Source organism: Phaethon aethereus, assembly GCF_964289735.1.
Source record: "Phaethon aethereus genome assembly, chromosome: Z".
Taxonomy (NCBI): Eukaryota; Metazoa; Chordata; class Aves; order Phaethontiformes; family Phaethontidae; genus Phaethon; species Phaethon aethereus.
In genome coordinates this window covers 27133503-27277550 of record NC_138577.1, presented here as the reverse complement: position 1 = coordinate 27277550, position 144048 = coordinate 27133503, and the positions used below count along the sequence as shown (strand labels likewise).

The 144048-nt window shown below is 42.1% G+C and overlaps 2 protein-coding genes across 2 annotated transcripts; both read left to right on the top strand.

Annotated features, from left to right (window-relative positions):
- Positions 1–33348: 33348 nt before the first annotated feature.
- On the top strand, positions 33349–75414 carry TENT2 (terminal nucleotidyltransferase 2; the record flags this gene model as incomplete). The annotated part of the gene is made up of 13 exons (XM_082012941.1): positions 33349–33503; positions 34158–34271; positions 36934–37183; positions 38331–38445; positions 38561–38652; positions 39460–39526; positions 46902–46971; positions 50513–50589; positions 53912–54040; positions 58032–58075; positions 64670–64806; positions 70602–70693; positions 75083–75414. The coding sequence occupies 13 exons, from the start codon at positions 33349–33351 to the stop codon at positions 75250–75252; spliced, it is 1512 nt and encodes a 503-aa protein (XP_081869067.1). The 3' UTR covers positions 75253–75414.
- Positions 75415–82177: 6763 nt separating this feature from the next.
- On the top strand, positions 82178–134103 carry CMYA5 (cardiomyopathy associated 5; the record flags this gene model as incomplete). Its single annotated transcript, XM_082013770.1, has 13 exons — positions 82178–82341; positions 90945–102741; positions 105611–105706; positions 106394–106627; positions 108378–108400; positions 110367–110488; positions 115410–115559; positions 116611–116757; positions 120228–120372; positions 128207–128340; positions 129115–129214; positions 130284–130460; positions 133851–134103. 13 exons carry the CDS (start codon positions 82178–82180, stop codon positions 134101–134103), a joined length of 13542 nt encoding a protein of 4513 aa, XP_081869896.1.
- Between the last annotated feature and the right edge of the window lie 9945 nt (positions 134104–144048).

The following is a 144048-nucleotide window of genomic DNA, read 5'->3' as shown; positions in this document are numbered from 1 at the left end:
TAATTTCCACAGCAAGATCTGTCTATCCCATATGTTCAAAGAGTATAGCCTTTCATGTATTTTTAGATGTTAATGCTCCCAATGGGCTTTGTAAAAATTATTACATCCTCCAGTTTAGAATTAGCATAAATAGTCAATTTCCCTACAACTATAATATCTGCTCTCTTCAAAATGGGATCCTGCATGCTGAGTGCTTTGAAGAAATGCATTTGACTAACTCCCTGGCCTTCCAAATGGGTAAGAGCTAGGAGTGGGTCAACCCGCAACAGATGTGTTTCCCAACTGCCAAAAATTAAATTAAAATACTCATTTCTAGGCAACTACAACGCTAATAAGTATATCCTAAAATACTCATCTTCCACAATATTCTCCAGCCAACTTAAGAACTTTAGTATTCTAATTCTGCCATCTCAAACTGACACATATCATAACCATCTTTATGAAGATAACATATTAAATATAGTCCAACAAAAATGAAGAGAAGCTGAAGTCTTTATAAAGACACCTTGATTAACGTGACATGTCAGAGACAAGCACATCTTACAGAAGCTTTTACCTTGTCATTCCTTATCATTTAGCAAGAGTGAAGGGAAAAGATAGTAAGATAAATTTGGATACTCGTCCACAGCACAGAAGGCCATAAAGGAAAGTAGTCATGGAGAGATTACCCATTAATAAACCAGGAATTAATCCAAGAGATTAAGTTTAACAGGACACCAACTTCTCACCCTACCAGAATCCATGGCTGCACAGCTTCCATGCTGTGTCTAGCATGAACTGTATTCATTTCAGCCTAAGCACTAACTGCATCACAGTCCACAAATACAAACCTCCAACTCCCCTGCCCCCAGCTGATAGTAAAAGCAGTACCAATGACCAGTAAAATATGGTGATGGTTTGCAGCTTTAACATGGAATTTACCTGTCAATGTACACAATAATCTAGGCTACCAATATACATCCTGAGTATGTTTACTTAAGATCTATTTTTTGAGGATTTTTAATGTAATCAAACCTCTGCTCAAAGACGACTTCACAATAGTGACAAATTCTCTGTTTCTCAATACTGGGAATACAAGAGAGACATGTTATGAACTAGGACAGAACATACTGAGATCATCCTATTTACACAAAAAAACATGTTTTCCTATTAAAGAAAGCTATATTCTGTGTAGTCAACCCAACAGAAGGGCCTGTGCAAATAAATGGTTGTATCACTCAACAGTCACTATTGGTAAGAACTTGTCTTTATGCAACATGGATGAGGAAGTAGGAGAGGAGAGACAGACTAGCAGGTAGAGAAGCAAGAGTGGACATTGTATGTGCCTGGCCTGTACAATTCCCAGGGCTTTATTCATGTACCTTCTCCTGAGAGATGAGAAACACTCGCAGACTTACAGGATATATCACTAAGAGCAGCATCTCCTGAACTACTGGACCCTATAGACCTTTCTCTAGTTTCAACTTTCTCAAAGCAAACATTTAGTAGCAGCTCTGATCCCAAGACCCCGGGCTTGCCTGATGGTATTCAATGCACCGAGAAAGCTGAACTACACTGGCAGAACAGTGAATTCTTCACTATAATAAATAAGTCTAAGCAAGCCATTGCTGGTTTAGCAAGCCAATTCCTCTCCCCATCTCAAGTTTTCTGTGTCCTGACCATTGGAAAAAGCAAACTCACCACCAGCCAGGTACTACAAGCTCACTGTACAAGCTTAGGCAGGATGGCAGTACCCATTAAATACTGAATATAGTACATACACCCTAGTGTGGATTATCAACTATTTTGCAACTTGCTTCTAGAGCACTCAAATTTAAGATATTAGTAGGGTATCAGAAGACTATTTTTACAACTGCAGTGCTAAGCATCCAGTATGCCTTGGTCTAGAAATACTCCAAAATCTATGGGCAACTGCACTTTTAGATGTTAACACAAAACAGCTAGTTAATCAAGACCTCTGCTCTGAACACTAACAAATGCCTGATGCTTAACTGCAGATCCAGAGGGTTGGTGCTGGCCCTGGCTTAGATGTGCTCCCCCATATTTAGAGAGCGGGGAGCTTACCAGTAACACATATCCACATTTCTGGTTTTGTCCACCTTCTTAGAAGGTGGTCTGCAAAGGAACTCTGTATTGCAATACCCCAACATGCACAGTCTAAAGAGTCTTCCAAATCTTTGCCAGCAAGTCTTGTCTTGACCTCAATGTGTCATCACACTGACAGGTTCAGTATTTAGGATTATTTCTACTCCCTCTAGATATGGATTTGTACTGTTAAGAAGCTACGATGCTAAAACACCAGCAGTACTGGAGTTGATGAAATGGGGGAGCCTTTTTTTTAAGACTGGTTTTGTTTTCAGAAATGCTCAGTGTAATTCTGGAGAAAGAACGTTTACTCCTCTTCAACTCTTCTCTGTATTTGTAATATGATACACTCAACTGATGTATCTACAAACACAACAGATTTTAAGTAAATGAGAGGTTTTCCGTTATTTGAAAAGCTACATAATTCTGTGTCTGCTTAGCAGTTTTAAGAATATATCCTAAAAACATTATAATATCATTTAGCCTTTTGGCAGGTTTTTGAAATACATTATCACTTCCTTGAGTACGTCGATAGCTGCAAGATTGGGTTTATTCTGTCTGGGATTTTTTTTTTAATTTTTTTTAAATGGAAGGGAAGACAACAGGAAAATAAAAGCTAGCCTAAGAAGTCATCCTTCCTACATCTTGTGCCATAAACCCCAGTGACTAGGGCAGAGCCAAGGATGCAGCTATTATCACCCCACATGCAAAGAAGTTAATAAATTGGAGAATTCCAAGTGTCCTTAATGGCTTGAGGAAAGAAACACTTTTAACTTCCATATTAATATACCAATTTCACGTTCTAATTCCTGAATGACCAAAATACAAAGGACATGATTTGTAACTTCTATACTCTGAACTATGTCATAAAGTCTCAGAAAACCAGCATCTTGTTAATGCATTAAAAGCCTGCCTCCACCTTGCAGTTAGCCAAATCACACCAGGTTTCTGCTGCTTTTGAGCACGATGAGTTTCCATACCATTGAGAGGCTATCAGACAAACCCGGCAGTAGTGATTATTTTTTCATCTCGGTATGCAAATTAATAAGGATAGAACCGTGGAAAGTTTTCACGGGTATCTATGTCACTTTTTGTATCTACTAATTTAGATGCGATCGGATTCATTTTAAAGTCTTTATTCCTTTTAATTTCCCTAAAACCTGAAGTGGGTGTCCCAGTTTACAAAGGGACCCGCTCTAAAGCAGATTCCTCAGAGCCTTCTTCACTTTATTGGGAAATTCACACGTTGTTTTATATTCTCTTGAAGACTCCAGATGAGTTAACACGAGCCTTCGCTGCTCTGAAGTTTCACCTTGTCTCACTGGGCTTAAAGCCGTCGTTTTCAGGAGTAACCAGCCCTTAACGCCCCGAGGGAGGTCCTCAAGGCGGGGAGCTGGAAGCCAAGACGGCTCCTCCAGCGATCCGGTGTGGCCACGGCGGAGGGAAGCCGCTGCGGACCGCGGTGCGCCCCTCACGGAGTGCACGGCTTTTCTATCATCGCGCTGCTGCACGGCATCGACCGCAGCAGCATTCCTGCCCCTTGTGCCGCCCGCCACTGAAAGCCGCTCGCCTCCCTGCGCCTTCGGCAGCGCCCGCCTGAACAGCGGCCGCTGGCGCAGGCAGCCGCTTCCACCCCCCCGCCCCGCCACTAGCCCGGCGGCCCCCGCGAGATCCTTACCCCATGGCGGCCGGCGGCGCCGGGCACCGGCTGTGCCGCGTCCCCGGGGCGCTCCTCGCCGCGCCGGCAGCTCCGCAGCCCCGTGGCGGCGGGCCGCTGCGCTGGGCTCGCCGCGCCGCGCAGGCCCGGGGGCCGCGCCGCCGGGTCTCAGCCGCCGGACCGAGCGGGGCCGCCCGCGCCCTAGGGAGCGCCCCCCGCGGGCCGGGCTCCCATGGCCGCCGGCTCCGCCGGGCGCCCGCAGGCAGCGGCTCCGGCCCCGGGGCGGGCGGTGGCGGCTCCGGGGGCAGACGGGTCCCCTCCTGCGGGCGGACGGGGAGGCGCTTGCCTTCTCCGCGAGGGACTGGCAGCGGCTGCGGCGCTTCTCGCCGGAACGTGAGCAGCCGCCGAGGGCTCGGTGCGCCTCAGAGGCGGAGCGGGATGGGGCAGGCGGTGTGCGCTGGGGTCCACGCCGCCGCTCCCCCTAGCATCCCCGCCGGCAGCCCGGCGGGCACCGACGCATTTTCGCGAGGAGGCAGAGCGGGCCGCGGCACCGGCGCTGGCATCGGGCTCCCGGCGCCAGGCGGATAGCGGCGAGCTGCGGCCGCGCGTCGCCCGCGGGCACCGGGGCGCCGCGCTCCCCGAATCCGCCCGCCCGCCCACCCCCGGCTGCGAAGATGCGGGGCGCCGCTCCTCCTCCCCGCGGCGGCGGCTCCGCTCCTCGCCGTCACGCCGCCTTCTGCGGCGAGCGGACGGGCATCGTCCTGGGGCGCGGCGGGTCAGTCACGGCCAGCGGGCGGCGGGAGGGGCTGCCGCCGCCGAGCCCGCGCTCCCTCTGCGGCGGGGCCGCGGGCTCAGCCCCGCCGGTGGGACGGAGGGAGGGAGGGAGGGAGAGAGAGAAGGAGCGATCGCCGCGTCAGGCGGTTTCCGGCTGCTCCGGCGTCCCCGAACCGCTGCCTCTGCCCGCTCGCATCCCCCGCCTCCGCCTCACACCTCCGCCACCGCCCGCCCGTCCCCTCGCGGTGGGCAGGCGCAGCCGCCGCGCGCAGCCCGCGCCTCCGTCCCGCTCCTCCCGGAGGAAGGGGAGAGCCGCGCCGAGCCGCTCCCCGCCCTACAGCCCCCCGCGCAAGCCGCCGCACGCGGCAAGCCCGCTCCTGCTGGCGGCGGCACCTGCCCGCTCTGCCTCCATCCTCCGCCCGGGGAGCTTTAAATAGTACACGTCACCGCGCTCCCCTACGCACCGACGTCACGCACCGCGCCCCGTGCTGACGTCACCAGGGTGCGGGGGATGATGTCAGAGTGGTCCACGCCGCCGGAAGCTCTTCTATAATAGGGAATGGCGGCGGGGGGAGAGCAGGCGGGCAGGGCTCGGGCCCCGCCGCGGCGCGGCCGCCTCCGCGCGCCTCCTCAGCGCGCTGGCGGCGGCCGGACCGCCTCCTCCCGCCCCGCCCCCTGCGGTGCCGTTTCCACGGCAACGCGCGGCGGTAGGCGGGGCGGGCGCTCCCGGGAGCCGGGGGCGAAGGGGGCGCGGAGCCCGCTCCGGCATGCGGCCGCGGCAGCTCTCTAGCCCTCTGTCCTGGGGCTGGGAATGGCGGGGCGCCTCGCTCCTAAGGCAGCTGGTCCCCGGCCGCAGGCAGATGCCTGCACACATCCCCTTGCTTCACAAACCCACGGCCTTACCGGCTAAACGGGAAGGAAACACGGCAGCCATTCTAAAATTGACGCCAAAAATGCAGATTCCAGCACGTCCGTGCTTGTAGTATTGCAGAGAAACAGACAGCGCTGCGGGCTTGCCAGATCCTACTGTTCTGGGCTCAGTCCTTCAGCGGTGCCGTGTGAACAGATACGCATGTGTTGCTGCTTCTAATCCAACAGAGTAGCACCAGCTACCACCTTGCTGGGCTCCTTCCTCATCTTAGGTTCAGCAAATGCTGCCATTAGCTCTCCAAGGTTTCATATATCTATAAATATTCATTCAGTATAACTGCGCCTAGGCAATGCCAACAGCACTGGGATACCCAGGTGGAACATGCATCCCAGCTCCTTGCTACATCCAGAACCACTTTCAAAATTTTCATGGTATTTTCCTGCTTAAGCAATATTGTAGCCACCAGAAGCGCATTCAACTATAACAAGAGTGAGAGGGAGATACCAATAAGATACCAGATGTCAATCCCCACATAAAAATGGAAGACAACCCAAGTTTTACCAGTGGATGTTATGATGCTCTAAAACACAACAAAAACAACAATGGTATGTTGACAGCTGTTGCATTAACAAAAGGCTGGTTGTACCCTCGTAAGATCTCTACTGCCTAGGACCAATTGTATCCCAGGAAGGGGCTGGAATGAAAGACAGCAAAAGGATTTACCTAACAATCTGATCTGTGCAGAGTAAGGACAGACGTTTTCAAAAGTTATCTTAATTCACACATGCACATGTTTCACAGACCCTTGCTTCAATATTTTGACCCATGAAAGCAATCAGCTGTGGGAATAGTGAAGACAACACGTTAAATGGCAAGGGAAACCTCCTTCAAACAAACACAAGCGTAACAAACCTAGCACAAATCATTTGTAGCAGTAAGGCAGACTGCCTCACACAAGGGAGAAAACAACAGCTTCATCAGTTTCCCATTTCTCACATGCTACTTCATACCCTAAAGCAAAGGCACTGAGCTACAAAAACTTTAGACTGAGTGGCAACAGTGTAAGGTTTGTTGTGGGCAATGCTCAGAACAGGCATAGTTATGATGAGGCTGCATTACTTTTCTGGGCTGCCATTGTCATTTCTCAGTTAGGTTTCACGTGCTGACTCTGAAACATATGAAGCTCTATGTATTTTCCACTAAAAATCAAATAGTTGTACAGGCTTCTATCAGTAAAACTGTCTGAGGCAGTCCCCGATGTTGGTGGGGGAAAGATGAAGATCACAACTGTTCATTCCTCCATATGGTAACAGTGGTAAGAGTGAAAGAGACTATGCTAAAAAATAACTCAGTCTAGGCCAGTGTAAACAACAGACGGCTTATAAATATATTCCTTAATGTCAAGTAGCTAGGAGCCTAGATTCGTTAGCTTCTAAGAGTCCCACATGATATTTTGCATGCAGTAACAGCAGGTCAAGAGCAAAGAAACTAAGGCTCCAAATCCACATGAGTAACTTGGTTGCATCACTTCTGTTTTTTCAGCTCAAGCTCACACACTAATGCAAATGCTTTAGTATTTCATTATGTCCACAGTATTTTGTTCAGATATCACAGAGATGGCTCCATCTGTCTCTGCCTTTCCGCTTGTTCACATATTTGGCTTGCAAGAAGTATGTTTTCGCACCGTATGGGTGCAAAACCAGAAATCCCCAAGACTGAACATAAAAGAAAAAATATGAAAGAAACCAAACACACACTGAACCTGGGGGGACAGAATTGCATGTTCACTTGAGAATCAGAGGTGTGAACAGATTCAGGGGCAAAGAAACACTGCTATCTCCAGAACAACCCTGTGTGGGATACCAAGAGTATCTTTACTGACTTGTGAAATGCCCTATACATTTCATGCTCCTCTGTAAGTAACAAAATATGAGTACTAGGCAGATAAGATCCCGGGTGGGGGGAACAGAGCTGTAGGTTCATCTCACTGTTCATCTTTTTTTTTCTTCTTAATTCTTCATATAAACAGTGCTAATTAATTACTACTGTTAAGTGTAGAAGCTCCACATAATTGACTACTTCCATGTTTATTGTTACTGCTTCTCCAGGTCTGGCTGAGCTTTCTCCAAGTCTTCAGCTTTTTCTCAATTATACTCTTTTACAATTTTGATCAGTTTCCAGGTTGATTTGGTTAACATCCTTTGTCTTGTGGAAAAAGCCTTTGTTTATGCTTGCCAAGCTTACTGAAATCACTTCCCTGTCTTGCCATTCCCCAAATTAATGGGGACATCCATCATCTAAGGCTGAACTGTACATGCAGGTACAAAGAAAGCAATCTAAGCGATTAAATCACAGACATCAACAGGAGAAAAAATACACAATCATCTCACCTTGAAGACTGAAGTAATCTAACATGGGGAAATTTAATAGCGATGACAAGAGGCTTAGCTCTAATTTGGTTGTATTTTAGAACATTTGTTTGTCTAGAGCACTCTGATGGAGGCAGTCTTGAGCTGCAGAGCATGATGCCCAATGGAAACTATCAGCAGGTCAGTGGCTATCACTCAGCAAAGATACCAAGCAATGCCACAATCAAACAAGAGACGGATGGCTTCAGGTAGGGCAAAGCACAGCGAGGTGCAGGAGAAAGACTGTGGTTTGCTGCTCTGAAGTAGCAGGTTCCTGGCATGTATATTCATAGCCAACGATCGAGCTGCCAAACCCTTTGCCCTGAATGGCCAGCCAGCTGGGGCAACACCTGTAAACTCAGCAGCAGTATCGATACCTCTGAAAGGACTGTTGAGTTGAACCTCCCAGTGGGATACCCATAGATGGGAAAAGAAAAGATGGCTGTGCTGCTTGAGTCTCAAACCTGCTAATTATCGACATGGCAACTGGTCTGGCCAAAGCCCTGGAAGAGCAGCAGAACAGAGCTGGAAAAGCAAGAAGCACCGCAAGGGTTTGTGCTTTGCCTAACCTTCCATGGTAACCCTGTTTTCTCCATGCAAAACCAGATCTGTACTGGTTGATTGCACATTGGTTAGGAGGTACCATGCCCATGGAAAAGACAAATGTGCCTGTAAGAGACAGGGAAATCCCATTTCACTGGATAAAGCACTGAAAAGGTTTGAACTGCAATTCCTTGTGCAGCTCTAGTCAGCACATTTAAAGAAAAAAGGAATTCTAGCTGCACCAAAACCAGAGAGAAGCTCCAAGGACGTTTAGGGAACCTCGGAGCCATTATTTGAGAGCAGGAAAACAAAAATTGGTTTGTTTTGTTTATCAAACTAAAATCCAGTACAACATATTATTATGCTCTCCAGATACTTTGGGTGAGGTTAACACAAGCAAGGGAGCAAAAAGAGCTATTACAAGGCAAAAGAATAAATCAGTATAAAATCTCTACTATTTTCTCCTGACACTCCAAAGGTTGTTGATCTTCAAGGAGCTGGTAGCTTCAAAAGTAGCCTTCCAAAATAAGGACCAAGTCCAAAAGTAACAATGACTGAAAAATAATCCCAGATGGCAGCCTTCATGTGGGAGAAGGGGAAGGCAGCTGGAAGGATAGTGACATCCGTCCTCCAGTGGCTCACAGCCTGCAGACACCACTTCCTCCAGGGCTCTGAGCTGAGGTACTTCTGCTGCTCCCTTACATCAGCTGCCATTTGGTTTAATACCAGATGAGTGTATATTCCAAGATCCCTAAGGAAACCAAGGAGGTTTATTCCCTTTGAAGATGAGGGAGCCAACACCTCACACTTCCCTCACTTCTCATGCGTTGATGCTATTTTGTGTGTCTCTTCCTCCTACTCCTTTCTTGCCCTCCTTTCTCCTGTCTAATCACAAATCTCCCTCCCCACACACCTGCTTCTTTCAATGAGTGGGATCACTTCTCCATCATTTTCCCTTGCAGGATCTGCATTTAATTTATAAATGAAGTATAGAAAAAGAGTGTAAGAGAGTAAATCATATCCCCTGAGCCCAAGGTTTCTGTCTGCATTTTCATCAATCTAGAATAATCTTCTCCGTCCTATCAGGTGGGCCTGGAGAGATTCTAGAGGAATTTACATTCACTATTTTTTCACAGAATCACTAAGGTTGGAAAGGACCTTCAAGATGATCAAGTCCAACCATTAATCCAGCACCACCATGTCCCCTAAACCATGTCCCGAAGTGCCACATCCACACGTTTTTTGGAACACTTCCAGTGATGGTGACTCCACCACCTCCCTGGGCAGCCTGTTCCAATGCTTGACCACCCTCTTGCTAAAGAAATTTTTCCCAATATTCAATCTAAACCTCCCCTGGCACAACCTGAGGCCATTTCCTCCCGTCCTATCGCTAGTTACTTGGGAGAAGAGACCAACACCCATGTTGCCACAACCCCCTTTCAGGTAGTTGTAGAGAGCGACAAGGTCTCCCCTCAGCCTCCTTTTCTCCAGACTAAACCACCCCAGTTCCCTCAGCTGCTCCTCATAAGACTTGTGCTCCAGAACTCTCCAGACCTCTTTTTCTCCTGGAATTGATGAAGAAATGTAAGTGTTGCCACATAGTCAAGTAAATGCAGTACTCTCAAACTAAGACTAGATTTGTTTTTGAAAGCAACTGTATGACATAATTCCCTGAGATGCCTTATGGTCCAGTATTTCTAACTCTGTCCTGTTGCCAGTGAATGCTAGTTTTCTGGCATCTGCTTCCAACATTTCATAGTCTTACCACCAGAAATAGATCGTACATCTCCTACACAGCTCTGTGGCACTACACCCCTACAGGAATTTTTAAAGATACTGAGCCCTGAGTAATGCTTTCATTTCTTAGTCAGGTTTATCAGTGGCTGTTATTTCCTGCAGTGTTTTTTCTGACCATACTGAAAGCACAGTTTATGCCAGTAGACTGATTATGTCAGCTTGTCATTTCTGTCTGAGTTTATCTAGATATATCACCCAGCTTTGCTTCCCAAAATCCTTGCAGATATTTTTGTACTTTCAGCTGAAGATGCTGAAAATATTGTAAGAAAAACAGTGCATTTTTTACTTATGAGTTCTGAAATGTAGCAATAATGGCATTGTGGATCTGAAATCTATCAGCATTCCTTTCTTGGCAAAACTGTACTTGCACAAGAGTCTTCTTTCCTAGTGTCTCCTCTGTGAATCACATCTGAGAAACCACATAATGATAAAAGTTTTTTCAGTCATATTTATATTATAGACAATATGGTCTGTTTTCAGAAAGAGTAAGTCATAGCAATCATGTGTCGTTTTTCTTTTGATCACTCCTTTTGATCACCAGACTAAGTAGATTTTTAGTAGAACTAAAAAATTCCAAACATCACCCATGATTTTTGTATCCATTCTTCCTATCTTTGAAACAATAGGTTAATATTTTTATTTCTCAGGGTTAGAAAGCTTGTAGCGTATGAAATACTCATTCACTAGTGAATATGAAATCGCCTTAGAATAATTAGCTTCTGTTTTTAGAAGTTCTTCTTTCCCACTTATTTTTTAAAAGTTCTTGCAGATATTCTAACAATAGAATCTGTGAATATTTGAATAAACGGCTTAGTTTTCTGCCTGAGTTTTCCTTCTTAGAGGTAAGTTTTTCTGAGATACTGAAAGAGTCATATCTACAGAAAATTATTCTGTATTTCTGTAAATCTTTCCACGAAGACCATCTGGAATGTCCAACTATTTCCACAGAGTCTCCATGCACTTGGACTTCAGCTGCTGCTGAGAATGAAGTCCTAGCATATACAGTGTTTTTTCTCCACGTGAGAAAATTTTGACCAAGCTTCAAGAAGCACTAACATCTTCATGCTGTGAAGCAGAGAATTGAAATTTGGCCATAAACATTCCAATTTTTTTTTTTTTTTTCACTTTTAGTCTTTTTCCATTTCTATGGCAGATTGGTCCAATTTACAACAGGCTAAATTTTGAAAACAAAATTACTTTTCATACACACTTTGGAATTTACCTACACATTGCTTTCAAACAGCCCAAAGAAAAATCCATTTCCCTTGTCCTCCTGATGGGGCCAAATAACTCATGGGCTGGTATCCTGGTTTCAGCTGGAATAGAGTTAAGTTTCTTCCTAGCAGCTGGGTATAGTGCTGTGTTTTGGATTTAGTATGAGAATAATATTGATAACACACTGATCTTTTAGTTGTTGCTAAGTAGTGTTTATACTGAGTAAAGGATTTTTCAGCTGCCCATGCTCTGCCAGTGGGGAGGTGCACAAGAAGCTGAGAGGGAGCACAGCCAGGACAGCTGACCCAGACTGGCCAAAGGGATATTCCCTACCTTGTAACATGATGCTCAGTAGGTAAACTGGGGGGACCTGGGGGAGGGATGTGGGAACTGGCTGGGCATTGGTCAGCAGGTGGTGAGCAATTGTATTGTGCATCACTTATTTTGTCTATTCTTTTATAATTATTATTATTTTCCCTTGCTGTCTTAAACTGTCTTTATCTCAACCCATGAGTTTTCTCACTTTTACACTTCCAGTTCTCTTCTCCACATCCTGCTGGGGCAGGGAGTGAGTAAGTAGCTGCATGGTGCTTAGTTACCAGCTAGGGTTAAACCACAACAGCTGGGTAGGGCAGCCACTGCAGCCTTCAGTGCTGTCCTGTCCAGCCTCCCCCTCCTTTGGAAGTGGCCTCCTGGCAGCACAGGACAGGGCATTGCTGCTCAGACATGGCACAGAGTCCCACAGTTAGAATAGAATATTTTCAGCTGGAAGGGACCTACAATGATCATCTAGTCCAACTTATGGACAATTTACGCCTGCATAAATCGTGGAGCCCAGAACTGCACATAGTGCTCAAGGTGAGGCTGCAGCAATGCTGAACATAGCAGGATAGTCACCTTTTTTGACCAGCTGGTTATACTGTGTTTGATGCACCCCAGGATGTGGTTTGGCCTCTTGGCTGCCAGGGCACACTGCTGGCTCATGTTGAGCCTGCTGTCAGCCAGCACCCCCAGATCCCTTTCTGCAGGGCAGCTCTCCAGCCACTGCTCTCCCAGTTTATACTTGTGCCTGGTGCTACTCTGTCCTAGGTGCAGAATCTGGCATTTGGATGTGTTAAATTTCACAGAATCACAGAATTATTAAGGTTGGAAAAGACCTTCAAGATCAAGTCCAACTGTTAACCCAACATCACCATGCCCACTAAACCATGTCCCGAAGCACCACATCCACACATTTTTTGAATATTTCCAGTGATAGTGACTCTACCACTTCCCTGGTCAGCCTGCTCCAATGCTTGACCGCTCTCTCCATAAAGAAATTTTTCCTAATATCCAGTCTAAACCTCCCCTGGTGCAACTTGAGGCCATTTCCTCTCGTCCTATCAGTAGTTATTTGGGAGAAGAGACCAACACCTACCTCACTGCCACCCCCTTTCAGGTAGTTGTAGAGAGCGATAAGGTCTCCCCTCAGCCTCCTTTTCTCCAGACTGAACAACCCCAGTTCCCTCAGCTGCTCTTCATAAGACTTGTGCTCCAGACCCCTCACCAGCTTCATTGCCCTTCTTTGGACATGCTGGAGCACCTCAACATCCTTCTTGTAGTGAGGGGCCATTTCCCATTAATCATTGCCCACTGATTTATCTAGATCCCTCTGCAAGGCTGTCGTCCCTCAAGAGAGTCAACAGCACCCCCCAGTTTGGTATCATCAACAAACTGCTAATGATGCATTCCACTCCTACATCCAGATCATTGACAAATATATTGAACAGATGTGGCCCTAGAATTGAACTCTGAGAAACACTGCTGGCGACTGGTCACCAGCCAGATGTGGCCCCAAAGGCAGTTGCATGCCTTTTCCTGGGCCTACGTACAGCCAGACGACATGTAGGCCTTTGTCCACTGTAGTATCAGACAGAAATGCTCAAAATCAGCAATCCACCAGGACAAAGCAGGTTGAAGCACCTTTACTAACTATTTACCTTTCAGCCTCAAATTTCATTGCGTGCTGCTTGGTATTAATTTTAGCCATATAACACAGACACTCCATTACACATCAGCTGACCTGTACATGCAGTCTGAAAGTTAAAAGAGGCCACAGTGCCCTGAGAGATGCCCTAGGGAAGAAGCCCTCCTGTTCCCACCCAGCTTTCTACTGCAGTCAGCCCTTTGAATTCTGACAGCAGATTCACTTGCTTCATAGGAACTATATAAACCTTCAGAAGTCTTCTTGTGCCTACCAGGAGGGCCATGAAGACCACAACTCACACTTTGAGAGATTAAAAGAAAAAAAAATCTGAGGTGGAAGGCCAAATGTGATTTTCAGAACCAGCATATTAGTTAACCACATAACACATATCCTTGCGCATGTCACAGAACAACATCTAAAACTTTTGATACATACCCTACAATGAGACTGTGCAGTGACCTCACAGCTAAAGCAGTCCAGTTCTTGCAGTTCTACAGCTGACTAAACCATTCCCCTAAACACAATACCCACCTCCACAAGCCTTGTGCCCTTCCCTAAATACCTCCTCAGGCAGGCGCCACCGGCTGCTCTGATTGGCTCAGCTGTTCCCCTGGGTGGGTCTCTTGGAACCGGCTGGAACTGGCTGGAACCAGCACAGGGCAGACCCAGCCTTTCCTCACAGAGGCCAGCCCTGCAGCCTGCCTCCGCTGCTCTCTGTGTTAAAAATGGTTATAATGGAGCAAGCCAGAAAATGTAGTGTTTTAAAAGAGGGGAGGGAGCGAGGCGAAGCACTGAGTCAATGCTGTCAGCAGGTGACTAGTGCAACAATGCCATGGCCAAACTCGTGGCCTGCCTCAACATGGCTGTCTGGTCCTCCTGCTGAGCCCCCTGGCAGAGGGCTCGGCAGGGCAGCCACCCCAGCCATCAGTGTTGTCGCAAGTGTGAGTTCATTCCCAGTGTGCAATGACCAATCTCGCACACTGAGACAAGATACCAATTTATTACAGAGTTGCGCAAGTCTGGATGCTAGGTGAAAATGAAACTAGCGCACCTCAACACACAGGAAATACTTATACACTTGGAGAAACAGTTATCAGTGCACCTTTGTTCCCATTGTTTCTCACAAGCCTCATCTCCACTTAACGTCACTGCATCCTTCTTTTTTATTGCGCATGCTCAGTGAGCAAGGGGCTTCTGTGAGTAGGGAGCTTTCTCTACCCAGGGGCAGGTTCAGTTAGATGATAATTAGGTGTTAATAGTTCAGTTCAGATGTTAAATTGTTCAGTTTTAATCACGCTTTTGGATTACTATTCTAAAAATACTAATGAACTACACAGTTAGTTCACTCATGCTTTGGGACCTTCCTGCCTTGAAGGACAAATTTGAGGCAAAATCGAGATTAGAAATGCCTTCATAAAATCGAGATCAGAAATGCCTTCATTATCCAGCCCTGACTATTGCAAGGACGCCCAGCTTGTTTTCAGGCAAAGAACACAGCTATATCCACACTTACATATATACAGATTAACGCTTGGTTGCCTTGGTACATACAATTTACATAATCATCTAAATCTCCAGGATGTTTCATTTTCACAGGTGAGGTTCATAATTATAAATCCATCAACTAATCATCCTTTACAGTTTCCAAAAACATTCTCAAGGTTCTCAAGGCTGTATGACTAGCTTAAACTCTAATTACATGATAAGATACTCGTTTACAGATTCCTTATTTTCCCATTCAAAGTTCATTTGACATTAATTGCAGTGTGAAGACAACATCAGGAGGCAAGAAGATGCCCTCTGTTCACATTTAAAGCCTGTTTATTGGTGTTCTAGGAAATAGTTGCCAATGAAAACTGTAGATACAAAGATTTTACTTTACCTCAACATCATGCTCACCTGTTCTAATATTTATACATTCTATAAACACATTTACTATTACCCAAGCAGTGTGGCCAAAAGTGCAACGAGCAGTTTGAGAAACATAAATTAATGATGCTCTTTTTAACATATTTCTCACAGCACATCCTTTTATTTATACTATTTTGATTACAATCTTCCAAGCTGTAATGAATGCACTGCAAATTTTATTCGAAAGTGTGCCCTCTCCTGAAACAGATTCTCCCAAACATCATATGAATTGTTGTCATGGACAGAGGACTTTTTCTGAACAACCCACCATAAGATTTGCTACACCTTTCAAGATACCATACTAAAGATGTTAGCTTGCTGCCAGGTCTCTCGACTTGAGGTTCCCAATGTTCAGTAACTGGGCATTCCTTGCATATCAATCAAGCCAATAGCTAATTAAAAGAAGATAAAACTTCATATAAATCTGCCCCTTTAGCAGGCAGATACAGGAATTCTGAACTGGGATGGAGAATTTTCAAATTTGTAGCCTAACGCAAGCTTTGCAGAGACTTCATACTGCTCACCAAGCTGCTGGGAAGGAAACTGGAGGAGGAGCAAAAGCAATGTCCCGTGAAGTACAAGATGAAGTACTGGAGAGAATAATGCACATTTGTAAATCACTAATGGTGTATTTTCATGCTTTGCTGGAAGCATGACATCATCCTGGTTAAACTTCCGTGAAGTACCATTTTCAGTTTACCTCCTGTAAATTGCCTGTGTTTTCTAAGATTTTGCTCTTCTTGTGATGATACTCTGTCATGTGATGGCTGCATTGTGCAATTCTAACTCAGGAGAAGTACATTTTAATACCTTGGCCAATAAGTTAGGCATAATAATTCTTTTCTAGATACACCTCATACAGTCACCTTAATATTACAGTGCAAGATACAGTCAGCCACAGCTAATGCCTGATACCTGATGTTTGCTGAGTAGCCAGTGCAATTAATATGTATTATAAATAGCATTCAATATAATTAGAATTCACATAATAAAAGGAGGATGCCTATGTAGTGCTGTACAAAGAGGAAGTAATTAAAACCATAGCATACTATCTACCTAAAGGTGTAGAGTTAAGGTTTCCATGGCAACCTTAACTCTGCATTTCCTGCCTTTTGTGATTTCAAAAGCTCAGCTTCAGTGTTGCTTTAATATAGTATTTCACACTAAATACTTTTACCAATAGAAGGATTTCTGGGGCTCCTAATACTAACCCAGTTTGCATAGCAACATTATAAATTATTCAGAAGAAACTGTACTAATACGTAGCTCACAACAAAGACTGAACTTGCCTCAAGCTGGTGTAATGTATTATGGATATGGTAGCCTCTTCACAGATAAGGTGCTGGCAGCTTCCCTTTGGAGCCCTGTTTCATTTCCTTTATGACACCGGCTGAAAAACTATCTGGCCTGAAAAATGCCAGATTAATACTGAAGGCAAGAAGAAACAAGTCTGCAAAGGTAAAATGGGAAAAATTACTTTATTTGAATTACAGCCCATTAAAGAACATATACCAAGTGCACCTGGAAAAATGCTGGTTGTGAATAAAAGCAACGCTGTAGATTACTGCTGCAGTAGACAGAATTGTTCCAATTTTGAACCTATAACTTTTGATTAGACTTCTCTAACTGACTTCAGCAAGAGTGTGTATGAGCACACAGGTATGTGTACATCTCCTGCCTGCTTGCATTTTAAAATGAAAGTCACTTTTATAGCTTACTAATAACATGAATGCTAGCAACTCTAGAGAGAGGGACATGGATTTTCAGAGCCAAAGTACATAGGTCCAACTCTTTATAGGCTGCTTAACTTAAAGGCCAAGTAAAAACTATGGTTTTAGTTATTCCTATTGTAGGGTTTCACAGAAAGGCCCTGAAGAAAACACATTTACACGTATTGTAAAGTTTAAGGTAATCTTCAGATTTGTTAACAAAAATGTTCTGATTTCTTGAGTAAAAATTCTTAAACACCAGTACGTTTTATTTCAAAGTTTTTATGGTACATGAAAATGTTCCTCATTCTGCCAAATGTATTTGAAATTTGGCAAACTTTACAACACCTTTTGTGTAAGGAGACTTCTAATACCCAGAATAGTAATATCTTAATTAATCTGCTCCAGGGGGAAAAATTTAAGGAATTTCTTAGTCAATAGGCACACATCTTTGCCAGCAAAGCCACTACATAAGGTTCTTTCCATAAAATACAGTCATCATTTACATCAACTGATTAAATTTAGCTCTTAAACATGGGAAAACTGAATCAAACTGGGTGTTCAGATGCATTTTGCACAAACAAGTAAGCAATCAAAACTAGACATAAAAACCTGAAGAAAACAGTGAAGAAATGTAATAAAACAGAACTTAAGTTGACCACCAACAGCTAGGTCTCACACCCTACTTAACCTTTGGCAGTGCACATAGGAAATGTTAGGAAAAAATACAGCAGTTAACAAGTCATATTTTATTTATTAACTCATAGTAGGACCTTCCTGACTTTTTCAAGTCTCAATACACTCATTGAGACCTCATAACTTCTAAGTGCATGCTTAATTTAGTACAGTGGAGTATGAAATAGAGGTAATAATGTCTCTATGAAATGCTTAGTTCAAGAGAGAAAAAATTTGCATCTGCCTTTTCCCTCAGTTTAGGGATGTAAATATATGCACAAAATCAAGTTAATGAGTAGGGCCACAGTGAAATATCTGCTAGACCTTTGTGAAAATAATCAAATTTCTTCTTAAATACCTAGCCCTCCAGAACTGACATATCAGGCAAACCTTTCAGAAACTTTACTGACTAATTTAGGACTTGGGCAACATTAATATCCCCCCAAGAGTGCAATGTATTAAAACAAAACTAAGTGAAAAAAACCCACTCTTGTAGAGTTGTGCAGAACTAACTGGCATCACCCGCTGTTTTAAATCAAAATTCATGACCTTGTTTATTTATTTTAAAACTTACCTTTATTCACACAAAAGAGAAAATATTAAAATTTAGGAAAATCCAGAACTTAAACCTTCCTTTAAAAAAGTTGTATTTAAAGGAGTTTAACTACAAAATTTAGAAAACCAAAGCACTGAAGTAATGAAATTACTAGCAAATATACTCATTAATCTAACCAGTGGACAGCATTAACCATTTATCACAACAGCCTTAATTCTCATCAGAAACAAATAGTCTATTATCAACAGTAATCTAAAATGGTGCAGTACAAACAACTCATCTGAAAAAGATACAGGGATCGTTCATATGTAGACATGTTTTTAGATCATCCCAAATAAATAACTGTAAATATGTATTTTGCTATAAATCACAATAGATTTATAAAATCAGTGTTTTATAATTTTAGGGTGGAATTCATAGATATAACACAGATGTTTGCATAGTTACTTAACGTTTTCATACCAATGCCTATGATACGCTAATTACATTTCATAAATAATGTACTGTATATTACGTGAGATGTATATACATATATAAAATTAGCATATTGTACTTAATAAATGTATCAACTGATCACTCACTGAAAAAGCACTAAAAAAAGCATATAAAGCCATACATTAATATCATTGAACCTGGCTGAACACCGAACATCAGAACTAGGATGCTGCACAGTGGGAAAAAAACACTGCATTTATTTAATTAAGAAAATTTTTATTTTTTCCTTCAGTATTTACTTGCTAAACTTTTGAATCTTTTTTTTTAATGTGGTGGATGTTTTCATGGACACCTGCCAATGTTCAGCAATTGATTTATGCCTTTTTAATATTGTTTCTTAATGTATATCTACTTTAACTTCTTTGTATTATTATTAAAATCTTGTATTGTTTTCCTGAGGAAAGCTACTTTTTGCCTGGTACATAAAATTTATTTTAGACCTAAGTCTCTGGTTTGGCTTCAATCCCAGAATATCCTGATCGCGAAACAAACTGCAAAAGCATATCATACGGGTATCATGATGAAAAAAGCTCCAGTCTTCGCTGTGGATCCTACACCGTATCAATCCCTGTTACAGTTCCATTTATTTCATTGAGTTACATTTCTTATTTCAGTATACTTGCCATGTTTAGTCTCAATACAAAATACAAAAATGGCATACTTAAAATGAAGCACTGTACTCATACAAGTTTCATTGTTTCAGACCTGGTCCTGAAGACTAACAACATCATAAATGGTCATATATTTCAGCTGGTTTTGAAACTGAAAAATGTTTCAAGCAAATTGAGTAAGTTCCCAGTAAGGAAAGGATGAGTACATGGATACATGTTTTTAATCACCCTTCATCATGTAACACTTTTAAATGCAATAGTATCAAATGCTCTTTGATAAGGCTGTTTGCTATGGTAAAGCACATTCTAAAGATATACCTGCCTCAGTTCCCATAGGCCTTCTTTGGGGGAGAAAAGAGCCTATAGACTTTTTAAGATTAGACAAAGGTTTCCATAGAGGAATAGGGCTTTTTCCTTCATTTTTTTTCTCCTTGAACTATTGAATATTGAGCTGCTTTGACCAAACTTTCCAGCACGATTTACCTTCAGACAACAACTACACATGAAGCACTTCAGCTCTAAAAGTTTCAGAAAATTGCAAATAGCACCAAATAGGAACTTTAGTATTGCGTAATTGTTTCCATTCTATAAGGGAGATTGCTGCTGGTTTGTCAGAGACCCCTTTGCTCATGACTTCTGTAAACATGTCTCTTTTCTATCTATCAGAACTAAATATTGCTTATAGTTTTTAAAGGCTGAATTCAGCCTCTGCTTCTATTACAGATCATAAATTTCTTCCACTGGTCATTCTGTTTCTTCGTTGTTTTTTCAATAAATTAGTTTTACAGACTGTTCAGTTGCAATAAATACACCATTTTTATTCTAAAGAAATATTTCTCTTTGGAGGCAGAAACACAAGACCAGTCCTAATCCTATTCTTTTTGGGGGGGATCTGGCAGAATCTCTATTGCTAGTTCTCACATTCCTTCTTGTACAGTTGTTCAGTTGAGTATCTCTTGAACAGCGGTCTGATCCTTTGCTCGAACGACTAAAACCCACAGTAAGGCTTTGTAGGTCTTTTCTGATAGAAGAGAATCTAACCTGGTAACTTTCTGAGATCACAGTCAGGGACAGGAGGGAAGAAGGCACATATTGAAGAAAAGAGAACAGCTCTCAGCATGTAAAAGCACAGAGATTTGTCTCAGAAGGCTGTTGGCGATTTGTAAAATGTCAGGTTATTTCAGGTACCTCAATGAAATGTGTAGCTATTTTGACAAATGGATGCGGTAAGACATGGGGGAAAATCCTTAAGAGTGAACAGTCTGTGCCAAAAAAAATGGTTAGATTTGGTATCTGGATTAAGGCAAACACAAAATATCAGGGTGCCTTGTGCCAAGGAGCGGAGGAAAGGGAGATGAGGAAAAACATAGCAACACAAGTTATTTTAATTGGGTAAATATATTCCTAATTTTTTTTTTCCTGTACATAAAATGTTGATGCTTAATACACTGCTATAAACACTGCCTGCTACCAGGTATATTGATTGTATTAGGTTATGTTTATTGTAGGCCCCACAGCAAAGAATCCCCAAAGAATTACCTGTTATTGGTTAATAGATAGACTACGGTGGGAGGAGTGGTCAAATTGTCTGGAGAACACTCTTTGGTCTTCTGACCAAATGGGAAAATGGGGAACACCAGCTATCAGGAGTTGTATCACTGACTTTAACAGTTAAGATGCGAAGTTTCTGCCTTGACCAGAAAATGGAAAGTTAAGTTTTGATTCCAAATAAATAGCATAGAAAGAGGGCTGAGTTCCAGACAAAAATCAAAGGCCTGCATAACTGGGAACTGGTAGGATTCTCATGAAACTAAGATCTATTATGCTACTCATTCTCTGTTTATGTTCTCTTGAGACTGAATTCCTTCACAGGGAAAAACTCTTGCTTCATCCCAACACTTCCCATTTCAAATCCTTATCAACAACTGTCACGGAAGTGCAAGACCAAAAAAATACCTTCCAAAAAAGAGTTTAATGGGTCAGAAAAAAAAGGTCAAGGACTGAAGAGAGGCCGTATATTCAAAAGGCTTCGGCAGAGACAGCAGGTTCAGGATGTCAGTTCGGAACTGATACTGCCCAGTGTGAAACAACCAGAACTTCGAACGAGGGCACAAAGTGCACATAAGGCTCACCTGTAAGGTGAGGACACTCAGTGCCAGCAAATTACTTTGGATGGTGTCCTTATCCAAAGGGAGGGCTTACGGCCACAGGCCTGCTGCTTTGAGGAGAACCACTCCCAGGGTGTCTCTGGCGGGGACCCCATTACAGCCCAGTGTGGTCACCAATTGGTTGTGGTCACCTGCGACTCCCATGGGCAGAAGGGTCTCCGAGGTAGACTGATGGGCTGAGGGGGTCTCTGGTGGCTCAGGTATCTGGGGTACGTTGCTGAGGGTTCTCTGTACAAGTGCCCGGCAGCACACGTGCCTCCCGCCAAATGAGCCACCATGTCCCCGGTGCCCTGCTGTTAGGCCCGCAGCGGGACTCGGGGAGTGCTTCTGCCATGGTCCACTCCCTGACCACTGTCATGACCTGACCCACTTCCTTTGGAGTGCTGGTGCAGGCACCTCTTGCCTGGTGGTAGGTAAAAGGTAAAAGGCAGTGCATTGTTGGTAAATTACAGTGCCACTTTGGATCATCACTCTCTAAGGGTTCTTCTGCTATTAAAAGATGCCATTAACAGTCAACAGTCAATTAACAACAGAAACCAGCAGACACATAACAACATGACAGTAGCAATCTGCAGTAACAACGGATGAACCATTTTGGGTTATGTGGGGACATCCAACAGACGGACAGAGTGCGGAGGGTGGATGTCAATTGCAAGGTTACAGGCAGAGTTTAGGGGAACATCAGTTTCAGGGGCAGGGTGTAAGGGAGTATATTTTACAGTGGGTATGGGCCTTGTCACTGTACGTTTGACCACCTTCTCCTTAACCACAACTTTAACCACCATCCTAACTGCATTTTCACTTGTTGCCACGTTCCCTTTTTTAGCGGTTGTATCTCCCAGGGGCTGTGATCCCACCACTCTTGAGGTATAGGTCCCTCTTGGTAAATGGGGCAAAGGGAGGGCATGACTAAGGTGCAGGCCGTTCTGGGAGTGGTTGCGTGTAGGCGAGAACAGAGGCGACCATTGGAGCATGCCCATACTTGACTGGGAGGTGCTGGCACATAGGAGGTTTGGCGTAAGCCATGGGCAATGACAAAAGTAGCAGTTTTCGTAGGTGTAACATTTTAGGGCAGTGGGCTGGGTATAGCTGGTGTTCCTACACTGGTAGCCCTGTATCAAAGCTTCCCAGGCAGGAGAGTATAACCATAATCATGGCATTTTGACAATATTTCTGTGGAGAATTTCTGTCTGGCAGTCCCAAAGCGGGGATTTCTTTCCTGAAGGGTGCCCAGTTCTTTTGCCCGAGCCCCGATCAGGTCCCCCTGTGCAACCGAGGGGACAGTTCTCCCAGGCTCCCTCTAACCCTGGTTCTTGGCAAATGCTGGAGCATTCCCTACTGCTGTTGTCAGGGTGTTTAATACACCAGGTAGCCTTTAGTGGTTCTGTGTATTGTAGGGATTGATCGTCTATGTTCCACTGGGTGTTATGTTCAGCAGTTCCCCAGGAGACGTTAGAAGAGGGCATTATGCCATTAAACCCCCACCCCGTGGCCTTGTCAGGGCGTTGGAAGAGGTAGTTGCACTTGGCTTCCCATACCGAACTGGTGTTTATTGCGCCTGGTGGCCAGCTAAAGGTGGTATAGGTGTAGCCTCCACCTTAGAATCATAGAGTCTTTAGGTTGGAAGGGTCCTTAAAGCATCATGTAGTCCAATCCCCCTGCAATGAGCAGGGATGTCTTCAACTAGATTAGGTTCCTCAGAGCCCCATCCAACCTGACCTGGAATGTTTCCAGGGATGGGGCATCTACCACCTCTCTGGGCAACCTGTGCCCGTGTTTTGCCACCCTTAGTGTGAAAAATGTCTTCCTTAGATCTAGTCTAAATCTACCCTCTTTTGGCATAAAACCATTACCCCTTGTCCTTTTGCAACAGGCCCTGCTAAAAAGTCTCTCCCCATCTTTCTTAGAAGCCCCCTTTAAAGGGGGCGGCTTATAAGACATGCTTTAAAGGCTGCAGTAAGGTCTCCCCAGAGCCTTTTCTTCTCCAGGCTGAACAACCCCAACTTTCTTAGCCTGTCCTCGCAGGAGAGGTGTTGCATCCCTCTGATCATTTCTGTGGCCCTTCTCTGGAGCCGCTCCAACAGGTCCATATCTTTTCTATGCTGAGGGCTCCAGAACTGGACGCGGGACTCCAGGTAGGGTCTCACCAGAGGGGAATAGAGGGGCAGAATCACCTCCCTCAACCTGCTGGCCACACTTCTTTGGATGCAGCCCAGGATACGGTTGGCTTTCTGGGCTGTGAGCATACATTCATAGCTCCTGTCCAGCTTTTCATCCACCAGGACACCCAAGTACTTCTCAGCAGGGCTGCTCTCGATCCCTTCATCCCCCAGCCTATACTGATACTGGGGTTTCCCCGACCCAGGTGCAGGACCCTGCACTTGGCCTTGTTGAACCTCATAAGGTTCACACAGGCCCATTCCTTGAGCTTGTCCAGGTCCCTCGGGATGGCATCCCATCCCTCAGGCATGTCAACCGCACCACTCAGCTTGGTGTTGTCTGCAAACTTGCTTGAGAGTGCACTTGATCCCACTGTCTAGGTCATTGACGAAGATACTAAACAGTACTGGACCCAATACAGAGCCCTGAGGGACCCCACTCGTCACCGATCTCCATCTGGACATTGAGCCACTTCCCACTACCCTCTGGATGTGACCATTCAACCAATTCCTCATCCACTGATAGTCAATAGTTCCCAGGGTCCTCCTTGCTACCTTTTTTTAAAATGAGTGCAATGTTTCCCTTTCTCCAGTCTGCAGGGAGTTCACCTGACTGCCCTGACTTTTCAAATGTCATGGAGAGTGGCCTGGCAACTACGTCAGCCAATTCCCTCAGGACTCTGGAATGCATCTTGACAGGTCCCATAGACTTGGATATGTTCAGGTTCCTCAGGTGGTCTTGAACCTGGCCCTCTCTTATAGTGGGAGGGACTGGGCTCCTCCCATCCCTGTCTTGCAATCCATCCCCTCAAGGGGTGTGGGAAGAGAGGCTGCCAGTGTAGACTGAGGCAAAGAAGTCACTGAGTACCTCAGCCTTCTCCTCATCCCTTGTTACCCCTCTGCCAGTCTTGCTCAGCAGGGTGGTTATGCTTTCTTTGACCTTCCTTTTCTGGCTGACATACCTGTAGAAGCCACTGTTACTACTCTTCACATCCCTTGCAAGTTCTGCTCCAGTCACACCTTGGCCTTCCTGACCCCAGCCCTACACAACCAGGCAGCATCCCTCTACTCTTCCCAGGATGTCTGTCCCTGCTTCCACTACCTGTGCATTTCCTTCTTGCCCTTGAGTTTGACCAGCAGGTCTCCACTCAGCCATGCTGGTCTCTCGCCTTCCTTTCCTGATTTCTTACACCTGGGGATCGAGAGCCCTTGCGCTCTCTGGAAAGTGTCCTTAGAGATCTGCCAGCTCTGTTCTGCTCCATTGTCCCTGAGGGCAGTTTCCCATGGGGTCCTACTGACCAATTCCCTGAAGAGCTGGAAGTTTGCTTTCCTCAAATCCAGGGTCCTGACTTTACTCTTTGCCTGCCCCATATCCCTCAGGACTGTGAACTCCACCAGTGCATGATCACTGCTGCCTCCAGTCCTGACGTTGCAAATTAGCTCACTTGTGTTGGTGACCAACAGGTCCATTATGGCTTCCCCTCGGGCAGGGCTGTCTATTGCCTGGCACAGGAAGTTATCCTCCATGCACTCCAGGACTCGCCTGAATTGCCTGCAGCTCACCCTGCTACTTTTCCATCAGGTATCAGGGTGGTTGAAGTCCCTCAGCAGGACGAGAGCCTGCGAGTGTGATGCCTCTTGTAGCTGGAGTGAGAAGGGATTGTCAAGAGACGCCCCTTGATCAGGTGGCCTGTAGTAGGCATCAACCACAAGGTTCCCTTTGTTGCCTTGGTCCCTGATTCTTACCCATAAGCTTTCGGCCTGCTTGTGGCTATTCTTCAGAGACGGCACGTTGCACTCTATCCATTCCTTGACGTAGAGGGCAATGCCTTCACCCCTCCTTCCTCACCCCATATCTTCTGAACAGCCTGTAGCCATTGACAGCCACACTCTTGTCATGGGATTCATCCCATCAAGTTTCAGTAATGGCAACCAGGTCATCGTTTTCTAGCAGCATGGTGGCTTCCAACCCCTGCTGTTTGTTGCCCATGCTGCGTGCATTGGTATACAGGCACTTCAGCCTGGCTGTTTTCCATGTCACCCTCTTAGAGGAACACCCCTTCATTCCTTTGAGATCTGTCTCTGGTGTAACAGGCTGAGGACTCTCGCTAGCCCCCCGTCCCTCTAACCTTGGTGTGTCATCCTACAGCTTGCCATGAATAAGCCTGATAGCATCCCCCTCCCACTTCAAGTCTAGTTTAAAGCCCTGTCAATAAGCCCACTAGCTTGCGAGCAAAGACCTTCTTCCCTCTTTGAGAAAGTTGAATCCCATCTGATGCCAGCAAGACTGGTGCTATGTAGGCCATCCCATTTCCAAAAACCCAAAATTGTGGTGGTGACACCAGTCACGGAGCCATGTATTAATAGACTGGGCCTGTCTGTTTCTTCCTGTGTTGCTGCCTGCAACTGGAACGTGGGAGGAAAAAAACAACCTGTGTTCCTGATTCCCTTAGCAACCATCCCAAGGCCCTGAAGTCTCTTTTGATCACCCTTGGGTTATGAGTGACAGCTTCACTGCCACCCAGACTGAAGAGCAGTAGTGGGTAACAGTCCGAGGGCTGCACCAGGCTAGAGAGCTTCCTAGCGATGTCCTTAACCCGGGCCCCAGGAAGGCAGCAGACTGCCCTAAGAGAAGGGTCTGTCCAGCATGTTGGACACTCTGTTCCCCTCAGAAGGGAGTCGCCTACAACTATAACCCATCTTTTCTTTCTCATGGGGGTAGTCATGATGCAGGGGGTAGCCCTTTCTGACCTTGGCAACACCTCTGGTGTATCTGGACCATCGTCCACATCATCGATGGACTGTCCTTCCACATCCAGAGCCTCATACTTGTTGTACAGATGCACCTGGGGAGGTGAAGTGGGGAAGGAGGGGGCTCGCCTGCCACCCTGAGCATGGACTTGCCTCCATTTGCTCCCTTCCTTTAAGCTACTGCCTTCAGCCTGTTCACCTTTGCCTCTCTGTTCCCCATGCCCAGCTAGAATTATCGCATGTATTGTCTCCAGGTAAGCTCAAGGACTAGTGATATGTTAAAGCTTTGCACAAAGGTTGGTAGGGTGTCCTCTGCTGACTTAGCGGTGGGCAAGCAGGCTGTTACTGAAGTTAAGTTTACCATACACGTGTATGCAACTATCAGTCTGGCTACCATGTTGTTGTCTATCCCTTGGTTGTCCACGTGCGCCATCATTACTGCTATCAGCACAAATGTTGGTTGGAAGGATCTGCTTTCTCACAGTCCTGCAAAAGAACAAAAAATGCACCTCGAGCCTTGGGACCAGGTCTTAAAAATCAGGGATTATCTACTGAGTGCTCATGCCATGAGCCTTCCCATTCCCATCTAGGGCCCCCCAGGCATGCAAGCCTCTGGGCTTTGTCAGAGTCCAAGGCACAATGCCAGCACAAGGTGGCTTGACCATGACAGGCTGTCCTACATATGTTTTTGATGTGAGCTGACCCCTCTGGTTGGTGGGTAAGGGTCAGGTGTTGCTTGGTGATGGTCCGGTAGGGCAAAATGCCCAAATCTTTGGGCTCCCATGGTCTCTCCAGCAATTGTTTGTGATGAATGTTGCTTGGGGCAATCCTAAGTCCCAGCTGTGACAGGAGACATTGGCATGCCTTTTCATCAGGCCGTTAGCCTGTTCTACCATGCCACTGGCCTGTGGGTAGTATAGCGCATGAAACAGCCACTTGATGCCTTCTCCCCATGCCCAGTCCTGTACAATTGTGGCTGTAAAACGTGAGCCATCATCACTTTGGATGCACTCGGGCATGGGCAGAATGCCAAAGCATTCCCGTAGAGCTGCTATCATTTGACCCTCTGTGGCAGTGCTGACAGCGGTGGCCGTAGACAACCCTGGCACCATCTCTGCTCCTATCAGGGTGTATCTTTTCCTGTGGGATGGTCTTAAGGGCCCAATGTAGTCAGTCTGCCAGGTGCTCCGAAGGGCTTTCCCCTGCCTGATATGCTGAAGAGGGGCTCGGTTTGGGTGCTCGGCTTTAAGTCTTGTCTGACACTGTGGGCAAGGGGTAAGAACCCCTTATGCCTTCATGGGTATTGGCCAGCCTTGGGACTGGCATTCAGGCTAAAGGCCTGCTTTGCCCCAGTGGCCTCACTTAACATGTGGCTGTTTGGCCCAACGATCCCAGTCCTCCTTCTTGTACGTAGCTACTCTGATTTGGGCCGAACAGTCCACTTACTGCCAGGCAACCACCACTGCCTGCCTGCTAGCACGTTCAGCCCCAGTGTGTTTCCCTTACAGGGGCTCAGAATTACTTCTGTGGTGGTCACTCTTTTTTCTCCGGGTAGCCAGAGAGGGGTCTGGGATCAGAGGCATTTTCCCGCTACTGCTGTCACTCCCACTATATTTACAACTTTTCATAATCCCCAGCTCATCAGCTTGCCACTTCTCCAGAACAGGAGTTTGGGCCCATGTGTCAATTCAAAATTCTCCACCTCTCCACTGCATGGCCATGGGGCCATGGATAGACGGTTCTTTGCCGGGAGGCCACTGGCAGGAGTTCCCTGCGTGGACTGGGCGACCTCATCCCCAAGCTATTTTTTGGCCCTTTTGGTCCCTCCCGCAGGGCCACAAAAGGGCTGTGGGTACCGTAGGAGGCAGGGCAGCCAATTCTGCACGCCCCAAGCCCCTGCCCTTCCCTTCAGCCACCTCAGCAGCTGTCAGGGGCAGTCAGCGGGCTGCCCGTGCAGCCTCGCTCGAGGGAGCCCTGGGGCTAATCCCTCTGGCCAGCGGCAGCTCCTCTCTGGGCTTGTCTGGACGTACCTCCAGAGGGCTTGATTTGCTGGGGCAGTGGTGGCTGCTCGGACAGAAGGTCCAGCTGGTTTGCTGGACCCGCTGGCTTTCGTTGGCACTGCCGCCCAGATCGGCACAGCCCACCTCACGCCTGCACGTAACAGCACTGCAGAGCACCTCCGCCCGAGGCAGCAGACGTGCTGTGCTCTGGAGGTCCCACCACCTGTGTCCTGCAGCCCCCTTAGCTTGTTTCCTGACAGACTGTGCAGGTATTTTTCAGGCATCAGGCAACCCCTGGGTGAGCTGGTGGGTGGCTGGGGTCCACTGGCGCAGCCATCAGGGTGTCCCACTGTCCTCCCTCAGGCACTGCCTGAGTACCGGCAGCCTTTCGTGCTCCCGCTGCCCCTCCGGCAGTCCTCTTCTGCTAATAGCAACCGGCTCCCCCTGTTCTTTGCCCAGTGTGCCAATCGGGTGGGTAAAGACCAATTGCCTGCCCGCCCATTGCTCAGGAACACGCTGCACCATCCCTGAGCAAGATGCAGTCTCCCTCCATGGAAGCTACCCGCCACAAATACTCCATCTCCATCTTGCCTGCTTGGCATGAAAGTTTGGCCTGTAGCTCAGTGAGCTGGGGACCAGTCCTGGGAGCTGTGCAAATGGGGTCATGGGAGTCACCCCCACTGGGACTCGTATGGCTCTCGGTTTCCATACGCGGCCGCAGCTGTTTTGTCTTCTATCAAATTCCTCCACCTTGTCTTTCTCCACTGACTTCTCCTTCTCTTGGGTTTCTGTTTCTCCCCAGGTGTCCCTGTCCCAACCCTTGGGGTGGGGACCCTCAATTCGCTTTCAGATCCGGGCAGCACTGGCGGGTTTCCATAGGGGCTGGCATGAATGCAGTGCTCTGCTCCAGCAGGTGCGGACACTTACACTCTCACTGTGACCCTCTTTCCTGGCTGTCTCTCCCCAGCTGTTGCTCTAAGTTGGCTTCTTCTGGTGCCCTGAGCACTCGACACGTCCCTGCGACAGAGATTGGCCTGCACCCAGCATGGTGCACCTGTCCCCTCCCCTCGCTGTCCCCTATTTCACCGCAGCATTCGCTGCCCTGTCCACCACTGTTGCTGGGCCGCAACGCTGCTTCTTCAACTGGGCAAGTCCCGGGGCAGAAGGCGCAGGGCCTTGCCTCTCTAACAGCTCCGTGACCGACGTCGTGCTGACGACACCAATTTGATGTCAGAGAGGTGTGAGACCCATGAAACATGTTCCAAAGAGAAAGGGTAACGGGGTGTGGAAGAAAAGGTGAAGGACTAAAGAGAGGCCGTATATTCCAAACGCTTCAGCAGAGACAGCAGGTTCAGGATGTCAGCTGGGTGCCCAGTGTGAAACAGAACCAGAACTTGGAACGAGGGCACAAAGTGCACATAAGGCTCACCTGTAAGGTGAGGACACTCAGTGCCAGCAAATTACTTTGGATGGTGTCCTTATCCAAAGGGAGGGCTTACGGCCACAGGCCTGCTGCTTTGAGGAGAACCACTCCCAGGGTGTCTCTGGCGGGGACCCCATTACAGCCCAGTGTGGTCACCAATTGGTTGTGGTCACCTGTGACTCCCATGGGCAGAAGGGTCTCCGAGGTAGACTGATGGGCTGAGGGGGTCTCTGGTGGCTCAGGTATCTGGGGTACATTGCTGGGGGTTCTCTGTACGAGTGCCCGGCAGCACACATGCCTCCTGCCAAATAAGCCACCATGTCCCCGCTGCCCTGCTGTTAGGTCCGCAGCGAGGCTCAGGGAGTTCTCCTGCTGCAATCCCCACTCCCCAAATAAGTCACACCAGGACTTTGTAACATTTATAAACTATATCCCTTACCCTAGCCCTAATCTTAACCGTAGCCTGACCTTAGCCAAAGACCCCAAAGCAGATGGAAAAGCTCTCAGGGGAGAATTCTTTGTGATGCACAAACCTTCTCTTGGTAGCCCTTCTGCAGTGCCACTACAAGACCCTTCCTTTTCGTCTCTTGTCTAATCCTAACCCTAAAAGTGGTCAGGTAGCCCTTAAGCCCATAAAATGCAAGCTGTGGTGCAGATGAAAATGCTCCCAGGAGAGACCTGGTTTGGCAGCCCACATCTTGCCTTGGCATCCCTGCTTCATCCCGATCCTTAGGTTTTGTCTTTCTTTGAACCTTAATGCTAGAAGTGCACAGAGCTTTAATGCCACACAGTCCCAAACATGGCCCACATAAATGGGTCCCCAGAGAATTCCTTCTGCAGTCCAGACCTCTGCTCATCAGCCCCACTCCAGCTATATCCCCAGGAACTGTCCTCATCCTAAATGTGCCCAGGGCCTTAAGCCCAGGTAAACCCAAATATGGCCCTGGTTGAAGTCTTTAAGGGCAATTCTTCTGCAGACCAAACTGTCCCTAGGCAGTCCCTTTGCAGACCCACTGCAACTAGACCAAGAGGAACTGTCTCTTTTTTAACTCTAAAATTGCCCAGAAACCACTTTCTGCAGCCTAAACCTTCCCTTGTCAGCTTCTCTACAATCCCACTCCACATAGACCCCTAAGCTTTGTCTCTCTCTGAACTAAAAACCTAGCCTTAATCCAAGACATGTGCTCAGCCTTACCCTAAGACCTCAAATAAATTGGAATAAATAATAATAAAAATGGCCAAGGTAAAAAATTGTTAAAGGAAATTTCTTTGTGGATAAACTTTCCTTTGGCACTACCTTTGCAGCCTCACTCCAAATACACCACTAGGTTTGTCTCTCATAAATGGAATGCTAACCACAGCCATGGGCTGATCCCTATAGAAGGGCCCCAAATCATGGCCAAGATGAAAAAGTCCTGAGGGACGGATTCTTTTTGCAACCCAAACTTTCCCTTGCCAGTCCGTTTGCAGCCCCACTTCACCTGGGGCCCTGTGCTTTGCCTCTTATCCATTAAGTCTATCTAAGAGTGGCCAGAGCCTTAACCCATGATACCTCCCGCTATGGCCTACTCCCAGCTGAGCAAGCCCTGAACTTACCCCTTCCCTCTCAAAGATGGAAGCTTCAACAACATGTCTGTGTGTGCACAAATTCATTGTTTCAGTACCTATTCAATGCCAAGAGTTCACTTATGGTAATTATCCCTCTCCAGAGGGAGGAATCAAATCTTGATCTGACTCTTATCTTCTGAACTCTTGATACTTCAGGGTGCCAGTATTTTAGCCCATTCTTGACTTCAGATTCATCCTAGCACACCTACAATCTCTGGTGGCCAAATCCTAACTTATTTATTCAAATACCGTCTTTTTGACACACTTCTGAACAGTAGTTCAATTACAGTCTGTCAATAACTTTAGAAAGCAGGATACCTGCACTGCCGCGTCTGCCTTTCGGCCTTAGCCAGAACAGGTTGTCAGTGGAGCACTGCGTAACCTCTGCCTTTTATTCCTTGGGAGCACAGAAAGGCCGTCAGGTCTTTGTCAGAGAAGCCGCTTGCGAATCATAACAGCGGGGGGCAGAGGAAAGGCAGGCCGTGGGGCCGGGCTGTCGGTGTTCGCCGTTAGAGGGACGTGATGCTGTGCAACCCCACCGTAAGGGCCGAGCCCGTACTTCCGCAGTCCGACAGCGCTGCACAGGAGCGGGCGGCCGCAGGCCACCACCCTCCCCGCCGCAGTGCCCGGCGTCGCCCGTCCCTCCCCGCACCCCCAGCCCCTCGGCGGGCAGCTGCCCCTGCCCCAAGCCTGGCCGCCGCCAGGAGCCCGCACACGCCGCTAGACTGCCGGAGAGATGACGACCCTGGCCGGCGGAAGCAGCCACCAACTCCATAACGGCAGCGCCGCCGCCATAGGCCCGGCGCTGCGCATGCGCCTGACCGTGCTGCTAAAGGGCGGGAGGCGCAGTGAGGAAGCGGGCTGGGAGCCGGGTGGAGCGGTTGCTTCCTGCTGGCGTCGTTGCATCCGGGTTAGAGGGCAGCGTCCAGCTGGAGGAGCTGTTGTCCGCGTCTGGTCGGCCCAGCTGTGGGCATACCGCGGGCGAGGGGCTTCGCGGTGCCGTCTGCAGACCTGGCCCGTCTGAGGACCCATTCGGCCTGCCTCAGCCCAAGGCCTACTGTGAGTCTCCCGGCGTGGTAGGGGGGTCCTCTCTTGTTGTGGGGAGAGGCGCTGGGGGGGACCCGGGCCCGAGGGGTGGAGGTTGGCGCCGGCTGCCTCCCGCGGGGCCGCCAGGCGCTGAGGTGGGGGCTTGCCGGGGCTCCCGCCGCCGTGGCAGCGGCGTGTGCGCTTGGGCTTGCCAAGCCGGGAACTGTACCGGTATTTGCTTGTCTGCTTCTCCCGAAAGTATATGCTTATTCGGAAAAAGTGCTCACTGGGACGAGTGTACCTGAATTGTAACGATTGTGAAACTTTTTTTTTTTTTTTTTGGAGAGCCGGGTAATGTCCGCCGAGGTACTCTACTGAAAGTCACGGTAAATGCCGTTGCAGCTCCTGTGAGACAGCGGTGTTACTGCATTGTTTTCTTCTGATTTTGGGAAGGTAACTCCTTCATGGCTTCTTCGGAATTTATTTAGCTATGTTCCATGTTAATGGTGTCTGCAGTGGCAGTGGGGGTTGTCTGAGGAGGTTAAAAACATGACAGCAGGCCATAGGGATAGGTGAAAGAAGACTTAAAGGCACCCTAACTACAGTAAAGTTATGGATAACTGGTTTTATCTCAGTGTCTAAGAGAATGCCTATTAAACTTAAAATGGAAGGGAGCAAATGAAAATTCACTTTTGAAGATAAATAAGTAGCAATTGTGAAACTTAAAAGATATATAGTATTTTTATTTAGTGTCTTGTCCTGAAAGATAAAAGTAACCTGCAATAACAGTTCTTTTAAGCAATTTCTGAAAATATATTCTAGATTATTTGCATTTTTAAACCAAGAGTTTAAAAGGTAACTACTATTTCTTGTTGCCTAATTTTGAATTTTTTTTTTTAATGTTCTTAAAGGTACATGTTCATTTCAAGTAGAAAGGAACATGTTCCCAAATTCCTCCAACTTGGGTCGGCCACCTTTCCCTCCAAAACACCACCAACGGAATAATTTCTTCAATAAGCTTCCTGCAAATATGCCACCTACAGTCATCACTCACCAGCCAGTTACTGATGTTCAGTTTAACTTTCATGATGCGACGTAAGTACAGTAAGATTTGATAGTGGGGATTGGGTTGAAAAAGAGAGTTAACAGTCTTTTGAAAAAAGTATTTCTGTTTATGGAGGATGTTTTTCACTGTTTTTAACATGAAAGTCATTAAACTTTAAAAAAATAAAGGTATCGTGTAAAACAGAGCTGTATCATTTCTGTTGGTGACCTGCAAGTTGTAATGCTTTCCTGCATTGTGTGTAATGCATGAGATGCCATTGCATTGAGTTAATAACCCACAGTTCAGTTTTAAAGATCTCCAATTGTATTTGTTCACTGAGGAAAACAGGGAGGAGATGAGGAGGGGAAGAAACATTCATTCTTGAGGCTAGATTTGAAGACACCATAGTGTTCTTCAGGCTCTTAATTTAATAGTACCTTAAGCTAATTTGTTTGCAAACCTCTTAGTACACATGTACTATGAAGAATGACCATCTCCTATTTTTTTAATGAGAAATATATTATATACTGAAATATGTCTTCATTTTGGATGGGAAAGAAAGATGTATTGCTTCGAAGAAAAAAAATTACAGGACTTGCGGAATTTAGTATTCACTTAAGGAAAAACTGCCAACCCAGAAAAAAACGTCTTGGTTATCATAGGAATAACAGTAACTGACTGTAGTCTTTCTTTCCCTTGACCAGGACTCTTTTGAGTGGGAACCTTGCAACTATTCCAGCTGTTACACCGCAGCCAACGTCTTACGGAAGTGGTGGTCCAGTACATACATCTGGCCGCACGTCATTCCGAGGAAGAAAGTAAGTACTTTGTGTGTCTGTGATTAATTCTGGTTGTAATGTGCCCATTGTGAAGCATATCTAACAAAATTCTAGTTGCACAAGAAATTGATGTTAGAAATTGCAATACTGAATGAAATGTTTTTTGATGAAACAGGCCATGTCATGGATCTTTAAGGCATTCATGTACCCGCTTTTGAGAATTTTGGTACTCATAATAAATAAGTTAGTATGTATAATGTTTTCTCTTCCAACAGCTGTAATCTTACATAACTGACTTACATGTTGTATTTTAATACTATAGTAGATTGTAGTCTGTGTGTACTTGACTATAAAAGGGTTTCTGTCAATAAAGTGACTATTCTCTTCCTCTTAATATGTCAAGTTAAGAGTAAGACTGCACCCTCCATGTTTTATGGGAATTGTGATGATTTTTTTTTTGACACAGTAGATGCTTCTCCTGATTTTTCTTAATTATGTGATGCTTTATATTTCAAATATGAAGTGCTAAATTCAAGCACATATAAGTCCTTTTTTTTTTTAAGAGGAATTTTATGGAAATACATTTTTTCTACTTTTAAAAAATTAAACTGATTTCAGTATACGTAACTTCCTTCATTACTTTATTGCAACAGAAGGAGGAATTTCAGATGAAAGTATGGTTTTATTTCTTTTAACACTGTAGAAGAAAATTGCTTCTTATAAGTTCAGAAATAGTAGCTGATACGTGTTTGTAATAACTCTGTGACTCAGCTAATAAGGAGGAAGCTTTATGTAATCTGTCTTCAAAATTATTTCCAGATTTAACAGATGAGAAAATAAGTACAATTAAATTTATGGTATTAAGCTATAGTTGAGTATATAACTATCGCGTGGACTAAAGTTCCTGATTTCATGTTGTATGCATGTTTTCCTCTTGACCAGTCTGGTTTATGGAAAGCTATGCTGTGTTAGGAGATTTGCAGTCAACTAATTAATCCTTAGATCTTGAGTTGACTCTTAAGATATTTTTGCAGAACATGAGTTCATGCAAGTTCTTCTTAGTCAAAACGGGCTAAAACAGCATTATGATTTGATTTGACATTATGAGTTTCCTTAATCTTGTGAGTAGGTAAAGTTATCAGAACTTTCTCAGACTTGAAAACTGAAATGTTGACTTGAGGTCTTGTGGTGGGTTGACCCTGGCTGGACACCAGGTCCCCACCAAAGCTGCTCTATTACTCCCTCCTTCTGAGCTGGACAGGGGAGAGAAAATATGACGAATGTAAGGGGAATCCCTGCTCCAGCACCTGGAGCATCTCCTCCCCTTTCTTCTTTGCTGACCTTGGTGTCTGCAGAGTTGTTCCTCTCACGTATGCTCAATCCTTTCTCCAGCTGCAGTTGCTGTGCTCTTCTGGGTTTTTGGGGTTTTTTTCCCTTTTCTTAAATCTGTTATCCCGGAGGTGCTACCACTGTCTCTGGACTCGGCCTTGGCCAGTGGCAGGTCCGTCTTGGAGCTGGCTGGCACTGGCTTTATTGGACATGGGGGAAGCTTCTACCAGCTTCTCACAGAAGGCCCCCTTGCAGCCCTCCCCCTCACCCCCCGCAAAACCTTGCCACGCAAACCCAATACAGGTCTCTTCAGTTAAATTTTTGTTAATGATACTATCTGTTCAGGTCCCCAAACAGCTTTAATGCCAGCTTTTCTGACTACAAGAAATCACTGTAGTTTTATTAATAGTTAATTTATTGATACATATGGACATTTGAATTACATTTTATTTTTTTAATTAAAAAAAGTGTGAGTACCCCCATACTGGTTAACTTTATGCAATACTTGATGTATAAACAAAACATGAATGTCCTCCCTTATTCTTTACTGTGCATGCACCAGAGTATTCAACCGCTGATCAGCTTTCAGTACAAGCTTTTCTTAATGAAGAGTTTGGATGCCAAGGGACTGTCTGTAAGAACACTATTGCTCTTCAAATATATTTGAATTCCTGTGACAAATGACTTACTGAGGAGATGCAGGCCAGTGTTTGAAAATGAGATGTTAGGTTTATGACCTGTGTAGCTTAATACAATCTACATTGTATTAAGGGATATTTGTCAAATGAATGGTGTTTCTTTTTTGCCCAGATTACAGAGTTCACTCTCTGTACAATCTAAGACACAGACAAATGCTACATTTTGAATGGCTATTGTGATAAGTTTCTTTTTCTCTCCTCCCCACTACTGAATTTATTTTATTCATCACTGGGTGTTCAGAACTCACAAAACTTCTCACTGCACTTACATTGATTTAAAAGGAAAGTACCCTGACATTGTATGTATCTTTTTTTTTCTTAAAGTATGTTGTGACCAAAATAGTATCACTAGCTTTCTGAGCTGTCCTGTTTAACTGAACTTGCCATTAGGTTTCAAATACAGGCACCCTTGTAAAGCAGTTGCATCAATTCACTTCAAGGGTAGCTGCACTTTTGCAGTTGTGTGTTCTCTTTTCCCATTCCAGGTTTATTTCACCTAATATCTAGGATGGGCATGCCTTTTGTTCTGTAGAATACTTGCTTTTAGTGAAATAATCATGTAATTAAGCATTGATGTTTGTACTTTGTAGCAACTGTCTCCTATTCATAGGCTGGAGCTTGCAAACTAGAGGAATTACCGTCTCTTTCCTTTCTCCCCCAACCTCCAATTTTAGGAGACAAAGTGAACAGTATGTTGCAGATGATGTCAAACGGCAGCGGTTTCACTCACATCATTCTAAAACAACTGTAGTTAGCCAAGCAGTGCCTTTACCAAAAAAACATAGATACTCCTTCCCAGGATCGGTTCGGTCTCCATCGTTAAGTGCAAGTTACAAGCCAGAATTAACAGGATGTGTCCCTCCGTTGCAAGATAGTTTGTTGCAAGACACTGCAGAAACCTCCTTCCCTGTGGCCAAAGATAAGGTAATACCTTTCTATGCCTGTGCTTTACTTCTGCATTCTGAGTAGGCAGGATCCAATGGTGCTGTGGGAGACCCCAAAATTTCTGCAAGGTTCTTTGGCAGTGTCATGGGGTCTCTCTCACTGAGTTGTCTTGGAAGGAATACGAATAAACGTAGCTTCCACTATGGTCCTGTATGGTCTCCTTATGTGTGTTTGGGTTTGGAACATTTTTGGGGACTAGGGGCGGTGTTTACTTGTGTTACTTACTTTCCTTACTAATGTCAGGAAACCTACATGTCAGCTCTAGGAAGTAGAAATTGGAGGTCCATTTTGGTCCATTTTTCACATGATTGGGGGGCAAGGACAATCCTGACTAGAGGGGTGTGAGGGGAAAATGAGCCAACACCCTAGTAATGTGAGAGAAACCCATTCTGAATAAATACAGTACTATGCCTGTAAAGATGTTGTCTGCCTCTCTTCAGAAGGAGATAAGTTACAGACGTAGCTGTTCTGGGATATAGAAGAGGATGTCGTCTTTAGGTGGGCAGGGGAGTTGGAACTGTGTTTTTGTTCTTCCTTAATTAAAAAGAAAGCATGTGGCTAATGAGTCTTCATACTTTATCTGCACCAACATGACAGAAGATTTTTTTTTTTAATATAAGTATGCCTGATTATAGCATATAACAGTGTTGTGAAAGGGAAACGGTTAATACCTCCTTCCACCAAAGATATGACTATTTCTTTAATAGTTTGTGTGGGATAACAAAAGAAAGCTAACTGAATTAAGTTTTAATATTTATTGTTCTCCCTATTACTGGTAGGCAAACTATTGACGTTAAAGTCAGCAGAAGATATCTCTGGTCTTTCACTGCTTATTCCCTGAAAAGCTGCATATACTGATGAGGCAAAAACTACTTTCTGAGGACAGACATTTTATAACAGATTGAACAAATGTAAATTTTAAAAACTTACAGAAATTTCTTCCAGGGAGTTGTTCAGTATGAATTCAAGTGTGGTACAACTCTAGACAATGGAATAGGTAATGTGAAATTATGTTTGGTTGTTTTGGTCTTTTTAATGCAGTCTTCTGTGTTTCATGTAATTGCATCTCTGGCCAGAAAGAATGTTCACTTCTCTGTATCTTTACTTTTTGAATGTGTGTGTCCAGTTAAGTCAGCAGGTTCTGGAGTGGTTTCAAGCATGTCAGCAGCAGTCTTGTGATTTGAACAGAAAAGAGCTTTGCAGGACGGAACTCCAGAGAGAAATTCAGCAAATTTTTCCACGTATGTTTTGATTACTTAATATCAGTTTGAATGTTCTTCAGGTTCATCATTCTTCCTTCTTCTTAAACTATGACATGTCAACATCAGTTTTTATTCTGGGATTCTTCTGTTACAGAGAGCAGACTCTTTCTGGTTGGGTCCTCACTGAATGGGTTTGGCACTCGTAGCAGCGATGGTGACTTGTGCCTGGTGATTAAGGAAGAACCAGTAAGTAACTTAAACCATATATAGTTAAAACAGTCTGTTTTTAAAATGTATGTGCTGTTATAAGGTTGGATTCTAAAATGAAAAACAAATGGTCAAATCCTTTTGATTTAATAACATATTTTTGTACTTATAATAGCCATGAACTTTGGGTCCAATAATGTTGTAAATATGAATTTAACCCTGTAAACCCTTAAACCCAACAAAATATTCCAAAAATAAGCATTACCTTCACTCCATAAGTGAAAAAAGCACAGCAAAACAGAGAAGTAAATTGACTAGAATCATGAAGAAAATTGCTTAAAGAACTCTAACTTGCTTTAGATGCAGGAACAACTTTTAATAAATACAATTTTTTCATTTCAGTATTCAGATTCATAGCTGCTAATCTTACTGAGCAGGCATAAGAAGGAATTTGGTATGCAAAATATCTTAAGTATTTCTGGGGAGAGAAAAAGTTTGAGTAGAATTTCGGTTGAGAGAAAAGATGTAACATATCTAAATAGAGCATAATTTTGAAAACAAGCATCATTGAAAAGGCAGGAAAGAACTTTTTTTTTTATAAATGGGGCTAGGTTTTCCTCAAGTTCTATGATTTGTGAATGTCTGATAGTTACTTTGCATATTGAATATTAACTATTCTGAATGGTTTTTGCTGCACTAAATGTTTATGTAGGCTGTGGAATGTGTTGGTATATATGTTCATATCTTATTCTGAGAATTAATAATTTTTATTTGAAAAGTAAAGCATGCTTACTTGGAACATTTAAATGAGAGATACCAACTTTTTTCTTTAATATCATATTTCAGGTAAATCAGAAAACTGAAGCAAGGCATATACTTGGCTTAGTCCAGAAACTCTTCAGTACTAAACTTTGTAAGTTCTCAGATACAGTGAGGTGGTAAGATTATTGGCAATTCTGGAAGAAGTATTGATGCACAATTATAACTAATTTATGTAATTGCATCTTGTGTAGCTTCTAATCACAGTATTGTTTAGAGAAGAGCTATAAATATTTAGTAGTGTTACTTATCTTGGTGCTGAGTGACAGTAATTAGAAAAACATAACGGTTCCTTTGCAAACTATTGGACTTCAAGAACAGGTAGCATCTAAAATGACTTTTGAATTGTGGACTGCAATTGGCAGTGTGGGGGCGAAGTAGATTTCTGTTTAGGAAACCTCTCTTAGTGGTTTCCCACAATACTCTTAAGAATTTTTAAAATAAGGTGTCACTCAGACTGTGTAGAATTCATTTGGTGCAGAGTCAGGGAGGGGCTTTGGTACCTGTGGAATGTTCCGGTTCCTCAGGTGGCCTTGAACCTGACGCTCTCTTATAGTGGGAGGGAATTCAGTCCCCATCTTCCAGTTCATCTACTTGAGAGATGTGGAAAGAGAGGCTGCCAGTGTAGACTGAGGCAAAGAAGTCATTGAGTACCTCAGCCTTCTCCTCATCCCTTGTTACCCCTCTGCCAGTCTTGCTCAACAGGGTGGTTATGCTTTCTTTGACCTTCCTTTTCTGGCTGACATACCTGTAGAAGCCGTTGTTATTATTCTTTTCATCCCTTGCCAAGTTCAGCTCCTTGGCCTTCCTGACCCCAGCCCTACACAACCAGGCAGCATCCCTCTACTCTTCCCAGGCTGCCTGTCCCTGCTTCCACTGCCTGTGCATTTCCTTCTTGCCCTTGAGTTTGACCAGCAGGTCTCGACTCAGCCATGCTGGCTTCTTGCCTTCTTCCTTTCCTGATTTCTTACACCTGGGCTCTCTCCTGAAAGTGTCCTTAGAGATCTGCCAGCTCTGTTCTGCTCCATTGTCCCTGAGGGCAGTTTCCCAGGGGGTCCTATTGACTAAGTCCCTGAAGAGCTGGAAGTTTGTTTTTCTCAAATTCAGGGTCCTGACTTTACTCTTTGCCTGCCCCATATTCCTCAGGACTGCAAACTCCACCAGTGCATGACCACTGCAGCCTAGGCTGCCTCCAATCTTGGTGTCACCAATTAGCTCACATGCCTTTGTGAACAACAGGTCCAGTATGGCATCCTCTCTGGTAGGGCTGTCTATTGCCTGGCACAGGAAGTTATCCTCCATGCACTCCAGGAGTCTGCTGGATTGCCTGCAGCTCGCTGTGCTGCTTTCCAGCAGATGTCAGGGTGGTTGAAGTTCCCTGGTAGGACAAGAGCCTGCAAGCACGATGCCTCCAGTGGCTGGAGTGAGAAGGCTTCATCATAGACTCCGCTTGGCTGAGTGGCCTGTAGTAGGCACCAACCACAAGGTTCCCTTTGTTGCCTTGGTCCCTGATTCTTACCCGTAAGCTTTCGACCTGCTTGTGGCTATTCTTCAGAGACAGCTCTTCACACTTTATCCATTTCTTCATGTAGAGGGCAATGCCTCTGCCCCTCCTTCCGCAGCTGTCCCTTTTGAACAGCCTGTAGCCATCGATAGCTACACTCCAGTTGTGCGACTCATCCCACCAAGCTTCAGTAATGGCAACAGGGTCGTAGCTTTCTAGCAGCACGGTGGCTTCCAGCTCTTCCTGTTTGTTGGTGTAGAGGCACTTCAGCTTGCTCTCAGCTGTGTCACCCTCTTAGAGGAACAGCCCTTAGTTCCTTTGAGGTCTTTCACTGGTGTTTCCCTGTTGGCTCCTATTATGTCCAAAGCCATAAGACTTTATGGCATAATCTCCATAAGACTTCAAGTGTGCTGCAGTATAGCCAGCATGTCTCACAGCAGCAGGCTGAGGGTCCTTTCTAGACCCCCATCCCTCTATCCTTGGCGTGTCATCTCACATCTTGTTGTGGGTAAGCCTGATATTATGCCCATCCCGCTTCGAGTCTAGTTTAAAGCCCTGTCAATAAGCCCCGTGATCTTGCGAGCAAAGACGCACTTCCTCCTTTGAGAAAGGTGAATCCCATCTGATGCCAGCAAGACTGGTGCCGTATAGGCCATCCCATTATCAAAGAAACCAGAGTTGTGGTGGTGACACCAGTCATGGAGCAATGTATTAATAGACTGGGCCGGTCTGTTTCTTCCTCTGTCACTGCCGTCAACTGGAAGGAGGGAGGGAGGGAAAACCAACCTGTGATCCAGATTCCCTTAGCAACCATCCCAAGGCCCTGAAGTCTCTTTTGATCACCCTTGGGTTATGAGTGGCAGCTTCACTGCCACCCAGACTGAAGAGCAGTAGTGGGTAATAGTCCAAGGGCTGCACCAGGCTAGGGAGGTTCCTAGCGATGTCTTTAACCCGGGCCCCAGGGAGGCAGCAGACTGCCCTAAGAGAAGGGTCTGTCCAGCATGTTGGACACTCTGTTCCCCTCAGAAGGGAGTCGCCTACAACTATAACCCATCTTTTCTTCCTCATGGGGGTAGTCATGATGCAGGGGGTAGCCCTTTCTGACCTTGGCAACACCTCTGGTGTATCTGGACCATCGTCCACATCATCAATGGACTGTCCTTCCACATCCAGAGCCTCATACTTGTTGTACAGAGGCACCTGGGAAGGCAAGGTAGGGAGGGAAGGGGTTCATCTGCCACCCAAATCATGGACTTGCCCCCATTCACTCCTTTACTTAATTTTTTTTCATATTAATTTATTTTCAAATTATTTTACAATTCATGTACTCAAAGTGTGAAGAGCTTTTTTTAGAGTTTGCATTCTCTGATATGAATACACAGCAAAACCAAAGCAAAACAACCAGTTCATCCACTTGAGAGATGTGGGAAGAGAGGCTGCCAGTGTAGATTGAGGCGAAGTCATTGAGTACCTCAGCCTTCTCCTCATCCCTTGTTACCCCTCTGCCAGTCTTGCTCAGTAGGGTGGTTATGCTTTCTTTGACTTTCCTTTTCTGGCTGACATACCTGTAGAAGCCACTGTTACTATTCTTCACATCCCTTGCAAGTTCCGCTCCAGTCACACCTTGGCCTTCCTGACCCCAGCCCTACACAACCAGCAGCATCCCTGTACTCTTCCCAGGATGCCTGTCCCTGCCTCCACTTCCTGTGCATTTCCTTCTTGCCGTTTAGTTTGACCAGCAGGTCTCCACTCAGCCATGCTGGTCTCTCGCCTTCCTTTCCTGATTTCTTACACCTGGAGATCGAGAGCCCTTGCGCTCTCTGGAAAGTGTCCTTAGAGATCTGCCAGCTCTGTTCTGCTCCATTGTCCCTGAGGGCAGTTTCCCAGAGGGTCCTATTGCCTAACTCCCTGAAGAGCTGGAAGTTTGCTTTCCTCAAATCCAGGGTCCTGACTTTACTCTTTGCCTGCCCCATATCCCTCAGGACTGTGAACTCCACCAGTGCATGACCAATGCAGCCCAGGCTGCCTCCAATCCTGATGTTGCCAGTTAGCTCACTTGTGTTGGTGACCAACAGGTCCATTATGGCTTCCCCTCGGGCAGGGCTGTCTATTGCCTGGCACAGGAAGTTATCCTCCATGCACTCCAGGAGTCTCCTGAATTGCCTGCAGCTCACCCTGCTACTTTTCCATCAGGTATCAGGGTGGTTGAAGTCCCTCAGCAGGATGAGAGCCTCCGAGCGTGATGCCTCCTGTAGCTGGAGTGAGAAGGGATTGTCAACAGATGCCCCTTGATCAGGTGGCCTGTAGTAGGCACCAACCACAAGGTTCCCTTTGTTGCCTTGGTCCCTGATTCTTACCCATAAGTTTTCGGCCTGCGTGTGGCTATTCTTCAGAGACGGCACGTTGCACTCTATCCATTCCTTGACGTAGAGGGCAATGCCTTCACCCCTCCTTCCTCACCCCATGTCTTTTGAACAGCCTGTAGCCATTGACAGCTACGTTCCTGTCATGGGATTCATCCCCCCAAGTTTTACTAATGGTGACCAGGTTATAGCTTCATCTTCAGAACTTTAAGTGCTTTCTGTTTTATCATTTATATACAGTTTACTGTGATTGTTAGGTTAGTGTTTCATTCTAGGAGGTTTGGCAAGTGGTTTCAATATATACCTAAGCTCTAGCATATTTGAGTTTCAGGCTTGCAGAAGGTAACATGCATGAGCAAGGAATTTGAGCCCCTCAGATTTAAAGTGTTGGAGCAGAGGTTTTTCAGTGTTACCATTCTGTATCTAGAACACTGACTGAAAGTAAGATGTGTTCTTTTTTTGAATAGCCTAGTCACAGAGTAAAGTGGGGAAAAAGCTTCTGATATTTATTCAGTGTTTTTTTGTGGGTTGGTATTAATGGTATGTATTGTGGTTTCTGCTAGACTAGAGATTTAAGGATAGCAGTAATCTAGCAGAGTACTCGGAACTTTTCAACGTATTTGTTCTGATACCTGCACATACCTATTTTTTTTACAATACTGGCTAACATTCCCTGAACTATATGCTCAAGTCAATGTCTTTTAGAAATGTTAAATGTGAAACATGAATTTGGGGTGATAACTGTTACAATATATTGAAGAGAGTATAATCCAAACCACAGAGAGTAAATGTCAAACTGATTAGTCTCTCCAGATTTGTCTAGGCATGATTCATTTGAAAAACAGCTTAGCAGTACTGGGTTGACTGCTGTATAGTATCTGAATAAATAACAAAGAGCTTGTTTTCTCTTAGTTATACAAAGAGGTGCAATAGTGTTGAGACTAGAATATCAGAATGGAATCTGCCTAATGCTTGTCTATTTGGGAACATGCAACACCTAGGATAAGCAAGGGAACTTGAACTGAAATGAGTGACCTTGAAGGGCTATGCAGGTGGATGAATTCCAAACACCAACAACTAATTTGTCTTGTGCTGACTTCTACCCTCCTAGATTCTTCATGATTCTGGATTCAGGCTTCTGTGTTGCTCAGTTTCTATAATATAACCTTATCGATGAGAGCAGGCTACATGTGCAGGATGCCAAAGACCTTTTTGGCATATACCGTGTTTAGGATTAATATTTTGTACAATTGCTTAATCTTTTATTCTGTAAAAGAGGGACTTATGCTGTTTAATCTGAAATTCAGCATAAGTTATTTATGAAACAGTGTTTAGTTGTCTTTGAAGTAGTTATTCTTTTTCACTACAGCTGAAGTGGCATTTGACTTTTTCATAGACATGCCCAAAACTGTAGAGCAACTATGTGGAATTTATGTGCTTCTTGGTGCAGCCTCTCTGGTCGTAGCTTCAAGGTCAGATACTCAGTTTGCTAAGGCACTTACTGAACCTGTATGTATTTCAGAATTCCTCATTCTGTGTTGGACTGTCATACATACAAAGGAAGAAACAATCTCATGTACAGTAGAGGTTCTACTAACAATGTCATCAGTGTGAGCCAAGAAAGAGTGTACCAGCAGCAAGTCACTGCCTTCTAATGTCTTTGTTTCCCAGGGTGAAACAAAACTGATGGGGATTACATTTTGGGGGTTTTTTTCTTAGCTAATTTGGCACAAGTACCCATCAAGTGTTGGAAGACATTTGCAGGCAAGGATGTGCTTGGAAGTGTACTGCTGCTAGAATGAGTTCAGTTAACTTTTGAAAGGCACTTCAGAAAGGTCATAGTGAGGAAAGTTGAATTGCTATGGCATGCAGATAGATACCCACTGTTGTCTACTATGTGCTGATGTGTTGGGCATCTTTGTCTTAAATTTGGTAGTGAAAGAAAAGGAGGCAGAGAGCAATACATGCTTTATAGCTTTGCTTTAGAAATGTTCTGTGGTGATGGAGGAGGGATGCTTGGATGTGTCTGCAGATGCAGCTAGAAAGAGGAGACACTTGTGCAAGTAGTACTAGCTTGTATGTTCAGTGAACATGGATTGGAGTTTTGTGAGTTTCTTTCTTTAAAAGTAATAAGTTAATAAGAGTATCTCTTTAAGTGCCTGTCTGTGTGTTGCTTAGGATCATACAATGCATTCAAATCCAGATAAAGGATTACCTCAGGTCAAATCTCTCTAAACATGCGTGTCCATAAAGCACTTTTTCTGAAAGTTAAAAAAGAAATTGGTTTAATTGAATATTGCAGAGTAAGGTTTTACCAAACCTGAAGTTGTCATCCAAGTGCAATGGAGGTGACACTGTGTAATCAAAGTTGCTATCCAAACTGATAGAAGTACCTCTTTTTTTCTCCTAAAAAAAGTGAAGATCAGCTTTTATTTAAGGTTATTCTTAGTCTGCATTAATGCTAGCTTTGTCATACTTATTTATGCTAATTTAAGGTTAATTTATATAAGCAAGGGGAAAATATGATGTTAGATATGGGCCAATTCAAGTGGTCCTAGATTTTGCAACAGAAGAAATTACTAAGTCGTGCCTTTTGCTGAAATTCGTATAATGTAACCTAAGGGTTCTGGTTTTGTTTCTTTTCCATTACTTTCTTGGGTGCATTTCTCATTCAGGATTATGGGCAACTACTAAATATAGAGTGAGATATCATCAAGAATAGGGAAATCACAAATAATGACTACAGCAACAGTTTTGGGGAGCTGAGTGCAAAGGTATGTTTGGTGGCACTGTATGAGTTTGGCAGGGCTTAGTATGTTTGGGCTTGGATGGTCTGGCATTGAGCCTGTGTGTCTATATGGTGTGGGCAATCATATGAGTTGCAGTCCTACAACTGTATATTTATTGCATGTCCTATCACCATTAAAGCACATGGCAAGTAAAGGTTATTCCATCTTTGGAAAGTAGTGTCCTGTTTTCAACAATAATTTGATAGGAAATGTATTTTTTTTCGTATGTGCTTCATCAGTCAAACAGTTTTTAAAGGAAGTTTTAAGCATAATCAGTGCACAGTGAAGATAGTTACATTAATATTTTTTGATCAGTAAAATGCATAATTTCAACTGTAAGCAAACTAGACATGATTAAAAAGTATGCAGCTGACCATGCATCTGTTGCTATAACGTAGCACCAGGCTTAAGTGTCTGGCTATCCTGGATGTATATGTTCTTGCTCCCATCTTTTTGAACCTTAATTGTAACTATTCAGGATTTCTACTAGAAGTACTGCTCAGTAAAAGCATTGTAGTACTGCATTCCTTATGCTCAAATTTCTTGAGTATACTTTCCACAGAAAAATCTTCCACTAATGTTTTTCTCAATGTTTAGTGTTTTTTTTTTCCACATGCTTTCCTAGATTGTATTTTTGCTGCAGTTGCTAAAGGTTACTTAGTTTAGCACAACCGTTCTGAGAATATTTGTGCTAAATTTAGTAACCTACCATTTGCTATAAATCAGTCAATGACTGTATGACTCCACTCTAGGATCTTTTTTTAAGATCAGCATCTTACATGAAAGTTAATTGCATATTTTTGTCCCTTTCAGCAGCCTACATTGAGCGACCTCGGCTGATTCGCGCAAAAGTGCCAATAGTGAAGTTCAGGGACAAAGTCAGGCAAGTATTCTGTTCGACATCATTTTTTAGACTCTGACATGGGAAAGTACTCTATGTATGTACTATCCATATGAGTAGTCCCACTGAAGTCATGCTTTCTTTATTTGTGTTGTGCTATAGTTGTGTGGCAGATTTGTACAGCTAGCGTGCAGTGGCAGTCAGCTTGCTTCCTTGATGGCCTGAAATGCCTCTAGTGGTTGAGATGCTGTTTAGTTTCTGTGATGTGAATAAGTAGCATTACATCATGTATTTCTGTAGGTTATTTGTACCTAGTGGACTCCATTTGACAATGGTTCATGATAGAAAAACAACAGTGGGAAGAAAACTGTTGTGAAAGATAATTTTGCTTGCTGTGCAGACATAACCATTGAGCTACTTAAGGACTAATTCACAGTATTTACGCTATACAAACAACACTAAAACTTTAGTTTCTTGTAACTATGATGTTTTATTGATCAAAAAGTTTTTGTTCATTTTAGAATATAGTCTGCTGTCTTCTAGAGATGTATTCCATGTTTAACAACGTAGTATTATATGTTATATTCAAAGTGTTAAGTACTAATTTTATGACCTTTTAAAAGGGGAAGTAATTGGAGAGATGTGGATGTGTTGTATTCATTGTACCTTCATAATGGAGACATGAAAATGAATAATCAGGGGATGTACTAGGATGGAGAACAGTGTATTTCTTTACTGTGTGTGAAAAAAGTATCTGACAGGAAAAAACTCTTGTTTTTAAAAGACAGAGACAAGCCCACTTTTCTGTCCTCTCTTCATAAAAACATATCATGATGTGCTTTTATCACAATATACCTTTATCAAGGCAGAAGCCCTGCTGTGATAAAACGGAATCTGTCATATTCACAATTTGAACTAATAAATATCATCACTTTAAGCTTTTCTTGCATCTGAGATTATATAACAATTGTTAGGGTTTTTGCTTTATGCTTTTTTCATTTACAATTAATCCCATATTTACTTCTATATACTTGGCTACATTTTAAAAAAATGAATAATTTTTATCTAGTAACTTTCTCCATTAACAGTACGGAAGGTTTTCTCACATGCTTTCTGAAAGTATTAAACTTGTCAAGCTAAAACTTGTGTTAAATGGCTTAACTACATATAACAATGCTAGAGTTTTCATAGATACACTAAGTGGTAAATTCCTGGTACAAATACTGAATAAATAATGGAGTTATAGCAAGAATATTTTTTTCCAATTTAAAATCAGAAAATAAACTTTAAAAAGAAACCTTAAGTATGAAAGTGATTATGTCAGAAGATTGAAGTCTTCTTGTAGGCGTTTATGGTCCATTCTATTGTCACTTGCAAAAAAAAAAGTAACAGTCATGATATTCATATACCGCACAGACAGGATTTAAAGAATTTTTTATTTCCTACTAAATCAAAGTATAATCTTCTTAGACTAGAAGCTGCCCACTATCTTTTTCAGAGAAAAAACCAGTACTGTTCACCATCTGGTTTCCTGTGATTTTTTTGGAAGAGGGGGGGTAGAGGGGGAATGACATGACTCTGGGTGGGTGGTTTTATTTTTCTTCTCTGTGTCCTGTTATCTTTCTCTTACGTAAGCTGTCACCTCCACCTATCTTTTGTCTCTTTAAAAGTGTCTGTCTTTCCAATCTCTTACCAGCCTCTGTCTTTCATAGGCTCATACATATACATACATGCACAGTCATACATTTTTTTCCACAGAGGTCTTGGAAAAATGGATTGCATATTCTGTACATAGGGCACTAAACTTGTTTTAGCAAAAACCGGAAACTAAACACTGCTTAACTAAACATCAAGAAAACTGCCTTTCCTGTGAAAGCCAGTTTTGATACCTGGCTGCTGGGAGAAGATGATAGAATTCAATGGGTGGTATCTCAGCATTTGGATTCTAATGTGTTGTCAATGGTGCATATATACCTGAAAATGGCTATTTCCCACTTACTTGGATTTGGTGAATGAGAAAGCGTTCAGTTTGTGTTTGTTCTCCTTTTTTACCTTAAAGGGTTTTTTTAGCACTATAACAGTAAGGGAAGATCCAGTGCACTGAAAGACTTGTTATCTATTTTTTGGTAGTTTTTCCCAGGAAATAATTCCAGTGCTGGCTCTGCTACCAGGCAAGCCTTTGATTAATTAACAAGATTTCTGTACTATAGAGGATGCAAACACTTCCTCTTCTGCTACACTTGATGTGCAGTTGACTCTTTTTTTCCCTCCCCCCCCCCCACCTGTAGTGCTTTTGGTAGAACTTGAGCCCCAACAGTACAAGCTTTTCACTTGCCATAATTGCAACACCTATTGAAAGTGCATATTATAGTACACAATAACTGCAATAGAACTTGCGTAATCAGCATCTGGTAGGTAGTAATCTTGTCAGCTGGGGTTAATTAGAGCTATATATGCAGCTTGACATATTTCCTTATTATATTTGCACATACAGCTAATACTCTTACTGGTGTTTATGCCTATTTTTACAACTGTCAAGCAGTAGCTTAAGCTTGTTTATTTCCTGTACTGTTATGTACTATGCTTTTAAAAGATATAAAAAGTCATGCTTGATATTAATTCATGTTTAAACTTATGTAGTATTTTTTATGCAAAGAATGCTTTAAGGTAGTTAATGATGTCAAAAACCTTTTGTAGGCATCAAAGTAATGTGTTTTTTATCTGGTTTAATAAATTCCAGGTCCATGTTCCTCTTACAATAAGGCAAGAAAATCCAAAGGAATATTCAGGCAAACAGATGCTATGTGAATAAGGCATGGATATATAAACTGGAAATAGCTGTACATTGCAGATAGCAGCTACTTTGTCCATAATAGGCTCTCGTTGAAAGTTAGTGTTGCTATAGCTTATTAACTATGAATTTAATATTGTTTCTTGAGTACTGTGAGTAGTTAGGGTCTATATGCAGCACGAAATTCAACCTTTGGCAGGGTGTGATATAAATAAAGCAGGTGGTGCTTGTTTGCCTTGTCCTTACTTGATGATAGCAGCATGAAACAGTTATTAATACTGTTTTATCAAAAAACATGCACTATTTACTAATAAACAGTGCTTGCTGATTATCTCTGACCATCATTGCAGAAAAGAGTCTTACCTTTTGAACTTTTCCAATTCTCCTTCTCATTTCATTGGCATGATTTCCTAAATTGATACCTCAGAATCCTTGCTGGCATCAAAAGTTATCCATAGTAAATCATGTAGTACAAGTCTAGTTAGGGGAAAGATTTGTTCAAAATCCAAAACATATTTGATGTATTAAGTTGTGCTAAGGTCTAAATTTGGATCTACATGTATTCTCTATGTAAAACAAACAACTACATTTTTATAATATTGGAATTCAAGTCCACAAGCACTTCAAGTACTATAAACAAAACCAGAGTAGAAATCAAAACTCTGTTTGAAGAAAGTTTCTAGGTTATTATCTTAAAGTTACATTTCTCTACCTCTGTCATTAAGTAGGTAATAAATTCTGAAATTGAATATTACGATGCTTGATTCTTTTTCTTTTTCTCCTCCCCAATAGCTGTGTGGAGTTTGACTTGAATGTAAACAATGTTGTAGGAATAAGAAATACGTTCCTTCTGAGAACCTATGCATACAGTAAGTTTTTTATGTATTATTTCTATAAACTTTGGTTTTTAAATTTGTATTGATAAACTATTAAAATTCAGTTGAATATATTAGGTTACTATATATATAATTACCTAATAAGCTGCATTAGATAGTTTTAAGATAACTTCTTGTTGCTTACTCTAAATAGATGGAGAAAATGGATATATTAGCTATGTATGTTTTTAACTGAATATTATAATATTCAGAAGACAGCAAAGATTCTTCATATTAAGATCCATATGTCTGCTACAAGGGCTGCTTCAGTATTCTGCAGATAATGAGATTATTATACTGATGATTATCTAGTGGTATAATCTCCAGTTTCTTTTACTTCCTTGCAGACACTTACAGGTGTGTGTGACTTATAGCTAGCTGCGTCTGTATGCTGTTACAGAGTCTTTCCTTGGAAAATCCAAAATACTGCTTCAGTTTTTATACTAACCCCAAAACAAAACTGGTTTGTGTCTCCTCAGGAGTTTGCATTTTAGGGAGAGACTGTGAAACAGACTTCTGAAGGGGAAGTAATAAGAGCACTCTTAGTGCTAAACTAAGGTTTTCTTACTTGGCATTGTAGTGTTGTTTGGCAGATAAATACATAAGGAGTGGACCTCAGACTAATTCTTCTTGGCCATTTGCGGTTCTTCCTTTACTACCTTCTTCAGTTCTTGCATACAGAAATTCCCTTCTGTTTAGCATAGGAAGTTACCAGTAGAAGTTACCTTTACTAGTTCTACTAATATTGCAGAGTTATTTCAGTGTTCCATATACATGTTACTAGAAGAGTCTACAATTTGTCCTGGATCAATTGGTTAACAAATTTCTTTGTACATCCAGAATGCTTGAGGAAGATTTCCTTCCAAGCTTAAAGGTTAGGGAAATAATCTTTGTCATTCCTGGCTACAGATGAGCGGTGACTTCACATCTAATGTTGATACAATTGTCCCTAGCTTCTACCACAGATTTCCCTTATTCCTCTTAGCAAATCACTGTAGGGCAGACAAGAGTCCACATGTGAAAATAGCAGTGGAAGGGGGTTTTAGTGTCCCACCTTTCCTTCCATTCTGCCTTGGTCCCCACTTCTATAAAGCCAGCAAAATTAATTTTTTGTCTCCTGATGAAGATAAATATGTATCCTGATGAAGGATAAATATTGTTATTTTCTTGAGGTCAAGGAATGAGTTAGTACCTAAGAGAGACTTGTGACTGAAAAGATTGTCTTCTCAATGTGCTAGACCTTTTTAAATAGGCAAACTGTATCAAGCATAGTCTGTCTTGTCTTCTTTGGACCAGAAAACTCTCAGATGACATAAGGCAAACAAAAGTAAATGGGAACTTTTATCAGACAGTCTCTTTACACACTTTTAGAAGTCATATCAACCAGGATTGATACCATTAAAAGTATTAGCCTGCTTATTTAAATTTGTGGCTGAAGGGCTTTATCCTGTATGGAAGAAAAAGATCAAATTACATCTCATGGAAGATGTATGGCTCTGTTCCATTAGAACAAATTAGATGCTCAGGCAAACAAGGGACTGGTTATCTTAGTGAGCATGATAAAAGAAAAAAATAATAAATATTTCTGTGGATGCTCTTCTTTTTTTTTTTAAATCAACGCTTCTGTGTTATTGCATAAGTGCGGTAGAAAACATCAAAGGTGCTATGGCAAAGTGAAGCAGAATGGACACAGAAAAAGTAGGTAGATGAAGCAGAGCTAGAAACTGAAGTCTGTGCTGTTGTGTTATCAGTTGTTTGCTAATTGCAATTAAATCAGCAATTGATGGTAGGTATTTTTCAATTAGTGGAAGCTGGACCTTTGAGCAAATGACATTACTGAGCATTTTCTTGAGGGGGTAGCTTGTTGACTGATGAAAAAATATCAGGAAAAGTTTACTGGCCGTGTTGCACACTAACTTTGTTATGTACTAATTACAAGCTCTAGAAAACTGAAAACCTTATATCAAAATAAGGTTAACTAAAAAGAGATCTTTTCTACTATGACACACGTGCGTGCTCACACACACGCAAAAGAGTCCCATTTGGAATTTGAGCCTATTTGCATTTTTCTGTCATGGAAAAATCCTATTTCAGTTAATGCATGTTCATGTGATGTCTGTACAGTAATTCTTCTGCATCTCACAGTTAATGTACTAATAGTCATATTTTTTTAGTTCAACCACTGGTGAATAATGTCAGGAATGAGGTCACTGGTGGTAAGGAGTTTTGTTGTTTCTAAGAGGTCTTCCAGATCTAGAACATCAATGGTGAGAAAGAGTACCACTTACAGGGGCATGTGTACTGAACTATTGTGAACAGGTTGGGAGAAAAATCACGTGCTTGATAGGATTTTCATAATAATAGAGAGTACCCCAACTGGTGCTGTTGTAGGATATCTGTTGTCCTGAGTGAAGTGATTACCTGTTGATGTATTCCTGTCCTGATGTGCAGAATACAAAATTTTGCATGATGTTGTCAAGTTAGCAAACATACTCTATAACATAGAAAGCATTGTAAGGCCATCATAAGGCACCTGACTGATGTGATGATCTGCTTCTACATATCTGCAAGTAATTTATTACGCTGCAAGGTCCCTAGGAGGTGGTGGTGAGTGACATTTCCCTACAACATATTACTACCTTAATTAGAAGGCTACCTATATACCCCAGAAATTCAGGAAATCATACCTGGAATATGACTGTATTTATGTCTTTCCTCATGAAAAGCATATATCTTGATTTAATGAGTTACTGTATATAACATCTGATCTACATAAAAAGCTGTTAAGGACAAGGCAAATTTAAAATGAATGTTTATATGCAGGGGTTACTGCTTTCATGGATCCTGAGGAAAACTTAAGAATGAGCTCTGTGTCCTTCAACCAGGAGAATTCTTTTCCCTGCCCTTAAAGTTTATATAACTTAAATTAAAAAAAAATCAGGTGTGGTCTGCCCTGGCAGCAAGTTAATTCAGGGAAAATTAGTACAATGAACTGGAGAGAACTTAAAAGTAGAATGTGACACTACTGTATTGAGTGATGCATCCAGCTTTGTCTTATCTGCAAGTTACCTGGCATACCCCTTGTAATGTGTCTGTGGATCTTACTACTCAAGACTGTTTTCAAGTGCAAGTTTTTTTTTTTTTTCTGACTTTTATAAGATGGATAGTAGCTGTAAAATAACTAAGTTCTATAAAATGGTTGCAAAACTTAACCTTAGAATACAAGAGTCTCATGTTTGTCAAGTAGGAACAAATGTTGATTGACTGCTGTCTAGTTAAGTGTGCTTTTTTTGAGATGTATTTATTTTACTTGCAGTTGAGAATCGAGTTCGTCCATTAGTAGTTGTTGTTAAGAAGTGGGCAAGTTTTCATGACATAAATGATGCCAGTCGTGGTACTTTAAGCAGCTATAGTCTTGTCTTGATGGTTTTGCACTATTTACAGAGTAAGTATTTTTTATGTGTTTCAACTGTCCCTTTTAAGTTTGTATTTGTGTAGCTTTTCCTTTTTAATAAAACTGAACACCAGCAGGAGTCATCGTGCACACAGAAAAATCTGAAAAGAAAGTGAGTTTACTCCATTTCCTAGTGATGAATCTTTCTTTAACAAGTGGACCTCTTCTCTGGAGGCAGTTACCAGCTTTAAAAAGGTGTGAAACAAAAAAAAAAAAGTACCAGCAGGACACTGTGTAACTATAAAATACACCCAAGTGCTGGTTAACAAAAATCCGCCTTTTAAGAAGGGGAAAAACCTAAATATAACTTCAGTGGGTTTTGGTTTGTGGTTGTGTTTTTTTTATTTGGGAACTTCTAAGAAAATTCAAAGGGACAATAAATGCTGTGGGGTCATTTTTCTGTCTTCTGGTAAGCAAAAGACTGAATGTGAGGGACATGTATATATGAATCCATGTAGTTAGATTTTTTCCCACTGATTACTTCTGTAAGGTGACAGATACTGAAGACCATTAGAAGTTGGTACACTTCACTGTCAGTGACAGTATCTTTTCTTGTGACTCCAATATATTGAAACATTGAATGTCTGTATGGAGCTGGAGAGCTTTATCTGAGAAACTAAGGATCCCTGCTGCAAATGCAGGAAACCCATGCAGTCCAGAAATGTTTTTGAGGAATAGATTGAAATGAGCCTATCCCCTCTAATGAAATAAAGAAATGGGGAAGTCCACATCTGTGATTTTTGTAGTTTGTGATTCTTGCTTAAGACTTAAGGATTGTAATTTAAGAAATTACTTAGTTCAGTATGAGTTTCTTGGCTCTTTATTGGGAGATAAGTGGCTTCAGAAAGGAAGGCAAGGAACCCCTGTACATTTGTGGAGTAACATGCTTGTGGAAGTATTTTTTAAATTCCTGTCAGTTCAAGTATAGACTGTATTTTGCTGCTAGTATTAATTCTACACCTTTGGTTTAATTTTTTGTAATGTGCTGATTATTCTTGTTCATGTCATTTTAATGATAGCTGGTTCTTAACATCATAAAAAGTTTTTTATGATCATATCAGTGGACAAATTGCATAGGCTCTCATTTTAGACTTTTCCCCTTTGTCAGTTTGTGTAGGTTTCAATTTATTCTTTTAAATCGGGTAGAAACAATGTTTAGCTCCTCTGACAGATTGTTTAGCCTGGAATGTAGATACCTGCTGTAGAGTGGCTAGCCAACTATTTATTAGTTTCAAGATCATGCTACACTGACTCTGTATGAGGGTGGAAAGCTTTTTATGATAGTTGACTCAAGCTGATGGCTTGCTTTCAGCTGAACAGTATTTGTAGTAGAGGACCTAGGAAGGAGTCTTGTGTATCTGGGATCCAATTTGCTGGGTTACTTTTGAATTCTTTGATGCCTATGCTGTGTGCTTGTTACTGTACCAATCATAAGGACAGCTGTACATAAGCTAGTCTATCCAGTGACTGTTTTCTTTCGCTACATCTACTATGGTGAAATTCCATAGATTTTATTTTCTTTCCATAGAATGAAAAAAATGTGGCTAGGTCTGTTTCACAGCTCTGAAACCATACTGTATGTGACTGAGTACTTCAACGTAGATCCTTAATACACACCAGGAGAAAAAAACAACCAAACAAAAAATGTTGATTTGGAGGAGATTAAATGACAATTAACTTAAAAATGCCAATGTGACTATTAGACAAAAGATTGAGTAGTTCGCAACATTTTCAATGTGAAGATTGCAATGCAAAGGTGAAGCACAAGCAGGAGAGGAGAAAAAGTATCTTTACATGGTCTAGCAATTAGTGACCTTCTTAACAGTGACTTGATAAACATTTTATAGTTAATGTTACGCTTGTAATGGGAACTAGCCTTTTCATTTGGCATTTATTCTCCAAATCTATTTTCTTTGTATCACAGTTATGCTAGAAACTTGTATTGGGTGCTGTGTGCAGTCATGGATAGCTAATTACTGACCTGTGCATAAAAGTAACATGCAAAAGGGAAGAGACTAGGAGTTACAAGGAAATGTAAACATGTAGCCTTGCCAGAATGTTAACAAAGCTGAGCATGAGGGCACTTACTGTAGTCATTTGTAGCAGCTGCCCCATCTATCTAGGGAAAAGGAAAAAAAGTTCAAATAATCCTTTTCATGAAAAAATGTGATCAGTGAGCTGCCTGGGAAGGATCAGCAGTTTGCAGACCAAAGAGGAGCCTTTTACCTGTGCTTCATCAGCCTTTTCTGCTAAAAAAGGTTGAAGTGTGGCTCTGGACATGTATCTAGCACAAGCTGTTTAGATTCTGATGTTTTATTCATGCAGATTTTAACTTGCCCCCCACCATTTCTGCTACATGCATGTAGCTACTGAAAGTAGCTTGTGTCCTAGTCATAGAATTTCTAATAGAGCTTTTGTTGATGTTACGGGGGGGGGGGGGGGGGCACTGTGTGATAAAAATAAAAGCTTTCTTTTGCAGTAAATAGTGTCCCTGCATTCACTAGGCAAATTTCTTTCCTTTACTACTTAATCCATTTCCATATTCTTATACTCGTATGGATGACTTATGGTTAGTGTGGCTTGAGTTTATTTTGTAGATACATCAGTGTCTTGTACATGAACTTTCCTCCAGGTAACAGGTCCAACTGTCTTGTACAGTAAGAACAGGAAAACTCATGTGGCAAATGCTAGTGGTAAGTGGTAACTTTTCCCCTTAACTCCATGCTCTTAGTGTAGCATGCAGACCCAGACAAAATATCTTGATGGCTTGTATTGCTCTGATTATATTGTCTTTTACTTTAGTGTGGCCGAGAACTAGAAATTATCCAAGGTGTTGCAGAAATAAGATGCTCTTGTGTATTTCTAAACACCCACAAACAAAATAAAAACATTATTAAAGCAACTGTGGTCATATTCTTACCAGTCCTGCTAGTTAATATAATATACTCTTCAAAGATATCCCAAGCATGTTCTGAGAATTCTGCTGTTCTGATTCTTAGTCCCTATGGAAAAAGGATTCTGTAACATCTCATCCCCCATGAGACTTTGTCTGAAGGGTGAATTAAGGCCCAAGTTAGTCCTGCATGCTGAACTTAATTATCATTCTCCCTAGTGGATGATGTAGACAAATTCTTTAAAAAAAAAAACAACCAACATGCTAAAGACATGATATTAAAGCTTTAGTATGAGGACTGCTCTAACAGTTCTGTAGCTGTTCTAAGGCTTGAGTCGGATGTGAATACTTTGGGATTTTTTTTTGTGCCTATCTGTAGGACCACTTAACCTGGGAGATAATTTTTTTCCCTGTTACTTGTATTGTGCAGTAGGTGCTCTCCCTATTCATGACTTTTCATAAGTTACAACTGCTTAGTTCATTTTGTGTTTGTTAGTATTGTTAATATCTGCATAACCTTTATAACCTGTTTGCTGTTCAGTAGACCAGCTAATAGCATTAGTGTTTTATGGAGATTTTGCTAGCAATGCTTACTAAGTGTGTTGGGCATTTTATCTTAGGTTACTTTTGGAGACTCAGTATATAATACTTGGCAGCTGAAGAATGTGTACTTTTGCAGTATGTGGAGACTTCCTATGCTGTGATAGAATCATATTGTACTAGATGTAGGGGAAAAATGAGTGAAGCTCTGATTTTACCTTTAGGGAATCCAGATGAGTTTCTTATTAACATGAATTTTAAAAGTGAAGTCATACCCAGCTGCCGTAGAATTTTTCATGTCTTGTACAAATAGTAGTATCTTAGTAACAGCTTCTCTTAGCTGAATTAACTCTTTATACTACGAATATAGAAAATGTAGTAGTAGGAAGATTTGCTGAATAACTTCTATTTCACAAAATGCATTGAAGTGAAGTTCTTGATAGATGTTTTTAAGATGGAATTTCAGTCCAACCCCATGGTGTAGTTGATATGATATTGTTTCCTGTGAATTACATGAATCACAGCAACTTCAAACTTCTCTTTTTATAGCTCTGCCTGAACCCATCCTTCCATCCCTCCAAAAAAATTATCCAGTAAGTGTTTCTTATGAATTTACTATACCATATATATGTATGAATCTGCTTATCTAAAATATATTAATTCTTAAATATCTCTAATGGATCAAGTTAAACACAGTCTGTAAACCTGGTCATTGATACACTAAACATAAATGTGAAAAAAGTTTAGTGAAAACAGTCTGTAATATATGAGAAGATCTAACACACAGTTGGAAAAGAGTGCTAATGAGAGCTGCTGACCTAATTCACTTTATGCTGGCCTGAAAATATTCCTGTGTCATTTATAACTTTCTGACTCTTAACATGTTAAGTAGTGTTTTTTCCATACCACTGTTGTGTTTCAGAATTGCATACCTTCCCATAGCTGTTGAGTTGCCTAATATTTCTGTGTGCAGAAAGTGAATGTTATATATTTACTAAAGATACTTTTGAGATCTTACAAAATTGGGCTTCAGTCCAATCTGAAAATGCCTTTTTGGGACTTTGCTGTTATGTCCAGATGATATTCTGCTCGTTTCCAGAGAAGTCTGTGGATTGGTATGCTTTGATCCTCTGCAGAATGTCACTTTAAATTTTACTTTATTTATAGTTACCATAGTTTGGTGTCCCTGTGTATTTGTGGCATTTTTTTACTGTTGCTGATAATTGTGCTGAGGTAGTCTCAGAAAGCCATTCATTCTTTTACATATATTTCCTATAATGCTGAAATGGGAATATTTGATAATACTGTACATCAGGGAGAAAATACTGTGGTGTCAGCCATTTTGGGTAATTAGGATAATCAAGATGCAGAAGAAAGCTTTGAGCTATTGTATGCTGCAGTTTCATTTCTGTTTTGTAAACCTGCTTTGGCATACCTGTGCTAAATCTTTATGGTCTTTATTTTTTCCCCTGATTTTTTTACTGTACTATATACCTTCTGATTTCTTCATTGTGAGTGCTCAAAAGCATTTGAAGCTGTTTTTAATTTCTTGTACAGTTAGCTTTATCTGATAGATTTTTTTGAATTGCTAGATTTGCCAATTATGTTTGCTTAAAGCTCATAAGCTGTAGTACCAAGTTTTGTGTAGCATGTAATTGAAAGAAAAAAAACCTAGAAATTGGTAACTTTTGACTCCTTGTAATATAATGCAAACATTTTATTTGTAGGGTTTGAACTGTGTGAAGGCTTTCAGAGCATTATACAAGTATTAATGGCTTAAATGACTGAAGCAAAAGTATATAATACCATAAGCTGAAAAATCCAATGAATTTGTACTAAATACAAGGTTTTCTTTTGTCATATGAAAGTCTACTGTCTCCATTAGGAATAAAATTGTTTAAAAATTGTGAAAATTACCATTTCTGAATACTGATATTGCAAAGAAATTTAAAATGAAAATGAGAAATACACAAAAATGATTCTGGTCTTGTAGCTTACAGTAATAATTACAGAGCACAGGCAAATGTCAGTATCTGAAGAAACCGTATGTTTTTCTTGTGGCTGTAGCTGGTCAAAGCTGTGTCTCCATTCTAATACTACAGCTAAATACTGCTTTTCCCCTTCTGAAACAAATCACCCTACCTACAATCTGTTTTTTTCAAAATCAAATTGCAGCTCTTTCTGCAGCCTGGAGATACCTTCTGCACTTTGAAGGAAACTGTTGGTTTTAAATTGTAAGTGCCATATAAGAGACATGCAAGAAACAAAAGGCAGATTTTGTGACTCAGTATTTCCCTACTGCAGATGTGAAAGACGAGAAGTCCTGGAAAGCCACCAGATCTCCCCACCTGTGCATTTTGTTGCAATGGGGTAGCCTTCAGCTGCCACCAAGCTGATGTGTTTTGCAACTGCTAGTTTAGAGGGAGTATTGGACCATATCAGATGTGGGGTTGGATTCTGGGGCTTTCTGCCCCAGCCCCTCCCAGCTAGATGGTGTAGATGAGAATAGCCCACAAAATGTAGAACTTGCCTCCAAGTCAGGAGTTTTACAGATGAACTCTGGAGAACCTGTAGTGGCTTAAGCCATTATGGCTTCTGTTTGTTTTGCCTGTGTGTTTGCCAGAGGTGAATATTGCTGCAGTTGGGAGTCAGAAGGGAACATGTGCCTGTCTCCAATGTTCCAGAGCAGCCTGGCATGTTTGCTTAAATCCAGGTGGAGGTTACTCTCCGCTAGAGCTCTGGATTGTGAACTTTGTGGACTCTAGCATGAGCACATTTTTGTTTCTGCCGTCTCAGTTACATGAGCAGTCACAACTTGCTTTAGTCTTCTAGTTGCACTTTTTAAAAGTATAATCATGAGTTAAATGTTCATTTGTAAGACTGGGGAAGGCTGTTTTATGTGTGCGAATAGATACCTATTAAAAATGGCCAGATACTATCCTGATGTTACAGGAAGGAAGGATCTTGTACAGTCAAAGTTAAACTCATTATACATCAAGATATTAAAACGTAAAGATTTTTTCATGTACACTTGTGTTCCTTTCCAGTGTGTAAGGTGGAATGAGAATATGTGTAAGCGTTATGTAGCTTGAACATGAAGTATGCTGCTGAATGCTGGTGTTTCCTTGAGAAACCAGCCAAGCAATATAAATACTAGAGATGTAGCAAAAAAAGGAAAAAAGACTTTGGGATCCCCCTTCCCTGGGGTATTTTGAAATAATGGATAGCTCATTTATATTTGTTGCTCAATCAGATCCTGAATTTCTTTTCCATGTCTTAAGATGGCATGAGGCAAAGACACAGTAAGCAAATTAAGGATTAGTTTTAAAAGAAGCTGAATTTTTTGCCTTCTAGAGCAAGTTAGTAAGGGAAAGCTTACAGGGTAGGCCTATTTGAAATTAAGCTAGTCTGAAGGATGCTTCATAATTCTCAACCTCACTTATGTGCAGAATCTATAAGCTGTACCTTGTTCTGTTTATCTAGTTATTCCCTGAGTCTTTCTGGCAGGAATGAAAGTACTGTTATCTCTGTTTTACAGTAGGTGAAATGGAGGCAGGTTGAGCCTAATGGATTCTTATGGGTTGTCTGTGGCAAAGCAGAAAAGTCAATGAATAGGATCACTAAGGTTGGAAAAGACCTCTAAGATCATCAAGTCCAACCATCACCAACGTGCCCACTAAACTATGTCCCAAAGTGCCATGTCTACAACATTTTTTGAACACCTCCAGTGATGGTGACTCCACCACCTCCCTGGGCAGCCTGTTCCAATGCTTGACCACCCTCTCGGTGAAGAAATTTTTCCTAATATCCAATCTACACCTCCCCTAGGACAACTTGAGGCCATTTCCTCTCGTCCTATCACTAGTTACTTGGGAGTAGAGACCAACACCCACCTCACCACAACCTCCTTTCAGGTAGTTGTAAAGAGTGATAAGGTCTCCCCTCAGCCTCCTCTTCTCTAGACTAAACAATCCCAGTTCCCTCAGCTGCTCCTCATAAGACTTGTTCTCCTATGAGAACAACGAAATGAGCCTAGGTATCCTGTGGCTGGTCTGACCTCTTGTCCACTGGACACAGAGTGATAGCTTTGCTAAGAAATGGCCTTAAACGAAGGTTATTGATATGTTGAATATTGGTATATTTTGGCAGACATTTTCATTAATTCTTCCCCATACCCAAGCTTAAGTAATAATTACATTTTTTTACATGTAAAACTTTGTAATCTGGTAATAGCAATTTCTTCCATAAATTTTCTGTTTTTCAAAAAGATGAAACACTTCTTTCTACATGTGGTGATCAGCAACTCAGTGTTTAAAAACTAAGTTGACTAACAGTATCAGAAATGTGATTAACAGTTTGCTTTAGCTAGTGTAAAAAAAAAAAATTTCTCTTCCAGAAAAGTCGTTTCAGTCATGCTTCCCATTTTGTAACACCTCATTGTCTTTTTAAGAGTCATTTTCATAGTGGTTATACCACTAGAGCAAGTGGAGATGGGAATTATTTATATGTGTGTCTCTTAAACTAGGTGGTTGGGTTTTTAAATGATTAGCTGTTAGTTTATTTTTTGAAGGCAAATGCCTTTCTGAGTAGGGAAAACTTTGATTTGCCTGACTTTTGTAAGGCAGGTGTATTTAATATACATGGTAAAGCTTGGAACTGCAGATTTCATGAAATAGAATTTGCTTTTTAAAAAAAAATGCAGAATTGAAGAGTTTTAATCCTAATTACTAAATGAAGATTTAGAAAATTACCTTCTAATGTAGGTTGGGAATTTTATCTCTTCTGTCATGGCTGGGAATCTTTGGAATGTGGTACATTTCCTGCTCCTCAAATGAGGAGTCTTTCAGTTTTATCACTGCTGCTTACGTGACTTTTGATCAGGTGCAAACTCTGTGAAGAAACAGACCAACTAAATATCCTGAAAAACACATTGATCTGGACTATGCCTCTATCATAATCACCGTTTTCAAAATACGTACTTGTAATTTTATAACTGCAAGGTTTTGTAACTTCCTATTTCATTAACTGCTAACAAATCTTACTGAAGAAATATTTTTGGGTAAAGTTGTATTTGATATCCTTTTGATATTTCTTTTTTTCTGGATGTAAGCATATGCAGAGAGGCATTCAGTCTCCTTTTTTCCTCGTAAGTTTTATTACAACTATGTTTGATATATTGTCTTTTGCTATTAGTATAATTGATTTATGTTTTTCTTAATCAAATGATGTACAAACACTAATATAAATTGTGATCAATATATGAAAAGTAAATAAAATGTACTTAAGGTCAAGATTAGTAAGAAAAAGCAACATCCTCTCTAAGCTTGTAATAGTTAAAGAAAAAAGCTTTTTTATTATTCTGAAAAAGAATATCCCAAAGTCTATTTTTTTAGCTACTCAGCATGCCAGCCTCACTGTGGTGGCAGATTTTTCTTGCAGTTGAGAAGTCCTCAAGCATTGGAACATTCAAAGCATTAAAAAAAAATCGTGTTCTTTTCAAAACGTCTGCTGCCTCCAAACATTTACTTAGTAGTAGACATCTGTAGTAATGATTTCATTGCATTTCTGTTTTGCATTGTTTGGAGGTCAGCAGCCCGTTTTCTCATTCCTTCCCCCCTCCCCCCCCATCCCCATTTCCTCATGAGCTGTTATACTGCTAATACTAAATTCATTTGTTGTAACTCTTCTACAGCTTTCTGTAGGAATGGGCAAGGAGCAAATTTCACTCTAGTAACTGTCGATTACCTTTGGGGTTAAAACTGTATCTACTGTATAGCATAGGAACAACTGTCCCCCTTTTAGATTTTTCTGTGCTGCATATCTGCTTTTAATGTCTGTCTGTCTCCATATTTTTTTTGTGTTCTGTTGGATTGCAAGCTGTTAAATTCTAAGCTCTGATAACTTTGCATATAAAATATTATTATAGTTAGATCATGTGAGAACAAGACTTGAAATTTTTCATAGCTGGAAGAATGGCTTTTTTCCCCAGAAAGTGTTGCACAAGGTTCCAGGAAGTTTTGCTAGAACTGGTGAAAGAGGACGGGAGTCCCAAAGTTTCAAGTCCTATTGGTTTGATTGCTAACCATGCTTTTCTCAGAGGAAGCACTGCCAGCTTCGGACATGGAAATAGTATCACAGAGTATAGTGTTTCCAGTGGTATTCTAGTACTATAAAGTTCAAGTTATGCTTAATACTACTCTTTAAAATAACAAATGTGTGGGAGGAAAGATACAGTAATGACTGAATGGGTCCCTAAATTTACGTATATTTATTTCTTTATGTGTATCTTGGGTTTATTTTGTTTAAAATATACAACATTACTGTAAAATGTGGTATCCTGGTATAACCAGGCTTTAAAAATTGTTTCTCTAGCAAGAGAAGCTATGTTGTCCTCCATATACCCCAGTCTCTCAGAAGAACCTAAAGGATGCAATGGACAGCCAAAGAGTATAGCAGATCTAAACCCATGTTAATTCAGTCTTGTGTAGATTCCTTTTTAAGCTGGCAATAGTGACTTTTGTTTATAGCAAACCTGACTTTTTCTTTCTTCCCTGCCCCTCAAAAAAAAAAGCATACTTCAGCTTAAATGCTGTGTTCTGCGTATTCAGGTTTTTTATAACTTCTTATTCTTTCAGATAGGCTGGCTAGAGGAGGTGCTGCGTCTTTGAGCTTGTTATGTGGGAGGATGCAGGTTCATATTAGAGCCAGTGGGTTTCATATGCTATTTTAACTCTATGCTGTGGGAAAAATAATTCAGGCCTTCCTTTTGGCTTGTTTCTGTACCACAGTTACGGGAACTTGGCAATAAGTGCATTAGCATCACCTACCCCAACTCAGTTCAGCTGCAGTCAGCTCGGTGCAGGCTACCTTACTCAGCTTTTGCTCATGCAGTTTCACTAGCATGTAAACACAAGCCCAGTTCAGATACCCTCCCATGTCAAAACTCTTTAGCAAACAGAACGCAAGGGAAGGTCTGGGACACTCCTGTGTAGGATGATTATACCTGACTTCAAGGGGAGTATCCAGCAGAGGAGGGCGAAATAGTCCTTTGAAATGGTCTTTTGCTTGTAAGTTGTCATTGAACTTCTAATAAGCAAATGATAGGGAACTTTTTTACTGTGAAAAATATATGCACCTAGATTAAGGCTGTGTGTGTATATACCTACTCTCCGATTTTATTTTTACAGGAAGCTTTTGATTCTACTATGCAGTTGCATCTTGTTCATCAAGCTCCATGTGCTATTCCTCCTTACATCTCAAAAAATGGATCAAGCCTTGGAGATTTGTTAATAGGCTTCTTCAAATATTATGCCACAGAATTTGAGTAAGTAATAAGCTCATCTTAGTGTTTTAGAATCTGCGAAACTTTGATTCCTTCTATTCAGTATATCAACACTTTATAACCCTTGAACAGAGAGAATAGCAGTAATGCAGGAGTGGTAACTGACAGAAAATGGGTGAAAAGACCACAGGACAGCAGGAAATGCTGATAAAGAGTGTCTGACATCTTTTGCTTAGCCAAGTATCCTATCCTGTAAAATAGCTGCCAGAAGTTAGAAAGCTTTGTCCTTCAAAAATAGGCAGGTTTTGTTATATTACAGTATTCTAAAACCGCCTATCCATGTATGAGAAAGATCTGTTTTTCTTAGTTGTACTTTGAGGTATTGATTGTGATATTAATTATTTGGACCTTAAGAACTGCGCTTGTCTTGCCCTTACAAGCTCTGTGGCTCCTTACTTTGATTGTAATATGTATCAATACAGGCCACACCTAGTGAAGTCTCCCATGTATAGTTGGTTCCCTAACCTTGTTGGCTTGCTAGAATCTGATTTTAATTTTGGTGTCTGGACTTCGTTATAGAAGAGAAGGAGAAGCTGAAGTTATGAGGGCATCTGAGAAAGCTGTAGATCATGAGTATTTTGCCAACTTGTCACTCGAGAATTTCTTAGGAAAAGTGCTTGTCCATATAAAATATCAAATGGTTGTATTTCAGTAAGCTTAAAGATCTTCTAAAGAACTTGTTTCTGAGGCAGTTCGTTCATACATGTTGCTGTCCAGTGTTTGTGCATCGTATCCATTTCTGGTATGATCAGCCCGATTCTGAAAGATTTGCATATAAAGGATTTTCCTTCAACAGCCTCTGCAGATAAAGGAATGGTCTTTTGTTCTAAAAGTTTCTCCTGAGTACCTGTCTTATCAAACAGCATCTTGCCAGCTGAAAAACAGGGAAATCAGAAGACACTGCTGGGTTATATCCTCAAGTTTCTAATTTGTGGGACACTATATGCATCCTTTACTACTTGCCTGTATAACTAGTTGTTAATCTTCTCATATATGAAAGTAAATTTATCTTCCACTAAGGAAGAAGTTTCTGGTTTGCCTGTGCAGATGATCTTTTGTCCAAATGAAGGAAAGAATACATAATTTGACTTTTCTGGTTTGGGTGCTTATGAACATAGTCAAGAGCAGCTTCTTCCATAAGTCAGTAGCTGGTCCAGGAGGACTATTTTTTTTTTTTTGCCTGTGGTTAGTATAACCTATATGTCTAAGAAGTATGAAGACTTAACAATGCTGCAATATCAGTACTTAAACTGATTGTAGTCCCTGAATATTATTTTTTGTGATAATCACAAATGAGGAAAAAATGTTACCTAAATTTAATCAGAGGCAGAAGGGAGCTTCTTGTTAAAACAAAGCTCAAAAAAGTGGTTAGTGAAGATAGGATAGTTGCTGACATCAAGGGAAGATTTTTAAAAAACAACTAACCAAACAAAAAAATATCTGGCTTGTTTTTCCAGTGTTAAGTACCTGTTAAGTACTTAAACATTTGACTGGTAATGTTCTGTTTCAAAAAAAAAAACCCAACAAACAAACAAAAAACAAACCACACAAAAAAACTGTAAAAATAGCCATTAGAATTCCTGTATTGAAAACGTTAATGCTGAGAAGTCCTATCAGGAAATGATGCACCTAATGCAGCAACCTGTATTTTCTGCTACAGAAATAAAACTTAGTCAGGTGTACTGTTTGCTTGACCATCTGTGTCTACCTGACAACTATAAATCCTGTTTGAAAGAAGCAGGGTGTGTGTCTTGAAGATCCTAAAATTACATATAGTTTCATAAAAACTAGTAATTGGCTAGAGAAGAGAAACCCAAATTAATGCCCATGCTGGGGAAAAGGTGAGCAGAAAATGGTGTTTAAACATTTTTTGTGTGTGTGATAGACAGCTAAGGAGAACAAGTACAGTGTCACGCTATCCACAGTATCTGCTGTCTTTGCTTTTACAGAAATTTTGAGATTGTATTTCAGATACTGTGCCTGTTAAGTTAGGTCACATTTAAATGACCTGTACTGTGCCAGTGAACTTTCACTATTGAACAGTAATGTGTTTGGTGAAAAGATTACTGAAGAGAATACTCCTTCAGTTTTCATAAAAGTGGCTTTAGTAGATTCTGATCTATGGAGTAGGACACAACACTACCAGATTTCATACATGGGATCTGTTTTGCTGAAAGAGCAGCATGCAGTCAAGAATGATCAGATCATGTGTGAAGATCATCATTTTGGACAGAATGAGTCACTGACACCACCTGCCTGAAATTCTTAACTGATCAACTATTTTACATGTACTGGTCAGGCAGACTAAGGCAAGGTGCAGATTCATTGTTCTAAATTTCCCCTCAGTCTAGCAAAGGCCAGTTGGTATTTCAGTTAAAGCCTATGTTTTATTTTACTTGATGTAGTGAACAACATTTAAGGGTGGGATGGGCCCAAATAGTAGGGCACAAAAGAAGAAACAAGACACTTGCATGCTGTGCAGCCATAAATAAGTTTATCTCCTTGTCCTGTGGGTTTTTTCCCTTTTTTCCTTTTTATCTGCTTTTTTCTGAAACAGCTTGCAGTCTAAATAAACATTGCTGATTACCATGCATTTATACAGTACACATCCCACAGTTCTACTGTGGGATTTTCGGTGTGTCCATAAGAAGTAATTTTTATCCCTCTTCATATGTTACCAGAAATGTGATTTGGAAATTGCTGCATATATTGGACTTACACACTACATACATGTCTGTCTAATTAGCTTGCCATAAGAGTTCAAATCTGCATGTTTCACATGATACAGCTGGCTAGAAGTATGCTTATAACTCCATTTTAAGTATTTCAAACTATCAAAGGTCCACTGATCATGCAGTGAGTGTGACCAAGTGAAAAAACTTATGGAGGTGTTCTCAAAAGAAAGTGTTTGGAAACTGATCCATGTTTACAAGGCCCTCTGGAGAGAGTGTCTTATTTCATTTCTGCAGCTGTGAGTGAAGGCAGCAGGTTTTCACTTGGCTGTCTCTTTACAAAATGAGACCTTGAAGCAAGGCCTTGTTCCCCTGAAGTTATTTTTAGGGAAGCTAGAGATTGTCCTTTGGGACCGTACTTCTCTTAAATTTATTGTTTCAAGTTATGTAGCAGTTGTTTAAGATCATTCACTGATTAAGTTGTATTTAGTGGACATGATGTAACCAATCTTCTACTATCATGACAATATAAAATACAGTTGCTCATGGCTCTCTTCAGGGTAGAACTGGTCAGGGAATAAAGGGATCATATTTTTTAACAGTATTTAACAGAATTAAATATGCTTGAAATTCGTACCTTAGTGTGTTTATACAAATTGCTTTGGTTTATAAAAATGCTCTGGAAAAGATAAGCTTTTTAATATATTTGTAGTGTATTTATACACACACCTGGGCATGCCTGGTCTTTTTCTTTCAAATTCTTGCCTTCTCCTTGAGGAGTACCTACCTGAAGTGGGCAGTGACAACAGAAATAACTGGTTGTTGAAATAGCTTTTTAAATGCTTATTGTTAACTTATGGATTGAAAGTGTGTATGTGGAAAATATTTTCTTTGTGTTCTCAATAATGAAGTTATTGTATGCAAGCCAAAATGGTTAAAATTGATACACAAATCGTTTGCTATTAGTAACTCATTGCTAATTCAGGCTGATTTTGGTACCAAGGTTAGTGAAGGTTTGAGACTATTAGATAATGTAGTTGTTTTCAAGTTTAAATAAAAAGCTGTTTAAATAGCTAGAAATGTCCCTTTTTTGTTGCTTTTTGCTAAACCAGTGTATTATAAATGCATTTATTTTTTGCTAAGGAATGAAGCCAAGTATAATCTAGAGAAAAAGAACTCAAGAGAATTACATGTTTGAAGTGAAACAGTACTGCCTGGTTTAACCAAAAACAGATCAAATACTTTGTTGTGTGACTTTTTGTTTTATCCCACTGACCTGGATCTCTCTGATTTTTAAATAAGCTTTTAGAAAAAGCAGAGGAGTTGAACTGCCAGCTTCTGCTCATGAGCAATGTTCTAGAGCTGCAGTTGAAGCTTCTTTGATGGTCTAGTCGCATGCTTTTTTCCTTCTGTCTTTTTTTTATGTTTGGGGTTTTTTTTGAGCAGTTAATCTGAATTTCTTGTAAGCTTCTGTTGATGGCAGTTTATTAAAAAGACAGTAGTTTATTAAAAAGACGTGATAGGAAAGCATTTGGTGCTTTACAATATCTAATTCTTGCAAAAGTTGTCTACTATGGGAATTAAGGAGAGGGAGAGTGATGGGTTAGAATGAAAGCTTTAGTTTTCATGGAATGCCAGAAATTATCATCACCTCTACTAATTGTCTGGAAGAATATATCAAGAGAAATTAAATATACGCATCAGTGAGTGAGTATGTAATCTGAGGTATCCTAAACTGTGCTTCATGTGCCGTGTCCTGCACTTTTTTGAAATAGGCTGTATTCATATTCTTAAACAGAAGAATAATGTACATGTTTGAATAACTGGAAGTACAGTTATTTAAACAGCTGGCTTTCATAAGTGGTTTTAATCATGAGTTGTATCCAAGATAACATGTAGAATTACAGGGATGGATTTTTAGCTGGTGTAAACTGTCTTATCACCACTGACTTAATGGAGTTATGATAGCCGATCTGTGGTCTAGGGAGCAGAGAGTTCTTCCAAGTTTAACTGATGAATTAGACTGTATTTTGATTTACAGTTGATATTTACACATTTACTGCAGGTAGTTGACGTACCCAGCCAAGCTCCTCTCTCTTTGCGTTATGTCAAGATTGACTCAGTCAGGAGATCATGTCAGGTGTATGTAACACCAGTACAGCTAGCAGCATGCTACCCAGCTATTTTTAAGCCCCATTTAGTCATGGCATATGGTGACACATTGTTGGTGATCCAGGTATTTCGCTGATATGGTATTTCCTTGGTTTAGTTAAGAGCAGATGAAAACTGGCCAGGTAGATAAGAACATGAAACTGCAAGTAGTTGCTTTGGCTTCCATTATGTTTGGCATATTGTTGTGCCAAGCATCTTTATGATGCTTGGCACATTGTAAAGATTGCCCTGTAAACAGCCTGCTGTTCCTGTTTTAGTGTGATCATTTCCTATGGTTTTGCTGTTGTAAAATTGTGTGCAGAAAGCGGTAGAATACATTCAAATGTGTATTTGAGTTGTTTTTCTGTTGTTGCACTTGTAGGAGGTGTAAAATTCAGCATATACAAAGTGTTAGTGATTTCTGATAATAGGTTCCTTGCACCAGGAATGGTGGCCTGTAAGCAAGCTATCTTTATATATCTTTATACTGTTGATTTTTTTTTAATGGAGTGCAGTATGTGGCATAATCTGCACTTGAACTCCTTATTTTCCTTTTCTGCCCACAGAAAATCCTGAAAGATAGATTTGAGGATATAATTTCTTTTCAACTTAGAAATAATGTACGTGTCCATATTCAAGTTGACATTGTTTTTAAAAAAAAAAAAAATCTGTTGTGAATATATGTTATTCATGGAAATCTGTGACGTTCTGTTTTGCAGATGTCTTCATAAATAAACTTCTGTTTGTGGAAAATTTTTCTTGTTTTGTACCCATCATTCCTTACTCTTATATAACGAATTGTGAAGATTAGACTATTATGCTAAATTGCTCATTATAAAGTACTGTGTTATCCAGGCTTGTGACATAGCCATTTGTCAATTTTTAATGTAAACTGGTATTATTAATTTAGAATCAAGAGTTAAAAGCTCTGCAAATTGTTTTTCTTTTCTCTAGTTGGAGCCATCAAATGATTTCAGTTCGTGAGGCCAAAGCTATTCCAAGACCTGATGGCATTGAATGGAGAAACAAATTTATTTGTGTAGAAGGTAAAATGTATAGTTGCATTATTATTTTTAACTGTTAAGACACTAAATATAGAAATCTGTCAATTAGACTTTACCTTGGTTGTCTTTTAATAGTGCATATGTGTAATACAGTTATATACAAAATTAAGTTTAACCAATGTAAATAGTTTTTGGAAACAGTCCCACCAAAAACATTTGAGAAGGAAGCTTTAAGTTCTATAGGGTTTAAAAATAGTTCTCATGACCTTTTCTTCAAGACCACTCATTGCCCTGTTACTTTTGGAACAGGGATTAGGACTTTGACAAGGAATGGCCTTTATGACAGTAGTGTGTGTTTTCCTGCTCTGCAGAAGTAGTCATCAGTTTTGCCAAGATTGAGCTTCTGAAAAAACACAGCAGGCACATACTCAGATTACTCTCTAAGAATGTTCTTTGGTCTAGAAATGCTCTGGCATCCCAAGTCCGAGCAGTGTCTAGATTGTAAGTATGTTGATCCCCTTGTCTACTGATTCTGAGTGGCTTGTGAATGTGCAGTTTCTGCAGAGATTGTATGATGCATTCCAGAACTGGAGGGTAAACCCAGGCTACCTTTTGTATTTGCAGGTCTCAGCCTTCTTAGTGCAGGCTGGACTGTGCAGTAGCACTATACAGGGAACTTGCTTCATGTGCTCTTGATGTCTTTCAACTGCCGTTCAGAATCTACATGGAGAAGATGAACAGTTTGCATGTGTAGGAGATGAAGCTTGGACCACGGAAAGAGAAGATAATAGACCAAAGGAAGGATTGAGATGTTAGAATGAAAAGAAAAGCAGGGAAGGGACTGAGAGGTGCTGTGTAATTGGATACAGTTAACATAGAGAAGAAAGTGGAGTGAGAATCAGAATGCAGCAGGTAAAGAGGAATTGGTTGGATATGGATACAGATCCATATGGACTATGGATAAGGAACCAAGATGGAATGGGAGCAGAATTAGAAGTAGGTAGTTTAGGACACTGCGGTGAAGAGGGAAGGTTTGAAATAGGAGAGGAGCCCTGGGCCCTGGCTATAAATAAGAGGACTAGAACTTGGACAGGAGCCAAATGGTATGGAAACATTTAGACACTGAAAATTTTGCTGGGTGAAAAGGAGGATAAGGTGGAAGTCCTGTGGCTGAGCTGACATTCGTCAAGACTGCTGGGGGTGGGACTGCACCAGTGTGCGTGCATGTAATTTCCTGCATTTGTGCTGCTCTGTGCGGAGAATAATTACCTACTGGTGAAGTTGATGAGCTCTTGGCCACAGAATAGCTAACTTAGCTGTAGTCACATGGACTGCAGTGTGAAGCCACATGATGGGATTCCAGTTCTCTATTTGACTTTGGGGCGCTGGGGTCAGGGAATCAACTACCAGTCACAGGGGAAAAAATACACTGAAGGATGACTGCATGCTTGACTCTGCAGTCTCAGAGTTAAGAAATGCAAGAATTAGAGTATCTGCACAGCAGAAATGATATGGAATAGCATAGTGCAGGTATTGCCAAGGCTCCACACTGAAAGTGGGAGGTGGGAATGCTGGGCAGCTATGTCTGCTGCTGTCACATGATGCTGATCCTCTGTGTTGGGGGAGGGGCTGTGTGTTTCAAGCTCTTTTTTTTTTAATGACATTACAAAGTGGTTGACTAGTTAGGTTTTCCTTTTTTCAGGTTGGAAAATAGAATATCATCATACAAAACAAGTATTTTAGAATTTGTATTAAATGGGTTTGATTACATACAACTTTTCCTTAAGAGTGCATTTTGCATTTGAACTATCAAAAGCAAAATTATCTACAGGTGGCACATCTGATTCTTTCCTGTTACAGTGTGCTTCAAGACTTTATTAGTGGGTTTTATCCTCACATACCAAGTTTTTACTTCCAAAGTAGAAGTGAAAAAATAGATTTCCTATTTCAAATCTAAGTAGGCTTCAAGTTTGTAATAGCTGTTAAGCTGAACTGGTTTAACAAAGTACATAGATAAACCTCTGTGTACTTTGAGAAGAAGCTTCTAAAAGCTGGCTAAACATGCCAGCATAGTCTGGTTTCCAAGTCTCTCTCAGATTTTCCAGTTAGTGGACTAAAATATCAGTAAGTGGTATTATTGTGTATATTTTTTAATACTTTAAATATATTTTTTGGTAGTTTACACAAGTCTATGTCTGCAAGTTGCCACATGTATTTAGGCTTGCTCAAGGAAAAAAATTGTGTTCTGTTTTAAATTTTTTGGCATTAAGACTGATTCTCACTTGTCTTTCTGCTGTTAGAGAAATATAGTAGAGATGCTCTTTTCAAACAGTTTAAAATCTAGCAGGCTGTTACCATGAAGGGGATACAGAAACCACTGCTTTTAGCTAATGTTTGTGAACGTTCCTTATAACAAGCTCTAAATTGCTACCAACTACTCTGGTTTCAGTTTAAGTCTTGCCTATATCAAATAATATCAACTATTCTCCTGTTGAAAAAGGCACAGTTTGGAAAAGCTAGAAACATGGCAATTTTGTGAGACAACTAAATTGATAGTCATTTAGGGAAACTGAATGAGAAGTAGTCTAAGCTGCACCTGATTCATGCATGTACTTTTTCAGATCTACATGTTAACAATAATAGTTCTAAAAATAATTCCTTAAGCCTTGGTTTGCAGCAATTCTGAAGCTTTATGATTTCTTGTATTTTATTGTGGAAAGATGATCCCTTTTAGCCTTTCCCTCTAGCATCAGTGTTGAAGGTGTAGTACTTGTTTTCTTTTAGTATTCTGGTCTCTGTGTGAACAAAGTAACTTATGATGGACTCTCACTGTCTTGATGGTTAGAAAATGTACTGGTGTAAGTAACTGATTGCAAAATTATTCTTGCTGTGCTCCAGGGAATGAGTTGGTCTTTCGACAGTCAGTAAATATGCAGGAGAATAAAGGGAAGATATGAGTCAGCTTTAGTGCCTGAGTACCTTTTTTTCCCCTGCTGACTGTTTCAGATTGTACAGCTTTGCTCTTGCTGTTTTAAAAATATCTATATCTTGATTCAACATGAAGTACATGAAGGTCCTAGCATTAAAGAAACAGTCAACATCGTGTTTAAGACACACAAAAGAAATGCTGCACCGCTTCATATGGTAAGGGACGTGGAATTCTTAGCAGCAGTAGGTCACTGTGTCAAATTATGTGACTTACTTTAGAGGACTGTGTACATTTTTTTGTTGATTGCCATTTTTTTGATCTGATCTAAATGTATGATGCATTCTGCAGTAAAATAAATCTGCCGGTAAATGTCCACTTAAAACTTTACAGATAGTTTGAAGAGAAACCTTTTAGACACCTGCCAAATACAGCATTTATCGCATGAAACAATTACTTTGTAAATTTAAATAGCTTGCAGAAGTAAAAACCCAGTGCCACGGATCATGTTCCAAATTTGAAGTCCCAGTCTCCATAATGGCATAAGACATTCTGGTGTCTGTTTAATACTTTATTTTACTGTATGTCCCTAACTGAATAAAAGCAATTCATAACCAACTGAAAAAAGGTACCTGATCCAGCAAATACTTCTGTGGTTCTGTGGCCTTTAAGGACGTTCATTCATTTTGCCAGTATGAAATATACCATGTTACTTAAGCAGTTCTCTAGTAAGGGAAAAAAGACTATAAAATCTGTTTTGTAGCACACTGTAATGCATATTATCTGCATCATAATTTTTTAGTACCTATTGCTTTAATGTTGGCATTAAAGGAGTGGCTATCAGTAGCAAGGAGTACTTTTTTTAATCCTTCATTAAAAAAAAAGTCCCAAAGTATTAATTGTGTTAGGAAAAAAAAAGAAAAATCTGTAGTCTGTTAGAAGCTGGAAGCCCCAAATTGTTAACTCCTGAATTGATACTGTAGAATAGGTATGAACTGATAAAATATATTTTTACAGCAGTTGATACATCTTATATAGTAAACATTTTACTATAACTTTTTATATGTTTCTTGTATTTCACTGAGAAGCTGTTGAATGAGATTAATCTAAAGTGAGCAGTTTCAAGAGGCACATGTGTAGTAAGTTTCAAAACATTTTAATATGCAAGATCATATTCTGATATGTCATCACAGATTATTAAGCAGAAACAAATAATTACTGATACATAAACTGAGCACAATCATAATGTGCTTCAATAGATACAATAGCCTGACTATATTATGCATTACATACCATTAAAGTATTCAGGGTTTTTGGGGGGGGGTTTTGGTTGGGTTTTTTTTTTTATTAATTTTATGTAGAAATGAAGATTGAGAAGCAAAGTAGAATCAGCCACTCAAAACACTCTTGGGAAGCAATGATTGTTGACTCTTCTGGGTTTTGTATGAAGATAGTCTAGCCCTAGGTTTCTTAACACTTTTTAATGTATGTGTTTGATCTTGCAGAGCCCTTTGATGGGACAAACACTGCTAGAGCTGTACATGAAAAACAGAAGTTTGATATTATCAAAGGTGAATTTCTGAAGGTAAACAGTATATCTCATTTAATTTTTCTGGTCAGTTTGGTTTTCAAGATAGTTATACAAATGCTAGTCATTGAACCTGCCTGTTTCTGATGTTTGTTATGAATATTTTTGGTTTGTATGATACAAATAATAGCAATGTATTTTGAAAATTATGTGGGAATTTTTTTAGTAAGAGTATTTATTAATGTTTGCCACTAAGCATCAGGTTTCAGTTGAAATGGATAGTTGGAATAGTAAACCCTTTGTCTTAGATTTTCTTATGTGTGTAAAAATTTTAGTGATAGTCAATAGCTTTAGAATTACAACTTTATCTTTATTCATTACTTCTTGCAACATGAATTTGGCTGATAATAAACAATGTTTTATACTACTTACCCGCCCTTTTTAATAAATATTGACACCAATGGTTTTCTGCTGGTTTTTGCAACTGAGTTAAATTGGTACTTTTCTTTAGGGAGACCACACTCATAATTTTAGAACATTAGTGGTTCAAACTGGAGTTTTCACTGTTCCAGTCAGTAGAGGAGGCAAGGACACTTTGGAGCAAGCAAAGATTTAGGCCTTGGTTAAACATCATCCTTCTAAAAATCGTTGTTGCCAACCTTCTTTTATGTTTGTTTCCTATCACAGGCATTATATTTGGAATCACAGCTCAAATTCTAGTTTTCTGAGACCTCTGACTATTGATAATGTAGTTATGACTAGGGATTAGTGTGCAGAACTGACTTCAAAGCGTCCTGTTATGCTGTCATTGGAGGCTTCTGTTTACTCCAGTTGATAAAGTCCTTAAATATCTTGAGGGTGTCTCCAGCAAAAAGAAAATCAGTGCCAGATACTTGTAATAAAACAAATGCTATAAGGTGTTGCCTTAGTCAGAAAAGGATAGCTTTTTTTTCTTTGTAATTTTGTTCAGAAATGTCAGTTTCCTTCTATTTAACCATGTTAGCATACAAAATACTGAACTGGTTGCATACTTCTACATGAACTACTTGATTTGGTGAATCTGCTAAAGCAGTGGTTTACAAAGTAGCTTGAGCTCTCTCACTGTTCTGTGACATCAGAGTGAACTTCTCTTTTCAGAGTTTTCAATGTAAAAATTGATTTCAAACCTGTGTGGTTTTCTGAAAAATGCAAAAGCAGTTGTTTGATCCTAGCTGTCTGGAAGCCTATATATTAGAGTGTTATGGCCCTGAAAAAATTTCCTCTTTACTGGGAACCATAAGGAATAACAGTTGCTTAAAATTGCAAGTACTTATTAATATTGTGCACTTTTTTAAGAAGCCTAAGGCATCTGTTTGTCTCATTGCTCTTGAGAGATTATTCTTCCTGTGGTTTTCATTACATATTGTGGTTTAAATGAATTCTGTGTAAAGGCAAGAGGGTTGCTGCAGTTATTTGCAGCTTCATGGTCTTGTAGATGTGACAGGTGTGTCCTGGAATTCACACTAGAATACAGAAGAAAAATTAAATAACCTATTTTAAAGACACAGTTAAGTTCTGGAAATATCAGAATATATAAGACCCTGTATCAGGAATTTTGACGTGTAAATTTGAGACAATTATTTTGCAGTCAGAATATCAGTATAATGCTTAAATAACGTTAACATCTCAGTCTCCACAAATCCACTGTCTTCTTGAAAGGTTGTAACTTCCTCAATAGTTCATTGCATTTTGTGTAGCTTTTAATTCCCTTAAAAACAAACAAAACCAAAACCCATCTATTTTCAAGAAGGAGAAAATATCAACCTTGTTTTTGTGGACCTGAGGCTTACCATTGTAAGCAGTATTTAAGTATTAGTGGCAAAGATTATTTAGCCTGTTAAAACTTTGTACTTTTTTCCCCAGACTTGGCATGTGTTAGAAGACAAGAAAGACCTGAACTGTGTATTACCTTTAAGAGCAACTGTATGAATGGAAACAACCAACTTCTGTCACTTTCTTCCTATTGGATCCTGCTGAAATAAAGTATCAAAAGCAAGAGGCAGTTTCTCCATGGTTTTTTATGACATGTTTTTCTCTGTAAACTTTTGTTAAGGAAATGTTTATAAGAAAGATTGCATATTTTATTATCCACATTTGTTAATACAGCTCTGCATTCAAAAATATGTTTTCTCAAAATGGTTGCATTCTTGACTTCTAGAAGAAATTCAAACTGCAAACCACAAGAATAAATCCATTATAAGGAAAGTATGGGGATATGCTTACTTGTTTCCGTTATTTGTGTAATCATTAATTCAGATGCATTTAACCATGAAATAGACATTCAGAGATAAAAAATGTGCAAGTTATTGCACACAGTACCCACTTCTTGATGAAGAGACAGCCCATGCTTTACATCTGCGTAACTGCAGTAAGCACTTTTGCTCAACTTGGCACTTTTCAGGTTTTTTTCCCTTCTATGTGGAACAACAATCTACAATTTATGAAAATTAAGCTAAATTATGGTTGGTGGCGTTCTGGATATCCAGAACACTAATCTAGACTGGAATTGTCAAGTGACAGTTCCACTACAAAGAAGGTGAAATAACAAAGGACAAATCAATATACATAAATTCTTCATATTCGCACAGAGCAGGCAAGATACTTTTTAGTGCTTCCTTTACATATTTGAAGTCATAGTGATGTCTACTTTGGGGAAAAAAAAAGCCAAAACACCTCACATTACTACCACTTCTACAATAAGCTGGGCTTCTGTCTTGATTTTGTGTGAATATTTAAATTGGTCAGCTACTGTAAATTGAATTTAAATAATCTTGAAAACTTTAGCTGTTCCAAAAGAAGTTGTGAACCTTCTTTTGGACCTGCTGTAGCACAATTTGTGCCTCATATTTGTTATTGAAGACCAATTAATTGTTAAAACTGTACTTGCCATTGATGTCAAAATCATTTTCCTCTTTTAAAGTTTAATATTTTGTATGGTGTCCAGTGTAATAAAGTTTATATATGGAAGATACAGCTTATTTTTCCAGTTTATGTTATTTTGTACTACATAATTAAAATATTTCCTATAATTAAGTAGAAAAGGTGATGCCCTGTAAAGGTAAGGCCCCTGTTGCAAATCATAAACTTCTATATGGCTGTTCTGTGCTGCATATGTGTACAGGTAAAAGTTTCATCTGTTGCTGTCTCTAACAAGATTGTGAAAACCCTTATAAACTGTAAAATAACAAGCATTATGTCGTCTTGTGCAAATGTTGAAATAAATTAGAACTTAAAAGTTTTACTTGTTTTAATTCAGAAGTTCTAGAAACTGTAAACTACTTGTGGGCTATGAGGTTACTTACTACATATTTCATCATGATCTTGTCTGTGATATTTCTGGCTTGCTTCTTAAAGCAGCTTCCTTCTGCAATTTAAACAGTCTTTCAGTTTTAATCCAACTGTCAATCCACTAAAATGTTCTCTGTGTATCTTCCCTCTTACTGCCCTTCCTCTTCATAGGGTGGTAGACTTGGTCTCAGTGAAACATTCACTTTGATCTGCTTTATGTAAAATGGAAGCACAAGTTTTTAGTACAGGATGATGGCTGGTTTCAAAGATGCTATACAAGCCTTAGATGGATTTTGGGGAGCGGGGAGGACTGCTTTTGGTTTTTTAAAGGTGCTGGCTGTCTCTGTCTAGAAAATGTAAAACTTTCCCAATGTAGGATAACTAAGAAGGACATACAGTTTTGCCAAATTTGAACATGTATTTCAGGTGAGTTGGATGTGAGGCACAAATCTTCGTGCATGTCTCTTACATGTTTGCATCACCTAAGGTGTCAATGTGTCTCACACCTTGAATTACTGCTTTATGTTTGAAACTGCTTCTTCCTGCCTGCTTTAAAATAGACAGTTAAAATTGTGGTACCTCCCTGCAACTCCACAAAAATTAACCCATCAACTCGGTGATATTTTTAATACAAGCCAAGATCTGTAATCACAATGGCCTGTGTCTTTCAAAAAAATCCTTTTGGCTTTTTTCTCAAGTTTATGTACTTCTGATAAGCTACATTTATAATCAGAAATACAAAGTCTAGATGGTAGTTTTCCCCAACTGTGTCAGGACAAGCCTGTTTGCCACATCTTCTCAAACAGAAAACTCTCCCGTAATTTACTGTGTTCGCTAAGCAAGGTGTAAGATGGTATAACTTGGTTTAGCTTATAGCAAAAGAAGCTAGTGGGTGGTCTGGCAAGAGCATGGAAAGTGGTTCACATATTAAAAAATAACCCAAGAGGTCTGGAAAACAAATTTCACCGCATGTCACATTACATTATTCTCCTGTCAAGGCAACCAAAAGTGGTACCACTTTCCCTTGAAGTCCTAAGACAGCTGGAAGGATGGTGAATGAACATAATGGTATTTGTTAAATGGTGAGCTGCAACTTTCGTCAGAAAACTTCAGATAAAATACCACAAAAATAAATGCTTTGGGAAGAGTGAGTAGGAGCTTAACTTTAACTTTAGATTCAGTTCTGCCTAGTCTGAAGTTGTTCAGGGTTTTATGGCCTGGATTTTCATCTACTCTGGGCAGGCATCCAGAGGGAGAAATCCACTAATGACTATCATAAATCTTAGCGTTACCATGAAGTTTTCCCTTCTTGATTTCAAAATAAACACATTCACACACCCATCCCTTGGCATACACCCTAGCAGGAAATTTCTGAGACACCTTTGGTAAAAGGTGTTTTTCATGGCTGACCAAGGTTTCAGCATGTGTGCAAGATGCTGACTTGTCTGAGGTTTCTTACTTGAAATAAAAATGCTGTTTGTTATTTTAGGGCTAGTTTTGACTACTAGTCAAAATGTTTTTGCATGTTTTGTAGTTCAAAAGTTTTGGCATTGGGGTTCCCTACCATTTCTCACTTTATATAGTGTCAGAAACTGTTAGTGTCTTGTCTAGGATTTTAGGAACTCTATTTAGTCTTCTAGCAGTTCTTTTAATTAACAGGTTCAGAGGTGTACGGGAGGACCAAACGTTAGCAAGAGCTTCCCATTCAGAATTGGCATAGACTGTATCCTGTGAAACTTGACGTTTACTTTTTAGCTTCCTTGCTCTCACTTCTCTTAAAACATGATTGTGTAAGTGTACTCTCTATAACTTCAGGTGTTCTGACAGTTGAGAGGTTATTTTTAAGATATCCCTTGTGATGAATTCGATGTAAAACAAATTTAAGACTCAAACTGAAGAGTGACATAGTTATTTGGGAGAAATGGGCAGCTATAATAAAAGGATGTAGATAACCCGAAGTTAGAGTTTATGAATACCACCCTAAATGCTTATTTGGAACCAATGCTTTACTTGTACTTGAGTCACTGGACTTAATTCACAGTATATTTGGTGTTAAATTTAAGTCCATCAGAATGTTACTCTTGATTTAATGGATTCTACTTGCTTTGGGTTCTCTCACGTGTATTTTGTAATGTTTGTTTTTATTTGTCTTGTTTTCTCTAATCTTTGTGTGTTTTGGTATAAGTCTTTTCCTCATTGATTTTACAGAGTATGATGCTTGTATGAAGACCATGAAAGAATATGATATTTTGGTCAACTTCAGGTCAAATTAAGTTGAGAGAAGTACAGAAGGGAGAGCACTAGTTCTGAAAATAATTTGAAAGGCTTCTGGTAAAAGGGTACTCACCTTCCTCTTTCTGTGCTGAAGACTGAATCAAAACTTGTGCAATATACATATGCTTCGTACATAAGCATTTCTAGAATATTGTAATGCTCTTGTCTTCAGTGTGTAAAGAATGTGAAGACTTCTACCTTGAATTTCATTGTGCTGCATACACTGTCTCAGTGCTCATGATAATATCTGGAGCTTAAGTTGGTACCTGTTTCAAGTACACTTCTTCGACAAATTATGGTCTGACCTTGTAAATTGTGTACCTCAGTGGGTAGGTCAAGAGAGCAGACAGGTTTTATCTGTATGTAGTGTTTAGGAAATATTTTACTTTGAGTGACACTCTCAGTAGAATTTTAATTTAGCATTGCAGAGAGAGTTTGTACTCAGAAATACCTGCTTGAGTTTTTTTGTACTTGTAACACAAGGAGGAATTCGCCAATTGAGTTATAGCCAGCTATTTATTTGAAGAACAAAAAAAAAAAAAAACATCAGATTAGAGTTATACTGTGCATACAATGTTTTATACCTGAAATAAATTGGGAGTTCTTTATTTACTATCAGAATTTCAGTGCTTCCTCCCCCTCTTCTAAAAAATAATTTTAAAAAATGTCATTACTTAGGCTAGTACAAGTTGAAAATATTTCCATTTTGTCTGTGAAAAGCAGAATAATAAGGAGTAAACGTGGCTTAACCTAAACCCTACATGGTAAGGTAGTTTGTCTTTGCTTTAAATTAAAATTGGTTCAAGTCCACTCAAAGAGGACATTTGAATTGTCCTGTGGTTTAACACACCGACAAATCTGGCGGTTCAAATCTATTCCGTGTGTGTTGTTAAAAGCTACGGCACATCTGATAGGTCTTACAGCACAATATTAATTATTAATAGCATGCATCCTAGGCTCATCCACTGGTAATTGTATTTGACCTCTCTAGCTCATATTTGAGGCACTCGCTGTGCTCTGGCATGGGACTTGCTTTTGAACGCGCCAAATGCACCTTTCTTGGGGGAGACACGAAAACGCCCCTTTTCATCTGTGCCGTGCACCTCAAATTCGCTAGAGGTGGCTTGGGAAGGTCTGCTGGGGCCCCAGCTCCTGCCTCCCTGCTGCTGCCCGGCTGCCCCATCCCTGCTGTAAAAACACCTCGTGTCGCCGTCATTGGCGGGCAGGCCAAGGGGGCAAGCAGCCAGGGGCGGCTGTCGGCTGCTGCCACGTGTCCCAGCACCCGGTTGGTGCTAGGACCCAGGGTAGGACCGGCAGCGACTCGGCGCTGTAACTTGGCTGACTTCTATTTAAAGACTGCCCTGAGTCAGGAGAAGCGAGAGCTGCTGGGGATGACAGTTGCTTCAGGCAACCCTGGGGAGGACAGGGTCGGGGGTAAAAATCACCGGCGAGGGCCTGAGCTGGGAAGGGCATGGAGGGGTACTGCGGTGCCGAGTGCGACAGGGCCTCTGAGACCTCGTCCTTCGTAGAGGATGAAGAGGAAGAGGAGGAGGAGGAGGAAGAGGAGGAGGAGGAGGAAGAGGAGGAGGAGGAGGCGGCTGTGGACCCAGAGGAAGCAGAGGAGCTGACTAACAGGTACTGCCGCCCTGACAGACGTGCAGATGCGGGGGGAGCTGGCAGCTCCAGCCCAAAGCACAAGCCGGGGCGGGGGGGGTTGCAGGCAGGATTGGGGCCTGGTGCTGGTTTTAGTGCCTTCCCCCCTTCCCTTCCCCAATTGCCACAGATAAAAAGTGGGGAAGGCTGTTAATGGGGGGTGTTTTGGATGGGTATGGTTGTAATTAAATTTTGTGTGGTAAATGCCTGCCCTGAGTTCCCTGAAAGCTTTTCTATTTAAAGATCCGCCAGCATGCCAGCTCAAGTGGCATCTCCCTCTGCTCCTCCTTCACTGGATGACTCTTTGTCACATATCAATCTTAAATGCTGAATTGTGTTTTTGTGGCAAGGTTTTGGTAGTGGGGCAACTGCAGGGGTGGCTTCTGTGAGAAGCTGCTAGAAGCTTCCCCTGTGTCTGATAGAGCCCATGCCAGTTGGCTCCAAGATGGACCCGCTGCTGGGTCAGTGACAGTGTTATCTGTGATAACAGATTTAAGGGGCGGGGGTGGAACCTGAGCAACTGCAGCCGGAGAGAGGAGTGAGACTATGTGAGAGAGACAGCTCTGCAGACACCCAGGCTAGTGCAGAAGGAGGGGCAGGAGGGGCTCCAGGCACCGGAGCAGAGATTCCCCAGCAGCCTGGGGTGAAGACCATGGTAAGGCAGTCTATACCCCTGCAGCCCATGGAGCTCCACGGGGGAGCAGATCTCCACCTGCAGCCCGGGGAGGACCCCATGCTGGAGCAGGGGGATGCCTGAAGGAGGCTGTGACCCTGTGGGAAGTCTGCCCTGGAGCAGGCTCCTGGCAGGACCTGTGGACCCATAGAAAGAGGAGCCCAGGCTGGAGCAGGTTTGCTGGCAGAACTTGTGACCCCATGGGGGACCCACGCTGAAGCAGTCTGTTCGTGAAGGACGGCACCCCATGGAAGGGACCCAGGCTGGAGCAGTTCATGAAGAAGGAGGGATTCACATTGGAGAAGTTTGTGGAGGACTGTCTCCTGTGGGTGGGACCCCACGCTGGAGCAGGGGAAGAGTGTGAGGAGTCCTCCCCCTGAGGAGGAAGGAGAGGCAGAGACAACATGTTATGAACTGACCACAACCCCCATTCCCTGTCTGCCTGTGTCACTGTGGGGGAGGAGGTAGAGGATTCCGGAGCAAAGTTAAGCCTGGGAAGAAGGGAGGGATTGGGGGTAAGGTGTTTTTAAGAGTTGGTTTTATTTCTCGTTATCCTACTCTGATTTGATTGGTAATAAATTAAATTAATTTCCCCAAGTTGAGTCTATTTTGCCCATGATGGTACTTGCTGAGTGATCTCCCTGTCCTTATCTTGACCCACTAGCCTTTTTTTATATTTTCTCTCCCCTGTCCAGCTGTGGGGGGGAGCAGTGATGGAGTGGCTTTGGTGAGCATCTGGTGTCCAGGCGAGGTCAACGCACCACAAATGCTCTGCAGATTTGCTTGTCAGAGAGGAAGTGGTCAAAGATTACAGTGGCACAGTGAAATTTGTTCCTTTTTACAGCCTTTTCTTCCTTTGTGCTTCCTTTGTCCTTCCCTCTTCAGTCTCTTCTTCCCCAAAAAAGGAAAAACTTGTTGTATGTGCTTGGCACTGCCGGTTACAACTTGTGTGGCTGATTTTTGGGGTAGAATGAGGAATATTTTACCACTTTGATTTTTTAAAATATTTGTTTTTCCTTAATTCTTGCAGTTTTTTGTCCTAATATTGCACTCCTACCATCAGAAAAATAACAAGCGAGACAGTGGCACCTGCAACCCAATCCATACAGACAGCTTCCTCCGGCATGCCAACGCTGTTGGTTTCAAAAAGAGACTGTGGGGCCTGAGAGTCCCCTGGCACATATCAGGGTGCAAGATTTCTTCCTTTTCTTGAGTAAAGGCTATCAGTTTTGGCTGGATACCAGGGAAGGAACAAACACATTAATGTTGACAGTTTAAGGTATTTCCAGAAACCAGTTTTTTAAGGAATTTGGGTCGTACAGTTCCTAAAATCTCAATGCTGTGGAGCCATCCTGCGTTTACAAACTGTTCTGGGTGTATCACAGTTCAAAGCACTTTCTAACATTGCTGATGGTCACTGGGCGAGCAAAAGATGGCCAAAGAAAGGTGGGGAGGCTCTGCACAGCCCAGCCTACCTCAAGTACTGTGGGAACAAAAGTCAAACGGAAACATAGCCCAGGACTGTAGGAAAACCTCCTTGCAGAGGGAATAGAGAGCTAGTTTTCCAAAGAAGTGGTGGCGGGGGACAACCCTGGTGTCTAATGCTTCTTATCTCCCGAGGGAGACGTTGACTCTTCAGTCCTGTACTGGCTGAGAAAGAGGGGTTATGTGCCAGTAAATGCTGCTTGCACATGGGTGCAACCCTATGAGAAAGCCAGCTGAAATCCATGGAGTGGAGCTACTCACTGCAGACAGCTGAAGCACAACTGACTGGATATTTTTTAATGCAATCTGCAATTAAATGGCTAATAAAAGAACTCAAATGGTAAAATATAAGTGGGAATGGCTAACCTTTCCCTTAAAGGGAAGGAAATTTGTGTAGCCTCACAGTTATTTACTGCTTGTGCAGGGAGGGCAGCTTCTCCACGGGTTGTGGAGCTCCCCATTAGCTGGGTCTTCATTCTGGCTGGCAGCCTCTGCAACACAAACGCGGGCATTGCATCTCACTGCTTAATTAAATCACAGCAACCATTCGCTTTAGTTCTCAGTTACATTAAGCATTGCAGAGTTTCTCTCTATCCACTGTCTTACTAATAAGAGAGGTCAGTCTTCCAGAGAGGATTTTAACAGCTGTGCTCAGTGGCAACTGAGTATATTTAAATCTATTTGATTAGCTTAATTAGGTTAAAGGAGATGTAAAATTTTGGGTTTGGCACAGGTATGGTAACTGCACTGAGCACTCAGCAATAGCTTAGTAAAGTTAAATAAAAATGATTCTTTAACTGCTTAAATTTTGTTGTTGCAAATGTCAGCACAGTTGATGAGCTTAAGGCCGCCTCCTGCACTGAGTGCCTGGGCAGAACTCCTGCGAGGTGCTGGCTAAACAAGAACAGCCAGGCCCAGCCCCTGGGACATACTCAGGCTGTAAGCTAATTATTTGTTGACAAACAGGTTTTCAAGTCCCTGTTGCAGAAGATATTTTTTTGCGTGTGTGTGCTTTGAAAATGTAGGTTAGAGGAGGTGTAACCAATATGCAAACTTGGCTGAAGACAGACTGTCTTGGACCCTGTCGTCATTGATTTATTTTTAACAACCCCAAGCTCTCTGCTGCTTTTGTCTTGCTCCTCTGCATGCAGCTGAACAGCACCTGGCTGTGCAACTTTGCAGTCAGCGGGAAATTCCCCACTGGCTCCTATTTCCACCTTTCAAACACACTAAATATCCTCATATGGATTTGATAAGAGAGTTATGCAGCAAGATGGCTGGCCCAAGGTCATCAAGTGCCTGTCTTGCCTGTCTGCAAGAAGCAGAAGAGCCTTGGTGTTCTGCTAGGGCACCAGCCCCTGAGCCCTGACTGACCCATTCTGCTTCCATACCAGTCCTTCTGCAGCAGCCATGGGGAATAAAATCCCAAAAGCTGCAGGAGAGCTTATGACTTGCCCCAAAATTATGATGCATGCACGTAAGAAGCATAGAAGTTTGGGTTTCACATCTTTATTACCCTTTTTTATGTAATCTTTAAATAATTTGGTTTCCTAACACAGGTTTGTATGCAAGTAATGAGACTAACATGCAGCATCAGAACCTATTATAAAGATAGGATAAGGCATTATTACCTTGTCAGCATGAATAACCCACTGATCTTCAGAGGGTTCATGCAATATTTTCTAGCCTTTGGGCATTTTACTACCTGAGATAGACAGATAGTGGCAGATGTCTTTTGTTTCTAGCTCCATGTAGAACTAATCATCTAAACAGGGAAAATATTTTGAAAGTGTGTATTGTGTGTTTTAAGGCAAACATGAGTATCAAGTTAATAGGTTTTAATTTTTGTGTTGGTAACGGTGAGAATTAAGTCTAGGTATAGGAAAATAGCTTACTGGTTAACTGGTTTACATACCAGAATATCCATTTCTCTAAACAGCTGCTCTGACGCAGTTCTGTCTCTCGGACCATTCCTGGATGATTTCCTTTTGCAGTGGAAAGGTCGCTTTATGCAGGACCTACATAAAAATGGCTCTGCAGCCAATTTATAAATGTTTTCAGGTAGCTCGTTTGCCTGGAATGGGTATGGGGCTGACTTTGTGTGTGATTTTAGTTTCCTTGATGAGGCAGTGCCTGCCTTGGGGTGGAAGGGGCTGGCAGGGCCGTTCATGCACCACTGGCTGCGGGTGCACACGTGGGGAAGGCGAGAGCAGTGGAAAGCAGGAGCTTTCTGTTGCCCCACGCAAACGATTTTGAGCACAGCGGAGCAGAGGCTCGAGCGACAGGGCACCGGGAGCAGCTGAATGGGGCGAAGCATCGAGGCAGGGCTGTTGCGGCAGGGAGTGGCACCACTGGTGACCCCACCGCACATCCCGGCCTCTGCCGACAACAGCCCACCGCAACTGGGAAGTGCACTTCACTCAGTGTTTGCCTCTCTTCAGCTTTTTAGATAGTATTGACTGAGTCTTCAATAAAGCTCTAGATTGCAGTTTGGATTTGAAATAACACTTAAACTTCAACAAGTTCCCTGTAAGTTCTCAACAAAGTGGTTAAATCACGTGTAAAGGAAGTCTCCCATCCAGACTGAAATGTTTGCTTGATACCTGTGCTCCCTCCATGACCTGTACGGTGGAGAATCCAGAACGCAGGCAGATCGCTGGAACATGGAGGTGCTGTGGTTTCTCAAGCAGCATCTGAAGCTGTGACCAGCAATGCTGCTGGGTCATGCCACAACCTGATATCTGGAAAAGAGATCAGCACTGCACTGGGTTGTGTCCCTTCCCAGGCATTTGCAAGTGTCAGGGATCGAACAAAGCATGTGGGACTGGCCCAGCTCTTGCCTGCCAGCTACTCTTCATAAAAATCAGCTTTGTAGCAGAGAGAGCAGCCGTCTTACTGCTTTTTGATAATTATTCATTTTAATTTGGACAGATGCGTGAGCCACTGTGTTGCCAGAAGGGACATCATTAACACTGAAGGAAGTTAGCAGTAGGTTAACAAGTGAAAGGCTGGTTTTAAAATAGTGACTTTCTGTAGCTCCTAATTCTTTTACCCTGAAGGAGAGGATGGATGAGCTATAGCCCTAGGAAATGCAGAGCAATAGACAGAGACCTTGCTGAGCATACTGATTGCTGTAGGGGCAAAGGCAGCATGACAGAGGTAGAAACTACAGAAAGGTACAGAACAAAAACACAAACACAGAAAATAAAATACTTCCTTCAACTGCGAATGTAAGCTGGCCAATACCAATTTCCACCTCCCCTGCACTGTGCCTGCAGGGCTCAAGTAGGAGCCTTCATGGGATGAGAGATCTTGTCACTGCAGGCCACTGCGACAGCTTGACATCTCAGTCATTTTATCTGGGTTGTTTTCAGCTTGCAAGGTGTTATGCAGCAAACAGCAACAAATTTTGGTGGTGCCAGGAGTGACAAGGTCTGATGTGAAGAGAATGAAGAGAGGCTCTGAAGGACTTTAGAAAGCTGATGGGCTGGCTGTGCTTCTCTGCAATAGTGGTGGTGTAGCACAGATGGACAGACCTCAATCAGCGTGTCTGAACACAACTGCTCTGGCAGCTGCGGAGGTGAAAACTCTTCCCTGGTATGATACATAAGGGAATATGTGCCAAGCCTGCCAGGCTGGACTAGAAACCTGAAATCCCAGCGGGCACGGTACAGAAGTCATAGTGAGAAGCAGAGGGCTGTGAGAAGCAGAAGGAGGTGATAAGAAAAATCTGGTTTTGAGCTATTACAACAGGAAGCACAAAACTGGTTGTCAGTGTCTTCAAGAATTATAAAAGGTTTGAGCCGAAGTCCTAGCATGCAAATAACAGACTTGACAGCACTGTGATGACAGGATTGGATGTGAAATATCTACATGGAAAAAAGGCAGATCTGGCTTTCGTCCCTGGATGTCAGTGGCTTCACATCTGCATTTACGGAGCTGAAACATTGCAAACATCTTTTTGCAGTCGCAGACACTTCCTCTGACTAGAGAAGGGTCTTTCAGCTACTACTGTGCAGCATGGAAATTGTATACAAAACTAGGGCAGCATGTGGAAGAATATTGGGAGAACATGCTTGACTTACATGTCTTCCATTCTGATCTTAAAACTATAAAGCACCACCTCATGACACTGTAGAGGAATATGAACTGTGACCACAACCTTGGAAATGAGATGATGTGAATAATTCAAGCTTTTTGCAGGGACAGGGCAGCCCATTCTTATTCATTAAGATCAGCTGAAGTGGGAGTGCTGCTCTGTTCTGCATGGAGTTTTATTTAATAACACCAGGTCGTGCAGAAAAATGGGTTAAAAAATATGTAAGGGATACTTAGAAGTTAAAAAATCTAAAAAAAGATCGGACATCTGTTATTGTGGACTCACATAAGACCTGAAAGCTTCCTCAGTACTACTGTTATTGATTTATTTTATTTTATTTTATTTTATTTTATTTTATTTTATTTTATTTTATTTTATTTTACCCAGGTCAACCTAATGCCAAGCCACTAAATTAGCAAAGGAAAAGCTAGCAGCAAAGATGGTATAGGTTTGTTTGCTTTGCCTCTTCCTCCAACCTGTAAGTCTTACCTTCTGGATCCAGCCTTGCTAGAGAGTACTACACTAAGGTAGATAATCAGCTGTACATCCTGGGGTTTGTATTTGTTTGAGGGCTGGTTTTGGGCTTTTTTTTTTTTTTTTGCTAAGATGTGATTAGTTAGCACTGCAGTGTTGGACTCGCTTTTGAATTGTGGGCTGTCCTGCTAGTCACAGTCTCCAGGCTAGCCCAGTCACCAGAACTGGCTTTAAGCCCCATCACTGGACTTTGATACCCTGTTGTCCCAACGCTGCCTGGTCAGGCTGTTGTCCCACAGGATGGCTTCAGTCTTCAGTTAGCACCGGGGTATCAGAGATGAGATGGTCTGTGCATCAGTCTGCATAGACATCAGCATGGGCCAGCCCAGGGCAGTCCTTCTTGTGCTGTGATCTGGAGAGCAAATCCACAGAAAGGTAAGGCCAGCACTGCTAGCACCAGGATTACCTTTTTGTTTCCAGTAGCTACTGAGAAGTTTTGCCAAGTGTCCTTTACAAAAACCTTACAGTTCAGAGAGTTTGCTTGATGGAGTGACTATGACTCTCCTCAGGTTTTCCTCTTCTCCTTTAAAGACCTCTGCCTTCTGACAGGTGGTCAGTGCCCTCCAAAGCAATGCCGATCACTCCTCAGGGGAGTCCCCCCACCTCTGCAGCCTGCAGGTGCCTCTGGCACCCATGTGGTGCTGGGTCACAGCCTGTGGCAGTCAGCCAGTTTCTGCTTCTCCGATCCCATGGTCAGGAGCCAGATTTCGTCACTCTTGCAGAAGAAGTGCTTTTTCCTAGTCACCTGGAAAGTGACCCTTCCCTCTGTTCAGTGGAAGTATGACACTGTGTGTCCGTAGGTCCACATCCTGCCATGGGAGTCAGAGAGACTTCACAGCTTTGTCTGCTCTACTGAAGCCTCTGCCTTTGCCAGCAGATACTCCGCCTTTCTTTCCATCAGCTACTAACATGATTTGCCCAAACAAACTACTGTCTGCTCAAGAAATACTGGGCTTGAGTGTTATAATTCGCTTTTCTATGCTTTTTTGAAATAACTATCCTAATGCTAAAAATACTTTAAAAAAAGTCTTTTAATTGCTTATTGCTTTTGCTATTCTTTACACTTATTTCTGACACTGGGTTTTTTTCTGAAGCTTCCCAGAACACATTTCTACAGCCTTTTTCTTAAGTGAGAGAGAATTAATTGCAGCATATGATAGTGTACTGATTGCATATCATAAGGTTTACAGTTAGCTTTATAACACGTTATTTCATTTGGGGAGGGCTCAGTATATTTTTATTGCTGAATGCATTCTAAATTACTTTGTTAAATATGTGGGGTTCTTAGAGGATGAAACATATGAGAAGACAGTAACAAACTGGCAGATAGATTCTCTACTCCTTTGAGCATTGTATAATCATTTACACTTAGGCAAAGCACATGTGGATGCTATTAAAACACTGACAGTGTCTTGTAAGTGTTTAATGCAAGGTTTAAATTATACTGTGAGATAACCAGGCACTGGAGAATAGCCCGAGAATCAGCTCAATCTCACACTGTCAAAACAAGGTCAGATCAAAGACTGTTTTTCCTGCATTGTCAAGAGCATGTAAACACCTCCCCATCATTGAACTAGCCTTGCAACATGCAGCTTACAAAAATTTATCTAAAATACATTTGTCAGATGAAATATGACTTTGCTTATGCTTGTGTTTCAAAATATATGCATATGCAGTATTTTTACCACCTTAAAAGATATTTTTGCTTTAATTCAAAAATTTAGATTTTACTGCAATAATTAAATTTATTGGGTGATTTTATGTCTTTTTTTTTGTTGTTCTTTTTGGTTTTAGTCTGAAAGATCTTATCCAAAGCGAAGATGTGAAACCCAAGCTGCAGTACATCATGACTAACCCTTCCTTTTCTATGGTAACAGTTCAAAGTGAAGACAGTGGGATAACCTGGGAAACCAGCTCAAGCAGATGTTCTACTCCCTGGGCCTCAGAAACTAGTACAACTTCTGATCTTTACAGTATGGAAAGTTCACCGGTAGGTTCTCCTCCAGGAAAAGTTATCTTTATTATGGATGAAGGTAAGATTGTTCGGAAAAGGAAGTGCAGATCTTCAAATAGGATGCAAATGGCTACAAGCCTGAAGGGAGGCCAAGGCAGTAAAAAACGTGATTCTTCTGGAATGCAGAGGCAAGAACGAAGAACTGTTCTAGGAGATGTGCAGGCCTCCATGTTGAACATTGAACAGGTGGAAACACAAGACACAGATGAGGAAATGTTGGATGATAAAGAAGATCTAGAGAACATCTCAGAAGAGCCAGTAAAACGTGTTCCTATAAGATCCATATTTAGAGAGAGCAGACTGAGAAAAGTAGGGCCGATCCTTGGAGGACCAGTACAGGCTAGAATCCAGATGTTCAACTCAATTTTTGGAGGGACTGAGCTAGCCCCTGAAACATTGGAGAAAAACAGAATCCAGAGAAGTAGCTCAGTTTCAGGAGATTCTGAACAGTTCCTTGAAACATCAGTAAAAGAAAGATTGCAGAAGTTCAGTTCACTTTCAGAAGCAACACATCCAAAACCTTTCCAAAGAGTAAGTGGTAGAAATCTTGAAACACCATCTGAGAGAAGGGAGAAAAGACAGCAACCCACAGCACATTCAAATCAAAGCTATTCTCCACCAACAACACCTCTTGAAAAACGGCTTACTAATAAAGATGATGTTTCATCTGAAAATATTAAGCCAGTTAAAATGAAAGGTAAACCAAGCAGATTTTCAAGCTTTGGTGCAAAAACAACTCTTCAACATGAAGAAAGAAAAGACAGACAATCTCTTTTGGAGACTCCAAATCAGGTATCGGGACAGTCACTGAAGTCCTGCCCCCCTGAAAAAGCCAGGAAGCAGGACAGTTATTCACCTGCAGCCAAAACGTCAATAACAGAGCAATCAACCTCCATTTTATTAGAGTCTGATGATAAATTAGAGAAACAAATGCCACTTCCCTCAGCTGAAACTGCAAACAAGAAATCAGACGAATCCCTGCTGACAGCTTCAAATGTTTTGCATGAACCAAAGGAGCAGGAAATTCACCCCAATTCTGCAGTGCAGCCTGTTTCAGCAAATATTGTTAATGACTTAGCTAGACAAAGTACCCAACCTATTTTGCCTACAGAACCCGTGTCAGAACATCCTGAGAGGCAAGGACAGAAGTCAGCAGTTCAGTCTTGCTTACCTAGTGCTCCATCAGCTAGCTCAACATATTCCACTCCATATGAAACAAGACAGGAGGATATTATTCTGCAGTCATCAGAAACGGCACAATCTGAGTCTGAACATGAGCTTTTACCACATTCTGTAGATGAAACAGAGAAGCAAGAAACTGAGTGTCACTCATCAACAACTGCACTGTCAGAAATTGAGCCTTCAGGTCTATCGTATTCTGCTAAAAAAAAAGAGGGTCAAAAGACCTCACTACCAGAAACCCAAAATGTTCACTTAGAGAAGCAAACAGAGCCTGAACGAGACTTTTCCTCCTCCCTTCAGGAAACAGAGGAGCAAGGAATTAAACTAAATTCACCTATTTCTGAAAAGATAGATTCTAAATATTTCAGCATTTCATATCCTGTTCACACAAAACCACAAGAAACTCAGAAAACTTCAGCTGTAAAAAAAGCAATAGACTTGCGTCACCCTGATTTTTCCATTGAAAAAAACAAACAAGCAGAGAGTGTGCCAATGGAGATGGAGCATTCAGATTTCTCATATTCCAGCAAAGAAATTGGGGAATCAGAGAGAAGACAGATAGCAACAGATCATCCAGACTTCTTTTTTCCCAAGGAAGAAACAGAGGAATTGGAGGGTGCACAGCTGGAGATGGAGCATCCAGAATTTTCTTTTTCCAGGGAAGAAGTGGAGGAACCAGAAAGTGCACAACTAGAGACAGAACATCCAGATTTCTCATACAACAGGAAAGAAATGGAGGAATTGGAGGGTGCACAACTGGAGATGAAGCATCCAGATTTCTCATATTCCAGGGAAGAAAGAGAGGAATCAGAGAGTGCAAAACTGGAGACAGAATATCCAGAATTGTTTTTTTCCACGAAAGAAGCAGAAGAATTGGAGAGTCCCCAGCTGGAGACAGAACATTCAGATTTCTCATATGCCAGGGAAGAAGCAGAGGAATCAGAGGGCGCAAAACTGGAGACAGAATATCCAGAATTGCTTTTTTCAACTAAAGAAACAGAGGAATCCGAAAGTGCCCAACTGGAGACAGAGCAGCAGGATTTCTTGTATTCAGCAGAAGAAACAGAGCAATCAGAGAGTTCACAACTGGAGAAAGAGCATCCAGATTTTTTTTCCAAGGAAGAAACAGAAGAATCAGAGAGTGCACCACTGGAGATGGAGCATCCAGACTTTTCATTTTCCAGGGAAGAAGTGGAGGGATCGGAAGGTGCACAGTCAGGGAGAGAGCACCCAGATTACTTATATTTCAGCAAAGAAATTGGAGAATCAGAAAGAGTACAGCTGAAGACAGAGCACCCAGGTTACTCATATTCCAGAGAAGAAGTGGTAGAATCAGAGAGTGCACAGCTGGAGATAGTGCATCCAGACTTTTCTTTTTCCAGGGAAGAAATGGAGGAAACAGAATGTGCACAGCTGGAGACAGAACACCCAGATTACTCATATTCCAGAGAAGAAGTAGTAGAATCAGAGCGTGCAGAGCTGGAGATGGTGCGTCCAGACTTTTCTTTTTCTAGGGAAGAAGTGGAGGAATCAGAAAATGCTCAGCTGGAAATGGAACATCAGGAAGTTTTATTTTCCAGTGAAGAAACAGAAAAACCAAAATCTGTTCCTTTTGAAGAGGAGCAGCCAGAGTCTTATTACCCTGAAGAAACAGAGCAAGAAAAAACAGCACAGCTTGCACTGGTACCTTCAGATTTGTCATATTTGATGGAAGAAGCAGAGAAAGAAAACACCACAGAATTCGACTTGGTGCATCCAGATATACCTGATTCTGCCAGAAGAGCTGAGACACAGAAAGCTGGGTACCTGGAAACAGCAGGTTCAGATTTACCATATCCCACAAATAAAACAAAGCAGCAAGAACTGGCAGAAGCAGATCTGGACAATTCTCTTATGTCATATTTTGGTGACAAAGGAGAACAGCCGCAGGCTCTACAGCAGCATTCACAACCTGAAGGTAAACTATACTTCCATGCCAAGGGAGTGCAAGGAGAAACTACTCAACTGCAGTCAGAGCATCCAGTTTTGTCATATTCTACTGGAAATGAACAGCAACATAAAACCTCACAGCTGAGGGAAGAACAGCTAGAGACATCATATTCCACTGCTAAAAAAGAAAAACAGGAAAAATTGCAACCAAAGTTGGAACAAGCAGATTCACCATATTCACAGGGAGAAACAGCACAAGAAGCTGAACAAAGAGCCTTCGGAAATCCAGAACCATCATGTTTCATTAGTGAAGCAGAGCAACAGGAAAATGTACAACTAGCTTCAGAAGATAGGGATTTCTCATTTACCACTGGAGAAGTAATGCAAGGAGTGGAGTCAGGATCCTTGGGCTCATCACACTCAGCTGACAGAGCAAAGCCCTGGCAAATGGCACAGATGGAGCAGGAGCAGTTGGTTCCCTCTTGTTCCACTGCTGGTAGTCAGCAACAGGAAACTCCACCACTGGATGTGGCCCAGCCAGATATATCATATTCCTTTGGCAGAATGGAGCGACAAGATATAGTACAAAGAGAGTTGGAACAGCAGGAAACAGCCCAGCAAAAAGCTATGCAAATGGAAATGGAGTGTTCAGATTTGTCAGAAACCTGGGGGAAAGAAGAGCCACAGGTCATAGACCAAATTAATTTGGCACAGCAAGAAGTAGCTCACCCAGAGTTAGTGCATCCATCTTTGCCATATTCTTCCAGTGAACAAATGCAAGAAGAAACACAAACAGAGCCAGCATATCCAGAACAGGTATTCTATGTAAGTACAGAAATGCAGGAGGAAATGACACAACACAAATCAGTGCAACCATTTATTTCATGTTTTACTGGCAAAACAGAGCAACAAGAAATAGTACATTCAGAGCTGGAGCAAACATTTTTGCCATCTTCTAGTGGAAAAGAAGCTCCACTGGTAATGGAAACGAGTTCAGAATATCCAGATTTGTCATACTCCTTTCACAAAGCTGAACAACAAAAACAGTTGAAACATCCAACCTTACCATTTCGTTTGAAGCAACAAGAAACTGCACCACTGGTGATGGAACTTTCAGATTTTTCATGTGACAACAGTGAAGCAAAAGCAGGTGACATCGTAGAGCAGGAGTCAGCATATCCAGAGCTTTCATACCCCATGGGAGAAACACAACACCACAAAGAACATTTAGATTCACCAGGAACCCTGGGTGAAGCAGCACAAGATGAAAGTATGGAATTGGAATCTAAATGCCTAAATTTGTCAGGTTCTCATGGCCAAAGAAACCAGCAAGAAACTTCACAATTGGATTCAAAATGTCCAGAGGTATCATTTTCCTTTGGTAAAGTCAAAGAACAAGCAGCTCAAAAGTTTGAGTCTAAACATCAAGAATTGCCTAAAGTGGCCAGAAAAAGAGCTTCTCCAGCAACTGCACAAATAGAGTCAAAACATCCAGATTTGACATATTCTCCTGGCAAAGGAGATGACCCAGAAATTGCACCATTGGAGATGAAACATCCTGATTTGTCACATTCCACTGATGAGACAAACCAACATGAAGTAGTACTGTTGAATCAGAAACAGAGAAAAAATTCTGTTGTCAGAGAAAAGAAGCAGCAAACCACAAAACAGCAGTTAGAGCAAGAAAAGCTATCACATTCTCCTGGTGAAACAGAGCAATTAAAACATGCCGAAGAGGACCTGGAACAACCAGATTTATCATTTTCCATTGACAGGTTGGATGATGAAATGGCCCCACCAGAGGCAGAGCACACTGATGTGGTATATCCTCTGGACAATGCAGAGATGCACCAAAAAGTACGACAAGAAAAAGAGCTAACTTACTCCTTTGGAAAAGCAAAACAGAAAATGGTTCAGCCAGCAGTGGAAATTCCACATTTAGCCCATTCTGTGGGTACAGCAGAAGAAAAAGAAGAAATGTCAGAAACAGGGCAGGGACATCCTGACTTGCCTTCTTCTGTTTTCAAAGCAGGACGACTGCAAACTGCACAGCTGAAACCTGAATGTCCTAGTCTAGCATGTTCCGTCAACAAAGTGCAGGAAAAGACCCAGCTAGGGTTGGAACAGTCAGACACGTTGCATGTTCATGGAAAAAGAGAGCAACTCCCACCTGCCAAGCTGGAGCTGTGCTGCGCAGACTTGGCATCCCTTGCCGACAAAGTGGGGCAGCAAGGCGTGGAGCACATAGCCTTGGGACAACCTGACGAGGGACAGTCTGTCAGCAGAGCAGAGGATCCACAGGCTGCAAAAGAGAAACTAGGAGCTTCAGATGCATCATCTCATAATGGAAAAGTGGAGCAAAGAGAAATGACAAAACCAGAGCCAAAGCATCCTGATTTATCATATTCCATTGATAAAACACAAACGCAAGAGACTACGCAACTGGTGTTAGGAAAACCAGATCTATCATCTTGGCCTGGCAAAACACAGCGAGCACAAACTGCTGAAGCAGAGCAGCCAGGCTTCTTGCATTCTTTCAAAAAAGCTGCACAAGGAGAGAAAGCACAGTCAGAATTGGGACATTCACAGTTAGCTTACTCAGTTAGTGAAGCAGAACAAGAAACTGTACATGTGAAATTACACCATTCAGATTTATCTACTGGCAGATTAGAACACCATGAAATCATACAACCAGAAGCAGAAATAATGAATTTATCATGCTCAGTTGGTGAAACACAGCAACCTCAAATTGCTGAAGTGAATTTGGAGTATCCGGATTTATTGCATTCCACTGGCACAGTACAGGCACAAGTAAAGATTCAGCCAGAACAGGAACAGCCAGGTGATTTTTCATCGTCTTTTAGCAAAGAAGAGCAATGGGAAGGTGCAGGAATGCAGGCAGAACACCCTGAGCTGCAGTGGTCTACGGAGAAAAAAGGAGAACTGCAAAATTCCAAAGCAAAATCAGAATATGCGGATTTGTCATTCTCTGTTGACACGTCAGAACCTCATAAAACAACACAGCCAGAGCTGAAAGAACACAGTTTGTTGCATTCTTTTGTCAAAACAAAGCCTTCTGCTGCCCCACTGGAGTCTGAACTTCCAGATACCTCAGATGCCATGGGCAAAGTACTGCACCCTGATTTGTCCTCTTCTGTTAGTGAAGAAAAACAAAGTGCACACCTGGAGGTCAAACAGGAGAGGGGATGCTATACATTACACCCAGAGGAAACGGTACAACTGAAATTGGAACAGCCCGTGCTTTCACGTTCTTGTGGCATAGCAGAGCAACCAAAAAGGCCCCCACTGGAAGGGGAATTCGTGGAATTCTTGTATTCCTCTGGCAAAAAAGAGCGACAAGAAACAGCAAAACAAGAGTTGGAGCATTCAGATTTATCATATTCCACTGATAAAACACAGCAACAAGAAACCACACAACTTGGGTCAGGACAACCAGGTTTATCATCTTGCCCTGGGAAGACAGAGCAACCACAAACTCTGCAAGTAGAAGCAGAGCACCAGGACTTGCTGCATTTCACTGGCAAAACAGAACAGCGAGGAACAGCACAACCAGAGGTTGAGCATCCAGATTTGTCATATTCCAGTGGCAAAGTAGAGCAGCCACCAGCTACACAACAGAAATCAGAGCAGCCTGTAACACCCCATCCCTTTGAAAAAACAGAGCAACAAGGAATGCAACATCCAGAGCAGGAACTTTTATCATTTTCCATTTGCAAAACAGCATCACAAGAAGCAATGCAAATGGACTTAGGGCAACAAGGTTTAATATGTGCCCTTGATAAAACAGATGAAATGCAAACAGTGCAAGGTGAACTGCAACATACAGGTTTGTTGTATTCTTCTGGCAAAAGGGAGCAAGAAATCGTATTGCCAGAGTTGCAACATCCGCAGTTATCACATCCTGTTAGAGAAATAGAAGATGAAACTACACATCAGAAATCAAACTATCCAGGTTTGTCATATTCTACTTGTCGACAAGAGCACCATGAAATTGAACAACCAGAGGTGGAAGAAATGGATTTATCCTATCGAGCTGGCAAATCAGAGCACTCACAGCCTGCTCAAGAAGTACTGCAACAGCCAGAGCTCGGCAAACTAGAGGAAAAGGGAATGTCCCAGCCTGGCTTTTTGCACTCCCTTGGTGAAGAAAAGCAGAAACCAGCTTCACAGATTGACTTAATGCAACCAGGTTTATCCCATTTGCTTGGCAAGACAAAAGACCAGGAAAGTGCACAAGCAAGGTTCATGCCTTCTGATTTTTCATATTCCACAGAAAAAGCGGAGCAGTTGCAAACAGAACTAAAATCAAACCAGCCAGATTTGTCATCTTCTCTTGGCAAAGCAGAGACTCATGGAATGAAACCACCAGATTTATTGTACTCTTATGGCAAAGCAGAGCAACCACAGACTGCCCAGCTGGAGCATCCAGAGACATCATATTTCATGGGTGAAACAGAGCGGCGGGATGGATCCCAACCTGAACTGCAGTGCATTAATCTGCAGTTCTCTGTTGTTGAAACAGAGCAACCAGAAACAACTTCTATATCATATAGTTTTGGCAGGACCAAGGAGCAGGGAACTGCACGACTGGACTTTGAACAATCAGATTTATTAAGTCCTACTGAAAAAGCAGAAAAGCATGAAATGGCCCCACTGAGAGCAGGACATGTGGAGAAGCGAGGCACTGGGGCTACTTCATTTCTAACTGCTCAGTTGGACACTGAACAGCAAGATTTATCCTTTTCCACTGAGGAAACAGAGAGCCAAAAAATTCAACCATATTCATCTCATACTGAACAAACAGTGTCTATACCTTTGAGTGGTTCACATCCTGTCTCTGAAACAAAGCCAGAAGGAAGTCCAAAGTCTTCACTTGTAACTGGAAGCCTGTCCCCCAAGCACTTAGATTTATCTTACACCCACTGTAAAACAAAGCAGTCAGAAACAACGCAGCCTGAGTCAGGTTTCTTCTTTGGAAGAAAAGATGCAGAGAATACAAAAATTCATCTACATTTGCCTGTGGCTGCACAGTCAGAGGGTGAACATGTACCTTTACCTGAAACAGAGAGAGAACAGACTCCACATTACTTCCATGCAACTACACAATTAGAATCTGATCAATTAAATTTATCTTATTCTACAGATAAAGCAGAAACTTTAGAAAGTCAAGATTATTTAACTGTACCTTCAAAACTGGAGTCTGAACCTTCAGTTCTACTTTATTCAGCTGATGAAACATGTCAGCAAGAAATCCCACCTTATTCAGAACCAGCCTCTGAGTATTTGGTTCCCACATGGTCCCTTGCTGAACAAGCAAAGCAAAGCATGCAGCCACTTATTCCCCGGTCTGCATTATCAGAGTGTAAACACGTAATTCCACCACATGATAAAAAAGAATTGCAAAAAATTCAGCTCTCTTCACCTAAAATAGCAAGCTTGAGGACAGTGCAGTTGGAGAGTATGTCTCTAATGCACACACAAGACAAAGACGAGCAAGAATCTCAAGATCATTTGTTGGATGCGAAATATTTGTCATCAGAGCAGCTAAGAAGTCCTCCCAAATTCGCTACTGAGCAGGATAAGCAAGAAATGCAACCTGATGTGCAGACAGTGCCAAGGTCGGCGACCACAGATTCAAAGGTGACTGTTCTAGCAAACCTGCAACTAGTGGCATCAGATTCATTTGTACCTTTTCATACATTACCTGAAAAGTCAATATCAATGGCTTTTACTGATGATGAAGAGAAACAAAATATTCCATCATCTTTATCAGATGTAGTAGGCATGCTTGGAAAGCATTCTAACATAGATTCAGGTATTTATACTGAAGGAGAGGATAGACATGATGTGCAACCGCATTTTGCAGACCGAAAGCATACCTCCTTAGAGCATCTAGGAGCTGTTTCACCAGATCTTGTTTATGGAACTGTGACACAAAAACCTCAGCATTATTCTGGTGAACAAGGCAGCCTTTTTTCAGCAGAGATGAAGTCTGTTAGCTCTACTTTTGATGAAAAGCAGAATCCAGATATTCCATCTTTTGCACTAGCTGGCTGGCTGGCAGAAGAGGTGAAAGCTCGCTCAATTAGTCCAATAAGAGCTACAGAAGTAGACAGGCAAGGAATTCGACTTTCTCCAAATGAAGCTTCTGATTTTGGATCAAAACAATTCCCAGCTGGAAGTTGCACAGAACTTACAGTCCATAGTGCTACAAAGAATAAAGGAGATATGTTTAGAGTTTCTGATTCAATGTCAAGTGAAATTTCCCCCACAGTGTCCTCAGACACTAGTCACAGTGCACAAAGGTACGATTTACCGTCTCTGGGAGGAGATATTCCAGGTCCAGACAAAGTTCCAGAGCATGAAACTAGCACTGGAAACCCTACAAAAATGGAAGCAATGCAACATCCAGAGCTAGACAAAGTGTCTGAAGAACATTACCTGAGAGAAGAGGAGGAAATGGAACATACGAGTGCTGTAAGAGACAGTCAGCATGCTCCAGAGCCTACTGAACAAAAAGATCTATTCAATATAATTTCAGAAGGTTATGAAATATTAAATATTCATGCTCCAACACATATTTCTTCTGTTGATCAAGAAGAAAGTAAACACATGCCAGATAGATTAGAATACTTGGAAACAAATCCTTCATTTAAAAGAAGATTAGCTGATGATGGCCATAGAGCCCTATCTTCTGGAACAACTACAGAAATTTCAGAAAGCTCAATATTGGGAAAGCCTGCAAGCCATGAACTAAAAGAATTGGTAAAAAATGATGATGTTGAGGAAACTAGAGAAACACAACAAGAAAATCCCATGTTGCCAGAAAACAATAATAATGCAATGTTGGATCCTAATAATGGTATGGCTGATGTGGATTATTTTGAAAAATATACATTGATTGATGACAAATCCCCAATTAAACCACATTTTGAAAGACCAAGTTCATTGTTTCCTGTGACAGAAGATCCCAATGAACCTGTGGAAGAAGCCACATCTTTTAAAGAAAGCACTGAGGCAGATACCTTGGAAGAGGAGTTTTCCTTACTTGAGGATCTGGATGAAGTCTTTTATGGTACTGTGAAGGGAGAAAACAAAATGCAGTCCTATGCAGATGCTCCAAAACCTTTACCTCTGCAGAAATCTATTGATATTAGCAGTAAAAAGGTTACAAATGTAGAAGATGAACGGAAGTCACCAGGGACCCCACTCTTTGATTCAGAAGAAGGAGTGCTAGAACGATCTCTGTTATTCCCTACCACTGTTGCCGCAGTTAATCCAGAGCTTCTAGAGGAGCCACCTGCTCTGTCATTTTTATACAAGGACCTCTATGCAGAAGCAGTAGGAGAAAAGACAAAAGATGAGACTCCATCTGATGAGGAAAGTGGTAATTCTAATGCATCTTTCCCTAGTAGAAATTCAGACACAGATGATGGAACAGGAATATATTTTGAAAAATACATTCTTAAAGATGAAATTCCAAGTAAGGCCATAGGGCCTCAAAAGGATCAAATACCAGAGGATGAGTCCTTTAGTGGAGGAATTTCAGTTCAGAGTTCAGAGGACAAACACAAGCAGGTGTCTGGTGATGTTCAACATGTCAGAACTGAGGTTCTGACAGAAAAGGGTGTTGTGGAGAGAGAGAAAGTCCAGGTTGACAGTGACATTCAAGCAACAATTTGTAAACCAATGCATGCTATTCCTTTTGGAAGCAAAGTAGTTCTTTCAGGTGCAAGAAGTGATACCACTGAACAAAGAGAAGAAGAAAATGTACCTGTAGAAACGACTGAGGAGTTGCCAGAGCAATCAAGTCATCAAACGTATAGTCAACTAGTGGATTATCAGGGAGCTGCATATCCAGAAGGTGGTAATAAGCAGGAAGAACAGCATGACATAACAGCAGTTCCTCAAATGGAAAAATGTGTTCCATATGTCAGGAGTCCTGTTGAAGACAGTGAAGATGATCAATATACTCAGGAAGATCTTTCCTGTGTCCCTACCATTCAGCAAACAGAGAAGCCAGACTTGCAAAGACAAGAGCAGCATCCTGATGTTTATGAAGATCTTGCTGAGTCAATGGATTATGATGTGATTACACAAGAAGAACTTTTGCAAGATGAAATATCATCTCAATTCACACACGAGGAGCTATTATTTGAAGATAAGGACTCTTTTGAGCATGCTGGTGATAGTTATGAATTTGTTAATGAGCCAGAACAAAGCACACCTGTTGAGCTTGAAGATTCAGGTTTTGTGGTGATGTATCCTGAAAAATCAGCAACAAACATTCCTCAAGTTGAGAGCCCACAAAGAGAACTGAAGAAAGTGCAAGCAGACACATATTGTTACCACTGCAAATGCCCGATATCTGCTATTGACAAGCTTTTTGGAGAACATAAAGACCATGAAGTCACCACACTAGATGATGCTGCAACCAAGATGAAGGTAAGAATTAATTTGGGTGAGGGAAGGAGCTACTGAGGCTAATTTCTCCAGACCTGCTGTGCTGTCAGGGAAGAGGCTTCAGAGAGCAGTCCAGAGGCTAAGTCACAGTATCTACAAAACAAAAACTATTCCTAAACACCTGTGGAAGGTCTTGAAGGGAGACTAGCTTACTAAGGTAATCTCTAGAGTCCTAGATTTGCTAAGCTGATATTTTTATTTTTTCAGAAGGTAGAATGACCTTGTTTATATGTAGCTATTATCAGACTTCCCATCTTTTAGTCTTCTCACCTGTGTAAGTTTGTTCTGGTTTGTATGTGTAGGAGGAGAAATGGGACGAGTGTTGTTCCTATGAAAAGAACATTTAAGTAACAACAACTCATTTTACTTGGCAAGGTACAGAATCCTCCATATGTGGGGACCAGTATCATCACAAAATGTTCCCCATCCCAGTTACATGTGTTGGTTACTTGGAGATGTTAGACGAGGTTTACAGTTTACACTACACAGTTTTGTTGAAACTCCATCCTCGTTTTCTGTTCAGTTCATGTTCATCTGTGTCCATAGTGTGTGCTGTAGTGCCAGTAAGAGTTTAGCAAGTCGTACTTCTTCCCACTATCTCTAAGCTGTACCACTCTAAAAGATAGGTAAAGATGCCCTCCATTTCAGTAGCCCAGTCCTTTGCTATCAATACTAGTGAAAATTCTTTTTTTTCTGTGGAAGCTATTCTTCATTAAATTGCAGTTCTGCTTGTAAAAGCAGCATGCATGTGATGTCTCACTTTTCCCATGTCAGATTTGTTTCATGTACAAGTATACAGATATTCCTTTCTTGGTTACCAGCTGTTTAATCTCACCCCAGTATCAGAAAGGTGAGGTGCCTTTCCTGGCACATGTTCAGTTGACAAATTTTGTGTAATTTCATTAAAATTCCAGAAGGACTTGTATTGATGGTATTTACATTATCTTTATGTGTCCTGATTTCAGCTGGGATAGAGTTAATTTTCTTCATAGAAACTAGTATGAGGCTATGTTTTGGATTTGGGATGAAAATAATGTTGATAATGCGCTGATGTTTTCAGTTGTTGCTAAGCAGTCAAGGACAGCCCAGCTTCTCACGCAGTGAGAAGGCTGGGGGTGCCTGGGAAGCTGGGAGGGCGCACAGCCAGGACAGCTGACCCAGGCTGGCCAAAGGGATATTCATACCGTAGGACGACATGCTCAGTATGCAAAGCTGGGAGAAGAAGGAAGAAGTGGGGGGGATGTTCTGGGTGATGGCATTTGTCTTCCCAAGTAACCATTACGTGTGATGCAGCCCTGCTTCCCTGGAGATGGCTGAACACCTGCCTGCCCGTGGGGAGTGGAAAATAAATCCCTTGTTTTGCTTTGCTTGTGTGTGCAGCTTTTGCTTTACCTGTTAAACTGTCTTTATCTCAACCCATGAGCTTTCTGATTTTTCCAGTTCTTTCCCCATCCCACCGGGGGACAGTGAGCGAGTGGCTGCATGGGGCTTAGTTGCTGGTTGGAGTTAAACCACAACATTATGTTAACTCATATGCAAAAAAGAGAAATTAAAAGTAGGAGGACTCAGTGTGGCAGTTTCAAATATCAGTATTTACAAACTATCTCCATGGTGCGCTGATGTTTGACAGTGGAGTTGCTTTTTATATATGAGCATTCATGTTTGACTTAGAAGTGATAATTAGCCACCACTAAGTCAGTAATAAAGTCACAGACCCCAGCCATACTTCAAATGTACCTGCATTGCAGTGAGTCAAGTTAAGCTGCAAATAAACATCCCATGATATCACTCCCTGGCTGTGGAGCACAGACATGAAGCCGATATTAAATGTGGCCACAACATAGGTTTGGCTTCACATGATTTCTAGTGCTTAGGGCTCAGGTTACTCTGAGATGGCATTTCTATGTTTCTTGTTACTTCTATATAATTACTGAGAAAACATTAAGATACCAAAATGCTTGTTGCCTGAATTTTAATTGTAGGAAAAACTTCACAGTAAATGAAGTGAGCTACAGATGGCATCTCTCAGGTTTTATAGGTTATCTTGACAAACAGAAGTTTGCCTCCAAATCTTGGCGATTGGCCCTAAATATTTATTAAGTGAGCTTTCAATTGTACAATACAATGTGACATTTATAATTAATATAAAGTTATATGCTAGTTTTCAATAGATCTAGCTAGAAAAGTTTGCCATAATAGAAAGCTGTTACCAAAGGAAATTAACCTTCCTTTTAGATTTGCCAGCTAATTAAAACCAAGTATTTTTATAAATTATAAATTGCACCTGGGCAAATGGCCAGCTTGCTTTCACAAAAGGTCAAGAAGGACTAAGAAAAATTTCTGGTTCATCTCTGATGCCTGTTGTCCCTTGGACTGCTTTTGTTTCCACATCTAATTCAATCAGTGATGTTGATTAATTCTAGCTTATAGGAAATATCTTTAACATTCTAATTAAAAAAAAATGACACTGCATAATCTATTAGCCTCATAATTGCCTGTGTTATCTTCCTTTTTATGGGCTTATTCCTGTGACCTCTTAAAGAACCTCATGAGGTTCTAAGTACCCTCAGTCTCTAGAAAAGCTGCACTGGAATTCATAACATTCAACAATTTGTTTAGACACTCAGCCCCTTGTCAAACTGAGCTCACCATTTTTGGTTTGTAAACGGTATTGTGTCTGTTCCAGTTGCTATTTCTGTCCTTGTCTTTGTAGCCAGGGTGATACTTGAACTTAATTTAGCATTTGTTCCAATTGTGGCTCATGGCAAAATGAAAATATTCCTAAAAGAAATTGTGTGTAAAAGATGTATAAAATAACATGCCTACATTACTGAAACATTTTAAATTTCAGGATCAGTTAAGTGAATTGCTAATAGCAGTGGAAGAAAAGTCAATGAAGATTGAAGAGTTTGTGAGTGATATTGAATTGCTATTTAACTCTGTTGAGGTAAGTCCAGTGTTTTATCACACTAGCTTCCTTTCCCTCTACAAAATGACTTCTAAGATATGCTTGCCTTGTTTTGCAATGTCATTACGTCCACTAAAATGGGCTGTTTCACCAGTCCTCAAACTGACTTCTCCCACTGGAAAGTATTAACTTTAAGGGAAGGAAAAGATTGCTTTTTTTTGCATATTATTGCAAAGTTAAATATATGACTGTCAACCACTGGAGGAGAAAATTCCCTTAATTTTGTTATGCTTATAAAAACTCACACTGTTTGTGTCTTTAGTTAGAATCCTGTATGAACCATCTATATGAGTTGCCCAATGTCTTCAGTTCGTAATGCCCAAGTTCTTAAGCCTTAGTTAAGGTTAATAGCCTTCTATTAGTTTCAGTTGAAAGTATGGATTTTTAGCTACTTTGTAGTCAGACTTCCTGTCTCAATGCTTGAATATAGAAGTTTAATTTTAAACACTAACAGTAAAAAAAACCCTTGCCATTGTTTTTAACATATTTCTCTAGTGTTATTTCTCCCAGACGAGCTTGCTTACAGAAATAAAATTCTCTTATTGTCAGGATGCCAGAAGGAGTCTGGTGGATGGTTCCTGTATGGGTAATTGAGAATTTCTGTGTATTCGTTAAATGTTGTAATTTTATTCTACAGATCAGTTTGCATCTGTTCTTATTTTGCAGGAAAACTGTAAGAAAAATGCAGAGTTATTGGAAAAGCAGAATGAAGAGATGCTTAAGAAAGTGGTGGCACAATATGATGAGAAATCGGAGAACTTTGAGGAAGTGAAGAAGATGAAAATGGAGTACCTGTATGAGCAAATGGTTAACTTTCAGCAAACTGTTGATTCAGCAAAGGAAACTTTGGAAACAACAGTAAAAGAAATAGAAGAACTTGATGGATTTGTTTTCCTAAATGTAAGTAAAAATAGCTTTCATGCTGAAGCTTTTATGATATCAGTTAGGGAAGCACTTATACTGTACTTAGGCTGAGAATGAGTTATTTACCTTCCTTTTTTAAGATAACTAAATCCTGCAAGTTCAGATTTTCCACTCTGAAACTGCTAGATCATTTGCTTTTGTCATGCTCAGAGAAAATTGCAAAGATGATGCATAGGATGAAAACATGCCTTATACCATTAAAATGGTTCTGTTTTGTTTTGTGAAGAGAAGTCTAAAAGACAGTTTGATAATTTATGTAGAATTAATTATCCACTGAGCAGTAAGAAATGTTAGAGTAAAAGGTACATTACTGTATGAAAAATAAAGGTGAAACAAGAAAGTATAATTGAAAATTATCCAAACTAGAAGCAGAGTTGTTGTTTGGTTGGGGGTGGGTGTTTTGTTTGTTTGTTTGTTTGTTTTTCAACAGCAGACACAGACAGTAGTTATGCACTCAAATTACTGAGGCTGTGATAAATGTTTACTGCTGAAAAACAGTGAGCAGCTGTGTGGTGCTTAGTTGCTGGCAGGGGTTAAAACCATGACAATGGTCTAGGTTTAGGAATGTGCATGCGAGGTGCATGTCTGTAATGGTCCTTTCTGGATGTAAAAAACATCCCTTGTGAATCTACATGACTGGAGTTACCTAGCTCATACAGTCATCAGTCGTAAGCTAGTTTCAGAGGGTCTTGCAGGTTAATCATTAGTGGCCTGGGTCTTCCAATATTGTTTTTGTGCTACAAGACTTGTCTGTGAGTTGTGGCACTTTCTTCTTTATAGAAGTGTATCAGCAGTCTTGAAGGGGATGAGATTTCTGGGACAATAATCTTCTCCTGTTATGGAATTAGCATTTAGTCGGGAAGTTGCAGAGAAACTATCCTGGGATGCAAGAAATAAAAAGGTCAAATTACTGTCTGAAGACTGATCATTCATGCAAAATAGAACAGCTTTCCCAACAAGCCCCCAGGCACTATACCAGTAGTTACAGAAGTGGTGGAGCATTATTTGGCTTTCTCCCCTGCTCCAGGCTGCACAATGTCTTGGTATCCTGTACCCATGTGAACGCTGTGGTAGATTGGCTATTTTGAGATGGATGAAAAATCTTTCTTGTTTTCCTGAACTTTGTGAGGTACTGAATCAGTGTTTTGGCAAAAAGCTAACTTTGTAATCTGAAATTCTTTTGTGGGTGAGAAAATTATTAGATTCCCTGCCCCTTTCTGTTAGTGATAGACATCGGGAACTTTTCTGTCCATGAGCCAGGAAATGTTATCTGAACATTCATGGAGCATGGGAGAAACTCACTCCATGAGTACAAATCTCATCCAGCTTCTAGTAATAAAAAGTTCTGAGGGAGATTTCAGCCAGAAGTTGGATTTAGCTGTTCTTAATGTGCAGGTGATTTGTTTCTGTAAAAGCCTTGGTTTAAGAAAGTATTTGACTGTGCTCCAGTCTTTAAATGTGGATATTGAATACTGTCCCCTCAGGAGCTTAAAACCAGATTTAGAGTCCAACAGCCTGCTGAGCCAGAGCTTTGAAGTGGAATATTCTTAAGGAACCAAATTCTCTGCTGGTGTGAATGAGCAGAGATGTTGTCCCAGACAACATCAAGTCAATAAAGCCATGTGTATTTTGTGTCTGTGGAGAGTGGCAAGGCGGTTAGAGCAGTGGTTCTTCAACATTTTCAGGGTTTTGAAAACTGTTAATACTTTTTTTTTTCCTCCTCTAGTCATCTAAAGAATTGAATAAAAGGTATATGAAATATGGGTTAAGTGCACTGTAGTGAGTATGAGGCCTAGCATGCTGGATCATTCTTTTAGTATTTGCAAGCTTTGAAAACATACTGCTAATATTCATAGCTACTTTTATAAACCTTGCAAATAATGAAATTAAGAGAAGAGGTTTTATACTTGTTGCTGTAACTGACTGGTTTTGAAATGTTTTGCATGTGTTCTCTAATATATCAGTTAAGTAGCATTTTAAAATGTCAGCTTAAATTTAAATACCTATAAAGATATTTTTAAACAGATGTTCCTTGTAGTTATTATTATACACACATACACTAAAAAACATTTTGACCATGCTTCCATTTCTTAGACATCGCTGGTATGTTCTTTTTTCTCTAGTCTGATTCTGTATTACCTGGTCTCTGAAAGATTATAATGCAAAGTGTCACTCAAGTGGCTGGGGTTGTTGGACTATATTTCTGAACACAATTCCAGAAAAAAAAAAGAGATTAAGTAGCTTTCAAAAGCTTACCAGGAGACTGTGGGCTGGTGTTTTCCCATGCCTCTTCATCAGCACTGCCTGATTCAGGATGGGTCAGAGAGCTGGTGCCTCATCACAGCTGCATCCTGGCCCACTTTCACTTACCAGTAAATACATACAATCACAAATGGTTCTCTGCCATGTGTGATTTTCTCAAGGGAGTAATTTTGGTGAGACCCATCCTTTATGAGAGAAGTGTTTGATTATAAGCCCGTATTCTCCCAATAAATTTTCCAAGGTGAACTACAAACATTCAGACAGGTTGGCTGCAGCCTTCTCCTGTGCAAGCCTTCTCCTACGCAAGCCCCAAAACCTGCTTTGCCCATGCCACCACCACCACTGACTTTGCCCAAAGGACCTGGGCATTGCACAGTGCACTTCAAACATTCCCTTATCAGTGCTGCCTCAGCCATCAAAGTGATGCATATGGTCACATGGACTGGGGTGTAACAATGACATGTGGGTTCCAGTTTGCAGTCAAGTTACAACCCCAGGAGAGTGATCTGAAGAGAATGTGTCAAACATCCCTTCCTGGTTGCTATTATCTGCAGAATTAGGACTATAAATTTGGACTCACCTGTTGTAAGCCAAAATGTGAGAGTCTGACCACATATCTGCATGTAGTTTATTGTGTAAGAATATGGGACAAAACAATTCTCCAAGGCTTTCTGTATGCTTGGTCTTTATTTGTTTACTTACATACTAAACTTAAAGTTTATTCTGTTTTGTGCATGGGTTAGGTTATTGCTTTAATGTGATAATACCTGACTTGCTAAAAAAGATTAAGAACAAGTCTGTATAACAATGCATGTTTATCTATATAAAGTATATTTTATCTTTGTTGTGCTTTGTGAAGATTATACATATTTAACTACTTCAGTGACTGAAAGAAGAGAAGGGGAGAAAGGTAAAATTCAGTTGCCTTGAAAAAAAACCACTTTAATTTCCTTGAAGCTGCTTCTGCCCCAGAATTGAAAATATATTGGGGTTTTTCCTATAATGAACTCAGCAAATATGGGCTAATTAAGTGGAATCTATCTTCCTTCTCTCTTTTTTTTTTTTTGCTTGCCACAAGCAGCTGCTTCCCATTATGCCTCTGGAGTCAGCTGCTGTATCTTAGCTCTAAGGTTTATAACCTTTAAAGGCACTGTGTTAGTTAAGTCTGAACCTCTGTGCTCTTGGGAATCTTGCTGTGAATTTCAAATCCTCAGGTTCTCATGGGTCAAGTGCATACAGACCATGTGCACTCTCACTGTGCTCCTGATCTGAAATTGCAATATGCTCTAAATGTTCAAAACCAGGGAGACAGCTTCTCCTTCCATGCTGTTCTCAAGTTCATGGGAAATATTTAGAGAAATGTACATCACATGGTCTTTGCTTCTGGCCTTTGGAAAACTATGTGACGCCACAAGGGATTTATACAGACAGCTATGTGTTTTCTTCCAAATAGGTTACTTTCTGCAATGGATACTACCCTCTCTTTAGAAAAGATGCCCAGTGCTTTTTCACTGTTTGAGCACTATGCGGACAGTCCAGGACAAAGCAACCAGCACTCCTTAAGACATGTGGCTGGTAAGAATCTCTGAATGTCATCTTTACAAAAACTAACTTTTTGTCAATGCTTTGGAAATTTTAGGAAGCTAAAAACAGAATCTATTTGAGAAGTATAAATTTGCAAACCATGTAATTAGCAATCAGAATTGAATGTAAAATGAAGTCTAATTGTACACAAGTGTTTGGCTTATAGTAGGACACTAAGATGAGAAACAGAGTAAAAAGTGCTAAAGTGGGGGATTCTTGCATTATTTCAGGCATCTGTACCTCAAACTAGCAGAAGGTCTCTATCTGCAAATCCCCCAGGGCTAAAGAAGTTGCTGTTCCCTTGCAGGCAGGGATAGAAGAGACAATCAAAGGGTCTCTTGAGCTTTCCTTCTCCGAGGGGGCAGCCCCAGCATCACTGGTGTGGGGAGGAGAGTAGGGAGCTGGATGATGGCCAAGGTTCCTGGGCTTGTGCCAAGTGAACAGAGGCACCTGAAACCCCCACAGGACATGAAGGGAAGGTAGTTAACTGTAGCTGGAAACAGCCTCTTCTTTGGAGAGCAGCAGTGAAAATTGCACGGGGGAGGTTTATTCATCTCTATCTCATATTTCATGTCCTGTAAAAAGCTTGCCCGTGTGGGCTTTCTGCTCTGCCTGAACATAGACCTATAGAAATGATCTGGATCTGGACAGAGTGAAGAGTTTGTCAGCACCAATTTGTGGATTAATTTCCCTTGTAACAGGGTCTAATTCCAGTGTTTCTTTCTCAGGAGGAGGTTTGTTTAGGGACCTTGCCTCTCACTGTCATACTTTGTGACCTCCCATTCACCATTGCACATACCACCATCATCATAGTCACTCTCCGCCTTTTCAAGCGATGCCTCTTTCTCACAGGTTTGGTCCCTGAGCACTGGAACTAGAACACTGATTTCCCTAAGGTACTTTGTTTCTGGATGGATTTTCAGGTGTCTAATGGGACATTGGAGGTATGCTGTCTTGCGCAGACTCCCTGCTGTCTAATAAAAGCTGAACACACTCAGCAGTGTCATTATGGGAAGATCATCTCTCTCCTCCACACCACTACTTTTATTAGACCTAGAAGAACAGAATGACTCTGAATCCTTAACTTCCTTTTCAGATTTGTATGAATTTGCCCGCCAGCATTCAAAGCTTCTCAGGTGAAGCTGTATAGGCACTTGTGCATGCAGTGTTATCACAGTGTAATTTTTTTAAGAAGTTGGGTAAAAAAATCTTTTTTATAACTCACTCTCAGAGTTAACTCAGTGGTGCAAATGTGCTGTGTCTTGGTTTAGTCCGTAAACTTCCTCTTGCAGTCCCATGGCTGCAACCATTCTTTCTTCCTGGTCTGCTACCTAATGGAAAGGTCATCCAGGAGGACAGACTCAGAATCACAGAATCATTAAGATTGGAAAAGACCTTCAAGATCATCAAGTCCAACCATTAACCCAACACCACCATACCCCCTAAACCTTGTCCTGAAGCACCACATCCACACGTTTTTTGAACACTTCCAGTGATGGTGACTCCACCACCTCCCTGCGCAGCCTGTTCCAATGCTTGAACACTCTCTTGGTGAAGAAATTTTCCCTAATGTCTAGCCTAAACCTCCCCTGGCACAGCTTGAGGCCATTTCCTGTCGTTCTATCAGTAGTTAGTTGGGAAAAGAGACCAATACCCACCTCACCACAACCCCCTTTTGGGTAGTTGTAGAGAACGATAAGGTCTCCCCTCAGCCTCCTCTTCTCCAGACTGAGCAACCCCAGTTCCCTCAGCCGCTTCTCATAAGACTTGTGCTCCAGACCCCTCAGCAGCTTCGTTGCCCTTCTTTGGACACGCTCCAGTACCTCAGTGTCCTTCTTGTAGTGAGAGGCCCAAAACTGAACACAGTATTCGAGGTGCAGCCTCACCAGACCATTTTTTCATGCTGTATTTCCTCTTCCCACAAGTCACTCCAACATGTTTTTCCCTAAACTGCTGAGATCCACTTTTTGGTTTGATTTGCATTAGCTACTGTGTTTGCTGAACACCAGATGGCTCCAGACCAGTTTGCTTTGACAAACTGGAAATGAATGACTGTCCACTAGCAAGCCATATTCAAAGCTCCTCATCCTTTATACTTTTTTCTCTTTCTCTTTATAAAATACCTGGGTTTTGTTCTTTACTTCCACTACCAAGTATTTCAATTGCTATTATGATTTTTATTTTGCTGAACAGTAGACAATTTTTTTTTTCAAGATTACACCCTTCCTGAAGGAAAACAGAGGTAAATGCCTACATGAAACTTTATTTGGAATTGAACGCCTTGAGTACATCATTTATCACATACTGAAGGCAAGTGTCAGACACTGTCAGAATTTTTTTGACTGAAGCCATTTGATGAAATGCATGTGAATTTGCCATGTTTCTCCAGTCCACATATTTTTGCTTCAGAAAGTATAGTATTTTACTGAACAATTTCACAGAACTTTATTTTCGCCACTTCAGAAACACCCTCAATTTCTCAATTTTCAATATCCACTAATGAAAAGCCCTTTTCCCTCAAATTCTTCCTCCTGTCATGTAAGCCACCCCCATTAACAAATGCATAAGCATGCCAATGAGCATATTGGAACCCAGGCTCTGCCACAAGAAGAGTAGGAATAATTTAAAAAATGAAAAATTATTATTTTCAAAGCCTGCCATGAGTCCTGGCCTTTTATCCAGGCAAGGACCTTTGCTGATTGTAACAATCTTCCATTAGAGTCACAGAGGAATGTAACTGTTCTCATTCCTCAAGCCCACAAAGCCAAGGAAATGTTATTTCTCATTACGTTGGAAAGGGGTAGATATACATAAAACATTTGAGATTATTATTTTTTCTCGTGGGGACTGTGGAGATCAGGTAGCATAAAGGAAAAACTTCCTTACACCACAGCACTTCAATGAAAACTGAGCTGATGAGAAAATTTTCAACTTTTCTGTTGAAAAAATTCATTTAAAAAGGGACCAGCACTTTGATGACACATAAATGTTCTGTTTCTAATGAAACTAGTTCAACTTCTTGCTTTGAAATGGCTTCCTTTCAAAAGTTTATTTCATATTATGCAGAAGAAAATTAGAAATCAAATGTTTCTCAATGTTATTGAAATGAATTTTGATCTATAACTTTTTTTTCGGAAGTTTCATTCATTAAGCTAGCTTCTGTTCACAGTTGGCATAGTAATAAATCTTGCAGTTGTAGAGTTTCTGTGATCATAAATAGTGGTTTCTAGGCAACTTCACAGCGTAAAAAAAGCTGGTTTCCCCACCAGGTCCACTGAAAGGAAGTCTTTTTCTAAAGACAATCAATTTTTAAATTGACCAACTCTAGATGCAGCCAAAAGGCAAAATGCGGATTGTTTTTAGCAATGAGAAAGATTTTTTTTTTTTCAATGTGAAGCAGACGTAATCCTACTGTACTGGTCGCTCTCTGTGTAAATCATAGAGAAACAGCCAGCATCTGCATTTGCCTTGTTCATGCCACAGGGGATCATCATCATTACTGTGAAGATGACTAAAAAAAAAGAAAAAGCTTTCTGCTGAGATTCTAAGAGAATTCATGCAATATGGAAATTTACTGGGTGAAGAAATAGAACCATGTATTTTCATTTCCTGCAATCACTTTAACAATGAACATCTTTTGGGGCTTTTTGCTTCTTTCTTTTCCCTCCCTCTCTTTCCATAATCATAGAGGGGAACAATATCTCATCAGGGGTGGATCTGTGTCGATCAGGAGACAAAGTTTATATGAATTTTGGGGAGCCTTGGCCATCTTTGAAGCACTCTTTGTGAAGGATGCTCATGGTTGTCCCATGGGGTTCAGATGCTTTGGCAGAGCTTGGGTTCACTTGGACACCAAGGATTCTCTGTCCGCTGGGGAAAATGGCCAAGCCAGGCAGAAGCACGTAGTTGCATCCACCTCTGGGCAGGGGTAGACCCAAGGCTACAGGGAGCTTCCTGCTCCCCAGTGCTGTTAAAACCGTCCTTTGCCTGAAGTACATCCCTGCTGCTGTCAGTGTCAGTGGATTTGACACGCTGCATGAATCCCTTCCTGGTGTGGCAGGTCCTTTCCCCTGCCCACCTTTCTCAGATCAGCTACATATGTCTGTCTCTGGAGGAGGCTTTCTTCTTCTGCAAGCTCCCTCTCCCCATCAGTGAGCTATCCCATGCTGTTTGCTACACATAAGTGCTTTCAGCTTCTGCTCTCATGGGCATCCTCTTCACAGGGCGTCCTCTCCTCTGGTGCCTGTGCTGTAAGGCAACGTCATGTAATGGAGAAGGCAGTCACCCAAAAGAGCCTGCGTTAGGCTCCAGGGTCTTCTGGCCTTTCTGAGGAGGTGTCCTGAAGTTATCAGGAGTCTCCTGGGGTTTCATCAACACATGTGCCTCAAAGTGGAGCGCAAAGCTGGAGGGCTCTCCCGGTGACTGAAGGGAGCAGGTCTCTTCGGAAAAGGAGATGGATCGTTGGAGCAGTATGGCAACGTTTCATGTCCAGGACTGGCACAGCCCTAGGAGCCTCCCTGCTGGAGGTTGAAAATGAACAGCCGTGCAATGACTTATCTGCGCGATGGTCCTGCCCCATGGGAAAGGACTCCAAGAGCAGGGCAGGGCGTGGGCACACACTTTGAGCTGGGTTCAGGTGCTATCAGTACTAGGACTGGATCTTATTTTGTCCAGACTGGGAGTGAAATGGACAGATTCCAATGCCAAGCAATTACTTTCTTCTGTTCCTAGTTTAGGAGGACCTATTGCTCTAAAACTGCACCAGTATTCCATATTTCATGTACTTGCTGTACTTGTTCTGTGGAAATAAGCAACCTGAGTGAAAATAAGCAACCAACTTACCTCATGAACCTGTAGGTAATTTGGCTGAAAATGCAAGAGTGTGAATAACAACAGGAGGCTTTCTTTTCAGTCCCACAGAGACCGACTGTTGTACCGCAGGAACCAAACTCGGCCACCAGCACCTCTGTTGCTGTCTACTGGACTGTGAATGACGGGGATGCCATCGACTGCTTCCAGGTCTACTGTATGGAGGAGCTGCAAGCCAGCAAAGATGCGGAGGGTGCGTAATGTCTTGCCTGTATGACAGCAGGAGTCTTTTCTGCTCTTGTCTGGGGTCAGCAGAGGGGAGGCCAAGCTGCAGGGGAGGGCCCAGGATGGAGAGAGAAGCAGGGCTGTGAAGGCATTATGTGTAGGATTAAGGATGGGTAACAGTGATGGAGAGCATGAGGTAGATGCCATTCCTTTTGCGCTCCTTCGTTGCCCAAAACGTAGGATAAATATCAAGGTCTTTAAAGTGCAGGGCAGTTGTTTTCAGAGAAGTAGCAACATCTCTGTTGAGGTGCCCTTTTATGAAGTGGCCTGATCTTCAGAGAGGATGTGTCAATGCTGTCCCATGGGTACTCATGGGAAATGCAGATAGAGACCCCAAAGGGATGGACTTCATTAGGTTTTTAGGGCCTTGCATATACTTTGTAAATGTGTCCTAATAAAAAAGTGACAGGAAAAGACAATCAGTATTTTCACAGTATTTCCACCAGTCGACAAAGATTTTTTTCAAAATTTCATTAAAATATTTCAAATGTTAAATGTGAAATTGAGAAAAGAGAATTTAATTGCTCAGTCCTTAAAAAGCTCAAACTGATCATAAAGTCACTTTAAGCAACTGGGCTCTGCACAAATCCATGTGTGCATGTGTGTATGTTGGGGTGTGTGTATATGTCTGCGTTCTAAAGGATGATAAAGGCTTTTTATAATAGCTAATTTATAGCTGAGAGCCATAAAGTCCATTATAAGAAATTGTTATGTTATAGATGGGTGAAACCAGGGTTGATAACTGCTGATTGTATGTCCCAAACTTGCAATCTAGTCCTCAATAGGACTAAGGGCCATAATCTCCCCTTGCCATCAATGGATTTTGAGTGCACTCAACTCAAAGGCACATCAGAAACTTTCTGTCAAAACTGAGTCAGAGTAAAATATGCAGGTTCTTGGCTAGTAATGCTTTCTGTATTTTTTTAATTGACTGTTTTTTACATGTTAGTTGAGAAACACGATTGTAAGCCGTACCAGTGCAACACATGTGACATACTCTGTGTGTGTGTTCCTCCTAGCTTTGGTAGAGGAGTACAGAGTGACGGTGAAGGAGAGCCACTGCATTTTGGAGGACCTGGAGCCAGATCGCTGCTACAGTGTGTGGGTCATGGCTGTGAATGGCACAGGCTGTAGCTTACCCAGTGAAAAAGCCATTTTTAAAACAGGTATGTACATATTTTGGCATTTGATTATTATAAGCTTCCAGTCCTTAGACCAATTCTAGTCCATAGTGTTACTGAAACAGAAGAAACTGCTTCGTTTAGCCCATCTGACAGATAGCAAGCAACTTATGGTCGTTTCTCTTTTTGCTAAGAGTTAGAGGCATAATTGCTCCTGGGAGGAAACTTGAAGGCATTCAGATTTGAAGACATTTCCAGTCTCAAGCCATGTGACTGGGTCATTGGAGCAGCACAGTACGAATTTATCTTCTGAGTGCACTGCAATGCTCTGGGGGAGCTCTGGGAGAGCCACCCTGCTGCTGCTGCCTCTCCTGTGGAAAATGGAGGTGATGGCTGCATTTTTTGCCTCTCTGACCTCCTCCCAAATATATCTACGTTGCATTGATTTAAATTATTAACTTTCCAAGGGAAGGCCTGCTTTACTGAGGTTACATGCTGCGTCTAGCTCAGTGGGATACAGTCTCAGGTGAGGCTGAGAGGCTCTGCTACTGTTTAAGTGGTATAAATTAAGATAAGTAATTAGACAAGTATTGTTTATGAGCTTCATTTGACTGATTAGTTTTTCTGACTTTTAATTTCTTTAATAATTTGTATTGACAAAACTATTGCTTCTTGAATTACGAACAAAGTGAGGCATCTTGTCTGAGGCCCTCTTGCCAGGCAATTTTTTTCGTTCTACAGGATAAAAACAATGTTCTTGCAGTCACAAAGTACAGAAAAGGATATTTAACAATTTTGTAATGAAATAACTCTGTACAACACTGAGTGTGTTGTTGAAATCACTTGGCAGCAACCACAGCTTCAAGCCTTTTGCTTAGTCCATAAGACTTGAATTTGTTGATAATTCTCCTTGATATTCAATTTGCTATTCATATTTTTAGCAAGGATTTTCCAGAGAATTCAAAGTAGAAATTCAAATTTTATGGCCTCAACAATGTAATTGTGAGCGTGGTGCAAAATACCTGTGAAATGATCAAATAATAGTGAGTTGTTACTAGCTAATAAATTATAATTTAAAAAGGGGTTCTCACCTCTCTGAAGCCATTATTTTTAAGAACTGTCTTTGCCTTTTGGCATCAGGCTCACCATTCTTTTTCCCAGCACTGAAGCCTTCTGAAGAAGTTAACTTCGAGTCTTTGATGCCTTCATTTGGCCTGTTTCTTTAAGAAAACAAATAAGCTAAATCAAACAAGGGCTCAGTAAACACTTTCCCTCAAGCTGAGGTGAACTCTCTGGAGTGCACTGAGCCCCAGATGGACTTTTGGGCACTCTGCTGAGTATTGGCTGATGCAAAACTGCAGCATCCCCTTAACTCCAAAGGAGGAATCATGACCACCGGTAATGGAAACCAGTTTTTCAGTGTGAGCCCAGAAACTTTGATATAAAGCTAGAATACTTTGGTTCTTCAAGTAGCCCAATGAACTCAGAAGCAAGAATTTAGAGAGTAATTCAGATTGAAAGTTGGTACATACAATAAAACAATTTGCTGGTATATGCAGTTATGGGAACATGCACATTAATAGTGGATCACACCTGTACCTCTTCCCAGTGCTGGGAACCCCCACAATGTTTGCCTGTTGGGATGGTACCTGTGGAGGCAGCATTGGTCCTGGGGAGTTGTGGGGAATGCAGGCGGGTGCTACTGCAGCATAACCCCAGCACCTGCTGTCTCCTGCTCCTCCACCTCCCAAACTCACAGCTGTTCCTCCCCTCCCCTGGGGAACACACTGTTTCCAAGCAGTATTTTCTCTGAGGGAATGATGCTGAAGGCAGCAAATATCCCTCTACCCCTCCTCCTCCCAGTCCATCTGAAACTGATCTCCAGGTGGAGGCTGTTTGCAGTCCTAAAGACATCTGGGTGAATGCACCTTCTTCTGTTGTTCAAAACAGATGTGATTTCATCCTGTATCTCAGGGACAGAATAAAAACTTACCGTTTTTGGCTCTTTGCTTCTTATAAGATCATTATATATGATTGCTGGAATATTACGAGGAAATCAGAGATATATCCTAACTGCAGTTAATTTGTTAAAAAAAATCAGAAGCACAGTAACAATTTTGTGATATGCTGACTCCATCTACTCTTTAGACAGATAATTTCAAGTAAAAAAACCCTTAATGTCTTATGACATACTGTTTGCACATACATAAATGTGTATATATGTGTCAGTTGCTGATGCAGGTATTAGGGGATTTAGCTATTACTTTTTCATTCTTTAGAAACAGATGCGTTTAAAACCAGACAATAATAAAATATGTCAGAAGAGAATTAAGGGATTATTGCTAAGGTAGCTACACAGATATATTACCAGATAAGAATCTATCCCACAGATTCATTGTTCTGCTGAATACCTAGATTAGCTGTTCCTGCAGTAAAACATCAAGTATATCTGCACCTGAACTGCTAACCTACTGATTTTCATTAAACCAGGAAAATGATATGTACTTGTGGGTGTTTTTCTTACCCTTTCTACTAATAACAAACTATTTTTCTTACAAAACAGAACGCATCTGGAATGTTGGTTGCAGTTCTATAAGATTACCTTGTTATAAAGTTGTCTAATTTCTACTTTTGTCTTAGGCCTCCTATATGGAACCCAGTCTCTTTAAAAGCAAAATAATTTTCTATGACTTTTTTTTTTAATTAATGACCTTTCTTTTAAGGATTGCTATTAAGACTGTTTGTATGAGTTTTTTTTTTAATTAATGACCTTTCTTTTAAGGATTGCTATTAAGACTGTTTGTATGAGTTTCAACAACAGGTTGTAAGATTTGTTTATGTTGCTATTCCTTGGAAAGGGAAAAAGCAAGTGAATACAACTAATCCATTTTCAGCCTATGATGTTGGATGTGCAATTTCACACAATAGCTTTTGATTACTTCCATTCAGTGCACTATTTTGCATTCCATTTTCTTTCTTGCAGCTGGACCTGTAGTTCTGAAGTCAAAGCTCTAAAAAAGAGAAATAACAGGACCACATTTTAGCATTGCAAAAAACCCCAGGACATAATTAAGCAGAAAGTCAGCATCTGCCCATCCCCAATGCAGCAGCACATTTGTTTCTGATGCAGTTCATGCAGGGACTGCTGAGGACAAGATTGAGGTGATGCAGGGAGAGCTGTAGGCAGTACTGCCTTGGTGCTCTGCTCCTTGAAGATTGGCAGAAATGAGGAAAATATGCTTAAAGAGAGTCATAAAAATCTACACAGGCATTCTAAGGATGTGTAGAAATGCACAAATAGTCATAGTGGCTTTCCCAGGGTGATTTTTTTTCCCCATAGTGTAGCCCTCTCCCACTGAAACACAAACAAGCAAAAGATCATTGCTGGGTGGGCAAAACTAACTATCCATCTCATGCAGTTTTGGGGAGGTGACTCTTCCTTTCTCTCGTGAGCATCTCCTGCCAGCCACTGGCGCCCTCCTTGTGCTATGACTAATCTGTCCCTGTGTCCCCAGCACCCGCCATCCCCACCATCAAGGCTGAGGACTGCACAGTGTGTTGGGACACTGCCACTGTCCGTTGGTGCGCTGGCTTGGCGTCAGCAGAGTCCTTCACCCTGGAATACTGCCGACAGCACTCACCGGAAGGAGAGGGTCTCAGGTCAGTGCCGTGGTCACAAGTGCCATTCGGTTGGATTAGGAAGCTGCTAATGAGCATCCCCCAGACCATAGGTCGTTATATAAAAATACCTCCTTTTTATTCTGCTTAACTGGGCATTCCCTTTCATTTGGGTCCACAACCTTGGAGACTTTGCACTGTCTGCAATCAACCAGAAGTTGCAGGATTGTGCTGGCTGGGGAAGAAATCATTGCCTCACAGCTACTACGGCCCTGGGCAGCGTATGGGAGGGCAGCTGAGCTCCATGGGAAGGAGCGGGATGGAGCACCCCAGCCCAGTTTGCTCTCTGCTTTGTGCTGAACAAGATAGGATTTGGCTTGGGGCATAGCAAGGGTGATATGAGTGTCCCAGTAATATTGGTGATCTATCTGCTCTCTGGGGATGTGTGGGCAGATCGCTCCCAAAGCACAGCTGGTCTCAGTGCTCTGCAGGCATGCTGCAGGGATCAAAGAGCAACCCAAAGAGCAGCTTTGAAATTGGTGGTGGTGTCTGCTTATGCCAGACCCTCTCTGGTTTCCCCTGTGCTAAGTTTGGGATGCATAGAGGAGACGGTGAGGAGGGACACAAGCACCACTGAGCCATGAAACCATGCACTGTGTTGAAATGCAGAGAAAATTATGTGGTGTTCTGTATGTCCTTGGACCTTGAGGTTTTTTGTTTGTATGTTTTTTTAAAAATAATTACAGTATTCCAGCAAAATTCAGTTGCAAAGGTCTGAGAAGCTTTGGGAGGTGGAGGGGTGACTTGCCATACAGGATCCTGTAGAAGACCCTCAGCCCAGCTGAGTTTGTCTGTGTTCACCTCCTGGGGAGCCTGATTAGGGTCTTTGCCGGAGGACTAGTTCACATAGGCTTCATGGAGATTTGGCAGAGAGGGAAGAGCTGCACCCCTTGCAGTCAAAATTGTTTAAGTGGACTAAAGTGTTCACAGGTTTCCAGTAGAAAAGTACAAAAGTGAAATTTTGCACGTCTCGAGACCTTTTTTCATACAGTACTTGTGTGCTGCATTAATGCAATCAAGGAGAGGTCTTGCCCTGTTTTCCTGCCTCTCGGAGGGCAGCTATGACCTGCTCTGTTTCATATATATTTCATGAGGCCATCATGTCCCTGTCAACCTGCCAAAGTCGCTGTTGGTCAGGGATAATATAGCTGCTCCCAAAACCTCTGTTGTGTGTTTGCCCTCGAGTTTCTTTGCTGTTAACTGGACTTGCCTCTTTTTCTCAAAATGGACCCAGAAAGTGTGCTGTTTCTGTAATCTGTGAGGTGTCGATAACACCAAGCAGTTTGCTTTTGTGGTGATAACTGTGGCAAAAAGCTGCGAGAACTGACCCATTCCCTTTCTCAAGGGAGCTTGTGCAAAATCTAACATGTTTATAATTATACTGAGTCACATTTGCCTTTTTGGCCTCCCTGAAGGCAGAAACTGGCCTTTTACTATGACAAGTGTGAAAAATTCCCATAGGACAAAATCATTGATTTTGTCAGAATTGCTGTAGTTTAAATTTCTGTATTTGTAGAAGGGCTCTGACCTCTTTTTACAGTATCAAAGACCATCTTTTACCACTTATTTTCCCTCAGTACAATGCTTCTGTTTCCTTTTCCAAAAAGCAACTCCCTCAGATTAACCTGGAAAGCTTCTGTAATGGCACCAGATGTTTCAGTGATGTAGATTTTTTTTTTAAGATTTCTATTTAATTTTTTTGCGTAAAGCCAAGGAAAAAAGAGACTGCTGGTAGATGGAGCATATTGCCTGTATTGCTCCTATCCAAGACCCTAAAAGTGCTAGTTAGGACTAGAAATCAATTCCTTATGTAGCTGATATAGTGAGAAGCTACCTTCTGGAAGAACCTGTAGGAATCTTAGAATTTCTATGTCATGTACCTATATCAGATGGAATAAAACTTTCTTTATGCACACCTTGCATTTGGGCCTGGAAATGGTGTAGTTTCTTCTCGTTGCTTTCCTTGAAATCTTGGAGTCTGTCCTTTGCAGGTTTCCTGAGCAACACTCATATTAGGGACTAGCCAAACATGTAGCCCTTCGACAGAAAGCCTGTGCCTCTCATGCTTGTGGCGGCCCGACAGCTGAGTGATTTCCCAGTCCCTGGGTACGAGTTCAAATACATTTCTCAGAAACCCTGCAAAGCTCATACAGCTGCTTCTGAGGGCACAGTGGGAAAGCCAAGGTGGGGGACGGACGTCCAAGGGAAGTCCTTGAGAAAGCGACATGGTCCCATCCCACAAGGCTGCTTTCACGCATGTCATTCTGGGAGCTCACACAAGGCAAGGGACACTGCCAAGGGAGCATGCAGGGAGAAAAGCCCCCCACTGAACAGCCATGTGTGTGGGGCCTCTGGTCTGAGCTGCCCCTCTGTAGCATTCAGTGTGTCACAGAATCACAGGATTGTTGAAGGGACCTCTGGAGGTCATCTGGTCCAACCTCCATGCTCAAGCAGGGACACCTAGAGCCAGTTGGCCAGGCAGCTTTTGAATATCTCCAAGGAGGCCCTTGGAGCAGTCCCAGCTGCCCAGGGTGAGAATTTAAAGCACATCTCAGTAAATCCTCACTGAAACTTTCCTTCTAAATACTGTAAAAAACCCCTACGTTTTCCCCTCTGGGTTCTCTTTCCTTGCCAGCTTGCTACCTGAGGGGTGCAGTTTCATATAAAACCATCTTAAATCTTCTGCAACAATGAGTCCCTGGCCTGCTGCTGTGGTTTTAAAGCTTCTTCCCAGGTTGATTCTTTTTCCAGAATCTTTATAAGGCTTTGAAATGTTTCTTTCAGTTTCCAGAGCTCTGCTGTTTTCTCGCTGTTCATCCTCTCTGTGTTGAGAAGTCAGTGGAGCTGTGGGTGGAAGATGGAAAACTGTGAGAAATGTAGTCCAGGCATTAGATGTGTGGGCTGTTCAGATGGAAACCATGTATCACATCATGAGAAATCTGTAAGACTTGGGGAGGCAGAAATTAGTACAGTATGCAATGAGTTTGTAAAAGTGGAAGTGACTGTCATTCATCCTCTCTGCCAATGCAAGACCAGCACTGCTAGCTACCGAAAATTTCTGTCTACTCATAGAGCAGTTCTAACGCTGGAAAAAGGAGAGCAAGCCTCCCTCCTGCTGCACTGCCCATGTGACTGTCCTGCCAGCTCAGAAAACCAGGTGTGGGAAATAGGGAATCCTCCTCCCCTCTGATGTGCTGGGCTTGCCATCTGAGATAGCAGTGAGGAACATTGCAGGTGGTCCTTTGGTGATCTAATCTCAAAGCAGCCAGAGCTGGGATGGAGGAGGGGAAAAGAAGGATGTGGCACAGCTGGAAACAAAATCAGAGCTGTTTGTTCTTTATCTTCAAGAGCTTTTTTCCACTCATGGTGCACCCCTTCTGTGTTCTTCTACATGTATCTTGAGAAACTTGCATACTTTCAGCTCTAACTCCACATCAATGGGAGCAGCACAGGTCTGGAGGTGTTGTTTCAGTGGAATCTTCAGGTGGAAAATGACAATTATGGCACAGAGAGTGTTCTGAATCACTGTGAGGGGTACAATTTGCTGGGTTCGTGCAAAATTTAAAAATATCCTCTAGACATTGTTTCCTTGAAATAAATGAGGATGCTGATAAGACAAACATGCATCAAAAAACAGCATCAGATTTCCCTAAAACCAGGGAAATCACAAATTTAAGAGACAACTGCTACTATAATATTCCTTGGCAGCTGGAAGGTGAAGAAACCTGTAACTCCTTTCTGTTCTGCTTTTGAAGAGCACATACCTGAAATTCAGAGACTGGATTTTGAGATTTAAAGATTCCTCTTATAAAGATAGGGATTAAGAGGAGATACTTAAAATATTTAACTTAAAATGTTTCTTTAATTTCTATGCACTGAATTTTGTATCATGACATGAAGACATTGTGGGGACAGTGCAAATATGATAACATTTAGGCTAAAGGCCAGGATGCCTCATGCTTTGATAATAACGCTGTTACGTTTCCAGTTATCTATAAAATGGGCAGGTATATTTAAAGTAGAAAATAGCTGACATGAAAAATATTGTAGCTGGATTTCTCTTTCTTTCATGACCAAAACTACATGGTTCAATACTTCAGGTGAGCTTGAGGAAGATCTAGCTGCAATGCTTGTTACAAGAACTCAGAAGTGAAACAGGCTTTCGCCCAACACAGTGAGGATGCATTTTCCCTTCCCTTCTCCTACGGATGTAGGAGCATATTGCTGTATGCTATAAGCTAAGCACTATTTGTACTTTCTCCTCATCCTTGCTTTTTTGTCACTGATTGCAGGGTCAAACTGAAGCATGACAAACTACAGTGATTGCTAGGGAGCCCTCACTATTCACTTTTTCCCTTTGCTCTATCCTCTACACAGAAGGAGAGGCGATAGCAAGACCTATTTCTTCTTTGCATGCAACCTCTTGTGAGCTTGGACCTGGCTGAGAGTGTTGTAAATGAAATTCCTTCATGCTGGCATATTCTGTTTCATTAACTGGCAGCAGTGGGACTGTTTTTTAAGCCTTAATCGTAGCTAAAATTGATGGGCTGTTATTCTTAGGCAGCTTAAAGCTGGCTAAAATAGATTACCAAGCAGAGAATGTGATTCGAAAATCTGGTCACTGTTTTACTGACCAGCTCTACTTAAAGTCCAGACCTTTCTGTCTCACTATTACAACTGAAAAGAGGCATGCTATTACTCTCAGATTTAAACATGCAACTAAATTCTGATTTGGAGATTTTCATATTCGAAAGAGACCCAAGTCTGAACTTTGACGGCTGACCCTATTCTGCAATTGGCTGGACCCAAAATCTTTTCTGAATACCCAGGCTCTGGGATCCAGACTCCAGAATATGAATACCCCAGGTCTACTTATTACACTAGAATGTACCTGTCTACTTGGATTTATAAACGATTTTATGTTTTACTAACTAATCTTCAACTAAATAGCATGTAGTGAAAAAGAAGATCTCCTAATTTCTTTGGAAGGATACTGACTTACATGGCATTTTCCAGAAGACAGAAGTAGGAGCCGTATAGAGGGCATCACTGTGCTTAAGACATGTTGATCTACATGTTGCCACAGACAGCTTCCAAAAAATAGCTTAGCGTATCCTCCCTTCATCTCACTTGTAACTATTTTCTCAAAAGAAAGACTTGTCTAGGAAGCACGGACAAATTTCTTCAAAGCTCAGATGCCTACTTCTTTTACCCTGCTTCTGCTTCCATCCCCGCTTTTCCTTTCTCTCCTTTTATATTTGCTTCCTCACTCAATTGCCATCTTACGTTTTTCTTCAACTTATCTTTCCTTTTTCTCTTGTCCCCTGTACTCAGACAAGCCTTTTTTGTCTTTCAAGTCTAAAGATCTCAGGTTCTTCTCAGGCAACTCATCAGGTTGCACCTCCTCCCTGGACCTATCAGAACTGACAAGCCTGCCAAACTCCCAGCCTTGCTGAAGTGCTCTTGTGGTCAGGTGTCATGGTTTAGCCTCAGACAGCAACTGAGCCCCACGCAGCTGCTCGCTCACTCCCCGCCTGGTGGGATGAGGAGAGTATGGGAAAAGTAAAAGTCAGAAAACTCATGGGTTGTGATAGACAGTTTAATAGGCAAAGCAAAAACCACTCACACAAGCAAAGCAAAACAAGGAATTCACTCACCACTCCCCATGGGCAGGCAGGTGTTCAGCCATCTCCAGGGAAGCAGGGCTGCATCACGCGTAATGGTTACTTGAGAAGACAAAATGCCGTAACTCTGAACATCCCCCTCTTCCTTCTTCTTCCTCCAGATTTATATGCTGAGCATGACATCGTATGGAATGGAATACCCCTTTGGTCAGCCTGGGTCAGCTGTCCTGGCTGTGCCCCCTCCCAGCTTCCCAGGCACCCCCAGCCTTCTCACTGGCAGGCCAGCACGAGAAGCTGGACAGTCCTTGACTGCTTAGCAACAACTGAAAACATCAGTGCATTATCAATATTATTTTAATCCCAAATCCAAAACATAGCCTAATACTAGTTTCTATGAAGAAAATTAACTCTATCCCAGGTCAAACCAGGACTCTGGGTCTTTGGTTACTCACAGGGGTGAAGCAAACTGTACAATCGCTACCATGTTTGGGCTACCCACTTCTGTTTACTGCACCAGTTCCAGCATTAATGTAATACATTCACTGAAGGGGGCATGGACTCACGCTGATCACACAAGAGCCCCGAACACTCTGAAATTCTTTCAAACTGAAAAAAAACCCAGATCATGGGAGCACCTAGTGCTTTTTCCTAATGTTTTCAATCACTTTTAATGACAGCTGTCAGTACAAAATACCTGTTACACTCTAATAAGGATGATGTACCAGTCTTTCCCAGGACGCCATCCTCCTAGACACAGGTGTCAGCAGGAATTTGGTGTGTGTAGGGCTGTGGGATTTTACCTTATGTGATAAATGCAGCAGACAGGCCTGTGAAAAATCCTGATGGATGAGCACTGATTATTCTTCAGATTGTACTGCTCTCTGGTGGGACATACGCAGAAAAACCATCACAACAAATGAATAACAATGATCTGATGTGACTGCTGACTTGCCTGCCTTACCTTCTCTGGGGTCACAGTATTTAGTACTAGAAAAGGTAATTTGTTTAATCTAGCTTCCCATAGAGACATCACCTGCAGGAGGCAGACCACCCTGGGCTCCGCTCTCAAACCTGAGGTGGAAGTGAAAGTGCCTTGCATGATCTCCAAAGGCACATATCCTGTTTGTGAATTTAAATACTTTCCTTGTAGATTCCTATAAGCATTTCTGGGAGGAAATTATCTATTTTATACAGATAAACACTCTTTACCTGAAGGCATACAATGCGGTTGGTAGTTGTTGGTATTTGGTATTCTGGCTTTGCTGTTACTGTACGAGGCAAAGATGAGGAAAATCAGGATCCAGTGTATGAGAATTTAAGCCAGTCTTTCATACTTCTGACAATATAGAAAATAAATCAGACAACTTTCTAGCAGTGCTTCAACTGCACAACTGCACAACTTCAAAGTGCCTGTGAAGCAGATTGAATGAGCACTGACACTGGCTTTCTGGCAGCATGTCAAGACATCAGCGGTTGAGGATGCGAGGGCTGGAGCTCTTGCAGCACCACAAAGGGGAGACTTAGTAAAAACAGGGCACTGTCCCCTGCTGCTGTGTCTTGCAAAACCAGCCTGTTAGAGTGCATGGCACCATTACGGAGACAGAGCCAAAACTTTGTTGATGAACAGTTTGTGAACGACGAGTTCATAACAAGAAGTTTGTGGCTTTTGTGCAATTTCAGATAAGGGCATCCATTCTCTTGGATCTGGAGTATGTGCCCAGACAGTACAAACACAACAAGTGCATTCACTGTCATGCAACTGAATTAATTAAAAGGGGTTTTTTTCTTCAGAAGCTTGTTCATTTTGTAATACAGACTTTTCACAGGAGGTGGATGAGAATTTTGATTCTGTGTTGCTTGCATTTTGTGTGATGACTTATGCTGCAAAACAAACATAAAGTGAACACTACACCAAATGACTGCACAGACTGAGAAGGTGGTGCTGTAACAAAGGCCTGAAAATTTGTCAGACAAAGTAAGGAGGACCCCTCAAGTAAAATGCCAAAGCTCCTACATAACCCAGTTGTTTGTGAAAACAGAGTTCACCTTTCCAATTTGGAGTTTCTCTGTGGTGCCTATTGTTTCAGTACTCGACAATATTGTTAGGTGGCTTAGCTGTTTGCATTGATTATTCTTACCTAGTTTGCATATTGGCATACATTTTCATGGATGAAAATCTTCAAATTTTGCAGATCTTTTGCTGGTATAAAGAGACCTGAACTGAAAGTATCCCTGGAGCCCAATGTGAATTATTTCTTCTACTTGAGGGCTGCCAACCCATTTGGGACAAGTGAACAAAGTGAAGCTGCTCTCATTTCAACTAAAGGTAAATGACCATTTTCTGATGTCAAAACGATGGGATGGATGGGCAAAGCAGCCAAGTATGCCATTTTCCTTTGGAAATCATACTTGAACATTCTGATACAGGAGTGAGCAAGTTATTGATATGAAAGGGACCATATTTTATCTGCTTAAAATTAGCACAGTCAGGGACTACTTCACTTGAAGTTGATATATTTATGTCAATATAAAACTGCTGTGACCTCAGAAGCAAAAGTGTTGAATTCTGTCAGAAATATTAAATTATTAAATATTCTTCAGGGATCTCAATTTGCTTGAGTTTGGCAAAGCACATTCTGATAAAAGATGCCATGACCTTTAAAAAAACCCTTACAATTAAAACCTTATGGACTTCGGGTTTTAGGGATGAGGAAGCATGCAGAGCAGCTTTAAAATGTAATGGATGATTTAAGCTTTAAGGTTTCAAGAGGAATAGTGTTAAATCATGTACGGTTCTTCCAAACTAGCCTCAAAATTAAAATTTGCTATTTTGAAAAAGCAATTGATTGAAAATTATTCAACCTTCTTGAATACTGAAGACTTCTTTATCACTTAGCTACATTAGACTGCCATCCCAATCAGGCACAGCCTGGAAGACTCCTTGCATTCGCACCCAATTTTCTGTCGCTCCTACCTGCCAGCAGACATAACTCTGTCCAGCTAAGATGGCAATAATTGTTGCTTAACATTTTATGATTCACCTCCTGTTAACGTTGCTAGCCTCTCAGAATTGGTGTTTCTTTGTCATGAATTGTACCAGGAACTCGATTTCACCTGCTGAGCAAGACAGCCCATCCTGCTTTGCAAATCTCCTCCAATGCAACGGTGATCTGCCTTCCTGAGAAAGCCAAATTCACTGGGTGAGTAGCAGCATGAGGAGCACGATCACCCTGTGGGTGGCTTCAGGATGAGTCCCTTGCTCTTACTTTTGCCTGTACGTAGCTTTCACATGGCACTAACTGATTTTGCAGAAGAACTGAATCATATCAGTCATGAAGCCCTGGACTTTGTGCAATTGACACCGCCCCCCCCTCCCCCCACCCCTTTCAAGCATGGTATCTCAGTAAACCCAGTAGCAGCACTGAAGAAGGTGCTGGGAAGAATTCAGTGTTACACTGAGGAACCACCAGAAAGTCAAAGGCAGTGGTACCTACTGGGACTGCTGGATTTGCCTCAGTCCATGGTCACTGCTCAATCCTGTAGAGCACTTCAGTCTCAAAGCAATTTGTTGCTGCCCTGAGAAGGCCAGATTTGTGGGCTTATTTTTGAATATATTGTGGCTAAAAGTAATCCATCTTAGCTACTTTGCTCCTCTACTGAGGGCATTATTAGTAACGTTTTCCAAAGCATCTGTGGCCTTGCAGAACTAGGAAGTGTTCTAGTGGAATATGTTTAGAATGGTTGTACCAGGCTACCTTCATCCATTGCAAACATGATTTTTTTTTGACATACTGATATCAGTACCATCACAAGCACATGTCCACTTGTGTAAGTTGTGCCATACTGATACAGCTTCTTAAAGGCAATGCGGTATTATGTATTACCGGTTTAAGCACTTTTTTACTGTTACAGCTGATTGCACACAAGATGTTTGTCACTGTATCTACTTAAAACAGCCATACTTTCTAGTTTGAACAAGCCTTCTAAATTTGAGGTCCATTTTTTGCTTCCAAAGTCACCTTTTCCAGCTTTTGCTAGCTTTATATAATTGCATGGTTTTTACTCCTTAAGATAAGTCCATCTCAGTGCTGAGATTAAATGACTCTCAATGACAGCATTCAAATCTTTGATAAAATCCTGCAGTTAGAAAAACAGAGTGCAATCCACTAGTAATTTTAGATGATGCTGCATGATGAGACTGTAAGAAATATCACAATATGGTTGGTCTACCACCACTCTCACTTTACTGTACACCTATTTCACAAACAGTTTTCCTTCAGTCCTGGGTGAACTGCTGCCTGCTCGGGGATGCCATTACTGGGAAATCGTTGTCTATGCCTGCAGAAGCTACAGGATTGGGATTTGCTATGAAGCAACATCACGGAGCAGTGTCCTGGGGCTGAATGATACTTCCTGGTGCATGCACTGCTGTCCTACACAAACTAGGTAAAGCTGTGTGAGTCAAGCTGCTTGGGAAGTTCCTTGTCCTTCATATAAATAAAGCTGGCCAGCTTCAAGAATCACAAGAGCAGAAAGGATCCAACTGCTTGCTTTCTGCAAATTTAAGTAATAAGAAAACAACAACAAAGGAGCTTTAGACTTCCTCTTAAATTAAAACTCTTATAAAGCACCTTAAATAAAATTCGTCTCAAGCAGACAACCTTACTGGCCTTTACTCTGCCAGTGAATAAAACTTAAAAACCTAATCATAGAATCATAAAATCTTTGGGAACTTTAAACATCATCTAGTCCAACCCTCTTGCAATGAGGAGGGACATCTTCAACTAGATCAGGTTGCTCAGAGCCCCATCCAACTTAACTTGGAATGTTTCCAGTGATGAGACATCTACGACCTCTCTGGGCAACCTGTGCCAGGGTCTCACATACCCTCAGTATGAAATGTTTCTTCCTTACATCGAATCTAAATCTACCGTCTTTTAGTTTAAAACCATTACCCCTTGTCCTATTGCAACAGGCCCTACTGTTCACGTCTTTCTTAGAAGCCTCCTTTAAGTACTGAAAGGCTGCAATAAGGTCTCCCTGGAGCCTTGTCTTCTTCAGGCTGAACAACCCCAACTCCCTCAGCCTATCCTCAGAATATAGGTGTTCCATCCATCTCATCATTTTGGTGGCCCTCCTCTGGACCCACTCCAACAGGTCCATGACTTTCTTGTGCTGAGGGCTCCAGAGCTGGACTCAAGACTTCAGGTGGGGTGTCAGCAGAGCTAAATCCCCTCCCTCCACCTGCTAGCCATGCTGCTCTGGATGCAGCCCAGGATACGGCTGGCCTTCTGGGCTGTGAGCACACATTCCTGGCTCATGTCCAGCTTTTCATCCACCAGTACCCCCAAGTCCTTCTGGGCAGGGCTGCTTCCAATCCCATCATCCCCCAGCCTCTACTGATACCAGGGGTTGCCCTGACCCAGGTGCAGGACCCTGCACTTGTCTTTGTGGAACCTTATGAGGTTCACACGGGCCCATTCCTCAAGCTAGTCCAGGTCCCTTTGGATAGCAACCCATCCCTCAGGTGTGTCAACTCCACCACTCAGCTTGGTGTCATCTGGAAACTTGCTGAGGGTGCACTCGTTCCCACTGTCTGTGTCATTGATGAAGATATTAAACAGTACTGGTCCCAATATAGACCCCGAGCAACATCACTCAACACTGATTTCCATCTAGACATCGAGCCGTTGACCTCTGGATGTGACCATCCAACCAATTCCTCATCCACGCAACAGTCCACCCAGCTAATCCACCTCTGTCCAATTTAGAGAGAAGGATGATGGAGGACCACGTCAAAGGCCTTCCAGAAGTCGGACAGATTACATCTGTAGCTCTTCCCTTGTCCACTGCTGTGGTCACTCCATCCTAGAAGGCCACTAGGTTGGTCAGGCAGGACTTGCCCTTGGTGAAGCCATGCTGGCTCATGGACCTCCCTGTCCTCCATGTGTCTCAGCATAGCTTCTAGGAGGATCTGTTCCATGATTTTCCCAGGCACAGAGGTGAGGCTGACGGGTCAGAAGTTCACCAGGGACTTCACCTGACTGCCATGACTTTTTAAATGTCATGGAGAGGCCTGGCATATCATGCCAGGCAACTACACCAGCCAATTCCCTCAGGACTCTGGGATGCATCCTGTCAGTTCCCATAGACTTGGATATGTTCAGGTTCCTCAGGTGGTCTTGAACCTGATCTTCTCTTACAATGAGAGGGACTTGACTCTTGCAGTCCATCCCCTTGAGACATGTGGCAAGAGAGACTGCCAGTGAAAACTGAGGCAAAGAAGTCATTGAGTACCTCAGTCTTCTCCTCATCCCTTGTTACCACTCTGCCAGACTTGCTCGTCAAGGGGGGTATGCTTTCTTTGACCTTCCATTTCTGGCTGACATATGTGTAGAAGTCCTTAGTATTCTTTTCATCCTTTGCCAAGTTCAGCTCCAGCCGTGCCTTGGACTTCTTGACCCCATCCCTAGACAACTGGGCAGCGTCCCTGTACTTTTCCCAGAATACCTGTCCCTGCTTCCACTGCTTGTGCATTTCTTTCTTGCCCTTTAGTTTGACCAGCACGTCTCAACTCAGCTGTGCCAGTCTCTTGCCTTCCTTTCCTGATTTCTTACAACTGATATTATCCCCCATCCCACTTTGAGTCTAGTTTAAAGCCCTGTCAATAAGCCCCATGATCTTGCGAGCAAAGACCCTCTTCCCCCTTTGAGAAAGGTGAATCCCATCTGATGCCAGCAAGACTGGTGCTGAGTAGGCCATCCCATTTCCAAAGAACCCAGAATTGTGGTTATGACACCAGTCACGGAGCCATGTATTAATAGACTGGGCCCATCTGTTTCTTCCTATGTCACTGCCTGCAACTGGAAGGAAGGAAGAAAAATCAACCTGTGTTCCAGATTCCCTTAGCAACCATCCCAAGGCCCTGAAGTCTCTTTTGATCACCCTTGGACTATGAGTAGCAGCTTCATTGCCACCCCACTGAAGAGGCTAGGGAGGTTCCTAGTGATGTCCTTAACCCAGGCCTCAGGGAGGCAGCAGGCTGCCCTAAGAGAAGGTCTGTCCAGCACGTTGGATGCTCTGTTCCCCTCAGAAGGGAGTGGCCTACAACTATAAGCCATCTTTTCTTCCTTGTGGGGGCAGTCATGATGCAGGGGGTAGCACCTTCGTTGCTACTGCTTTGTCATTCCAGGCTCATATCCCAGCCACATATCCCAAACTGCTTCACAAAATCCCAGCCAGTGTATTTATTTCCATAAATGCAGTCTTTTTAGAATCTATTACCATCTGCAGGAGATGTCAGGCCTCCATTGGGAATGCCTTCTCCTGCCTTTCCTTCACACTGACAGGTACCTGCCACTGCGGCCGGAGTGCAGGGTGCTAGTCTTCAGCCGGCCAGTGCCAGGCTGCTTGGAAGTTTGTAAGGCATCTTGATCTAAACAAGTGTGCTTTTTTTAGTGTGAAATCATACAGATGCATGAACATAACTAGCTAAATGGAACATCTGAGATGCAAAAGATCTTGCCAAAGCAGAGCTCATGCTTAAATGTCCACAAAGACATGTAATAAGAAAGATATAGATGAATATGACTACAGCAAGTCTGCTTTTATCCTGAGAGTCCAAAGATGCCAAGTGAAAGGGCTCATCAGAGTGCCAGGTAGGACGTTGAAGCAATGCCACATTCGCTTTTTTTATGGTACTGAGCAAAATGCTGTTGCCACATGACACACTGCTGTATGCGGCCACCTGTTAATATGTCAGAATTAAGCAGTAGGTTGTTTCTGGTAAATTGACATGAGGAGGCTCACTGAATTTTGGTTTCCATTTTCCCACAGCTTTCTTTACAGGTTTCTTCACACCGGTATGATGAGCGATGTCCGTGTGACAGAACACCCGTCCAGGATCGGCATCCTGTTGGATTACAGTGGTGGCAGACTGTTGTTCTTCAATGCAGAGAGAGGACTGGTGCTGTTTTCCATCAGGCACAAATTCACTGATGCTGCTCACCCAGCCTTTGCCCTGGAGAAAGCTGGAGCACTTACCCTGTGCACGGGAATGGAGCTGCCGGAGTTTGTGAAGCACAGCTAATTTCCTGCTTCACGCTGTCAGAAAAACTGACTGTCAGGGGACAGGGAGGAGAAGAGAGGTGCCAGGAACGGATGTCTAGTCTTCACTGATGAATACTGCTCACACAGCACTCCCCCACATCGTTAGTATTTGTAGTTAGTGCTCAGCCACGTAATCACCTTGAGCCTGGAGAGAAAATCAGCTCCTTCAGATGGAGCATGCACCTAGTGATATACACAGCAGTACTTTTGAGGGGAAAAAAAGTTTTGTTAGATATGAACATTAAGAATGGATGGAAATGTACTTTCCCTGTGAAAACAACAATAGTTCTAACTGTCTTTTTAAAGTTGATCATGAGCCTGTGTATGAAATAAATGCATTTCTCACTGCAATACATGAAAGCCATCATTTCATCATTTGCCAGGACAGTCAAAGCCTGAATCCAAGACGATGTGTTGAAAAATGTGCAGAAATTTCAACAACTGAAACATTCTGCAGGTTAATATATCTTGTGTTATTGTTTGCCAGCTCTTTTCTTTAAATGCATAAATTAAGAAAACTTGGAAACTTAGAAATCTACATATTTGCAGAATGAGTGAGTCCCAGACTAGTCTTCATATCAGTCATGTGAAGTTGGAGTATGCAACACCTACCTGCCCTGCTCACAGCAGACTAACAGACAGCTACCTGACTGCATCAGTAAATATCAATGCCTGTTAATAGGTACTCATGAAACATACGTATGAGGAAACGTGGTTACTATCATGTTGGTAAAAACCTTCCCCTATGTTTTTCATCCTCAATTTGTTGGGAAAGTGGTTTTGTTGGTGCAGGGAAGATTGCCACCCAGGACCTTAGAGAACAGTCCAATTGCCAGTGACCTTCTTGCAGATCACCCCTTTTCCATCACTGCTTTTTGCCTTTGCAGTTACAGATTTGGTGCTCCTAATTTCAGGGTTGTGGATATTTTCCTGTGTCTGCCTTGCTGTCTCCTGTTATCTACATTAGCATCAGTATCATGCCAGTGAGGTGCAGTGTTTCAGGGCAATCGAAACAGGTAGACTAAAAATGGTTGATGCCAGCAGAGGAATAGGATACTGATTTTCCCCCTTGGCATTTTCGGGTGGTTTTTCCAAGCAGTTCTTTTCACCTGCCTCAAGGGCTGAACACACGAATGCCACTGGTGCCAAACACTAGTGAATGCTGGGGACAAATTAATCTTAAGGCAGACATACAATGCTTTTCATGCTGTGCTTGCTATGGAGATTTCTGCTGCAGGGGACTGTGCTGCTGGACTAATTTCTGAGCTCAGCTGAAGAGCTGTACACCCTGAAATAAAGCAGATTTCAGGAGTCTAATGGAGAGGATTTGCCTGTGAAGAGAGGACTGAAACGAGTTACAGGGAGGCTTCTAATTTTTATGCTCAGAGGAGGTGCCTGCTGCCGTTTTATTTATGATTTAACACCACCAAGGCTTGTGGTTGCTGCTTTAGCCTGCTGTATGCTTGGTGTCCCAGAGGAGCCACACTCCACACTGTCATAGCAGGCTCGGGCGAGATGGTTGTGGCAAGATAAATGAGATACTGTGACCATTTATTTTAAGCCAGAGCTCTTTCTGGCATTTCTGTTAAAAAGTGCCAGTTCTGAGTTCTTGCCGGGGAGAGAGGGGCAGGAAAAATTAGGGTAGTGCCCTGTTGGCTCAGGCAAGTGTTTTGCAGAGGTGTGGATGATGGTGAGAAAAAGGTCCAGGATTAACTGGGAAAGACAGACAGAAAGGGTATTGTGAGGTAGCATTATCATGAAGGCTGAGGAGGATGAGGAACAAGGCAGGCTGGAAACTGACGCAGAGCAGATGGTGATAAACTAAGAGGCAGGTCAGTGGTGTTGGCATGGTGCATTTCTCAGGATCCCACAGCCAGTGAGCTCGCTGGAGGTATGGCTATCTGTAGAGTTCAATGTGTCACTTTGAACTAAACCTAGAAAATACCAGCTTTGGGGCAATTTTACCTGCGTTCTACTCACCCTGGTCACTGCTGTTCCTAGTGTGGGATTGCTTCACAGACACCAACATGATGTATTGACAAGGGGACAGCCACTGAGAAGGAGACCAAAATGACAAGAAATTATTTGGGTGATTTTTTCAATGAGAGCAAGAAGCAGTTGCCTTGTTGAAGGCAACTGCATGTTAGTCAACAGCGGTTTTAACATGAAAAGCAAAGGCCTCATTTATTGCCACACATTATTACTCAGATATTACTGCAACATTGGAGCTTGGCGAAGTGTTTGTGTTGGAGGCACCTCTTTCTTAGAAATATTTGGTGCATTTTGGAAAACTGCCTGACACTGTTTCCTTGCTAGTTTTTGTATATGGTTCAGTTTTTAGATTGGGCAGTATGAAAAAGTGTATTTAATGTTTATGTGAAAGCTGGATAAATTAACTGAAATAGAAAATATCACCCAGCGAGTCTAAGCAGTACTAATTTCAATGTCTACATCTGGTCTGCATTAAGCTATGCCAGATGAAGAAATGTCTGCAGAGAATATCCTGTTTGGAGAGATGGAACAAAGTACACACTAAACACAAAACAATATACAGGAGTTAAGATTCAGTATAGGGAGAAAATTCTTAATAGCGAGCAGAGCAGATCCTGCGAGCCACAATTAAGCTCTAGGACTTACAATACACAGTGCAAACTCTCCCGCCCTTGGAAAGCCGACAGGTACATCTGCTGCAATCTTTTACTTGCCTGATGGGCATGAAGTGGCACCAAGATCAGGAATTCACTTTCCAGAAGGTAACTGTCCACAGACACTTGAATATACAGTGCAGTCTGTATGACTTTTTATGCAGATGAATTGAGATTTTGAGGCTTGTTGCATCCATTTTTTTCTGGCCATTGTAGTTTGTAACCCAGTTTGTGACTGGACAAAAAACTCCCAGTCACAATACTTTTCTTGTGCTCGATGAATTTAGCATTTAGAAGTACCTCAAAAACAGCATGACTTATTTTTCAGCCAAGGGTGTTAGTTAGCTTGGCTGATTGTAACTAAGACTTTCTGCAAATATTGACAGGGTTTTGTGGTATGTGTACATGGTCTGATCATCATTCCACGCTTAAAATTACATAGAAATACATTTTAAGAGTTACAAAAAGAATTGTAAAAGAGTTCACCAGTAATTTGGGGTTTATTTTCATCCTGGAAGTAGAGAAGTTGATGCCTAACACTGTAAGTACTGTTAATAAATATTTGGACCGATCTGAAACACATTTCATTAAAAGGAATGATTTCTTTTCACTTCAGCAGGTTTTAGGTTAGGCTTGTAAACCCTTGTGCACTGAGATGAGAATGTAGGCCTGACTCTAAGAAAAGAATCATTAATTTCTACTGTCAAATTACTACTGAACTGGAATATTGCTAGTATCAGTAGTATTGATCCACAAACCTCACTTCGGTCTTTCAGCTCCAGAGAGTTTAATGCTTCCATGCGATGTCAGGCGGAGGAACCTGGTGATGCGTCTGCAAACCGCCGCGCACACGCGGTGCATGTGCATGCAGGCGCAACTTTGCTCCTGCACTAGCTCTTTTTAAAAAGGGAAGTGTCACTGAAATACACTTTGTACTGAAAGTTTCCACTGAAAATGGTCTAGTGACGCCTTATTTTAGAAAAAGGTGCATTAACACCCCTCCACTCCCTAGTACTGTGGAACTTAATTACATATTATCACTAAGCCTGTTGTAAGACATAGACCCAGTAAGGCACAGTACCAATAAATTGTTGCTAAATCCACAGTACTGTTGTATTGTCTGGTATACATGTGAAATATGATTTCTATGAGCACTGCAGGATTTTGAATAGGTACGTAAAGATGGATTTAAGAATAATATGAAATTATGATCTTTTTGAATCATCCTCATTTCAGAATAATAAATAAAACTTCTGCCATATTGAGGTTTAAATTGGATTTGAAAAATCACGTTCTGTGGCAGAATCACGACTACATTACTGTCATTTTGCTGATGGCTTTACTAGCTATCAAGAAGCTCAGTATGCTCAGATAGTCACACAACCAGCAAGGAAGTGAGAGCATCTCTTCCACTTCCAGCCACATGCTGTGGAAGAGAGAGAGAACTAGAAATGTACCTTCATTTTTCATGTTGAGTTTATCCAATTTTCTGCCATAGTGGAAAGTAGCACTTGCTGACCAGCGGCCACTCCGCAGCACAATTCCTACCAGGAGCACAACCTGGGAGGAAATGGAACAGATATCCACCCCAGACCCTGCAACGATTTTGTCTGCAGTGAAAAGGTCCATCACTTCAAGTGCTGTTCCACTCTGGAAAATATCTGTGCAGAAACGACACGTTCCTTTTCAGGACTTGTACTGCAGAAGCACTGTATTTCTAACACATACTCTTCTCAACCCTGAAGAAACAGTGCTGCAAGCAGAGGTGGAAGTCTCCCATGGCGTTGCTAGTGCAGTGGACAGATGAATTTCAACCTGCCAGCCTGCTACCACACTACTGAGGAGTGAGGGATGGAGAGCTGGACCCTGGCCACAGCAGGTACAGGAGAGAACTGGCTTCTGCTGAGCAAGAAGAAGCAAGAAACCAGCGTGGCAGAAGGAGGCCTTCATCCGAGCATCACTTTATATCCCAGCCTTCTGAGGCTGTAAAAGTCTATCTCACGTCACTTCATGAGCCTGGCTCAGAAGACATAGTGAATATGTATGTGTATGCTATCTTTTAAAAAAAGAGAAAATTACTGTAGAAAATACTTGTAGCATGAAGTACAGCCTTTAGGAAAAAAGTAACAAACACAAATAAACTCTGAATTATTTGTAACAAGAGAGGGAGCTTTGCATATGCCCCAGCAGCATCTGCTGTTGTTGGCATCCCACCCTGGCTACCGGTATCATTCTCTTTACCCTTGATGGCTTTTTTATCTGAAACACATATTACTAAAAATACTGTGTGCCGGATGTACCGCTAGCAGTGTAAGTAGCTATTAATTGACTGCTAGTGCTTAGGAAGGAATCTGTATCAGTATGTAATACACCAAGTGAGGGCTTTCCTTTCAAAGTAAAAAACGTGTGTTGAGATAAGTAAAGAGTTTTCTGTGGTTCAGTCACAACACAACTAACACCTGCCCAGGTGCAGAAAGGTCATTACGCTCTAGAGTACAAAAGCAGATTTTGGAAGTTAAACTGGAGCATTTTTTGGGGGTTAAAAAAACAAGAAGCCCATTGTGTCACTGAGCCCAAATTAAAAATTGCATTTTTTTAGCTCGGGGTGATACACTTTAATTATATGCTTCTCCAGCAGAAATTGATGCTATGTTCTGCGATTGCAATGCAGCAAGACTCAGCTTTGCTGCATGGCACTGCAGTTATTGTTGCACACGTTCAGGAAGTTCAGTGGAGCCTGAATACATTGGACTTGCTGATCACATGTGGCTCATTTGGGCATTTAAAGAGCAGTAAATCAGACCATTCCTCGAAGTGTGGGATTCCCAGGACACCTGCATATCCATGGTGGAAAAATGCCATCAGCTTTTCTTCCAGTTATTCTTCACAGCTGCTGGACCCTGGAAATCCCCACAGCAGGAGCAGAGCAGTTAGAGTCCATCTGAACAGTATTTCTGCTGCAAGAAACATTCATGGTGGAAGGGCTTACTTTGGGCCTTAATCATGCCTGAAGTTTATCTTCTGCTTCAGCTAACAGGACAACGGAACACAGGTCGCATTCAGTTTACCAGGGCAAAAAAAAATCCTCTTCCCCAGTTACTCCACTGAGCACCATCAGGTTGAGGCCCACTGTAAGGAAGCGTTTGTGGTTCTGCTACTGAATGTTTGCTTTCCAACCGCTCTGTAGTGCACTCCTCATCTTTAAAAAAAGCAGGATCTCTGCTAACAGCAAAACGAGTTACAAGAAATCACAAGCAGTTAAACAGAGCTCTGTCTTTGTCGTCACTTTTACACTGTTGTTTTTCAAACAAGACTAGAAACAATTTAAGATTTTCACATTAGTGAAACTCTTCCCTTTATTAATATAGTTTTGATCTTGAGTTAAACAGGTTGGCTTTAACTTTCCAAGCTTAAAATAGTTATCTACCTTTTATAGATAAGTATCTGTGTTTTAAGGTGATACACATGCTCTGCTCATACACCATCTTGAAACTGCAAGGCAGCTCTATTACCTGCCTTGTTGCCATCTGCAGTGGTTATGGAGGACATTAAAGATTATGAAGTAGTGGGTTAAAGGAAAAGGCATTGTGGCTGTAACCCTTAAGAGGATGCTAACAAAACAGCAAATCCATGACTGGCACCACCCATGTGCTGACAGCAGGATGTTAGCAGGATAGTGAAGCAAAAACCTGGAGATGTTACACAGTGGTGACACAAGGAAGGTGTGAATGCTGACTTTTACTGCACAAAGAAGGGAGCGAATAGGCAAGAGAGGTATGCTTGATGTTAGGACCAGGGGCTTTTTTTTTGTCAACCTGTAACAGATGTGTAACAGCATGTCTAACTCCTCTATTTAATGTACAGTTACTTAGAGTGTATATGAGCCCAATGGATTGCATACGTACATGTCAGAAAAGCAAACATTACACCAGGCTCTTGACACTGAAATGAATCAGGAGCGCCAGCTGCCACGCTACAGCTTGATGTAGTCCGGTTCCTTGGATACCCCCTGCCCTGAGAGCTGTGCAGCAGCCGTCCGTCATTCACCGCCTGCTTCAGCTGAGGCTTCAGGTCTGGCTTGTGGACAAAGGAGAATAAAACTGCAGCAAGGAGGCCAGCAGTGAGAAGACAGACAGATGCTGCCAGCAGGGCCAGCTTCCGCAGCGCTGCCACCAAGGGGGCCGCCAAAAAGGACGGTGATGCTGGAGCGCGGCTGCACTTCCTTAGCCCTGCAGAGGTGCCGCAGAGTAAACTGTTAAACCACCCTCCTCAGCGCCTGGCTTCTACACTTAGGGGAACCAAAAACCAGGAATGACAGAATGGCAAATGTCAAATCAGGCGGCAGAAAGAGTACAGTATGCGCTGGCACATGAAACAGCTGGCCTCCGCAAAGTAACAACTCCTAACCACGGACGAAAAGCGTGATGTACACTTGACGTACAGCAATTTCACAGCTACGTGTCTCTTGCTGTAATTCTGGAAGAGTGCAATTATTGTTCCGCAAGTCTCACTGAAATTTGCAGGGTCCAGCTTTGACAAATAGGCATTTAAAAAAAAAAACAAAAACACTCGAAAGGAAATTCTGTGTGCAACTGTGCGCTATGTGCAACTAGCACTCTGTACTCCCATCTACGCCCTTGCCCGTTCTCTCCAAGGTGGGGAAGGTGCTTGTACCATGCCTCCAGGCCACCTCTGGTGTGGCACCAGAGTACACGGTGTATTGTGCCTCCCGAACGACACCTGTTTGGCTAGCAAAGGCCGTTTGGTTGGCTTACAGTCTGGTAAGCAACTAACAGCTTGCTCAGTCCAACCTACCTTTCATGGATTAGCCCGTAGGTGGCTGATTTCTGCTTTTAAAATGTTTATACTCCGCTTGCAGTGTCCTTGCACCCACCAAAAGTAATATTTACTGGTGGCATCTACACGCAAGCAAGCTGGCAGCCGCAGCGACTGTTACATTTTCTCTCTCGTTCCTCCTGCAGGCTGTAGAGACCAAGCGAGTTGCTGGTTTTGCAAGGGTCTAACTCAGTGACTGCAGCAGCGTGAGACGCGCTCTCGCTTTCCCCTACGTTACCGCACAGAGCCGACGCAGGCAGGTGTGGGAGCGCACCTGGCCGGTACGGTCAGGTGACACATTTTTAAAACGCTGTTTCCTATGAGCTCATTCCTGGAATGACCCCGGTGCCCGCAATGAGTATTTGGGCAGTTTTATGCCAGCCAAACAGTTCTTGTATCTGAGGTTGAGGGGTGACGAAGAGCATTTAATTTTCAGCAAAACGGGCCGTGCGGAAGCGCCGCGGCAGCCGCTGCCGGCCGGGGCTGCCCGCGCGCCGCCGGGCGCCGGGTCACGCGGCGTGCGCTGCCCGCGCTGCGGGAAACAGCGACATCCAGTGGTCCGGACATCGAATGTCCCCCGGGATGGAGATCGGGGACGAGCGGCGTCCCTCAGAGGTCCGTACTGGGGCCAGCGCTGTTTAATGTCCTCATCAATGACATAGACAGTGGGATCGAGCGCACCCTCAGCAAGTTCGCAGAAGATGCCAAGCTGAGTGGTGCGGGTGACACACCTGAGGGACAGGATGCCATCCAGAGGGACCTGGACAAGCTCGAGGAATGGGCCCAGGTGAACCTCAGGAGGTTCAATAAGGCCAAGTGCAGGGTCCTGCACCTGGGTCAGGGCAACCCCCAGTATCAGTACAGGTTGGAGGGATCAAGGGATTGAGAGCAGTCTTGTCCAGAAGGACTTGGGGGTACTGGTGGATGAAAAGCTGGACATGAGCCAGCAATGTGCACTCACAGCCCAGAAGGCCAACTGTATCCTGGGCTGCATCCAGAGCAGTGTAGCCAGCAGGTCGAGGGAGGTGATTGTGCCCCTTTACTCTGCTCTGGTGAGACCCCACCTGGAGTCCTGCATCCAGCTCTGGAGCCCTCAGCACAGGGAAGACCTGCTGGAGTGGGTCCAGAGGAGGCCACAGAAATGATCCGAGGGATGGGAACACCTTTCCTGTGAGGACAGGCTGGGAGAGTTGAGGTTGTTCAGCCTGAAGAAGACAAGGCTCCAGGGACACCTTAATGCAGCCTTTAAAGGGTTTCTTATAAGCCGCTCCCTTTAAGGGGGGGTTCTAAGAAAGATGGGGACAGACTTTTAGCAGGGCCTGTTGTGATAGGACAAGGAGTGATGGTTTTAAACTATATCAGACTAGATATAAGGAAGAAATTTTTCACAGTGAGGGCGGTGAAACACTGGCACAGGTTGCCCAGAGAGGTGGTAGATGCTCCATCCCTGGAAACATTCCAGATCAGGTTGGATGGGGCTCTGAGCAACCTGATCTAGTTGGGGATGTCCCTGCTCATTGCAGGGGGGTTGGATTAGATGACCTTAAAAAGTCCCTTCCTACCCAAACTATTCTATGATTCTGTAATTCATTTCCTCTCGAATGTCAAATATCTACCAATCTAAAAGCTCCATCACCTGAATCACAGAATCACAGAATGGTTGAGGCTGGAAGGGACCTCTGGAGGTCATCTTGTCCAACACCCCTGCTCAAGCAGGGCCACCTGCAGCTGGTTGCCCAAGACAATGTTCCTGGTGGCTTTTGAAGATCTCCAAGGACGGAGACTCCACCAGTTCTCTGAGCAACCTGTAGCATTGCTCCATCACCCTCAAGGTAAAAAAGTGTTTCCTGATGTTCCCTCCCTCCTAGCCACAGCCACAGTGTTTCGGGCTGGAGGAGTTGGGCTGCTGTTGTAGAGAATTGTCAGAGAAAGGCTCAGAGAGCTGTGACTGGATGGTATCAGGGGCCATTTGGGTGTGGAGGTGCTGGCAGGAGGACCCAGCAGGGACAGGGCTGTCAGCATGGCCTCTCTCCATGGCACCTGGCTTTGCAGGTCTTCAGGACAGGTCGCCCAGCAGATGTTCAGGGGGCTTAGACAGCTCTGACCCTGATGGCTGGAAGGGGAAAGTGAGGAGGCTGGAAAGCATTCCCTGCAATGGCTTGTGCTTTGGTTTTGAAAGAAACACACCAAAATAACTTCTGAATCTTTATTTAATAATTGCCATGAAATCAATCAGCTGCACTCTCAGCATCAGCAGGTCGTAGCAAAGAATGGGTCCATAAGAAGGAGGTGGTGGAAGGCCCTGTAGCTGCTTCACCCCACACCCCTTGGTGAATCCCGCAGGTTGCCTTCTCCCAGCTGTGGGCTGACCACTGATGGGCCTTGGACACAGGTGGTATGGCTGCTGTGGGGATCTGCTGTGGACCCACTCCCTGGCCGCGATC